This window comes from Populus nigra, chromosome 15 (assembly GCF_951802175.1).
Source record: "Populus nigra chromosome 15, ddPopNigr1.1, whole genome shotgun sequence".
Lineage (NCBI taxonomy): Eukaryota > Viridiplantae > Streptophyta > Magnoliopsida > Malpighiales > Salicaceae > Populus > Populus nigra.
Genome location: NC_084866.1, coordinates 3988476 through 4132654, shown reverse-complemented (window position 1 = coordinate 4132654; position 144179 = coordinate 3988476). Strand labels below are relative to the sequence as shown.

The 144179-nt window shown below is 31.8% G+C and overlaps 9 protein-coding genes across 15 annotated transcripts; 6 read left to right on the top strand and 3 right to left on the bottom strand.

Annotated features, from left to right (window-relative positions):
* Positions 1-15406: 15406 nt before the first annotated feature.
* LOC133673986 (endoribonuclease Dicer homolog 3) lies at positions 15407-29540 on the top strand. Its single transcript, XM_062094940.1, has 25 exons — positions 15407-15948; positions 16082-16262; positions 16481-16594; positions 17032-17166; positions 17291-17360; positions 17987-18051; positions 18491-18622; positions 18758-18910; positions 19724-19853; positions 21166-21271; positions 21347-21539; positions 21614-21774; positions 22099-22317; positions 22406-22668; positions 23259-23530; positions 23630-24147; positions 24232-24326; positions 24648-24862; positions 24953-25162; positions 25827-26306; positions 26921-27175; positions 27395-27721; positions 28209-28416; positions 28830-28941; positions 29066-29540. Exons 1-25 carry the CDS (start codon positions 15764-15766, stop codon positions 29274-29276), a joined length of 5010 nt encoding a protein of 1669 aa, XP_061950924.1. The 5' UTR covers positions 15407-15763; the 3' UTR covers positions 29277-29540.
* A 10978-nt stretch (positions 29541-40518) lies between these two features.
* Positions 40519-45626, top strand: LOC133673692 (uncharacterized). Of its 6 annotated transcripts, none has more exons than XM_062094551.1 (12): positions 40519-40662; positions 40846-41033; positions 41267-41424; positions 41521-41585; positions 43121-43161; positions 43327-43412; positions 43497-43610; positions 43720-43896; positions 44374-44451; positions 44584-44649; positions 45076-45147; positions 45234-45626. In XM_062094551.1, the coding sequence occupies exons 2-12, from the start codon at positions 40892-40894 to the stop codon at positions 45273-45275; spliced, it is 1041 nt and encodes a 346-aa protein (XP_061950535.1). In that variant the 5' UTR covers positions 40519-40662; positions 40846-40891; the 3' UTR covers positions 45276-45626. The 6 variants fall into 6 exon arrangements, with proteins under 6 accessions (XP_061950535.1, XP_061950533.1, XP_061950537.1 ...); XM_062094549.1 differs by having other exon boundaries at positions 45230-45626; XM_062094552.1 differs by having other exon boundaries at positions 40564-40662; positions 40900-41033; positions 45230-45626.
* Positions 45627-52677: 7051 nt separating this feature from the next.
* LOC133674303 (ethylene-responsive transcription factor ERF017-like) lies at positions 52678-53749 on the bottom strand. The gene has a single exon (XM_062095350.1). The coding sequence runs from the start codon at positions 53602-53604 to the stop codon at positions 53008-53010; it is 597 nt and encodes a 198-aa protein (XP_061951334.1). The 5' UTR covers positions 53605-53749; the 3' UTR covers positions 52678-53007.
* A 28019-nt stretch (positions 53750-81768) lies between these two features.
* Positions 81769-82401, top strand: LOC133674673 (uncharacterized). Its single transcript, XM_062095886.1, has 3 exons — positions 81769-81885; positions 81986-82105; positions 82279-82401. The coding sequence occupies exons 1-3, from the start codon at positions 81769-81771 to the stop codon at positions 82399-82401; spliced, it is 360 nt and encodes a 119-aa protein (XP_061951870.1).
* A 2028-nt stretch (positions 82402-84429) lies between these two features.
* Positions 84430-90186, bottom strand: LOC133673689 (protein TIFY 3B-like). Its single transcript, XM_062094547.1, has 7 exons — positions 90113-90186; positions 89743-90022; positions 86150-86194; positions 85401-85512; positions 85146-85317; positions 84960-85017; positions 84430-84765 (listed from the first exon to the last, which is right to left on the bottom strand). Exons 2-7 carry the CDS (start codon positions 89892-89894, stop codon positions 84606-84608), a joined length of 699 nt encoding a protein of 232 aa, XP_061950531.1. The 5' UTR covers positions 89895-90022; positions 90113-90186; the 3' UTR covers positions 84430-84605.
* Positions 90187-102213: 12027 nt separating this feature from the next.
* Positions 102214-106376, top strand: LOC133673831 (uncharacterized). Of its 2 annotated transcripts, none has more exons than XM_062094734.1 (10): positions 102214-102485; positions 102700-102756; positions 102857-102924; positions 103760-103952; positions 104058-104128; positions 105064-105139; positions 105233-105292; positions 105357-105407; positions 105492-105570; positions 106075-106376. In XM_062094734.1, exons 1-10 carry the CDS (start codon positions 102405-102407, stop codon positions 106170-106172), a joined length of 834 nt encoding a protein of 277 aa, XP_061950718.1. In that variant the 5' UTR covers positions 102214-102404; the 3' UTR covers positions 106173-106376. The 2 variants fall into 2 exon arrangements, with proteins under 2 accessions (XP_061950718.1, XP_061950717.1); XM_062094733.1 differs by having other exon boundaries at positions 102219-102485; positions 104028-104128.
* A 2440-nt stretch (positions 106377-108816) lies between these two features.
* LOC133673701 (probable E3 ubiquitin-protein ligase XERICO) lies at positions 108817-109485 on the top strand. Its single transcript, XM_062094566.1, has one exon. It carries the CDS (start codon positions 108929-108931, stop codon positions 109427-109429), a length of 501 nt encoding a protein of 166 aa, XP_061950550.1. The 5' UTR covers positions 108817-108928; the 3' UTR covers positions 109430-109485.
* A 5506-nt stretch (positions 109486-114991) lies between these two features.
* Positions 114992-117224, bottom strand: LOC133674918 (histidine-containing phosphotransfer protein 4-like). Its single transcript, XM_062096212.1, has 6 exons — positions 117056-117224; positions 115990-116120; positions 115829-115900; positions 115631-115702; positions 115437-115509; positions 114992-115316 (listed from the first exon to the last, which is right to left on the bottom strand). Exons 1-6 carry the CDS (start codon positions 117197-117199, stop codon positions 115281-115283), a joined length of 528 nt encoding a protein of 175 aa, XP_061952196.1. The 5' UTR covers positions 117200-117224; the 3' UTR covers positions 114992-115280.
* A 19657-nt stretch (positions 117225-136881) lies between these two features.
* LOC133674916 (uncharacterized) lies at positions 136882-141809 on the top strand. The gene is made up of 10 exons (XM_062096211.1): positions 136882-137185; positions 137529-137596; positions 137685-137762; positions 138095-138207; positions 138307-138372; positions 138700-138801; positions 138895-139453; positions 140007-140212; positions 140392-140555; positions 141290-141809. The coding sequence occupies exons 1-10, from the start codon at positions 137049-137051 to the stop codon at positions 141423-141425; spliced, it is 1629 nt and encodes a 542-aa protein (XP_061952195.1). The 5' UTR covers positions 136882-137048; the 3' UTR covers positions 141426-141809.
* Positions 141810-144179: the final 2370 nt, after the last annotated feature.

The window sequence follows — 144179 nt, the reverse complement described above, 5'->3', positions numbered from 1 at the left end:
AGATACAGAAGAGATAATTTATGTGATTAAAATAGAAATATTCTAAGATAAATCACAATAATTGTTAGGGTTATCTTATAAGGAATACATTATTAAAGTTTTAGAAATTTTTAGAATGGATAGATGTTCAATAAATATTGTTCCAATTCATAAAAGAGATAAATTTATTCTCTTATAATGTGTACCTCGACATCTCACAAATGATTCTCAAACAGCAAATCTCAGACATGAAAATCTAATTTCTGATTCACTTGTTCCAAAGAAAAGATAGAATATCAATGAATTGAAACATAAATAGATAGAAGGAATTCTTTAAGCATTAATTCTTAGAAGTTTGATGTATGTTCAAACTTATACCAAGCCAAATATCAGCTTTGCAATTGGAATGCTAGACATGTATCAAAGTAATCCGGTTTGGATAACTGGAAGATTATAATGAAATATTAAGATTTTTGTAAGGAATAAAAGATTACATGCTCATTTATACAAAACCTACTCATCTTGAGTTAGTTGGATATTCAGATTTAGATTTTGTTGGATGTATGGAAAAAAAATATACATTATGATATTTGTTCCTTCTAGTTAAAAAATTAATCTTATTAAAGAGTACAAAATAGTCTATTATTATTGTATTCGTTATGATAGTTGAATTTATGGCATGTTTTGAGGTCATAATTCAGGTCAATTGATTGCATAACTTTATTTGAAGACTTGGAGTAGTCTATAATTATGAGGAACATAAATAAATGGATGGAAACAATTTATTATGCATCAATTATTGAAAGTTTAATGTTTGTTCAAACATGTATCAGCCCAAACATCAACTTTGTTATTGGAATGTTAGGCATGTAACAAAGTAATTCAAATTTGAATCACTAGAAGATTGTAATGAAATATTGAGATACTAGTAAGGAATAAAAGATTACATGCTCACTTATGAAAAATGTGATTATCTTGAGATAATTGGATATTTAGATTTAGATTTTATTGGATGTATGGATAGAAAAAATCCATATTATAATATTTATTCCGTTTAGTTAAAGGAGCAATCTTATAAAAGAGTACAAAATAGTCTATTATTATTACATTCATTATAAAAGCTGAATTTATGGCACGCTTTGAGGTTATAATTCAAGTGAATTGATTACAAAACTTTATTTTAAGACTCAGAGCAATCGACAATTATGCCATGTTGCTAAATATTTATTGTGATCATTTCGCAACTATCTTCGTTTACAAAAATAACAAGTATTAAAAGAGTGCAAATATATAGAATTGAAATAATTGTTGTTAAAGAAAAATTTTAGAAACATAAAGTGTCAATTGAACACATTAACATCAATCTTATGATTGTTGATCCATTAATGAAAGGATTATCACCTAAAATATTTAGCAATCATATAGAATGAATGGGTATTAAGGTACATCAATATTGATATTATGTCATGACTTTATGATATTATGTATCTGACACTTTGAGCTCATATATAAAGATGTTTCTAATGTTGGCATGAATGATTGAATTGGAATGATAATAATAAGAATTGTCTTTGATAAAGACATTATTGTTGGACCGATTATGTGCTTCTCATTTACGAGTCATGATAAGTAAAGACTAATATTGTAGTAAATAAAAGAGACTATATCGAATAGGTGATGTACAAACACCGTGACACTTATTAATTGTTACTTAATTATAATATATGATATGACCAATGTATGTAAAGTTTTAGCATTACTCTATGTTCATTATGTTAGTATATTTATTAAACCATGAAGAAAGATAATGTCTTGTAAGCCAAGTGGAAGAATGTAAGATGTGGTCTATATATGAATGAGATAATAAATATTAATGATGAAACCATATTGGTTAATTTGGAGAAGTGGTTTTTATTTTCAGTATATACACACTTGATAAACATGTGAAATAAAGAGGCTCTTCATAAAATTGGTCCTCTTTATGCCCAGTACTAAATGTTTATTCTGTCCAAACCTTACATAAATAATTAAGGGTTAAAATAGAAACACAATATCTTCATCAATTCACATATAGGATATCATAAATCACTCAAATGGTTTATTATGAATCCAAATATGCTTTCTTTAATATTTATTTGAATGTGAAAATTATGAAGATTGTAAGCATTAAGATTTTATTTGATTGTTTATGCTTACAATAAGAGAATTATTTATATTGTACAGTTGTTATCTTGAAATATTTAGAAATTAATATGCTCATGTACTTTTAAACTCGTATAGAGATATCATGGGTTATCATGTATAGGTAATTTCAATTCTACTTGAGATAGTCTTGGATATAATATAATATTTCACCGTCAATTTAAAAGATAATTATTTAGTAATATATTTTAGGAATCGGTCTAGCTTGGTTAGGTAAATTAAAAGTTTTAGCATTTTATTCATAAGTGGATTTAGTTTACCATCGTGTTTTTGTTTGACTTCTATTTGCTAATTTGTCAATTTTATTACATATAATCATCTATTTTATGCTTAATTTCAAATGATTTGAGACTAGAATAATTTCAATTGCTAATAGATAGATAAATAGTCCTTATGGGAACAATAATCTTACTTACATTATATTACTTGAAATGGGAACAATAATCTTACATTAATAGATAGATAAATAGTCCTTATAGGAACAATAATCTTACTTACATTATATTACTTGAAATGATTAGTATATTTGCTTTATAAATTTTACATCAGCTAACTTTTTAACTTGATTGATACTTTACTCTTTAAAAATAGTATTTTTTTTATCACATGTTTACATATTGAAATGAGTTAAAAGCTAATAATTTTATGGTGCTTAGAGAGTAATTAGTATTGTCTTATCTTAGTACCTTGGCAATTAAGGCTTTTTATTTTTTTGATGTGGTAAAAAGAATGAAAAGGAAAGCCTAATGATAATAGGGAAATAAAAAAGATGTTTTCCTCTACTAAGACTTGAAGCCAAGTTTCAAGCTGTAAAAATTTGTCAAAGTGCTATTGATGATCTTTAGCACAAGAAAAAGATATGAATTGTGGATTATAATAGTAAATTGATGATTTTTTTCTAAAACAAATCACACAAAGTTGTCTTTTAGGGGTAAAATAGTCTTTTCTCAAGGCTCATTTCTCATTTTAGAATTGGGTGGGGTATCTCAGTCTTTTCATAATTTTTTCATAGTAAAATTACTTTGTTTCCCTTAAAAGCAAAACAAAAAACTCTAGTCTAGGGGCTTTTATGATATTTTGTTTTGGCAAGCAAAGTGTAACTACTCTATTCTCTCTAGAATAAAAAATTCTTAGTCTTGGCTTTAGGGGCATATTGCTGATTTCACATTGGGTTTTTTACATCTATCATGTGGTCCAATAAGCAATTTAGTAATTTGATTAATAAACAAATTAAGAAAAAAGATGTCAGTGTGTTCATAGAATGCGTTAACGAGTGAGCCACTCCACCAAAGACTTTCTTGGTGTTTTTTGATTCACAACAATGAGAGTTACCTTACCAAGGGACGCTTGTGGCTTAATTTTCAGTGGTATGACGACGATTGGCTTTTTTTTCTTTTTTTTCTTTCTTTCTTGGTTTTCGTGTCTGTTCTTGCAACATTTCACAACAACCCTTCAATTTGCTTTTACTTAGTATTTGCCTTATTCTTTTAATTGTCTTTTTTTTTAATTTGAGTTAGTTTATAGAATTGAATTTGTTTTTCGATTTCATCCCCCATCATTTTTGTTTTCATTTAAAAAAAATATCCTCATTCTTTTGATTCTTATTTATTTTATTTAGAATGATTTTTATAATTGATTTTTTCTTTCAATTTCATCCTTCTTAATTATATTTACATATAACATTTTATCCTTATTATTTTAATTGCTATTTTTAAACCTTGGCCATAAATAAATCTAAGGGCCATATCATATTTTTTTATTTATTTTAATAGATAGATAGGATTCAAATCTATCAGATGCCTCCTCAATTCAAAATTCTAACCAATGTATTTCTTTCTATTATAATACTAAAATAAAGTACTTTTAAATTGATCTCGTTCTTTTAAGAATTTTAATTCTTCTTTCTTAAGCAATAACTTAAATCTTTAAATCAAATACTTTTTGTAGAAATACCATTAAATATTTCAACCTATTATTTTCAATTATGAAAATTTTTTTATTTGGTGTCTACCTAGACCCGATGAAAAAAATGGGATCACTTATTATGAACTTATTGAGAATGATTCTGATATAGTTTATGGCCTATTAGAAGTCGAAGGCGCTTTGATGGGATCCTTACAGACATAAAAATATTACAATAAGTTTGATAATAATTAAGTGACATTACTTTTTCCACCCAAACCAAGGAGTCCCTTAGATATAATGCAACATGGATCTTATTTTGTCATTGATCAGAGACTTCTATATGAAAAATATGAAATGAAGTTTAAAGAGGAGAAAGTAGAAGGAATCCTCGACCTGGAACAGATAGAAGAGAACTTATTTAATCACATAGTTTGGGCTCCTAAAATATAGAGCTCTTTGGGCTTTCTATTTGATTGTATCAAAAGGCTCAATTGATTAGGATTTTCCTATTGGGTTAGTCATTTCAGGGAAATGGATCATTTATCATGAAGAGGATGAGCTTTAATAAAAGATTCAGAGTTTTTGTAGAGTGGAATTATACAATACTAGGTACGAGATTATCTTCCAAAAAACAAGGCATTATTTGAATAAGCCAATTCATTAGAGACTTTTCCAATCCACTCTTTTTCCTATCAGAAGATCAACCCCTTGTCTCTATGTTTTCACATTGAGAATGCTTTGCAAATGAAGATATGTCAAAGAGGCTTCTTACTTCATAAATAAATCCTCTTACATTTATATATAAACGCTAGTTTATAAAGAATATACAAGAAAAACACTTTAAATTATTGATTCATAACCATAGATGCTTAGAATCAATCGTTCATTATCTAATGGATTTTTTCATTCTAATACTCCATCAGATAGTTATCAGTATTTATCAAATTTGTTACTATCTAACGGTAGGCTATTTGATCAAATAAAAAAAATGCATTGTTGAGAAAAAAAATATGGCTTTTTTTGGATGAAATGAAAATTGGATTCATGTAATAGGAAAAATGTTTCCCATTCCTTAGCCTAAAAGATATATGGCTACGAAATAGGGATTAAATGGAATAAAATTGATATTGTGGAAACACCTCATTCTTCTATATTTTAGACACATGTAATATGTTACTGCTAAAACATGGAAGAATTGAAATCTTAGATCAAAACACTATGTATAGATGGTATTAACTGCCTAAACAAGAATTCTTAAAGAAGAAGCAACCAAAGAGACTCCTCACTACATCAAAAAACCTCCATTAATGAAAGATGAAAACTATGGAAAAATAAATAAATACATATATTAGATGAAATGGTGGTTGTTATCTGCTCTAATAACAAATAATTAGTTTAACTGAATAACTAGATAAAATAAATTTAACTTTATCATTATTTATTAAAGGGTTAAAAATATATCATCTTTCAATAGAAGGAAAATGAGTGTTTATTTGATCTTGATCTTTGTGTAGCAATAACAGAATTATACTGGATTTACATGAACCTCCTGAAAATATCCATACATGGCTTGTTTTTGGTAAAAAATGGATATTACTATATGTAAATCTAGATGCATGGTATATATAAGTACTTAGTGCATTTCTCCTTATGAATCAAAATAAATATGTTTTCAAACCCTCTATGTAAAATTCAAATTGTATGTTCCTGAGCAAATTTCAACAATCACTTGTTCTAATTCTACATATTAATCATTTTGAACTAAAAGAAGACTTTTTGACGGAATAGTCATGCTGTGTATAATATCTTGACTCTCAATAATTACATATAAGTTCATAGAATAGAGAAAAACAAGATGTTCATGACATGTACATGTGAGATGAACCAAACCCTTATTAAATTTGGTTTTTCCATTAGAAATGGCTTGTACATGTTCTACAGTACCCCCTATAAATATTTCACTGGTATGAAACATCTTTTATGTTAGTTGAGTACCTAACTTTTTAATGAAGTGACCTACAATAATACCTACAACTTATCCTATTTCCACCAGGTTGCCATAAGTTGGAGTTTGACCATAACATAATTGATAGATCCAGGACATACTTTTACAAGTAAAAGAAGTTCAAATAGAAATTGGTTGTGTTCAAATGGTGATGAATCGATTAATAAATCCAATCCTAATAACTTAATTTTGAGTGACAATGCATCATAAACCTATATATATATATATATATATATATATATATATATATATATATATATATTCTCCTAATACATAACTTATTAATATTTGAATGAAAACTCTTTTTAGTATCATTCAATTTCAAGAACTCTCAAAACCCCTTAAGTAGTGCCACATTTTGCTCTATGTACAACAACGTGTTAAACTACTTCAACAATTCTGCACATAAGATATCTAACATCTGATGTTTATATATTAGTATCCACAACTCCTTTTTGGGCTCTATGACGAGAAATAATATTTTTTGTTAAAGAAAATCTTTTGCGTAAATTGCTTTGAATAGGCAAATCAATAATTTGTCTTTGTGGATCTAACATTATGACGTAGCGAAAGACTCTTGAAGAAGCAGGTCACCGTCTGCTCTAAAAAAAAACAAATAATTGTTCAAATCCACAAACACACAAAACGCTCGATTCCACGAGCCAGAGAATAAGGTTCTCTTAAGAGAAAGTTTATTACGCAAATTCTGATGTGCCTTACAATGAAAATAAACAGCCTTTATATAAGCTGCACATCCTAGTTCAATTAGGACTAAACTGTTTCGGAAAGAAAGAACTGAAATAGGAAAAGAATACTAGAGTCCTGAAGGTAGATAAATTCTAATATTAAAGCATAAATAAAAGTCCTAAAGTAGATTGGAGAAAGCCAGCCGCAACTCCCCGCAACTCCTGATTTGCCTCTTTGGGGTTGTCTCTGCAGTAAGTTGTTGTTGCTGGTTTTGTTGTAGTTTAGTTCTCCTTTTTGCCATCTATTATTCCAGCTGCAACTGGTTCTACATCAGTCTCTCCTACGTGAAAAGAACTCGACCTCGAGTGAGTTATGTGTGAAGATGTCATATCAGGGGGGGTGATATTCATACAAATCTACAACATTGAAAATAGGAGAAATAGCCATATTGGCAGGAAGGTCGACGATATATGCATTATCATTGATTTTTTATAGAATCTAGAAAGGTCCATATTTCTTGTCTTTCAGCTTATTGTATGTACCTACAGGCAGTCACCCCTTGCATAAGTAAACCATTACGAGATCGCCAGCTTGAAATATATGAACCCTTCTCTTCTTATCAGCTACGGCTTTATATTTGGCTTTGGATGTCTCTAGATTTTACCGCATTTGGTCTTGAATAACTGTTATCTGTTCGGCCATATTGTTTGTTGTGATACTTAAACCAGGTAGTTTAGGCAGAGGAACTAAATCTAAAGCATGGTGGGGTGGGCAACAATAAACAATCTGGAATGGTGTCTTCCCTATAGACCGGTTGAGCATGTTATTATAGGCAAATTCAGCTTGTGTAAGAGTAATATCCCACTATTTTGGTTTTGTACTAGAAAAACAACGAATTAAGTTTCCAAGAGTGTAGTTTACTACTTCCGTTTGGCCATCGGACTAAGGATAGCTGGTGTTGCTAAAGTTCAGGGATGTGTCAAATCGCTGGCATAAAGTTCTCCAAAAATGGTTTAAGAATTTGGTGTCCCCATTAGAGGTGATGGATTTGGGAAACCCATGTAGACGAACAATCTCTTTGAAAAACAAGTTTGCGATGTGAACTGCATTCGCGGTCTTTTTGCAAGCAATAAAGTAGGCCATTTTAGAATACCTGTCAACTACCACAAATACGAAATCAAATCCGTGTTGGGTGCGCTAGAGGCCTAAGATAAATTCCATGGAAAGATCCTCCCACGATGCTGCTGGAATTGGCAGAGGCATGTATAAACTAGTATTTTGAGACTAGCCCTTGGCAGCTTGATAGATGGGGCATCTCTTAACATGACTGCCAATATCACGTTTTAATTATGGCCAATAATACCTTTCTTCAGCGAGAGCAATGGTTTTATCTCGTCCTAAATGTCCGCTCAATCCTCCACTGTGTAATTTGTAAATTAGCTGAGCTCGTAGTGAGCTCCTGGGATGCATAGTTGGTTGCCATGAAAGAGATATCCCTCCTGAATATGTAATCCATCCACATAGATCCCTGCTTGACACTTTCCCAAATATCCTGAAAATCTTCATCAATTGCATATAATTCTTCGAGGCAGTCAAATCATGTTACTTCAGTTTGAAGTGTGACAAACAGTGGTGCTCTCTGGCTTAGGGCATCAGCTGCCCGATTCAAGCGACCTGCCTTGTGTTTTAAGGAGAAGTTGAAGCGTTGTATGAAGGAAATCCAGCGGGCATGCATCCGGTTGACATTGTTCTAGCTGTTGAGAAAGTTTAATGCTTGATGGTCACTGAATAATACAAATTCCCACTGCACCAGATAGTGCTCCCAAACCTTCAAGACACGAAAGACATCATATAATTCCAGCTCATAGGTAGACCATTTCTAGGGAGCTTCGTTAAGTTTTTCACTGTAAAATGCGATTGGTCTACTGTCTTGAGATAATACAGCACCAATGCCAACAATAGAAGCATCACACTCTACCTGGAATAGTTTATCAAAATCTAGTAGTGCCAAGACTAGGGCAGATGATAGTTTATCCTTGATCAGCGAGAAACTTTGTTCTGCTTCCTTTCCCCAATGAAACTTTCCCTTCTTCATGCATTCAATAATAGGTGCCACAATCTGACTAAAATCCCTTACGAACTGCCTCTAAAACATTGCCAGGCCATGAAAATTGTGAACCTCGCTTACAGTTTATGGAGTTGGCCACTCTCTAATGGCACAGATTTTTTCTTCATCCATCTGGATGCCATCTGCACTTATTATGAATCCCAAAAATAACAAGCTGCTGGTCATAAAGCTGCACTTCTTCAGATTAATGTACAACTTATTTTGCTATAGGATTGTAAGTACTTCCCTCAGGTATGCCACATGGTCAGATTTGGTCTGGCTATATATTAATATGTCGTTAAAGTACACCACCACAAACTTTCTGGTAATAGGTTTTAATACCTAGTTCATGAAACGCATCAAAGTACTGGGTGCATTGGTTAGCCCAAACGACATAACTAACCATTCGTATAGTCCCTCCTTTGTTTTAAAAGCAGTCTTCCACTCATCTCCTGGTCTAATCTGAATTTGATGGTATCCGCTGCGCAAGTCAATTTTTGAAAAGACTTTGAATCCAGACAACATGTCTAGCATGTCTTCTAGTCGAGGGATAGGGAATCTATATTTAATAATGATTTTATTGATTTCTCGGCTATCGATGCACATGCACCAACTACCATCCTTCTTCAGGGCTAATAATGCTGGAACCTCACAAGGGCTCATGCTCTCTTGTACCAGACCCTTTTTGATCAGTTCTTCAACCTATTCCTGAAGCACTTGACTTTCCTTGGGGTTCATCCGGTAATGTGGATGAGGCAAACTGGCCCTTGGCATGAAATCAATTTGATGTTGTATGTCCCGTAGGGGAGGCAGCCTTGAGGGAACAATTTCCTGAAACTCTTCAAGTAAAGGTAATAGTACTGGTGGGATGTCAATGGATTCCATGCCGATCTCTCCTCCTACTACAATTGCAAAAATCTCGTTGGCTTCCTTAGTTTTTTCTATGAATTTTCCCCCATCCACCAGCAGTACTAACATGCTCTTTGATTTCGATTCGCTGCTGATGAGTTCCTCTTTTATAGGTCTTAGCATGACTTTTAGGTTGCCTTTCATGAAGACATAAACGTTATCACGACCCCTGTGAGTAGCATCCACATCATACTGCCAAGGGCGCCCCAAAATTATATGACAGACATCCATTTCCACCACATCATATGTAATTTCATCTACGTAGTTTTTCCCAATCGAGAATTTAATGTGACAGATTTCAGTTATCTTCACTTCATTACCTCGTTTAATCTAGCCAATTTTATACGGGGCAGGGTGCTTTTTAGTTTGCAACCCCAGTTTGGTAACCATGACTTTTGATATAATATTCTCGCAACTACCATTATCAATAATAATATCACAAACCCTTTTATTTACGGTGCATTTGGTTTGGAATATTTTATGTCGCTGGGATGGCTCTTCTTGTTTTGGCGTTAACAACAGCCGCCGTACCACAAGAGAATATGATAAGAGTTCCCCTTCGTCGCCACCTGTTATTTCTTCTTCTTCATACGTATAGACTGCTTCATTTTCATCCTTCTCTGTCACGCGTCTACAATCTTCTTCTGTTTCTACTAAATTTACAATGCCCCTTCTTGGACACTGGTTAGACCGATACCCCGGTTGTCCACACCTATAGCATTTATTAGGCCCTGGACGAGCATAAGGATTACAGGGTGTTACCTCTGATGGAGCAATGTTGACTAGCTTTGTTGGTGTTCCACTGTTGCCTACAGCGTTGGCAAAAGATGGTTGTGTCATTGGAGCTTTCCCTTTGTTTACTACAGCCCGATTATTATCCATAAAACTTCTTGCCCCGACTACCATTTTTGACCTGTCTAATTGGGTTTCCACCTTAATATCTAGTGCCACTGCGTCAGTTAAGGTTTAGACTGTTCGCATTGCCACCCGGTCCTGTATAGCCCAATGCAGCCCCCCAACAAATCTGGCTACTTGTTGTGCCTCTGTCTCCAGTAGATTATTTCATGATCATAGCCGGTGGAATTCTTCTAGGTATGTCTTGATAGTTCTATTTCCTTGCCTGCAATCTTGATATTGTTTAAACATAATTTGTTCATAATCTGGGGGTGGATATCAGGATCGTAGCAGCCATTTCATTTTAGCCCATGTTTGGACCATCCCCTTTCCTTGTCACAACCATGTAATTTGTAGCTGCTCCCACCATGCAGAAGCCCCTCCTAAGAGTCTGTATGCAACTAGCTTGACCCTTTTATTTTCCGGGATGTCCATATAATCGAAAAATCTTTCGACCAATACTAGCCAATCAAGGAATCCTTCAATCTGAAGCTAGCCATTAAAGCTGGGCAGGTCCATCTTCATGCGAAATGTCTGTCGGTCTGGTTCTCTTTGCCCCCCCTTCGATTACCCCGAAGTATGGTTTCAACATCTTCTTCATCCTCGCTCAGGTTATCCTCATAGGTGGGTTGCCTTCGTGGCATCCTTGGATGACGTTCAAACAGAACATCAGCTTTTTCTTGGTAGGGGTGACGACCCGGAGGATGATAGTCCCTCTGATGATTTGCTGTTGTTAGCCTAGCAAGAGCTACTTGGATTTCTCGTAATGCTTGTTGCATTTCATACTGGAAAATTATGAATTATGTTCCTGTAAATCCTCACGTTCACCGCCGCTAAGGATTTCACCTTCGTTATGTGCATTCGCCATCTGATCAGGATTAAGCCTGCTCTGATACCAACTGATGTAGCGGAAGACTCTTGAAGAAGTAGGTCATCGTCTGCTATAAAAAAACAAATAATTGTTCGAATCCACGAACACACAAATAATTGTTCGAATCCACGAACGCACAAAATGCTCGATTCCATAAGCCAGAGAATAAGGCTCTCTTAAGAGAAAGTTTATTATGCAAATTCTGATGTGCCTTACAATGAAAATAAACAACCTTTATATAAGCTGCACATCCTAGTTCAACTAGGACTAAACTGTTTCGGAAAGAAAGAACTGAAATAGGAAAAGAATACTAGAGTCCTGAAGGTAGATAAATTCTAATATTAAAGCATAAATAAAAGTCCTAAAGTAGATTGGAGAAAGCCAGCTGCAGCTCCTGATTTGCCTCTTCGGGGTTGTCTCTGCAGTAAGTTATAGTTGTTGGTTTTGTTGCAGTTTAATTCTCCTTTCTGCCATCTGTTATTCTAGCTGTAACTAGTTCTACATCACATTAATCCTCTTATACCCACTAATTGGTGTACTTAAGATGCATTTCCCCTAGTTCTAAAAAATAACATTATATAGATTGGATAAAAATAACATTATATAGACTGGATTACAGGGTTCTATCATCCTAAAATTTGGTTGCAAATATTCATTCGTAGCCTACCATATCTTAATGGATTGGTTTAATTTTTTCACCAAAATCAAACTTTATTGTTCATTATCTTGGACTAGCCGTCCTATTAAAGGTATTGTTAGAAGATAATCAATTCCTAATGAAATAGATATAATAGTGGCTTGCTAGAAACCAAGAGTCTTTACTTGATCCAGAATGTGTGATGTATATTCTATTTTGAAGTGATTTATGAATTGATTAATAATTCATTTAATGGTAGTTCCATCTGTCACTTTATTGTGAAAGAAGAGATTGGTCAGTTTAGCCATAAATACCTCCATATTCTGATGAATAAGTCTCAATAATAGATTTGAATTAATGCTTGGAAAACTTTCTTTTCTCATAGAAATTATAAAAAAGGTTATTTTATATACTTATCTTTATTAGCATCAACATAAATTTTTTCATTTTGAAAATCTCTACAATTAAATGGATTATATCTATTTGCACAAATACCTCGACAATTCCCACTTGTTAATACATAGAGCCCCATAAACATATCTTGAGCTAGTATGAAAATGGGATCTCTGATAGCTGGAAACAAGAGATTCATATGAGAAAACACAAGTAAACGAGCCTCCGACGATAAAGATACATGAATAACCATTTGATCCCCATCAAAATCTACATTAAATCCTTCACGGACTAATGGATGTAAGCAAATAACACGTCCTTTCACTAAAATGGGTTGGAATGCCTTTTTATATTTCTTTCGTTGTTGGACTTTGCTTATTTTTAAAGAGATTTTTTTTAATTTAATTAAATTAATTTCTCAATATTTGTTTTTAAAAATATATCATCTAGTGTGTCATCATCTCCATTTATTTTAATATTTTTTTAAGGTTAGAAAAAAAATATTTGATTCGAAAGATAACGTTAGGTAAAATATCATTTTTTTAAACTCATGTTTTTTTAGTTTTATCCTTCGTCATTTGATATATTTGAAGATTGAGCTCTCTGTTTTTTTTTGTTCTAAATGTTTTTTTAACTTATTTTAAAAATAACATTAGTTATCTTGTGTCTTTTTTTAATCGATTATTGTTAATGTTTTTAATTGTATTAATATATTAACCCGACTTAATGGATCAAGTTAGATGAATGAATTTTTTAAGTCAATTTTTTTTATTTCTTAACATTTTAACTTTTTCTAAGATGTTAAATCGAGAACACGAATCCATTAATTCAACCTAGAAAATACAAAGTTTTGTTAGGAGATGCAATCATTTTTTGATGATACGAAGGACCTTGCTTGTGTGGTGACTATTCAACATGCATGCAGCTAAATGATTTATTTTCAAGACATTCTATTGATTGTATGGTGGTCTTTTTCATTTTCCTTTTCCTTTTTAGGAAAGCTTGGACGAAGGAAAGAGAGTATATGAAGATCTCACCGATTAGCCAAATTTAAGGAAAGCTTGAACATTGTTGAATTACTAGATAAACAAAGAGAGAAAGCAAGCTTGGCTTGGGGGAGCTGGAGGCTTCTAAGCACGTTGAGTCAAAGTAGGATGAAAAAAGAAACTGTTTCCCCAAAAAAAGAAAGAAAGAAAGAAAAAAAGAAAGAAATCGGAAAAAAGTCAGTTCAAATTCATATTTTTTTTTATAGTATTCCTTGATAATTTTGATATACTTGTATCAAAATAAAAAAAAAATCTAAAAACAGAGATGTTTTGGTATAGAGGTAATTATTTTTGATATCAGAGCATCAAAATAATCTGAAAATATCAAAAAATATTAATTTAAAGCAAAAAATAAAATATTTTGAAACACAAAAACAAACAGGGTCTATATAGATCTTTTTTGGTCTACGGTTCAAATAGAATTCAGTTAAAATTATTTTTATATTTTTAAATTGATTTAATATACTTATATTAAAAATATATTTTTAAAAAAATATATTTTTAATATAATTTTTTTTTTAAATCAATGCTACTATTTTCACAAATACCCCCTCTAACTTCCCTCCAACAGTAAATAAGTCCCATAGGATCCTCCTTGGTTCGTGTTCTTCACTGGCTACAGAACCCTGCAAGTCTCTTGTCCTCCCTTTTATTTTTTTTGTTTCTTCGAACGTACACACACCATAGTTATTAAACCCGGCCCGGGGGTTGACCCGATTAAGAAGCCGGGTCTCGGGTTTTATGGGTCAACCTGAAAATTCACTCCCTTTTCTTTCGTTTGAAAGTTGTTGACAACAACTTCAACACCAAGAAAATTAATATTCCCACAACTTTGTAATTTACCTTCTCTTTCTAGTAAAACATGTTTCCATATTTTCCAGCCAAATGGCTCCAAAAGCTACGGGGAATGCCCCACATTGCAATTTAATATATTTTCTGGTCAACTAAAATTGTTGAAGGAAAGGCACACAAAACCTAAACTTTTCCCTATCTCTACCAAATAAAACAACAAGTCGCTGCTCCCTCTAGCTTTACATTTTCTCTCCCAAAACTAGCAAAAGCTTTCCTTTTTGCTTGGCCAAAGCAGCCGTCATGCGCGACTGACTATCAAAAATTGGAAGATAAAAGACATTCTCTTCCCTTCTTTCTTCACTCTCATTCTAGAAGGCATTTCGTCAAGCAGTATGAGATGAAGACCTAGGCCACAACTTCCCTCATCCCTCTCTTAGTCATCTCCCTGGTTTTTTTGGCCAAAACTAGAGAGCCCCTCCTTCTTCTTTCCCAATCGCCTCCATCTCTTGGCCAAACTAGAGTCGCTGCCCACTGACACAGGAGACCAGCCTCTCATTCGACTAGCCTCTAACGGCAGCGCCCTTCACTCTCCTTTCCTCTCTTATGCTGCTAACAACAACTCATTGCAGAGAAGATGATGAAATAAGAAGGGAGGCCGAAGGACAGAAACCACATTTGAAAAGGAAAAAAAAACACTGGGTCTCATCCGGGTTCGCTTGGGTCGCCCGGGTCATGGGTCGATCAGGTTTTGCCGGGTTGTTGCGCTAGTCAGTCTTTTAACAAACCCGAACGGTCTAGGTCTTTGGTCGACCTGTCGGACCAGTCCGGATTTAATAACTATGACACACACGCTCGCTGAGCTCTTGAGAGTCCAACAAGATAACACTGAAAAGACACTCTTAACCCTAAAAGAATAAATCCCTAAAATCCAGTCCTCATGACCTTCATTTAATTATTAACTGATAATTCTCTTTCACTCTCTGTATATCACACACATTCACAGACGGACTGAGACAGCCAGAGTATATTAGTTTTTCCCATAAACACAAAAGGATTTCAGTGGATTCCCTGTTTTTTCTTTTAATCTTAAATAAATAAAATTCTCAAAATTCTTGAAGAATCACTAAACTAGGCAAGCAAAAAGTTCCCTTTCTTTCTTTCTTTCTGGGTTTTCTTAGGGCTTTCACGGTTATTGCGTTTATAATTTCTGGTCCCTCCCTTTTCTTTTCATGATTTCTCCATTAAAAATCTTTGATCACGATAATTGCACACCACCCTTCTTTCTTTCTTTCTATTGTTTATTACTAGAGTTAATTGATACTATTATTTGTCAATTATGGATACTGCAATGCCAGACCATGATCCTCTCAAGAGAAGCTTTGGTGACATGATGATCAACAACAACAGCTCTTCGAGCTGTCTTGCTATGGATACTTCCAGTAGTATTACTGATCATAATGACACCACCCCACAAGGACTAGCTTCTGTTCTTAGTAATCATAAGGAGTTTTATCCAAGAGGGTTTGTCAAAGTTCCTTTCTTTCTTTTATGGTTTGAATTTTTCTGTAATTACTCAGATTTTCTCGAAGATAAATTTCATGGTTTTTTCCCCTTTACAATGTGGTTTTGTTTATGCATGTTTTGGTGACTGTAGGTATCAGTCAAAGGTTTTTGAGGTGGCTGTTAAGAGAAATACAATTGCTGTGCTGGAAACAGGAGCTGGAAAGACAATGATTGCTGTTATGTTAATTAAACAGATTGGTCAAGCTGTCTTTTACAGTGGTGTTAAGAGATTGATTCTTTTCTTAGCTCCAACAGTTCATCTTGTTAATCAGGCATGTTGTTCTTTTTAATAAATCAATCTCTCCTTTTCTCCTTAATAAGTGAATTCTCTGTAAATGTTAAAATGCTAATGCATGTTTTTCTCAATATAAAAAGGGTTTTTTTTTCCAGTGCTGTTTTATAGTTATTTTCCTTCTCTTCTTTTCTGTATATACAATCTGGCTGATCTATTGATTCACAAATTGAAATTAAGTGGGTTTTGTGCTTGCAGCAATATGAAGTCATTAAATCTCAAACAAATTTTAGAGTGGGAGAGTACTATGGAGCTAAGGGAATAGATGAGTGGTCTCTGAAGTCCTGGGAGAAGGAAATTGATGAGCACGATGTGAGTGGGAATTTTTCTGTAGATTGAATATCTCTGTTTCCATATATTATGTATATTCTAACAATTTCCTTTTTGGGCTACTTGTTTTAATGGTCTTGGTTTATGCACTTAGTGCATTTAATAAAACCAAGAAGAAACAAATATCTCTCATTTTTCTAATGTCAGTTATGCTGTGACCATCTTTATCTGCAGTTCTTTGGTCCTGCAATATTTTGCTAGATTGAGTTTTCATTTATGCAAAAGTTAATTGTACTTTGGACTTCATTCTTATATTTATACAGTTAGAGATTAAACTAGCGGTATTAGAGGAACATAGATGGCTTTACTTATGAAAGAGACAATATTCTTTGGGTTATCATCTGTGTTCAAATATGTTTAATCTTGGTTTGCTGCTGGTAGAGCTTCATTAATGCATGTCCTTTCTTCTTACTTTATAGGTGTTGGTTATGACACCCCAGATCCTCTTGGATGCCTTAAGAAAAGCATTTTTGAATCTAAAAATGGTATCCTTGTTAATACTTGACGAGTGTCATCGTTCCACCGGTAACCATCCTTATAAGAAAATTATGAAGGTTGATATCCTATTCTTTGCTACAAATTTTGTTGTTTTTTTTCATTTGATCTTTTCTATAGTCACGATTCCTCTTCTAAATGTTAGAGTAAATTAATTTTGATAGTTATGATTGTTTGGTGAAGGATTTCTATCACAAAATGGAGAATAAGCCAAAGGTTTTTGGAATGACAGCATCTCCTGTAGTTAGAAAAGGTAAGAGAACTTGTTGTGGCATTATGGAGGGTTTGAAATTTAGTAACTGTTTGAGTGCATAAATTTATTTAGATCTTTATTTGACATTATTACAACCTTATTTGCCCCCCACCCCCCTAATTGTCATTGACACTTGATACTTTCAAATGTCACCAGGACAAGATGGCACCATCATTGATCAGTTTGCAACTAAACTTCCTTTCTTTCTCTGGTCTGCCTTGATGGCAGTTGATTTTGCGTATATTTGTTTTATTTTTCCATGGAAAAGAATAGTCTTCACACTTGTTGGTCCAAATGCAATTAGCAGAGAGGTATTCTTAATTAGAAGTTCAGTTTTATAGGTGTGTTAACTGGAGACAGATGTTGTATTTTTCAAATTAGCTGAATTACGTAAACAATCAATACCCATGAAGAGAATATGTGGTATGTGTTTAACCCTTACCGTTTGTAGCCATTTATTATTTGCAAAACTTGCTTCTTCCTTTGATCATGTTCATCTTCTTAAAAACCTTTTCTTTGTGTTTGCTTGTATGCTGCTTGCTTATTTTTATCTTTTGATTTCGAGATTTAGTCCAATCATGAACCTATTGCATGCATTATATAATTTTTAATTTTTTTTTCATTAGGTGTCTCGTCTGCCATGGACTGTGAGGATCAACTAGCAGAACTTGAGAGTGTATTGGATTCTCAGGTACTTTTAATTTTAATTTTTTTCCTATGATGGTCATGCAGTCAAACTTAATTCTTATTCCTTATCTTAAAGTTGTGATGCCAAGCCACGGAAGCACAAATGAGATAGACTTGCATTAGTTTGTCTTATTTCATTTTTGTCTGGGGATATGCATGCTTCTCATTTTATTTTCTAATTTGTCTAGATTTATTGCTTATATAAGAATCTCATCCCTATTGTTTTGGGATGCTGCTGTTTTAGCAAGCGCGAAGTCCTGAGAATTGGTGTCTGCTTCTATGCGTCTTTCTTCTTGGTCTTTCCCCTTTTTTTCAATGCAATCAACCCCCCCCCCCCCCCCCCCCAACACACACACACACACACATTTCTCTCCCTCCCTCCCTTATGTGGTATTTCTTTTTTCGCTTCTCCTCCCTAATTTATTCTATGTGTTTTACTGCAGATTTATACTATTGAAGACAGGGCAGAGGTGCATGTCTATGTTCCCTCTGCAAAAGAATTATGTAGATTTTATGACAAAGCATGGTGTTCTTATGTGGAGCTGAAAGATAAGATTGAAGCTTCATGGTCCAAGGTATTCTTTTCTCGTGCACATATATCAAATTATGTGGTGGAGGTGGCACTTACAAAGAAATTTCTAGCTTTGAGATTTGTGGAATGAGTGGTTTATTGGTGTTGATACTGATATGTTTTTGTTTTGAGTGGATAGTTTGATGCTTCAATGTTAGCTTTGCAAGGCTCAACACAAAGTTGTTACAAAGATATGGATGATAAGCTTAAAGCAACGAGAAAGCAGTTGTCCAAGGACCATGCAAAGATTTTGAATTGCCTAGAAGATCTTGGCCTCATATGTGCTTATGAGGTATGCTTGCAATCACAGTAATTAAAAACTAAGGAGAAAATGGATTAAATGCTGAGATGTAACACCCACGCCCTATGTTCTTCTGCTGTCACTCTGTATTCTTTCTATTATGTGTGAAATGCAGTAGCTATAGGCTATACTCGTGATTTTCATAAAATGTGTTCATGAATACTACTCCCTCCATCCCAAATAGCGTTCTTTCATTTTGGGTTTGTCTACCCTTAGTTGAAAATTGATTTCAATTTTTCCAACTCTTGAAAAGCATACTTATTTCTTAAGTTGTATGGAATAACTGAGTTGACGCAATATTTTTAGGCATTCTTAATGTGCAATAAAAAAAGACACTTTGGAACAAAGAGAATATCTCATTTTCTTTGTTTTCTTCTAAGGGTTTATTTGGCACATGGTTAGAAAATTTACGTGAAATCTTTCATGAGTAATTATTACAAGAATGATTGTTAAGGGTGTAAAATTAGATTTTTAAACATACTTGGTGTGTTGATAAATGGAAGGGTACATTTTTTAAGGAAAAAAAGATTGAGATATTGTTAGTGAGAAGAGAGAGAATTAAACATTGTTTTGGTGTGTTCTTTGAGGGGAAAAAAAGAGTTAGAGAGATTGAAATATATATAACAGGGGCAGGGGGGTGGCGGGATTATCCCCAAGGGTATATCACTAGGGTGATTCTTATCCTCCATCACCCCCAAATGTAACTCACATGGCTTTTATAAGATAAAGGGGACAAGGATTTTATTTTGTAGTTGTCTTCTCTTGTGATTGCAGTTTATTATTTCTCACTTTTCTTTCATATAGGCCATCAAGGTTTGTCTAGAGAATGCTGGTAACCCCACTGGTGAATGCAAATTATATCAAGAAATTTCTTTGCAGTGTAGATATTTCCTTGAGGATGTGTTACATATAATTGGTGAATCTTTGCTGCATGGTATGATAATAGCACCTTTTATTCTTTCTCTTTCCTAAGAAGTTGTAAAATATTGCTTTTCAGCTAATTGCATACTTGCTGTAAATGAGGTGTGCTCAAATCTAATGGAAACTTTTGTTTGTTCCTTTGTCCTGTATTTATATACATGGTTGTTGATAAATCACTTGCAGTGGTTGACATTGTTCGCTTGCCTTATTTAGCGTTATTCAATATTTGGATGTTGGCACCTTTGTCTCTCCTGCTGAAGGACAAAAAAAAGCCTTTGCATTTCTCGAAAACTGTGTTGTTTGTTCTTGTTTATGATAAGGTTTCTCACAGTTAATCCCATAATGGGATTTTGTAGCTGCCATTTATGTATGGAACTATCTGGCTTTGAATGTTACTTTTTTTTTTGTTATGATTTGTTTGGAGTATTTGGAATCTGTTAAACACGTGCATCTTTTGGCTTTGTTTGGGTTCATGGCAATGAGACTGCATGGAGGAGGACTGCTTTGATTGGGTGACCGATTGGAAAATTTTAAAATAATATGAGCTCTAACTTTTGGGGTAATTAGTGAAGATTAATGATGCATCAACCTCCTACCAGGATGCATCAAGGATCGGATGATGCCACTTGTGACTCAAGTAGTTACTTGAGAATTGTAAATTAACCGTGACTGATCCTGCTGTAATTTACTCCTATATAGCATCAGCAACCAAAATTGAGCTTGCATAAGGCAGTCTGTGTGTGTGAATAGCTGAGGGGAAAGAGAGAGCGATAAGTTATAACTATAAAGGGCACCGCATCTGGATAAACAGGTAAAAGTCCCATACCTGTGGATTGAGGAATATTTAAATTCTCTTGTAATGCATGTCAAGGTGCTGCCAAGGAACCGAGGGCCTTATAGAGCACAGGATGGGTACAGATAGAGCTAGCCCATCCCTTATGCGAATCAATGGTTTGGACAAAACAAAGCTCACCTCTTGCACCTAGCTTCATCTGGTGTACAGTAGTTTACTACTTAAGTTGAAAGAGAGTATAATTTAGGTTCAAACAATGTAGTATCTCACCTAGATTCTATTTCATCAACTCCTCCCATCTTGCTCCCACAATTATTATTTTCCAGTTATTTCTTATGTATTCTGTTGTTCATGAGCAAGCAATTCATTCATAGTGCATAAAGATACTGTCTCTGGAGCACAGTGCCAGTGAATATTTTGTCTGCCTGATGTTTTTCCTTGCGATATTGCCTTTCTGGAGACACTAGTATGTATTTTGATTTTGCTTTGAGTATGATGCTTATTACCAACATTATTCCTTCTCTTAACTCAGGTGATAATTTCTCTTTGGATCATGGGTTTGACTGTTCAGCAGCATTGGGTTTTGGCTACATATCCCCCAAACTACATGAACTTCTCCAACTTTTTCTATCATTCGGGTAATAGAAATATTTGCCTATCTTTTCATTTTAATTTTGTATCCAAGTTGATTTACTATCCTTTTGTGGTTGCAGAGAAGCTAGGGAAGTATTGTGCCTCATTTTTGTTGAAAGAATTATTACAGCGAAAGTGGTTGAAAGATTTATGAAGAAAGTTGAGGTTTTAGCACATTTCACTGTTTCATATTTGACTGGAACTAATGCATCAGCTGATGCACTGGCACCAAAAGTGCAAATGGAGACCTTGGAATCATTTCGCTCTGGGAAGGTATATGTTCTTCAGTATTATGAATTGTTTGCAGGAAGTTGAAAACGCGATAACACACGGGTAACTTTATGCAGGTCAATCTATTATTTGCCACTGACGTGGTGGAGGAGGGAATTCATGTGCCAAACTGCTCCTGTGTAATACGTTTTGATCTGCCTAAGACAGTCCGCAGTTATGTCCAGTCTCGGGGACGAGCTCGACAAAATAATTCCCACTTTATCACCATGCTTGAAAGGTGATGCCTCTTCATCCATTTAGACTGCAGTCACACTGAAGCATCTTTGATATGCTTTCTGGCACAAAAAGCAGCTGTAGTGTAGCAAATAGAATGGGGCCTTCATCTTTGTTTTTGCGTGTTTGATATTTTGATCGTGTAGATCATTACAGTTGTGATAGAATCCCTAGTTAAAGCTCTTGCGTCATAAACATGCTTGGCAGATCATTATAGTTGTGATAGAATCCCTAGTTAAAGCTCTTGCGTCATAAACATGCTTGGCGCATGATTTTTTTCATGTGTATGTTATCAGTAAACATGGTATAACTGTGCATATACTTGCAGGGGAAACACCAAACAACAGGATCAGCTATTTGAAATCATTAGAAGTGAGTGGTCAATGACAGATACAGCTATAAATAGAGATCCTAATGTATGGAATCTGAAAGCATGTGCTTCAGAAGCAGCAAAGGCTTATGTGGTGGATGTGACAGGAGCATCAGTAACTGCAGACTCTAGTGTTAGCCTCATACATCGATATTGTCAACACCTCCCTGGCGACAGGTATTTAAATATTTCCCTGCCCATTTTTTTGGGTTAAGTATATGGAATAGAAGCAATTAACTTTTAATTGGTTTCCTTTACAATTTAGGTACTACACACCAAAGCCAACTTTTCAGTTTGAAGTTTTTGAACAGTCTTGCCGCTGTGCAATGAAGCTACCTCCTAATGCAGCATTTCAAACATTAGTTGGTCCAACATGTAGGAATCAACAATTAGCAAAGCAGCTTGTATGCTTGGAAGCATGTAAGAAATTGCATCAAATGGGTGCTTTAGATGATCATCTTCTGCCATCAGTTGAAGAGCCTTCAGAAATTGCTGTTGTTAAAAGCAAGTCAACATCTGCAGGTGCAGGTATATGTTTATTATAATAAAATTCATATTGAATATTCCTATAAGAAACTCTATTAGCTCATTGGCCAAGCTGCACCATCCTTTCTTTCCGGGTCATTAGTAAGAGTTGAACCTGCTAGGATTTTTAGTTGGGTTGTCTCTTTTTTTACTATTAAAGAATCTATGAAAAATCATAGATAACCTATGACCTGACTAAATTAGCCTACTTATTAGGTAATCCAGAACACATTCCTTCATCTGTAGTTGCCAACTACCATGCTTTGTTGATATCAGGTGGCCAATACTAAAGTATAGAGCAATTCCGCTGCATGTGTGCGATATCATCATTTAGAATGCTCTGAAGCAATAATGAAAAAAATAAAATGAAATTGTCAAGACGTCAGTATGGTTCATGCTAGGACAAACATTATAATGCACTTGCTTTTGTAATTTAGCAAAGTTGGCAAAACCTTGATGGGTGGATACACTAATAGTTTCACATGAATGTGTTTGGATTGCTGTATCAATCCTGGAAGGTGTAGCGGTGTTTCTCTCCTTGTTGTGTGTAATAACTCATTGTTTCTCTCTCTGTTCCACTCTTGCCTATTCAGGAACTACAAAAAGGAAGGAATTGCATGGGACAACTTGCATTCATGCGTTATCCGGAAGTTGGGGAGAGAAACTTGATGGAGCCACTTTTCATGCTTACAAGTTTGATTTCTCTTGCTCCATTGTCAGTCAGATCTATTCTGGATTTATTCTTCTCATTGAGTCAAAGCTCGATGATGATGTGGGAAACATTGAGTTGGATCTTTATTTGGTTGCAAAGATAGTCAAGTCTTCTATTTCTTCATGTGGAGTAGTTCACTTGGATGCTGCACAGGTATTAACGTGTTGCAAGCTCATTATCTCAGTAATATTTCTTTTTATCTTGGATTGGTTATTTCCTGAATGCTGTATCTATTTTTTATTTTTTTATCAGATGACAAAAGCAAAACGATTTCAAGAATTCTTTTTCAATGGCTTGTTTGGAAAGTTGTTTACTGGATCTAAATCATCTAGGGAGTTCATACTTCAGAAAGAAACAACATCACTGTGGAGTCCCTCAAACATGTATCTGCTTCTACCACTAGAGCCATGGAGCATTTCCAGTAATGATTGGTGTAAAATAGATTGGAAAGGAATTGAAGCTTGCTCATCTGTGGTAGAATACTTGAAGAACTCTTTTTTGGCTGCTCGGTCTTACAGTGGTGGAGGAAATCCATTACCTGATAATGTTCAGTCATCCACCATAGAATGCAATGGTACAAATTTAATCCATTTTGCTAATGCTTTAGTCAACTTAGAGAACATTAAAGATATGGTGGTACTGGCAATCCACACGGGAAGAATCTACTCCATTGTTAAAGTCGTGAACGATTCATCAGCGGAGAGTGCTTTTGAGGGAAATGCTGATAATGTGACAGAGTTTTCTACATACACACAGTACTTCAACAAAAGGTTGGTGGGCCCAGCTGAGGGTCTTATGTTCATTTCTCCTCGTTATCATCTACAGTTTCCATACCTAACATCAGCTGCTCTCAGGTATGGAATTGTGCTGATGCATCCAGGACAGCCTCTGTTGCGGTTAAAGCAAAGCCATAACCCACACAATCATCTTGTAAACTTTAATGATGAAGGTTTGTTAGTTTGTGTGTTTGAGATCTGTTATGAGGTGGAATTGTTTTCTGTTGGGCAACTCAGTCTCAGTCTGATTATCTGGCATTTCAATTCTAATATCTTGAAGTTACTCCTATGCTATGATTATTGACAAAGTGTAAACCAGATTTGAAGAATTGGGAAATTCACCAATATGCGTCAACTTCTCTCAATTATAAAAGCTATTGCAATTGACATTATAAGCTACTACATTGTCTTCTGAATCAGGCTATGCAGTTGAATTTAGCAATGAGTTCCCTGTTCTGTTATCTGATTTGTTACATGCTCTATTAAATGACCAGGTGATTCAAAAGATGGCATGGTTGGCAGAAAACAGCAGCAACATGTGCATATGCCACCAGAGCTTTTGATCAAGATTGATGTTCCTATCAGTGTTGTAAAATCAATTTATCTGATGCCATCTTTGATGCACCGTCTTGAGTGCCTGATGTTGGCCAGTCAACTTAGACAAGAGATTGATTGTCATGCTCCTAATTTTTACATCCCAAGCTCATTGGTCTTGTCCCATTAAATTGCTCTTCGTGGTTCTGTATTTTAATGAATTATTCACCTTTAAGTTAATGTAGTCACCTGCTTTGATCATTAGATTCTGGAAGCGATAACAACACTTAGATGCTGTGAAAGTTTTTCGATGGAGCGACTGGAATTGCTAGGAGACTCAGTTCTAAAGTATGCTGTCAGCTGCCACCTATTTTTAAAATATCCCAATAAACATGAAGGCCAGTTATCTTCATGGCGCTCAGGGGCTGTTTGTAATTCAACCCTACATAAATTGGGAACAGATTGTAAAGTACAGGTATTTGATTATGATATTTGTGGCTTCTAGTTCTATCTTTAAGAAGTATTATTCTCCATAAAAAATTGTGTTTTCTGAGCGCATGTGTTTTTTCCTCTTCCTTTGTGTTTTTTTTTTTTTTTTTCAGGTATTGTTTAATAACTTTGCTGATGTTCTGTGATTGCAGAAACGAATTCCAGAAGATTTTACAATTGAACCCAATGTTAATTTTCTTTTGGGATAGAATTTGTTAGTGTTTCTTTGTCCATTGAAGTATGCTCTCCCTGATTGTTTTGAGACTTGAATTGAAGTTTTTCACATTGCTGTGATTAGTTATCAAATGTTCTGCACTTGTATTTCCTTGAAATGACTGTGATGTGGTATTTGAATCTGGACAAGTCTAAATAGTAGACCTTCTACTTCATATGTACACATGTATGTTCTGATCATCATCCATGCTAGTATACCTTCTACTTCATATTTGCACATGTATATTCTGATCATCGTCCTTTTCTGTCACTCAATTTTACCAGAATTAATAGTTCAGGCACAGGAATTGATATGAAACTGAATAATCTTCCACAAATTTTATTCTAGCCACGATATTTTAAATCTATAAGTGTTTTGAATAGTTCATTTGCAATAGGTGTCTGAAACAAAATGTTCTGCATTTCTTACATGCCAGGGATATATACTAGACAGTGCATTTGATCCCCGTCGTTGGACTGCTCCTGGACAGAAATCTGTACGTACTCCTGTTCCTTGCAAATGTGGGGTTGATACTTTAGAAGTACCATTGGATCGTAAGTTCCAAACCGAAAGCGCAATTGTTAAGGTTGGAAAACCTTGTGATTCAGGCCACCGATGGATGGGTTCCAAAACCATATCAGATTGTGTTGAATCTGTCATAGGGGCATACTATGTCAGTGGTGGATTGATTGCTGCAATTCATGTGATGAAGTGGTTTGGCATTAATGCTGAACTTGATCCTTCACTAATAAGCGAAGCAATTACGAGTGCATCTCTACGATCTTATATCCCTAAAGAAGATGAGATTAAGAGTCTAGAGTCAAAGCTTGGGTATACCTTCGGTGTCAAGTTTGTCTTGCAGGAGGCCATGACTCATGCATCTATGCAAGAACAGGGTGTTACATACTGTTACCAGGTAATGAAATTTTTATCAACTTGGTCTTCTATTTTTCTTCTTCTCTTTTTTAGGGTAAACGACAATAGCCCTTGAAATTACAAATGGCATCTAAAAGTTTGAGGATTTGACAAAAACCCTTTCTATGTTTAAGAAATCATTACAAATTCCCTTGCTGTCAAAGGGGATAATTTTAGCTCATGAAGGGTATTTTTGTTATAGAAGGAGGTTTCTGTAGTAGTTTCTTAAAATTGGAGGTGATTTGGTAAGAGTTCTCAAACTTTTGGGTGGTGCCTATAATATTCAAGGGGGTTATTTTAATTGACACTTTTTTTTTTAAGTATATTTTCCTTATTCTGGTGGCTCAGCAGCGAAACCAATGTGGAAAAAAATAAAAATTTGAAATCTCAAGGTACAGTAATTTTATCTGAGCAATTTTTAAGCAGATTTCTGTAACATACATGAATGATCTCAATGTTTTTTTTTTTTTCATTTTATAATGTTAATACAGAAACGATTACTCACTAAATGTATTTGATGACGAGATTTAAGTGCACAAGACTCTTTATTTCCTGTAACTGTTTGCAATAATCTTAATGGAACTGTTTGTTATATTTCTTTTGGATTTTCGACAGAGGCTTGAATTTCTTGGTGATTCTGTGTTGGACTTGCTTATAACATGGCATCTCTATCAGAGCCACACAGATGTTGATCCTGGCGAGCTGACTGACTTGCGCTCAGCTTCTGTTAACAATGATAACTTTGCTCAAGTTGCTGTGAAACAAAACCTATATACCCATCTTCTTCATTGTTCTACACTCCTTCAAAGTCAAATAACAGAATATGTAAATTCTTTTCATGAATCTGATCAAGGCACAAAGGCTCCCAAGGTAAGTTCCTATACTGACCCACTCAATCTCTTATTTTCTTAATGTTAGAACCGGGCTGTTTTCCTCAATTATATTGCTATCTTCAAAGGTTAGCAGCAACTAATCCTTTGAAGCTCTGATTATGGTGCTTTTTACATATCTAAACTTGTTGTGGTGGTTTTCTGTTCTGCAATCCTATTTATTAATGACAAATTGTTCTGATTGTTGTCTTTCCTACAGGCTCTTGGAGACCTGATTGAAAGCGTTGCAGGGGCATTATTAATTGATACAAAGTTCAATCTCGATGGTGTGTGGAGAATATTCAAGCCCTTGTTATCTCCAATTGTAACCCCTGAGAAACTTGAGCTGCCTCCACTGCGTGAACTTGTTGAATTATGTGACTCTATAGGGGTTTTTGTAAAAGAAAAATGTACCAAGAAAGCTGAGATGGTTCATGCCCAGCTTTGGGTACAGCTGGACAACGAGCTCTTGTCTGGAGAGGGGTATGAGAAGAACAGGAAAGCAGCTAAAGGAAAAGCAGCTTCTTGTTTGTTGAAGAAGCTCCAGGTTTGTAATTCTGGGAATTTCAATCATGCCTGTATGTTTTCATATTTTACCACTTGCTGGATCCCACAATAATAAAACCCAGAGCTGTTTTGTTTCTTTAGTTCTTTTTCTAGTAACTATCACTATTGTTGTAAGATTTCTTGGCTAATGGTCATACTGCTGAAACATACATTCTGTACTTAAAAAGTCGTTCTGGTGGTTGTTTGGCTAGTAAATCCAACAGCAGGTTTCTAGAATGAGCAAACTAAAGATGATATTTATCCAGGAAAATTCATGGACGTGAAAGCTTTTACAGCATTCTAATTCTTGCTGTTTTTTGTAAATTAAAATCAATGAAGAAATAATAGCATTTTAAGATATTTGTGTGACTTTGATGCTTTTCTGTCTTTGAAACATACAGTGATTAATTATTTGAATGTCTTTCAAGGCTTCAAAAAATCAAATTCATGTAAACTCTATTTTTACCCTTGTATGCTCATGTAAACAGAAAAGAGGCATCATATACTCACGTGGAGGTTCAAAGAGGAGGAAACAGGACACTGACCCTGTTGTTGATTCAAGTTCCCTTTGCTTCTTAGAAAGTGAAGATTTTTCTGGAAAAACAAAGCCAAAAAAGCAGAAAATAGAAAACCAAGTGCCCGGAGATTCAAATACAGATTGTTCCCCTGCCATCAGTCCTAGTCATGGTCCCCCAGGTATCCATCATCAAATTATTTGGCCTCCTATTTGATTCTAAATGTGATTCAGAGAAGGAACAGTTTATTTTATATGTGCTGCTCAAGGGCACACTATCTCAGCTCCTTTCTGATCAAGTCCAATGCTTAACACCTATCTTATATTATCTTGCCACCTCGATTTTCCTTAAAACTGTTGCTAGCCCATCTTGTGCACCAGGAGTGAATTGAAGAGTTTGATTAATATAATAAATGCTTGTCATGGGACTGAGGGGATAGTTTTTTGGTTCTTGCAAGAAAATTAGCGTGCTGGTTGGTGCCTGCAGTTATATCTTGATTTTTCATTGTTAAATGAGTAGTCTTCTGCTTTCTGATGAATTCAGTCGTACCCTCAAATATTGTGGAATATCTCGCTAAATCACCCCCTTTTGCAGTAATTGAGTCGATTAACAAGAAGAAAGGAGGACCTCGTACTAGTCTTTATGATCTCTGTAAGAAAGTTCAATGGACAATGCCTACATTTGACACAACGGAAACGAAATCCAGGTTTGCCAACTCTACAAGCTTTTTTTTGGTCGCCCAAATTCTCGTTTATATACAAAGATCATTAGTTTTCCATGCTACATTTTTTTCCTGCATATTTCTCGTTCTAATTAACTTGTTCCCGCAGAACTGCAATTGAATTTGGTGAAGGCCCTGATAAAAGGACGGGATTTAACAGTTATGTATCAAAAATCATCATGAACATACCGTCGTATGGCGTTGTTGAATGTGCGGGAGAGGCTAGTGCTGATAAGAAGACCTCATATGACTCTGCGGCACTTGCAATGCTTAATGAGCTTGAAAAACGGGGACAGCTCATCATTGATGAATCAAAATAAATCTTGCAGCTGTGGTATAGATTACCACTCTCAAATTTTGGGGAAGCACGATAGTGAGTTTCTGTTTCTGATTCGGAACAGAGCAACTAGGATGTTACAGAGCACGATAGTGGTGTTGTAAGCGTAGGATCAATCTTCTTTATCTCTTACTGAGCCTGGCAATCTTTTATTTAGTTTGGGAATTATACGGGACACCAAATATGTTTGATATTATAGAACTCCATTGGTTCAAATCTAAATGTAACATCCTCCCTTTTATTTTCATTTTCTTATGAACTTCAATTCTCTTACAACTCCAAAAAAAGTCACAAAACCAAGGGATAAAAGGATTGATTAATTAATTAATTCAAAAAAAAACTAAAACTCATCAGATTTTTACCGAGGACTGCCTCTTGTTTTATTGTGGATTTGTTGTATCTTTACTCTTGACAACATAAAACTCACAACATGGTTTGATTATGGTATTGAATTGTCAATTCAAAGTTCACAAGGGTATCTAGGATGTAAAATTACTAAACTAGCTTTAAAAACTAAATTAATTGAACTTGCAACCGAGGAGCTTTTCAGGCATTTAATTTTTTTTTGCATGGTATGTTTTATGTAACTAGTAAGGATATTCAAGTTTTTTAACAAAAATATAATGTTATTTTAAATAAAAAATTATCGTCTTCGTGTGTAATGGATGCATAAGCAAGTGGGAAGCACTAATGTTTTTTGGGTAGTGCGTGTGGTGTCTATATTTTAGGGTGACGTTCAAAGCTTCACGCCACCCACTTTATGATGGTGAGGCATGTGTTGGCTTCCCCCTACATGGTAGAGCTTCGACAATAGTTTTTCTCCCTCTTTTTTCTTTCTTTTCAGCCTTGAAAAACATGTTGTCCTTGCAAAAATTTAGAAAAAGTATGATCATTTGTTACTTTTATCAATTTTGGTCCTTATTCTTTTCAATTTTTTTTTTAATTTTACCCCCAGCCATTTGGTTGATTGAGATTTGCCTTAATGATTTTTTAGGTTTGACTTTTATGGTTCAATCCGACCTCATGACCCATGTCACGAGTTCAAAGAATTAGACCGGGTTGGTTACTCATGTTTTTTTTTGTGAACTTTTCAATTTAACCAAATATTGTGAACTTTTCAAGTTAACCAAGTTACTCATGTTTTTTTTTGTTCTTTTTTAATTAAGTTTTTCTTTATATCAATTTCATCATTTAATATTTGGTTGATTAAAAATTAGACTTTATAATTTTTTTTCGATTTAATTTCTTTGGAGTTATCTAATCTCCTAATCTAAGTTTGACAAGGTAACCTAGGTTGACTTGAGTTTTTTTTTTCATTTTAATCCTTCAATATTTGGTTGATTGAGAATATTTTTTTATATTTTATTTTTATTTAATTTATATGGGGTTATCACAGTGTTATGGTCCAGGTCACAAGTTAAATTGTTTGACTCGTGTTTTTTTAGTTGATTTTTTTTAATTTCATCCCTTAATATTGGGTTGGTTAGGAATTATATTTCATAATTTGTTTTGATTTGTATTCTATGAGATTATCCTAATCTCATGATTTAGATCACGGGTTTGTTCGATTGACTCAGATGGTTTTTTTATCCTTTTTTGTTGATTTTTTTATTTCTTCCTTCAACATTGAGTTGATTGAGAATTGAGCTTCATAATTTGTTTTCTATGGAGTTATCTCGATTTAGGCTTAACAGGTTAACTAGGGTTGATTCAACTCATTTTTTTAGTTGAATTTTATTTTCAATTTCATACTTCAACATTGAGTTGATTGAGAATTAGGTTTAATATTTTTTTTCTATGCTTTTTACAGGGTTATAAGAGTCTTATGACTTAGGTAATGGATTTGACAGGTTAAATTGAGTTGATCGGAGTCAATTTAATATGTTGCCATTTTAATAGTTTTTAAAAAATATCATTTTGATATTTTTTTAGTCAAACTATATTTTTTATCGGTTTTTTAGATTTTTTTTGTATCTATTAAATCGATCATATCATATTAGATCAATCCTCGTATAAATTAATTTAGTATGTTGTCGTTTTAATATTTAAAAAAAGATATCATTTTGATATATTTTTTAGTCAAACTATATTTTTTATCGGTTTTCCAGGTTGTTTTTATACCTATCAAGTCGATCATATCATATTAAATCAATCCTCATGTAACTTAATTTTTTTATGTTAAAAAACATATTAACAACATCTAAATATTTGTTTTACGTCAAAAAAAATTTGATCTAACCCGTTGTGTAGCGGGGGCAATCATGGAATACATTCCTAAATGTTCTTGTTCTTGTAATAAAAGAAATCTTTAGAAATCTTAACATTTTAAAAATTCCAAGCTAACAACAAAATGATTGTTGTGGTAAGGGAGGGGGTGAAAAAAACATACGAGTGTCAAGGAAACTTCATTATTTAGGATTTCGATTCACTTACCAAGTAGTTAAAGATGGAAAAAAAAAATACAATAATCATTTATAAGCAGGAGCAAAATAGTTCTCTCCATATAAATATTTCAATAATCAACGTGGCTTTTGGATTATTCTGTCTTGCAAGGAGGACGCCGTTAGAAAAATAGTGCGGTAACAGAGGCTCCCGTACATAATTTTAGACATTGAATCATTTAATATGGCTATCTAGAATTTTAATCAATTTTATCTTTCTTCCAGTACGGTCCAGTCCAATATATATAATTGTTAAAACCCCAAAAAAAAAACAATTCTTATGTAATTCAAGCAAGATCAAATTTGAATTTTAGCGTAAAATATTTTTATATCTAGTTTTATACTATTAAGTATAAATTTCAATTTGACTGAGAGATCAAAATAAAAGTTTTACAAGTGTTTCTATACATGTTGTTCTATATTATATTAAATTTTCAAAGCAATTGGAGTTTGGTAAGGAATTATTTCAGATACTTGAATTTATTGGACGAATCTTGTCAAATCTGTCTATCTGGACTTCCATCTACTTTTTGGACTATATTTAGAGTTACATAATTAATTTTGCTAAGATTCCAATTAGTTTGAAAAATAGACATTAATACATTTCTATCAATATGTGGTGGGCTTAATAATTCATCTGGAAGAGAGAGAATGACGTGTTTGAAGTCAGAACTGAAATATGTCAGGAATGTGTGAAAATTGAAGAAATATTGTTTCCTTATGTATTATGGATTCCAGTCAATACAAGGATTTCCTAATGCTCTTGGAAACATGTTTGGTAAATAATAACTTACATATTCTACAAGAATTCAATGTTAAACAAAGAGACATATATGAAAACAACTATTATCTATAGTTTGCAAGAATCTCATGATCTATATGGAATGTATGTGATGGTAAGCGACTTAAGATTCTTTTGTTGTTCCTTTTATTTATTTATTTATTTATTGTATATGATTTTTTTATTCAAAAAATAGATTATAGGAGACTATTTAAAGGAGATAATTTCAACTACTTTCCTTTATATTTTTTTTATAATAGTTGGAAAAAGGAAGAAACTTCAGCATTCAAAACAACATTTTTAAAGCAAGAAAAGAGAATTAATGCACGACACAAAGGGACACTCTTTCTTCTACAAGTTTCAGAATCAACTACAAGGGATCGAATGCAAGAAGATATAGTTTTTGGGTTGTTTTAATAACTTGTATTAATCTAAATATTTTTTAAAGTTTATTTATTGTTTTAATTAATATTTGGCATAGTTATATTTCATTTTTACGACTTTTATTTACATTGGGTTTGTTTTGGATCAAAATCAATGCTTAAGCTTGTTTTAGGCATTAAGCTTATACTTAATGGAGTTTTAGTTAAGGCCTATTGGTTTACAGCCTAATATATGACCATTATTATTATTATCTTAAATTATATTATGTTTTGTTTTACTGCAAGTTGGGAGTAGCCTTTAGATATTTATGAAATTCAGTTTTATTTGAGCAAACTTTTTTTTTTGTGACAGAATATATCTGACATATGAAGGTATAATTGACTTTTTAGTGTCATTCACAATCATTCAATACTTCTAGTTTTTAGTTATTGATTAATTCTAGGCCAAAGTTCAACAAAACTTAATTATTTAGTTTTTTAAGGAAATTATTATTGTGAGTTAAGTGATCACATAATAATAAAATTTACCTCAAGACCATTGAAAATAAAAGAGAAACATAAAAAATGAGATGAAGCAACATCTTCATCTAATCAAGTTGCTCAAGAGCTCACTCCGGTGCAAGAAGCCTCTCTTAGTGCTGTCATCTAGTTTTTTTAAAAGATAAATATTTTTAAAATATACACTAGTTCTAGTGATTTAAATAAATGACTAGTTATGTCTAAAGAAAAATAAAAATAATATTTCCTACATCATTTTCAAAGAAAGGTTACTTAAATCATATGTTGTTTTTAAAATTTATTTTCCACGTGCCTTTAACTATTCTAATTATTTTTTAGTTTATTCATAAATTATTGTTGTTGATGTTGATAAATATTTGTCAAGTTAGGGTAACCTAGGAGTCTCACAACTTTATAATTTTTTTTCTAGTTTTAAATGTATTTATTTATATTTCCTGAATTTTTTTATTATTATTATTATTATTATTTAAAAAGTACGTCCCACGTTGGTCCTATTTGGACGAGAGTCAGTGAGCCTGTTATTGAACTTATTTTTGGAAAAAATAATGACATTCAAGAAATATACATTCACAAATCAAAACAAACACATGTTATAAATTATTCTAATAATAAATAAATCACACATCGATGTTCAAAATTAACCTTCAGGAGTTAAGTCAATGAAGCAGATGGATCCGTTTAGGAATATAATTACAGTTGTTTTTTAAAGTATTTTTTATGTTGAAATATATTAAAATAATATTTTTTTTATTTTAAAAAAATTATTTTTGAGATCAGCGCATCAAAACGATCCAAAGCATATAAAAAAATTAATTTTTAACAAAAAAATTATTAAATATTTGGAAACGCGGGTACCTATTTAGGAGTGTGATTGCGGTTGTTTTTCAAAGTATTTTTCATATCAAAATACATTAAAATGATATTTTTTATTTTTAAAAATTATTTTTAGATCAACACATTAAGACAATTCAAAATATATAAAAAAATTATTTAAAAAAATATAATTAAATAGATACAACCACGTTTGCAAACAATCAACTAACGCATGGGCTACAGGCATGGAGAGACTAGCTGGATCGAGGCGCGTTATTGCATGCATCGGTGATATAAGAAGGTGCATGGACTAGCACATCGACTGCTCGTCTTCTCCTTCTTGTTGCCTACACCGGCGATGTAAATCATCTACACCTACCTGACAAATATAGGTGCATGGAGAGACTAGGGACTGCTGCTGCTGCTGCTGTGGGTGGTGCTCGGCAGTTGTGGAAACGCTGGGTTATGATCGTGGGTGGCCAGAGCTTTGTTTTCGTGGATTGCTTTGATTAAAATTCGACGATACCACGTGGAAGGTAGGTTGTCGGCAACTACGACTGTAGGTGACGAGGTCTTTTCAATTCCTGTTGTCTTCTTTTTGCTAGGTTTTTAGTCGGCTAGGCTTTTGCAAGGAGTGTTAGAAAAATTTATATTGTTTATTATTATTATTATTATTGTGAATTTCTAATTAATTAAAGTTTCTTTTTTGAATATTTAGTATCTCTTTCCAATTTGTTTGATTCTTCTTTTTTATTTTTCTTATACTCTTTTGCATTATTATTTTAAGTACCTAATCATTGAGTGGATTTTCTTTCTTTCATCTTATTTCACCCCTAAATTATTTTAATTATCTTTTAATTATTTTATTTTTATTTACCTATCTTATCAGAAAAAATAGAATACAATAAAAAAATAGTGAAAATTAATTGAACTTAATGGAATTTTTTTTAAAAAATGACATGGAAAAATTAGTGTTCAATAACGGGACACGACATCCAGAATGTGTAGAAGTCAAGTCTTTACATGCACACTGTTTGATCAAATGCCCTAGAATGTATCGTAATTGAAAGAAGTCCTTGAATTTGGATTGTTCTTGATCTGATTTGAAACAGGCACTTCTCTCTCTCTCTCTCTCTCTCTCTCTCTATATATATATATATATATATATATATATATATATATATATTTTGTTCATATGAATAGTAAACCATCCACTTGTAATTTTTAATTTTTAATTTTCTAACTATTTTTTTCAATCAAGCCATTTCTGCCTAATTAAAAAATATTGGTCTTGAAATTATAGTAAACCTACAACATTTAAAGATATGGAACTAAAATATAAAACATGAAGAAAATTTATTGTTAACCCCACATTAACGATAATTTTTATTTTGATTTAAAAATTTATTTTATTTATTTTTTCGTTTCTAAGCTAGAGAGAAAAGAGAAAAACTTACTAGAAAATAATGTAGTTGTTAGCTTGCCAAAATCTGAACATAAAAAATGAGGATCTTTTTGTTAATAGTTCTTATCGAGAGGATTTTAATGAATATTGTTTTTCCCTCTAAATATTATGGAAAATGTAGATCGGGTTTGCTTTGGATCCAGTATGTTACCGTATCAAATATTAAAAAAAAATATCATATTGAATTTTATTTTAAGGTCAAATTATGTTTTTTTTTCAGTTATCTAGGTTATCTTTGAATCTACCAAATTAATTAGGTCACTTTGAAACAAATCTCATACGATTTAATTATAAACCAATGCTCAACAAGGAATCAAACCAAGAAGTTTTAAGGTTGATTTACCGAGCGGGGTTTAATAGCAATATTCTATAGCCTCTTTTTATAGTGCCTATCATTTTTTTTTAATGTAAAAATAGAATGTGTAGGAAAAAAAAATGAGACTTGCGTCATTGGTTCGATTGGTAATTTAAATAATATGAATAAAAATATGACAATAAATAAATTGAAAAAAACAATTAACAACAAAACATGGTAAAAAAAACTAACCTAAACCCATCTAGATTATTAAACAATCTAATGTTGAAAAACAAAACTAAAAAAATAAAAAATAAGCAAAAAAAAGAACCCCATTTAAACTAGGTTAACTTTCAAACTTCGCGATCATATATGTACAAGATTGAGATAAATCTCATAGAAATAAAAGCATGAAAAAAGTCTGAAGAGCAATTTTTAATAAATCAAATAAGAATGTGATAACCATATAAAAAGAAAAATGAAAAGAAAAAATTTGAAGCTTAATTTCTAGCATATAAAATGTCGAAGGATGAAAATTAAGAAAAAAAATATAATTAAAAAAACTTGATCCAAACCCACCAAGGTCAAGTTGTAAAATCTCTGACCTAGTTATCATACCAAGATAACCATGTTTGAAAACAAACTAAATAAAATCATGAAGTTTAATTATCGAAGATTTAACACCCTAAACTTTTCAATGCAATTATTATCTTTTCAATTGTTATTTACATGAAATTTAGGGGCAATACTTTTTATAAAGATAGTCTCCAATTCCCCATCCATTTATTTAATCTACAAGTATATTTATATAAATTTATACTTACACATTAGTGTGGTTACAACCTTTATAAATCACATGCATAAGCTTTATTTCAATACTTTTTTTATATAAAAGTAATTCTTGGGCATACCCAAAGAAGTTCAAAGACTTGTTACCTAGGAATCAATAGACCTCAAGCAAAGAGGTACAAAACAAACCAAAGAAAAAAATCAAAAGGTACACGACCTAGACTATCTAAACAACAATTAGTTATCCAATCGACTGGTTCATAGAAACCCCAAAATTGGTTGATCGGTTGTTCAAGTAGAAACCTAGTAATAAAAACCCCCACAAACTGGTTAATTGGCTTCTGGAAGAGCCTAAAACTAATCAACCAGTTATGCAAAAGAGTAGAAATGTGAATTGGACCTTGAAGGACACCATGAGCGGTGGTACCACATGATATTGGAAGGCATCATATGGACTTGAAAGCAGTTGGGATCTGATACCGTGGTGTAAGCTCAATCAATCTAGATCAGATTAGCTAAAAAATCTCCTTACTAACATCATGGTGAGATCGATAATTCTGGTGAAAGACTCGGTTGTTCCTCTCATACCAGATAAAGTAAACCGTAATTGAGAAGACTAATCGAGCAAGTAGATGATTGAACTCCTTTTTCTTTTGAAAGTGTGTATAAGCCCATTGAATCAAAGGTCATCATGTTATAGCAGGCAAGCTCATAAAGGTCATGCTCATTGTATCCCTCCAAAACACAACGGAGAAAGGGCATTGAAAAAACAAATGGTTGTGTGTCTCAACATACCACCCACAAAGATACATACTGAAGAGGTGATAATCTGATATGCATGAAGTTTGTGTATGGTGTGAAGCCGACCTAAAAAAGCAAGCCATAATATAAAAGAATATCTTGGGATATGACCTGGAAACCAGATGAGATGATGCATAGAGTCTGTGGGTCTAAAATCTTTTAGAACCTCCCAAACAAAGTCGATAGTAAACCTTTCTAATAGATCACCCTTCCAAACATAGGGATCTGGAATATCAATATATGGATAAAAACGAATTGAGTTCCAAAGAGGCTGAAGATCCTGATGACCTGTGAGAAATGCCCAAACTCCATTTAAAATAATATCTAAGACCTTCGCGTTCCAAGTCAATCCTGTAGAAGATACCACCCTGAATGGTAGAAGATCATAGAACCATCTCCCATCTAGCAACCAATAGTCTAACTATAAAGATGTACTCATACTGTTACCAATTCAAGAAACAAACTCCCCCTACACCAATCTCTACTGAGTAGAATCTTCACCCAGCTTCATGAAGTGGCTGAGATAAGTTTAATATGCCAAAAAGATCTCCATCAAAACAAGTAGCTATAAGCCTATTATGCCCGTAATGAGGAACTGTTTAAAATGAGTCTTTATATATTTTTTAGAATAGCTGTCATGTTCCAAGTCTTGACCCTCTTAATCCCCAATCCCCCTCCTTTTAGAGGGTAATAAACTGAGACCCATATAACCTTAGCCTTTGAGTGGATAAGAAAGGAACCTTTCTAAAGGAAGGCAATTAAAATACTCTCAATCCTTCTAACAATAGAGTAAGGTAAGATGAATATAGCAGACCAATATACCTCAATAGAGAAAAGAACAGTTTTGAGCTTAAGATAACCAATATAAGTAAAGGATGTTGATGTCCAAAGCTTGATTTTAGAGATCATGCCACTCCACCAGAGGCATACAATCACTGTGAGTCAATATGGTTTTGATCAGAGGGACATCAAGATATTTAACTAGTAAAACTCCTAATCTGAACCCTAGATGATCCTAAAAAGTAGTTTTAGGTCCCCATCCACCCATAATAAGTAGACAAAATTCTTATCCTAGTTAGTGGCTAATCTAGAAAGCCCAACAAAGGTATCCAAAGGTCCTTATAAAATTCCTATCGAGTCCATATTAACATTACAAAATACCATAAGATCATCAACAAAACAAATATGGGTGATATAGTTCTGCTTACATTTCTAATGATCCGAAATGCCAATAGCCCTGACTCCTATGAGTATGAAATGTCAAATGACTATGTCAAAAACCTTCATGAGATTCATTTTCAGAGCACATCTAGCTAGGTCGTTATCTAGGCGATAGTTATGCATGAGCTCATGAGCATTGAAAGAAGAAATGAAATGCAAGTGTAATAATATTTATTATATGACTAAATACAATAATATCCCCGAGTAACCTTTACATTAACAACAAAACCAATGTAAAAGAAAAAAAAACCTTTAAGAGAGAATTATGTTGATTTTACCTTTAAAGGATACATAATAATTTTACTATTTCAAAAAATTAAAAAGACCATAACGCCCCTGATTGAAAGGCATTCATTTTTTTTTATTTAGGGTTAAATTAATAATGCTATTGTACATAAAAAAATCAAATTGCTAACATAACCTTGGATAAGTTGTTAAAGATAAATATATCATGGTGAAAAGACTATCTTGCCTTCAATGCCTAGTTTAAAGGTTTACTAAACCAGGGGCAATTTAATCTTTATACTATTATAATACCTTCCTTTCAAGTTTTAGGTTTTTGTTAATGGGTTTTGCTTTATGAGTGTGTTGATTTGTATGTTAGCAATCTACTCAATTTCTTAAATCAAACTAGGTTTTCAAAAAAGGTATAAATAAAATTAGGTGAAAAGATCATTAAATATTAGTTATAGGCTGATTTTGTCGCGAGATAAGAAAAATGGTGGATGTGATTTGGTCCTCATGGATAATAGTGGCCAATGATAGAGAAAAAAAGGAGAAGATGTGGCTATAAGGGTAAAAGAGAAAGGTAGGGTATGATAGATCAATTTTGTAATTTTATAATTTAAACATACAAGGGCATTTAAGTCATTATTTAAAAATATAATGACAATCTTATAAATACATTAAATTCTTTTGTTGTGAGTATGTATAGTGTTATACAATTTTAAAAATTGTTTTGATCTTGGATGTAAATTGTGATTTTTTAAGGAAAAAAAAACATCATTCATGATAACACCAAAATTATCTAAGATCTTAATAATTTTGTTGAATTGTCAAACAAATTTCAAGAATCCAAATAAATAAAATTGATACTAAACAAAAGATTTGTATATTTAAATACAATTTTTGATTGGTTTAGTCTAATTTAAACCTAAGATAATTCAATCTAAACCTATCTGATTTGACCTAATTGATTTTGATATTCATTATTGTTGAAATTGTGTGTTATATTTAAATAAAATAATTAAAAATTTAGTATACCAAATATTTGATAAAAATGGTTATTTCAACTCTAGTCATGGTAGAATTCATCTTGGAAAACTTGTAATTTTACATGGAGGCTTGTCTTGAGTTACACAATACAAATAACTTTAATAATAATAATAATAATAATAATAAAAATCTGATTATTTTTACGTTTTAAAAGTATTTTTTAAAAAATTAAATTAAATTTTTATTTTTTGCTTTAAATTAATAATTTTTAGTATTTTCAGATTATTTTGATATATTAATAACAAAAATAAAATTTTAAAAATAAATATATTTTTAAATAAAAAATATTTTAAAAATTAATTACCATCACAATAACAACGAAGCTCCGAAAGAGGGATTACTTCACTGAAAAAAATTTATCCAATACAAAAACCACGTTCGTTCTTGTGAGCCCCAGCTAATTTGAATTCTTACTACAAGAATAACTTTGAGGACCACATTGAAACCTACAGGGGAAATTATGTAATTAAACACAACAAATAAAACATCCAGGACAGAATTATAAGAGATCAAACTAAAAGTTGAATTCACAAGCACTTCATGCAATAAAATTGGAGGTTGTCGTTGTCTGGCTGGGTTGGACAAGGTAAGGCTTACGATTGTGCTTCATGTTTGAAGTTTTTAAGTGGTGGGTTTTTGATGTCTCGGTCTCTAATGGAAATCTCAATTGTTTTTTTTAACTATTGTTGAGTTCGGTTACTGTAAATTGTGATAAGAAAAAGGAAGGGGATTTGATTTTGACATCAGAGTATGTGTATGTGAGTTGCAGATGGGGATATTAATATTATGAACTCATTAGCTTTTTTTGGTTGGAGATGGCAAGGGCATTTGCAGTTGGTGTTGGGAATTGGTGGAGCCATTCCAAAACTGTGATTTTAATTTGGTGTATTTGCATCTTCTTCTACATCTTTTTCTTCCATATGACTCTCCAAAATTCCTCTTCTTCTTCGTCTTCAGGTGACATTCTCTCTTACTTCAATTTGGTCTTTTTGGTAGGTGAGAAATAGTCGAACACAATTAATGCATATCATCATTTCTTTTATGAAGATTGACTTCTCAGTTTTGCAAAATTTATGTCTTCTTTTTTTTGTTCTCTCTTGTGTTGTGATTGTCTAGACAGGGGAAAAAACTCACTGATGCATGCTATAGAATAAAAGGCTGACATTAACTTTGAAAAATACATGCATTAGATAAATATTCGGAGCAGCGTTCAAGGTTGTATGATAAAATGGAAAGGGATTTGGATGAGCGTGGAGCAGCTTTCCTCAAACACGGTGAAACTTCTCAGTCACTGTCGCTCTCGGATATTTTCACCCTTAAGGATGGATCTGTAACACCTGTGCTCAAGGTAACTTGTGGATGAATTTAGTCATAACTAGTTCAAAGTTTTAGTTCCTATTTCCATCATTTTGAAAAGTGAATAATGGCTTCCTTCTGTGTACAGGCTGCAAACCCTCCTGTCCGGGCTAATGTTTTGTATCTTAGCCCAGAATACTCGGTGCCCATCTCGTGAGCATTTACTTTTGTTTCTCATGCCTTTTTGTTTTGATTTATTGTTATTCCTAAGATCAGCAGATTGTTATTTTAGACATATTGTAAAACTTAGGCCATAAAATTGGCAGCAAAACGAATATGTTTTAGCCACCAGTAAATAAAACATGAGTGGGAATCTAATATGCTAGCAAAATATATCCCTTTTGGACCTAAATGAAGCATTTGCTCCTGTGTTGTAATCTTAGACTCTTGACACTGTTTTCAGAGTCCTTTTAACAAAACTTGCCTTTATGTATCAACTGTGTAAAATATAATGTAACAAGATGAGTTTATTCAATTTCATCTGAGTTGTTCTTTTCTAAGCCAGGTGACTTTTTGCATACAATCTACTTGATGTTTTCTGTGCTAAGAATCTCATTAGATATCATGTTCTTATCCATCATTATTAGCTTGCTTAATACTTCCTGAAGTAGATTTCCTCTAACGGAAGAAATGCACCTTGTGGTGGAGATTGTCTTTTCATTTCAGATGAAGTGCGCACTTGTCTCTGGATTTGTTGCATATAAAACATAAAATTTTAGGAAATGCAGGATCTTGACCACCAAGGCTATGTTCTTAAAGCTGTTTAACTAAGAGGGGAAAAAAAAGAAGGAGACACCACATGGAGATGGCATTACATGTGTGCTCCATTAATGGATTTTGGGCAATACATATTTGTATGCGACAAGGCAATTGCTCCTTTTCTTGTTGTTTCAAAAACCTACAATCCATTTATTATCATTTAAGGCCCCACATCTATGAGCTAATCAGCCTTTACAATCTTAAGAAAACAAAGTGATTTGATAAGCTTACCATATCTGCTAAAGCTAGTGTCTAAGCTAGTTAAATTGTGTTACCTGACCTTGACTAAAACTAATTAGTTGCTCAGTCCTAATTCCTCTGAAAGTATGACATGTGGCTGAACATTTTTGTTGGTTTCAGCAAAATTTCTAGAGAGTTTATTCATCATTTCCCTTTGACATTCACTTTTGGTAATGAATTGCTTTTATTGGTGTCGGCATAACAATGGCCATCCAGTTTTCTTCAGTCTTGTGCAGTCAATGTTGTGAACTGCTGCTTGGATATAAACCTAGTCTTTGTAGGTCCATTTAACATCTGATCAGTGTAAAACTACATAATGGAATATGTTACAAAGAAAATATCCAAAACTAAGTCTGATTGAACAAACTGAACAACACGGTTTGCAAGAGAAACCATTGTTTTTTTTTTTTGGTTTTTCTTTTTTCTTTTAGTGGGGTGGGGGTGCTGTATATTGTAATCTTTTAATAATATCTTTTCATTAGACTAACACGTTCCGTTTTGATTTCTTTTTTTGAATGCATGCTCAATATTTCTTACAAAATGGATTTTTACATTGATATAATGTTCATATTTTACAAATTTGTGATACTTGGTACATTTTCTGTCTTACCTTCTGCATTTGTTTACATTTCCATTTTTCCTACTTTGATCAATGCCTAAATCATATATTTATGCTCTGCTTGGCACAGGGACAATGTAAAGAATACATTTAGTTCATACTTTGATAAAGGTATGAAATTATTTGGCCTGCCAATTCATATGTTAATGTCATGAATTGTATTGGTATTTACATTCGCATCAAAACAGCCTCATTTGGCATTTCCATATTTTTGTATTGTTATCTTCTTGTTGAATTGTTATCTCGTTAAATCCTCACATGTGCTTTGGTTAGCAGTTTGGTTTCAGAACTCTAGTGTATACCATTCTAGCATGTTTCATGCCTCACATCATATTGAACCTGTTCCTGCCACTGAAGATGAGGTAAATCATCTTTAGAACTATTCTATGCGTCTTTTCACTTCCTTCCAGAATACTAATGTCTTGAATCCTCTTTTGTTTTGTCAGATCGAAGCTGAAGTAAATGCTGTCAAAGCTGTTGCAGACTCCCTCTGCCCCTTAAAAATTGTCTTGGATAGAGTGGTTTTGACTTCAACTGGCGTGCTTCTGGGATGCTGGCAGGTTGCTTTCAGTGACTTTCTTGTCTCTCCTCGATGAATTGGAGCATTTTGGGCCTTAATCAATGTATATTTTGATTTTTCAAATTTTGTCATTCTGACCTTACTTTCAGCCACCAAAGAAGCAGCTTGTTCCTATGCTTCTCATTACAATGGTGATTGTGATATCCAAGCCTCTTGGAATGGCCCCTTTTCTGCTCTTAAACAGTGCTGAAGAGATTCTATGTTGGCATGGAAGTTGTCATCACATTCAAAATGGTGGATCCTGCCCAACATACAAAATGCCGAGGGTTGGCTTTTGATGTTTATGAACCTAAAAAGCAGATATTTCTAATAACAAAACCTTCAAAATGAAAGGAACTGTAGATTTTTTTTTCCATTATTGTTAGTACAATTCCTTTCTTTTTTCCTTTCCGGCTTTAGAGTTAGAAAAATGATTTAAAAGTCTTTTGTTCTTTGGTCTGGATAACCTGTTGGCCTTCACTCCTTTTCATCCTTCACAGAGCCTTTTCTGCTGTTCAAGTTAAACTCAAAAACATTTTGTGTGTGTGTGAGTTGATGGTTTATGCTTATTATTGCTGTTGTATTAGATGGTGTCCTTTTTTGGTAGATCAATCAGATAGGTGAATCACTGTATTTTAAGCCCCATTATTTGTTTGAAGCGTTTCTTAAATTTCATCTTTATAAAGAAACATGAAAAATCATTCTGAAGAATTTGTAGTAGAGAAGTATAATAATTCACAGCACTGCTTTGTTACTTTTTGTAGGTGATCTCTGGAACAGATCCCTTAGCCATTCGGGCTAAACTGAAAACTGCACTTCCACATGCCCCAAAGAAGCAACTCGTAAGAACCATGTGAATTTCTAATTTACTTTTGGACTATTGGATTTCTTATTCATATTGTCTGGTGGAACACATGGCAGTCTTGGCCATGTGCTTGACTTTTAATACTAATTCGCAGTCATTTGTTGTGCAGTATGATGATGCTATTCTACACACATCATTTGCAAGGCTTTTGGGTCATCCTAAATCTCCTCCCATGGTATTATATTAATTATCTGATGATTTTGTCTTGTTCAATTGCTTACTTCAGCTTCTGCCCGTGGTCACTAATTTCAAATAATGGAACCATAATCAACCAGAAAATCATGCAACGTGATGTTCTCCTTTTCTACCCTTTAAGAAGCCTATGGAATGAATGTTTGTCATACCACTATGGACATTATAATAAAGTTCTTTTTTTGTCGGCAATCCTCTATATCAATAATTTACATGAAATGCTTTCTTTCTGGTCATGACTTAGAGGCATAAGTATGCCCTCTTATGTGCACATGCCCAGAGAAGATGGGTTTTTTCTAATGTTCCCATTCAACCAATCATCTCATCATATAGACGATCATTTGCTTGCTTACATTGTTATTATTTATACCCTTTTTAACTTTCTTTTGTTGATTATTGTCCCAACCAGGAGCCTTTAGATGAACTCCGATTTTTCCATGAGCTTGTTGCCAAACTAAACGATAAAATCCGTGGATTTGAGGTATGTTGGCATACGTAAGCCTTTTCTTTCCCCTTGTCTTTCCTTGGACGTATGATGGCATTCTCTCATGAATATCATTCAGGCAGTTGTTTCTGAACTCTGGTATGTGGAGGAATATGATGTGTTAGCGCTTGCTTTGGACGGAAGAATGAAGGTCAGCAGGTTCAAACTCGGTTGCAGCAGAACCTAAGGTTTCTTGTTCACAAATATAAGTGAGAATTAATGAAGCATATTTACCAAACGAATCAACATACAGGTTTGTATACACTACACTGGACTTTGGGATGCTTTGTAATCACCGTCTCTATAAAGCCTCTGCATTTCAGCTTCTTTTAAGAGTGCTATGTTGAAATTCCCAACCATCCACGACTTGGTTTTTAACTAATCATTGTCGCCTGTGTATATCATGCAACAGTTTTAATCTAAATCGACAAGAGAATGCATGAAATACAAATATTACTTGTTTCCCTTTTATTTTATTTCCGTTGTTACATTTATACACTTTTGGCTGCCGAATCTCTTTCCAAAGGAAATTAATTCGAATTCACTGCCAGTTTTGATACCTTTGCTTTGCTGTGAGAGTTTTTTGAAGCCGAATGTCCTCGCCTAGTATAGATACTTCAGACCCTTTGCTGATGCTAAAATCTTAGATTATAAATCAAGCACGATCTCCGGTAATGATACTGCAAATTGCCAAGTTTATGCTTGCTCTGTTTTTTACAATGGATTGCATTATGTCTCCAATGAAGTAATCTTGTTTCTTTCTTCTTTGGATTAATAATCTAGACTAGGTTTGACTTGCACTACGTCGCCGGGATATATATATATAAAATGATGTCTAAGTGTAGTAAATACATAAAATAAATTAGTTTTATTTTAATTAAACGATAAAAAAAACAATGAGAATATATAGATCAAATTAAAAAAAAGTAATCACTATAATTTGAGATTTTTTTTCTAGAAGGGAACAAATAATATAACTCAATTCTCAACCCATTAAATATGGAAAGATGAAATTAGATAAAAAAAAACCTAAAAAAATTGATCCTGGTTAACTCGAGTGAGCATGACAAATCTCTAACCCCAACAATCGGGGTCAAGCCATCCCGGGTTATTCCATCAAATTAGCGATCTAAGTCATGAGATTGGATAACTCAATAGAAAAAAAAAAGAAAATCACAAAGCTCATTTTAAAAAAATATTGAACAATGAAAACATAATAGAAAACAAGTAAAACACACAAAAAAAAACACAAAATAATGTCAACACATTAACTTTTCAAACTCGTGACCCAGGTCATTATGCTAGAATCACTCTATCTGGAAAAACAAAGAAACTCAATTCTCAATCAATCAAATGTTGAAGGATAAAATTAAAAAAAAAAAATTATACAAAAGCATTCAGAACAAAAATAACAATTAAAAGAATGAGGATCAAAATTGAAACAAAAAATAAATTTTATTTTTGATTGAAGGGTGAAATTGAAAATAAAAATCAATTTAACAAAAGGACTCAAGAAAAAATTAAATAATCAAAAGAATGAGGATCAAAATTGAAATAAAAAAATAAAAAAATTTTTGATTGAAGGGTGAAATTGAAAAGAAAAATCACTTTACCAAAAGGAACAAAAAGAAAACAATAAAAAAAATAAGGACTAAATTGAAAAAATAACATATCCAAAACCAAGATTGAATGATGAAATTGAAAATAAATTAAAATTTTACAAAAAGACCAAAAACAAAAATTAAAAAACAAAATAATAAAGATTGAATTGGAAATCCCAATAAATCAGAGGACAAATAAAAAATTTTGCATGGCAAGTATGAATTTCAAGAAGAGAGAGAAAAGAGAGGAAAAAAGTATTGCCAAGACAAACCGTGCCACTACCAAACACGTGCCACCCCAAAAGAAAGAAGTTTAAGAATGAAATAAAAAAAATCAATTATACAAAATGATCCGAAATAAAAATAAAAATTAAAATTAAAAAAATGACGACCGAATTTAAAATAAAAAATAAATAAGAGTACAACATATAATTTTGAATTGAAACGGGGAATTAAAAAGAAAAATAAAATTCATAAATGGATTCAAAATAAAAAATCAAAAGAATCAGGGCTAGATTTTAGAAAATAACAAATCACAATTATAGATTCACTAATGAAATTTAAAACAAATTAAAATTTAAAAACGAGCCAAGAATAAAATTTAGAAATAAAAAAATTAGGACAAAAATTGAAATATCAGTATATAAAAGGACAATTATGAAATTTTGAATGGCAAACGTGGATTTCTATGGGAAGAGAGAAAAGAGAAAAAAAAGGAAAGAAAAGGTCATTAATGACACATCTCACTTAAACAACAATACACGTCGCCCTAGTGGAAGAAAATGTCTTCATCATTGTGAAAGTTGGTGTTTGGACCCTAGGAAATGTAACATGCACCACTAAAAGACCGTGGGTGCTTCTCACCCGCTGGCACATGCATTGCACACGCCAAACAACTTTGATTTTTAAATTATATTTTATATTTATTAAAATACCAAATTGTCTTTAAGTCAACTTTATTATAACTCAAAAATCAAGATGAAAAACATAAAAAATGCCCTGGATACCTGTTAAATATGTTTTTACTTTTAAATGTAATTTAATCATTATACTATGCTTTATGAATGTGAAAAGACCAACTTTTACCCAATCAATATGATAATAACTAATATATTTTGCTAAAATATTATATTACCTTTAATAGGAAGTTCATTGATTTTGGAAGGATAAAAATTACATTGTTCCAATAAACAATGAAACCCGCTCACACTAAATAATATTTTCCCCTCCATGATTAGCTTTTGTTAATATTTTATCTAATCTCGCATTTATTACATTACTATAAGCATGTAAACTAATGAAATGACTTTCAATTTATATAATTTATTAGTCAACCTACTTTGACAGTTGAGCCTAATTATAAATTATTATGTATCAAAGAATATCCAAGATGCGACATATGATGATGATGATTATGATGTGACAAGATTTGGCATGAAACTGTTAATCCTCTTGACTCTATGTTAAAAAGAAATATTTACTAAAACTCTAAATGAGATTGCGTTTTGGTTTACATCTAAAATTATAGATAAAAAAAAACATCAAATTTAAAGTTAATATAACATTCCTCGCTTATATTAGCAACATATATTCACCTTCCATCTATAGATTATTATACAGTTATTAGCATATATATTTCGGCTTGATCCTTGGAATCTATAGATTATTGTACATTTATTAGCATATATATTTCGGCTTGATCCTTGGAATCTATAGATTATTGTACATTTATTAGCATATATATTTCGGCTTGATCCTTGGAATCATTAGCAGATATTCAACATTTATTAACTGATATATAGGATTGTGTCCTTGTGTAATATATACCTAATGTAACCATGCAGAAATAATAAAAGAGAACAGAACAATTTCCTTATCTTTACATGGTATCAGAGCTCGTTCTCTGCATATTTCTATAAGCATATTTCTTTAATGTCTTTTTTTGTAACCATGTTAAATACCACATCCCAGGCAGCCTCCTCTTTAACATCTCCATCTATTCAAGACATATCCTCACCTTATTTCTTTTATTTCGCTGATCATCCAGATGCCATTCTAGTCTCCACTCTTCGTAATGGTGACAATTATCCTACCTGGAAGAGGGCAATGAAAATGGTCTTGAATGCTAAAAATAAATTGGTTTTTGTTAACGGTACTCTCTCCAAGCCAACATCTTCTGTAGCAGAAACTCAACTATGGGAACGTTGTAGTGACATGGTCTTATCATGGATTCTCAATTCCATTGATAAATCCATTGTTAACATTTTAATCTATCATGCTTGCCCCCGTGATGTATGGCTCGATCTTGAGGATCATTTCTCTCAAAGCAACAATCCAAGAATCTTCAAACTAAAATGCAACATTGCTACTCTCACTCAAGGCTCAATGACTATCTCTTCATACTTTACAATACTTAAAGGTCATTGGGATTAACTAGCCATGCTCACTCCCACATCACAATGCACTTGTGGCATCTTAACAGAATTGAATCACATACAAGACACTGAACGTGATTTTCAGTTTTTAATGGGGTTGCATAACTCATACGCTTCGATTCGTAGCCAAGTTTTGGCCATGGATCCTTTACCTCCTATTAACAAGGTATATTCAATCTTGCATCAAGAGGAGAAACAACGCCTTCTTCATATTCCAAGTACTCCAACTGAGTCTGCTGCTATGATGGTTCCTCATCACTTTTCTCATTGTTTTGACAGTAAGGGGCGAGGGCGTGGTCGTCCCAAATGTGATTATTGTGACCGTGATGGTCACTAGAGAGCCCATTGTTATAAGCTCAATAGGTATCCCAACAACAAACCTCAAACTCGTGGAACACTTGATAGAATATCTAGTTCGTCAAAGGCAGCAAATAATGTCATTGGTTCTTCCACTCCAGCTGGTTCATCAAAGACTAAAAATATTGTTACTGGTTCTTCAACCTCTTTTGAGATCGCTATCGTTAGCCTCACAAGTGATCAATATAATCGACTCTTGAAATTCTTATCGCTCGCGAACACCAACTCTGCCAACTTTGCTGGTAACCTTGTCTCTTGTCACTCTGCTTCCTTTTCTAACTATGAATGGATTATTGATTCAGGAGCCTCAGATCATATGACTTCCAGTTTCTCATCTCTTGGTAATACTCAACTCCTTAATCAACCATGTCCTATTACACTTCTAAATGGTGACATCGTCTCTATCACTTATACTGGCACTTTGCGTATTTCTCCAGAAATTTCTATTCCTAATGTTTTATACGTACCATTATTTAAATTCAATCTATTGTCCATTAGCAAACTCACCAGTACTCTCAACTGTGTTGCTATTTTTTTTTTCTGACTTTTGTGTTTTTCATGACTTAACCACGAGGAAGCTGATTGGAACGGGTGAAGTACGGGATGGACTTTACCACTACAAACATTTCTCTATCTCAGTTTTACATTCTCAATGCATTCCTGACTCTACTATTTGGCATCAACGACTTGGCCACCCTTCTATATCAAGTATTCCAACAACCTTAAATATTCCAAAATCACATTTGCCTTGTGATGTTTGTGCTAGAGCAAAACACACTCGTTTACCTTTTCTTTTGAATACAAATAAGAGCACATTTTGTTTTAATCGGATTTATTGTGATATATAGGGTGGTTATCCTACAGCTTCACATTCAGGTGCCCACTATTTTTTAACAATCGTGGATGATTACTCACGTACTACATGGGTTTATCTTATGCGTTTGAAATCAGAAACTTTTACTTGCCTTACAAATTTTTATGCAATGGTTAAAAATCAATTCAATGGCACTATTAAGCATGTGCGCATCGATAATGGACAAGAGTTTCTATCTAATAAAATCCAAAACTTTTTTTCACGACCATGACATTCTTCAAGAGCGCACATGTGTGGATATACCTCAACAAAATGGCGTTGCTGAACGTAAACATCGCCACCTTCTTAATGTGGCCCGATGTTTACGTTTTCAAGCCAATCTTCCCATTTCCTTTTGGGGTGAATGCGTTCTCACAACCATTTATTTGATTAACCGCACTACTTCACCCCACCTTAATCATAAGTCACCTTATGAACTTCTTTTTCAAAAACAACCATTATATACACATTTATGAGTGTTTAGGTGTTTATGCTATGCCCAAACCACTCGCCAAAATCGCGATAAATTCTCTCTTCGTGCTTTACGATGTATTTTCTTAGGCTACCCTATCCTCTTGGCAGGAAATAATGTAACTAACATCAATAGTTTCAAAGCCATGTTTGCTCTACACTTTAAGCTTAAGGACCTCGGCCAACTCAAATATTTCCTTGGCCTAGAAATTGCTCGCTCTCCCACTGGCATCTTCCTTAATCAACGCAAATATGCTCTTAACATACTTGCTGATAGCGGTCACCTTAGTGCTCGTCTCTCTTCCTTTCCAATGGAACAACATCTCAAGCTCAATAATATTGATGGTGATCTGCTTCCTGATCCTAGTTCTTTCTGCCGACTTGTTGGACGTTTGATATATCTCACAATCTCTCATCCTGATATTGTGTTCCCTATCAACCTTTTGAGCCATTTTATGCACCAACCTCGACAATCCCATTATAATGTTGTTGTCCGTGTTCTTCGTTACATCAAGGCTTCTCCAGGCCAAGGTTTATATTTTCCTTCTATTAACACTCTTCAAGTCTCAGCCTATTCAGATTCGGACTAGGCTAGTTGCCCGCTCACTCGTCGCTCCACCACTTGTTTTTTCATTCAGCTTGACACCAGTCATATTTCTTGTCGCACTAAGAAGCAATATACGGTCTCTCGTTCGTTTGCTAAAGCTGAATATCGAGCCCTTGCTTCCACTACTTGTGAACTTACATGGCTTAAAACACTTTTACATGATCTTGGTGTCCACCATTCCCAGCCTATGCTTTTACATTGTGACAACCAAGCAGCTCTTCACATTGCTCTGAATCCTGTTTTCCACGAACATACCAAACACATAGAAATTGATTGTCATGTTGTTCGTGAAAAGCTAAAAGTCGGCCTTATCTCCACCAAGCACATTCTTAGTCACAGTCAGCTGGCAGATATATTCACAAAAGCCTTAGGCTGTGAAGCATTCCAAGCACTATCATGCAAGTTGGGCATTACGGATCTCCATGCTCCAACTTGAGGGGAGTATTAATAACATGTATTTATCTTCCATCTATAGATTATTGTACAGTTATTAGCATATATGTTTTGGCTTAATCCTTGGAATTTATAGATTATTATATAGTTATTAGCATATATATTTAGGCTTGATCCTTGAAATCATTAGTAGATATTCAGCTTTCATTAGCTGATATATAGGATCGTGTTCCCTTCCTCGTGTAATATATACCTACTGTAACCATGCAGAAATAATAAGAGAGAACATAACAATTCCCTTCTCTTTACACCTATGTCCTTTTTATTTGGTCGTACCTTTCATTTTCCATATGAAGAGGAGAACAAAAGATACACATCATCATATGAATGAGATTATGGCTTAAAATGCTTGATATATACAAGTGAGAGATGTATTTTGTTAGGAGGATAGAGCAAGGCTTATGACTCTGGATGAATATAAGAATATAAATAGTTAATATGCCAAAACACTCATGTATTTTTTTTTTGTAGATCAGGAAAAGAAAACTCTCTCTCAACAATATCTCTATTAAGAAATTCTATCATCTGAAAAAACCGGCTGTGTCTCAAAACAACAGATCCATGACGGTGCCACGGCCGGGGACAGTAGGTGTTTCATTTGTTAAATTGTAGCTTGAACAAAAGAAAGAAAGTGATGGATTATTTTGAGTTAGTAACTGAGTACGTGAAGGTAAAGAAGTAAGGTTTTTTTCGCAACAGTTCTTCCATGTTGTTAAGCAGAGATAGCCTCATGATTATACGAAAAAGAAAAGAAAAAACAATTGGCATTTCACATTATATATTGGAACTGTATGGGACAAAAAATCATAGAAAATATACCTCCTAAAACAATGGCTCTCTGCAATAAATGGACACCATTATTTGTTTCTAGGAGTAAAAATAATTAATTCCTATATGCTGGGCCATGTCCCTATCACATGCCAGATCCTTCCTGGACTTGAGGGGAAAAAACGGAGCAGCATTTGTGTGGATTTTGTAGAAGAAGAATCAGATCAGGGAGCCGGCAGCTAAAATTCGCCGGAATTCCTGAGTTATACTTGGAATCTAGGATAGAATTTACCAAAATTTGAATCAATCCCTTTAAAAGTTCCAAAGAAATGACTGTTGAGAGTAAGCTTCATCTCCATTGTGATCATCCCCACTGATGCTATATTCAGACGGAGGCGGTGGTGGTGGATAATAATCACCACCCATATGGTCCAGCCCATGATAGAGTCCAAAATCTGAAGCACCCTCGCTAGAATCCAACAAGTTCAAAAACGACCAATCTATAGTATCTCCAGCTCCACCATCAGACGACGATGATGTGTCATTCTCCACATGTTCTGATGATTCACCTCTCATAGCAGTCGACGACGATGTTGGCTCCTCATTAGCAAACCTGGCAGCAACTTCTTGTATTTCTTGCGAACTAAGTGACTGCCCACCAACAATGTCCGGTGGATTGTCGGGGAAATTAAACTTGGCACCGCTACCACGTAAACAATACAAGGCTGCGTCGAATGCACGCGCCGCTTTTAGGGGCGTGTCATAAGATCCTAACCATATTCTCTCCCGACTATTGGGTAGTCTGATTTCGGACACCCACTTCCCCCACTTTCTCTTTCTAACACCCTTGTACTTGGGCTCATGATTCCTATCAGACTGTTGCCCTGATGACGATGATGGTCTTACCATTTTTTTAATTGTTTGCTTAATTTTTTTTTCCGGACAATCTCGCTAGCTAATGCACTGATTATTAACCTGATCCAAAAAAAAATTGCAATTTGGAACGGTTTTCCTTTCTTCTTTTGCTTTTGCTCTCGGTGTAAACGGGAGAATTGTGGTGTGGATAATGAAAATGGCGGCTCGAATGGAAGGTATATATAGTGAGAGAGTGGGTTTGAACCTGGGAGGTCTAACCGTGTTGATCAGGAGAGTCAGAGGGAGGGGAGCGCGGACACGTGGAATTATGAGAGAGGGAGTGGTGACGTAAGGAAGGACGTGGGGGTATCAGGTGTGATATTTTGTAGCAGTTACATGGACGAGGAGTGAAAATGCGACCGGTGGACCACACACAGCTCACTCGCTCTTTCCTCTTTCCGTGATGGCTTGACCTTGCAACACAGCCGCCCTGTTTCCTCACTATAGTTGTTAAACCAAGTCCGGAAATTAATCCGGCTAAATAGCTAGATCCCGGGTTTTATTAGTTAATCCGGGTCAATTCGGGTCAATTCAGATTAACCTGAAAAAATTAAAGTTTTAATATTTTTTATGAAAAAATCCATGTAAATATAGATTATATATATTATGAAGTTTAAAAGAATATTTTTTTAAAAAAATTTATCCCACATTAAAAAAATATAACTTTTTCCTTGGAAACATAGAATATATATACTAATAGGTTTCAAATTCCATATTGAAAAAATATAACTTTTTTCATGGAAACACAGAGTATATATATGAAAAGGTTTCAAATCCAACATTAAAAGGTTAATATGTTATCCTTTTAAGTTGAAGTATTTAAACCAAAAGGTTTTTAATCCCACATTGAAAAAACATGATTTTTTTCTTAGGAACATATAGTATATATACTAATGGGTTTCAAATCTCACATTGAAAAAACATAACTTTTTTCATGAGAACATAGAGTATATATATGAAAGGGCTTTAAATCCCACATTGAAAAAAATACTATGTTATCTTTTTAAGTTGAAGTATTTAAACCAAATGGTTTTTTATCCCACATTGAAAAAACATGGTTTTTTTTCATGGGAACATAGAGTATATATATGAAAGGGTTTCAAATCCCACACTGAAAAGATACTATATTATCCTTTTAAGTTGAAGTATTTAAACCAAAAGGTTTTTTATCCCACATTGAAAAAACATGGTTTTTTTCATGGGAACATAGAGTATATATATGAAAGGGCTTCAAATCCCACATTGAATTTAAGTTGAAGTATTTAAACCAAAAGGTTTTTTGTTCCACATTGAAAAAACATGACTTTTTTCTTGGGAGCATAGAGTATATATACTAATGGGTTTCAAATCCCACATTTGAAAAAAAAAACCGGGTCTCGTCCAGGTTCGCCTGAGTCGCCCGGGTCCCGGGTCTCCCGAGTTTGCCCGGGCTGTTGCCACAACCGATCTTTTATTAAACCCGGACTGGTCCAGCCACCGGATCGACCCGCCGGGCCGGGCCGAGTTTAATAACAATGTTCCTCACATCAAATTAAAGCTAACTAGCTATTTCACATGCGATACCACATGAGCTAGGTTTTTTTTTTACAACATACAAATTTTAAATGTAAATCAAAAGGTAAGTCCATGTATTTAAATAGATTAAAAATTGTTTATGTTAATAAATAAAATTTTTTATCAATGATAAAAAAAGATAAAACTGAGAGATAAATGTAGATTAAAATATTTGATTTCACCACATAAGTCATTTATCCGCTTGTATTTAATTTTGTTTATTAAAATTAATTTTTTATTCCATCAAATGATAATAAAAATAGACAAACACATGGAATTGATTGAATAAAACCAAAAACAAATATTATGCAATGTTACACACATTAAAAATATTATCCAATTTATTTTTAAAAATAAAGTTCATTTATATAAAATATAAAAAGGAATTGCAGATGAAGTATAATAATCATTAAAAAAATAAATACATACAAAATAATTAAAAAAAAACAACCGCTATACAAAAAAGGTTAAATTAAAAAAATAAAAAAATCAAAGAGATGATATTAATTTAAATATAAATTAAAAAATATTTTAAAAATAATGTATAAATTAAAAATGGTCATTTTCAAAACCAGTGAAAAATCCTATAGAAAGAAAATAAAAAAATAAAGGTGCTCAATCTCCAATTAAATAAATGTTGAAACATGAACTAAAAAAAACCAAGAACACTCGAGTGAATCTTCTAAACTCGGGTTAATCTTTCAAATCCATAACCTATGAAATCCTAAAAACTCGAACTCAATCAAGAAACTATATTCCTAACCAGTTTAATGTTGAGGAATGAAAACAGAAAAAAAAATCAATTTAAAAAATTCACTAAAGTAGAAAAATAACAAAAAAAAATAAGGATCAAATTTAATAGGAAACAAATTGAAGGATGATGAAATCATAAAAATAATCCAATCATAAAAATTAACTAAAAAAACAAATCACAACCAAAAGAATAAGGATCAAATCTAACATACAAAAACATTAAAGGATGAAATTGAAAATAAATTTTAATTTTATAAACTACATCTAATAAAACAAATAACAGTAAAAAAAATAGGGACTAAATTTAAAGAAAAAAATAAATTGAAAGGCTTCTTTAAAAATTTACAGGGTTAGGCGTAAAAATCATAGAGAAAAGAGGAAAAAAAAACCATTAAAAAAGGTTGTTGACACTAAACTGAAGTTTCGTTCACCGCTTGTAAAACAAATAGGGACTAAATTTGAAGAAAATTTAACATACAAAAACATTAGAGGATGAAATTGAAAATAAATTTTAATGTTAAAAACTACATCTAATAAAACAAATAACAGTAAAAAAAGGGACTAAATTTGAAGAAAAAAATAAATTGAAAGGCTTCTTTAAAAATTTGCAGGGTTAGGCGCAAAAATCATAGAGAAAAGAGGGAAAAAAAACCATTAAAAAGGGTTGTTGACACTAAACTGAAGTTTCGTTCACCATTTGTGCCGCCTAAAAATTGAGGTTTTGCAATATAATTTGAACGTTGCCCTTGAAGTTGGTCTTTAGTCGGCGAACAACGCCACACACATTGCTTGAACAACGTGGCGACCACCCACACGTGCAACATACGCATCAACTATTTTTTTAATAATATTTATTTTTTATATTTACAAAACTTACCCTTGTACTAACTTGATAATAACAAAAAACCTTAATGAAAAAAAAATCTCCTAGATATAAGTTAAAGGAACTTCAACTTTTAAGGGTATTTAAGTTATTTTATTGTGCTTAATAATGGAAAATATGAAAATGTCCATGTATGACAACTTAAAAAAGAAAAATAATCTAAGGATATACTAGTCATTTTACTTTGCAATATAAAATTGAAAATACTTAATTGTTCTTTTTGAATGGAGTAATGACTAATGAATCCTTGTGAAATTATAAAATTACCTCTAATAGCTAGTTTTGAGGTTTTGTTTATAAAAGATAAAATAAATATTTTATTATGAATTATTATATTGGAATACTCGTGTCTTTTAGAGTTTTGTTAATTAATTTAATCTATTTTGGTTTCATTACCTTAATTATGATATTACGAGAAAAATAAAATATTTTTTAAAAATTACTTTTCCTTTTATTTTTCTTCGGTCCTTGCCACGCCCATTAAATAAAAAAAAATGTCTTGTTAGGGGAGTTGGATTCATTTAATTGGAGCTTAGTATTACTCATACGAGACCTAAACAATATCAATGTTTGGATTGGAGACATTTCATGAGAATTTATAATAAAAAGAGTAATTTTTAGACGTGTGCTAATGAAGATCCAGTTAGTTAAAAATCTTCTTCATTTTTTTCATCAAACATAGGTGGAGTCGTAACCTTTTAATTTTTATTTTATTTTATTTTGATCCTTCAAGTTTTGAGTATTTCATTGTTCATTCCCTTGTGGAACAAGAGATAATATCATTGTATTCATATAGTTCAAGGTAAGCTTCCTCTTCACGCCTTCTGAGGTTAGTCAGCTATATGTTGTGGCCAGCGTAGTTGTGGCCAACGTAGTTGAGTGCATGTGGCTCATGTTTTTATTATTATTATTATTAATATAGGTGTTCGGGTTAGCTTACATGCACCTTGACTAATCCTACGAGTTCTAAAGTTAACGAACATATAAGCCTTCGGTGGCCTTGAGGTTTGTGAGACTCGAACTAGTGACCTCTAGGAAGCAAACTCAGAGTCTGACCAGTTGAGTTACACCCCTCAGGATTAGATTATGGATCTTTTAAGTAGATGGGATGGGAGTCTATTGTCTTCGCACCTAGTAGCAATTTGTTTTTGTGTGTTTTTTTAAAATTATTTTTTATTTTTTATTTCAAATTAATATTTTTTGATGTTTTCAGATCGTTTTGTTGTGCTAATGTCAAAAATAATTTTTTTAAAATAAAAAAATTATTTTGATGTATTTTTAAAAGAAAATTATTTTGAAAAATAACTACTATCACACTCCTAAATATCCCCTAAATTGATTAATTGTGTGTATTGCAAAAGAGAGCTACGATGTTGTTTTGGAACTTGTTCTGTAGCACCCCAAATGTTTTTAGTGGGATTTTCATTTTTTCAAATGTAGTGTATGTGAAAATTTGTTTTATATAATATCATAAAGACGATCTCAATTCACCTTCCAACAATTTCATTAACAAGTATAACGATATAAAATTTATACTATTACATTAATGAGTCTACAAAACTTTCTAGATTCCAAAACATTTAAATTGTTTACAAAACTTACACTAGATAATACAAAAACATATCCAACAAAGGAGGCTAGATAGCCCGATAACACCTTATGAGAAACTAAGGCCTTCAAGAGAAGTATCTACATAACACATAAGATCATGAAATATATAATCAATATTTATGTCATCATTGTTACTAACATTAACAACCATGTTGTTATCCATTTTTTACTATAAAAAATTCAAGAAAAGAAAAGAGAAAAAAATTGAAAAGAAATCCAAAATACAAGAGGATATACATGAAGAAAACCTAGAAGATTATCCAAGTTGGTGGTGAAGGATCAAAGTGACAAGTAAAAAAGTTGTAGGACCAAAAAGTATAAAATTAGCAACCCAATTTTGATTGACAAAATGACCCATTCATGAAAATATTTTTATTGGGGGTAAATAAATATAAATTTGAATAGGTAATGACTCAATGAGAATTTTGGAAGGACTTAATTGCAAGAAAAAATGATTTTTGAAGTCAATTTAGACTTTAATTAGAAGAAATTAAAGTCTGGGGGTCGAATTGTAATTTGAAAGAGTTAATTTGGTCAAATCAGGGGTTTAATTGCATAAATATTGAAGTTTGATGGGTAATTAGAAACTTGATTAAAGAAATCCGAAATCAAGGACCAAATCAGAAAAGACACGTGACTGTAGGGGCTAAAATTGACTAAGTTAAAGGGCAAATTGAAAAAACAAATTTGAAAGTTTGATTGTCAATTAAGAGTTCAAGTGCACAAATCAAAAACTAAAGACCAAGATGAAAATGGAGCTAAACTTTGAGGTTGACGATTAAGTTTGGTAGGGGTGAAATTGCATAAAATTAAGAGTTTGGGATGCAATTATGGGTGCAATTAAAAGTATTTGGAAGAATAAGAACTAAAATTAAATATGTCAGATCCCAAATTAAAAACCCTAATTTCTAGGGTTTAACTTAGATGATGCGTCGTTCAACAACTGTTTAGCTTTTTTTTCGACAATTATGGCTTATTGAGTAGGCATTTTCAAGCGAATGAATGTGGCCTGTAACCACCACCATTCAAGTGAGAAACACCCCCTCTACAAAGATCAACTACTCACATGAAAAATGGGGGAGACATTACATAAAAATCTTGGTTTAGCGTCAACAACTCCATCTTCCCCTGACCAAGAACTTTAATTCCTCTCTATTACCTCACATCCGCCTCCTTTCGAAAGACCACCTTTCATCTCCTTCATCTCACAGACCTAGCAGAAGAGAACCCCTATAGCCTCAATCTCAACCCACCTTTCTCTCAGCCTCGCATGATAACATTCAGATAGCCGAAACCTCATCCTCTCCTTCCCTCTTTTGGCTTCTCCCCATGACCACTAGATTCTCCCCCACAGTCCAACAACTTCTCTTAAGACCAATACAAACCGTGAGCCACAGCAGCGTCAGGAGCTTTGCTTCACATTCCAAACAGACAGCTCTTCTCTATGTTCTGCACCACCACGCAACCATCACCAACAGTCACAGTTCCTCTATGCACTGTGAGCATGCACCAGCCATAGTTGCAATAACCTTCTCTTCTTAGTAAAGATAGGGGACGCGAAGAACAAGTAAAAAAATCAGAGGAAGCGGACGAGAACGAACAGCGGAGAAGGAACCATAAGACAAACAAAGGGGATGAACACATATAGAAATGCAAAGGAGAACAGGGGGTAGCACAAGACAAGAAGAAGCAGAGGAGAGAGTTTTTTTTTCGGCTAGCAACCTTATGCCTTGATCGCCATCATCCTCGGCTTACAGCAACCAGGTAAGTTCCTCTTCTTTCCCTGTTTTGCTAAATTAATTAACTTGTTATTGTTGCATGCATGTGTGAATTACTCACCCATGCATGCAACAATGGTTTTTTTTTCTAAAAAAAATTGAGACCGGACTATATAAATAACAAAAAAAACATAAAAAAAATTTTAAAAAAATAGTTTCCTTTTCTTTGCGGATTTATTTTTTGGCGCTAAAGTCAGAAATACCATATTTTTTAGATTACGTAATATTTATTATCGCCAAAATTAGAAATACTCATAGGTGAATATTCACCGATGCTAGAGTCAGGAATATTATAGAAGGCTACAAAAAATAGAACAAAGACAAACTCGTAGTAATTTAAGACAAAATTAGCAATGTAGCCTACCTCAGGTAGGATGCTTAAGTGATGATAGTAGCTTTCTTTTCGCGTAACCAGTCACGTACCATAGAATCTTTATTGGCTAGTTATAGTTCCTAGTGACCATAATACTAGGTGGCGACCCCGTAAACATAGATATTGTTTTCCCCAAAGCACAAGATGTCAGATTTTTGTTCCTTTTCCATTGAAAATTTTTAATTGATTGTTGCGATGTCCAGGTGTGACAACTGTATTTTCAGATTCTAGGCTGATCAGGTTGACACTTTCAAATGAATGAATATGCAGTAACAAAACTCTAAATTGAGCAAGGTTGGATCAATACGAAAGGTGTCCACCCCCTCTACCAAGATCAAGTGGTCTTCAATTTTTCATGGATTGTTGTGATACCCATTTCACAAAATCACTAGTTTTTTTTTATGTTCACACTTCAAGCTTTCTTAATGGGTTCTTATCAAACTTTGGTCACGTTTCTCTCGATATTAAAAGGCAAAAAACAAGCTCCCTTATCTCCAATTTTGGCAAAACCACCAAAACCTCTAAAAACTAAGTTTGTTGCAAAACCACCATTGAAAAACCAGTATAGGTATAGAGCTCACAACTATAAAATGTACTCCATAACCCTTTTATTTTGATCAAAGAGCTAACTTTGATCAATCTATGTTTGAACCCATAAAAAACTCTAGCAAAACCCTATAAATACCTCTGGAAAATCATAGCAGAGAGGAGAAAAAAAAGGAATACAGGGTTGATAAAGGAACTCTAAGTGTGAAGGTTTACGATCCTAGCATAAGGATTTTTTAAGCTTTGAAAGGCAGCAAGCTTGTGGAAGCAATACCTTACAAGAAAAGTGGGTAGAAGCTACTCTAGGAACCTGAACGTATATTTTTCTAACCTAAAAGTGAAGTCCATGTGGCCTCCTTGAGTGGTTTTCTTATTGTTATTTGGTTTGTATTTATGTTTACAAGCACGGAGATGAGATTTAGCATACTTGGCAAGTAATGTTATGGTTGCCCTTTTTGTTACTATGATAGTTTGATTTTGTTTTCTGAAGTTTTTTTTTTCATGTTTTAGATGTAATAAAAGCCTTCTATTCAAGTTGTTTTTTTATCTAACAATGTTATTTTAGTTTAACTTAAGCAATGCATGTTGAAATAATGATGTTTATCTTGGATTTGCTAAGTCTGTTCATGACCAAAATGAGTCTAGAAAAACCAATTTTGAATTCATATTGCCCGAACATGGAGGCTGTTTTAAGTTAATAGTTTTTTAATTAGGAACATCTTGTATAATTTAGATGATTTGATTTTGTTTGTTGGTTCTTTTGATTCAAATATGCTTGGTCAAGGTAATGTGGTTTGTTAAAACTAAGAAAACATTTTTAGAGGCCTAAAATGTCAATTCTAGGTTTGGTAGTGGATGATTTTATATTTGCGCATTTTTTGGGTTCTAAGGCAGTGTTCTTCATGTTCTTAGAAAAAACATCGTTTTAGCCCCATGATTTGGACCTATTTTGGTCCAATTCTTTGCACATAACCCTTTGGTCGACTTTATTAGACAATAATATAGGGTTTATTTGCGTCAATAACATATTTTTAAGTTTGATTTTGTTTTGGATTGTGGTAGGTTTTGGTTTATTTTTCAGGTCAAACCAGTGGATTTTGGTTCGGTTTATGGTCGAACGAAAATTTTTGAGTCAATCCGGTTGGGTCAAAATTGGGTCAAAGGTTAAGATCTTGTTTGACTAGCAATGTTTTTATTAATGGTTTTCTTTGGCTTAAGGGTGTGTTTGACAAACACCCCCAAAACCTATTTTGATAATTTTGGTTTTAGAAAAAAATGGATTTTTGTCAAACATGACCTTAAAAAATAATTTCTACTTGTTGCAAACGGCCAAATCCTTACAACAAAACTTGACCTTAAAAATGTTCTTAACATTGTTTTAGAAATTTTTTATCCTTTTTAGAATATTTTTTTTTTAAAATTTGCAATAAGTTTGTAAATTTTCTTAAGTATTTAGCCAATATTTCAATAACCCTAAAATTAATGGTCAACATTTTGATATAAATGTTGGACCTACAAGTAGACTGGTATTTGTCGCACCTGACATCGCAGCGGCCTTAAAAATTTATCTTTCATGGAAAAAGAATGGATTTCTGGCATCCTATTCTTTGATGGGGAAAAGGTCTTGTTTAAGGAGTCGCCACCTAGTATTATGGTCATTAGAAAACCTGACTGGTCAACAGAGATTCTATGGTACGGAACTAGTTACGTAAAAAGAAAGATATTATCACCTCTTAAATGTTCTGCCTGAGGCAGACTGCATTACTGGTTTTGTCTTAAGTTGCTAAACATTTATTTGCTTATGTTATGATGATTTGTTTATTATATTCCTGACTCTGGCATCGGTGAACATTCGATCTCGAATAATTCCAACTCTGGCGTCGGTAAAAATTCCACCACAAATAATTCCAACTCTGGCATTGGTAAAAATTCGTAGCTACAAAAAAATCAGTATATATATTTTTTTTATTCCTGATCCTGATATCAGTGAATAAATTGATAAAAATAAATTTTGATTTTTTCATCAGCTTCTATAATATCATTTCATAGCACCCTAAGTGCCTTAGTTAGGGTTGCAAATTATTTCTTTGCATCATTTGTATAAGGGTATTCAACTATTCATGAATTCCAGTCATTTCATCCCGAATCTCAGCATGAGATCGTTGTAAGCCCATAACCTATGCCTGTTCCAAACTTAACCCTCTTGGCAAATCTTCTTTATCTCCAGCCATAATTAAGTTTATCAACCTCAATTCCAGCAAGCCTTTCTTTTGTTATTGGCTCCCGCTTTAGATCGCAACTGATGCTCTGATACCAGATGATGTGCCGTGAATGATTCGAAAATCGACAACAATGAATCTGATGAAAATGGATGAATGATGGGTCTGGTTGGTTGTCTTTCTTTTGGTGTTTAGGCTAGATTATAGTGATTTTAAGGTAAATAAGATGGAGAATAGACTAAAATGATACTTTTATAAGTCGATATAGACGCCGCAAAGATCAATCTAGGATTTTGACGCTACACTCTTTGTGATTGAAGAGTGATAAGTCAAGTAGGATTCTTCATAAAATCAATTTGGAAGAACGACTCTTAATTCTTTGAATTAAGTTTCAAATCTTGGCCAAAAGTGTTTATTACATATTCTGATACTATATTTATAATTGGAACATCCTTTCATAGTTAGAAAAATTCAACTTGACAAAATTCAAGCCCAAAAATTAGACTTTGACAAAGTAACTAGACAAATTTAATTAGCACACGTTTTCTGACATTAATTGAAATATAAACATACCAAATTTAAAACGGCTATAACTTCTTACACAAAAGTCTAATGCAATCATGGTTGGACAATCTAGAAAGATCACTTCTGAACTTGAAATCCCCCTAGATTAGTCTTGTCTTCACATGCAATGGATGACTTTAAAATCGGGTTCAAATTCATCTACTATTCTGACCGTAAACATCATCAATTTCTTCACTTATTTGCATTATCAATCCAAACTCAAGTAGCCCAACATCAAAAGAACCATTAAGGGCTTTTCTCATTTCCAAGTTTCAATTATAGGCAAATAAGAACCTTTGAACCAATTCCGAACAGATTGCTAGCTTTTAACTCCGAAGCAGCTTCAATCATTCCAATTTGACTCGTCAAGGCACTTTGCAGTTGTTTCGCTCTCGCTCTTGTTATTAAGCCATCTGAATCTTCTTGTAGATTAGGTTCAGCTTTACAAGATGGATTATAATCCCCATGATGCACATCATTTTGTTAATCTTTTTACAGTACCAGTAATTTGATGAATACAAACGAAATCACAGATGGAATGTTTTCATCGGTATATTATAGTGAACTTCACTGACAGAACTTTCCATCGGTATATTATTAGTAAACACCAACGAAAACATTATGTTGGTATATACCGAGGGAATTGTAGTGGGAAAGGAAAGAATAAAAAAGCTAGAAAAGTACAATGACATGTGACTTTACCAATGGAGTAAACTCGATGGTAAAGTTCTTTCATAAATATAGCAATAGAAATAATCCCTCAGTATATACCAATGGAATTATAGTGGGATTCAAAAAAACAAATCATACGGTGATATGACACTTTTTATTGATAGAATGACTGATGGAATGCTCGATGAAATAATTTCATTGGTAAATCCATCAGTAATATTTAATTTATGACTTGATGATTGACCCTCTTCTCCTCCTCCCCCTACCCCATTTCTCTTCCTTCCTTATGTATTTTTTTTCTACAACAAACAGTCACTCCCTTCAATCTAAACACAATTCAACCTCCCAGAACAAATATAGCCACCACAACACTTGATTTGTCAGCATCCGTGTTCTGATTCAAATTTTATTGAGAATTCTCCACCTTAAGTAAGCAAATCTATCCTTTTTTTTATTTGAACACAATTTTTAATTTTTAATTTTTTTTTTACATATTTTTGTATTATATGTATTTTGTTTGGATGTTTACTTGTTTTATAGTATTTTCTTATACAATTTTGTTGTATGGATTTATGATTTGTACATGTTATGGTTTGTTTTAGATTTTGTAAATTGTATTTGTTTGTAAACTAATGAAACTTATGTCGAATTTTTTACTTTGGAATTTTGTGATGAAATAAATAATAGCTTATTTATCGGGTTCATTTTATATTTTATCAATTTTATTGTCAAGTTATAATTTTCAATAAATGTGTAGAAATTTGAATATTGTTGCGATGTCGCGGTCGCACAAATTAATTACCCTAGCTTCAAACACAACACACAAGATAATATAGAGCAAGCAAGGGGTCGATCCCACGAGGAAGATTCAAGTCAGATTTTTATGCTAGATGATATGCAATTTGGGGGGGGGGGTTGGACGTTATCTAGGCTAAAGCAAAAAAAAATAGAAAACTATCAAACTAAATTTAATAAAATCAGAAAATTATCAAGAGAACAAACCTTGGTCACAAGCACACATCCACCTACAGAAATCAGAACTGATCATGGAAACGAAACATCAATTTATATTCTGAATATTTATCTCTTCTTAACATTGGTTAGTTAACGGATCCGCCGTATAACTAGCCCTAACCATCAAACAACCACAGTGTCCGCACTAGTAATTTAATTCAATGGCAGCCTTAAAAACTAGATAAGTTGATTAATCAAGAAAACATAACTGTCCGCAGTCTATGTTTGATTTGATTGAATGTTCTCCCTAAGATTAATAACATAGATTCGCCACAATTATTAAACTCAGTTGCTTCACAAGTTCATATACCACAACTCCGGTTTTGATATCAAACTTAATAATAGATTGTCTACAATAATAACTTAGAGTCCGCTCTAGCAATTAAAATAAACAATCATAGGAAAAATAAGCATAGGAGAACAAACATATTCATCATATAAACTGAAAAGAAAAGGTAAAATAAATCTCACAGTTCTTGAAATCTGAAGGTTTCCGTGTCCTTGCAACCAAGAAAAAGTGTTTAGCCTTGCATGTTTGTTGAACAACTAATCAAAAAGAAGGAAGAATGCATAATTTCGGGTTTCTTAGAGGAAGGGGGTGTTTTTCTCTCCTTGGCTGGCTGCCTCACTTCTCTTCTCTCATTCTTTTTATATCCTAGGAAACCCTAGGTCTCTATTTTACAAAATAGTCCTCCATTAAGTAGACTGTTTACATTTAAGTACTTCAATAACTATTTTCCTAAAAAATAAGAAATAGCCTTGCATGAAATCTTCAAGCTTTGACTTAGAGCAGCTAAATTGCTGAAATAAAAACTTGGATATCGGTTTAGATGCTTCGGAACGTAATTTGGACTCGTTTCTTCACGAAACCTGTTTGCTGGCAGAATTCAGATGTCATCTTTGAAAAATCATATCTCCCTCATATGATATCGTTTTTAGCTGAAATTTTGAGCGTTTATATAACTTTGAGTCATGAATTCAAAAAAATTGAGTTTGCATCAATTGGACTTCTGTAGCTCCAGATATTCAAGTTGGAATGGCCGAAGGTCAACACTGGCAGATTGCGAGATTTGACTTTGAAGGCTGCGATTTCCATGCTCTTCCTTATTTTATTTTCTTGCCTTAGATGTCCAGAAAGGTATGGATGTTACCTTTTTAATTCCACTGGAATCACTTCATTTCAACCTCTAGAGCTCACGCTCTGCACAAAACATCGACTGAAGGTCAAATCTGCCAATTATCTCCAATTTACTCCTTTTTGCATCTTTCATCCAAAAGTGCCTTCAAAACATAAAACAAAGAATATCAAGGCATTTTATATATAAAACATAGGCAAAACACTAGTTAAATGTGGGTGAAACTATTGAATAATATGGTTGCATCAAATATATATATATATATATATATATCTAAAAGAATGAATTAAGAGAATTATTAAAATATATTGAATAAAATTGGGCTAAACCATTATTTTTACAAATTTATTTAATTAACGAAGTTAATTAATACATATTGTCATCATTATTTAAATAGGTTTGATATAAATAATGGATGATCGTTCATGGATGTATCGAGATTCACCACAAGGGTTTCGGAGAATGGATTATTGTAATGGGGTTCAGGGTTTTATTAATTACGTACAATCTAACCCAAGAAATATTAATGGAGGCGGTATTAGATGTCCATACAAAAGGTATAAGAATAAAACATTTATCATTCCAGATGTTGTAACAATGCATCTTCTACAAAAAGGGTTCATGGAGAAATGCCTATGTTGGTATGCACATTGAGAACCATATGTTCCTCATAATACCAAGGTAAAGAAGATGGTCGGGTCAACTTCTAGTGCTAGCAACATGCATGGAGTTGTAGATGACAATATTAATCCTTATAGAAATATAGTTATGGATGTGATGAGAATGAATCACGGTCATGCTACTCAATATCCAATCATAGATGAAGAACCTAATACAGACGTAACTAAATTTTTTAATCTTTTGAAAGATTATGATGAACAATTATAGGATGGTTGCACAAATCACAGTAAATTATTGGTCGTTGCACATATGTTCACCATCAAGTCGGATCATGGGTTGAGTCATGTTGGTTATAATAGAATTGTCAAATAGGCAAGAAGCATTTTACCTGAAAGGAACAGGCTGAAAGAGATCTTCTATAGTGCTAAGTCTATGATAAAACCCCTCGGTCTAGGATAACAGAAAATTGACATGTGTCCAAACTTTTGCATGTTGTACTATCTTGAAAATACAGAGTTGATCAAATGCAGAATATGTGGGCATTCTTGTTATAAACCCAAAAGTGACAGGGGAAGGATATTTTTCACACATAAAAAAACTTATATACTTCCCAATCACACCTAAACTACAGAGGTTATTCATGTCACCAAAAACTACTAAGCACATGACATGATGCAGATCACACAATACGGTGGATGGAGTGATGGTGCACCCTTCTGACAGTGAAGCCTGGAAATACTTTAACAGTATACATCCTCAATTTTTAGTAGAATCAAGGAACATGTGTCTTGGGTTATGTATAGATGGATTCAATTCATTCGGATTATTTACTACTCCTTATTCTTGTTGGCTGATGATACTCAGGATTTACAACTTGCCACCGGGGATGTGTATGAGGTCAAAGTTCATGTTTTTATTTACGGTTATACCTAGTCCTGATAGTTCAGGTCAGAATATAGATGTTTGTCTTCAACTATTGATTGATGAGTTGAAGCAGTTGTGGTCATTCAGGGCTTTGACTTATAATGTATCGAGGAAAAACAAATTCTGATGAAGGTAACTTTAATGTGGACTATCAATGAGTTTTTTGCTTATAAAATGGTTTCTGGTTGGAACACGCATGAAAAACTATCATGTCTATACTATAAGGAGAATAACAAGGCATTCACGTTAACAAATGGTGGTAAAACATCTTTTTTTTACTGCCACCAGCAGTTCTTACCAACAGATCACAAGTACATAAAGAACAAGGACTTTGTTGGTATAATTGAATGTTGCACCACAGCTTCTTTCGGGTGAGGAATTGTATGACATGGTGTTGGAGTACAGTGACATTGTGTTTGGTTTTCAATCCGGTAAGGAGAAGTTTTTTTTATTTTGGTTTGACCCATAATTGGGTTAAGCGAAGTATTTTTTGTGAGCTTTCTTATTGGAAGATCAATCTCCTCCGTCATAACCTTAATGTTATGCGCATAGAAAAGAACATGTTTGAGAACATTTTCAACATAGTTATGGATGTGAAGGGGAAGACAACGGACAGCATTAAGGCTAGAATTGACATAGCTTTGTTTTGTCATGATAAAAATATGGAGTTGGTTTATTTTGGGTCACGGGTCGCAAAGCCCAAAACCAGTTTCTCCTTAAACAAGAATGTATAATTACTTGTCTACCAATGGGTTAAAAGTTTGTGTTTTTATGCTGGACATGCCTTGAACATATCAAGGTTGGTAAATTTAGAGGATTGCAAATTGTATAGAATGAAGAGCCATGACTGCCACGTGTTTATGCAAACACTTATTCCATTAGCTTACCAGGATTTATTGCCAAAGAAAATATGAGATGCACTTACAAAGATCAATCATTTCTTTAGAGATATATGCTCTAACAAGTTGCAGACACAACACATGGAGAGGTTTGAAATGAATATCGACAAGAAAATATGTAAACTTGAGATGATATTCCCTCCATCATTTTTCAACTCAATGAAGCATCTATCCATACATTTACTGCTGGAGGCCTAGTTCAATATAGATGAAGGTATCCATTCGAGAGGTCAAGGATTACACATGCATCGTAATTAAAAAAAATTATCTTTCTTTGTATAATTTAAAACATTTATTTAATTCCATATAGGTACTTGTTCAACCTTAAAAGAAAGGTAAAAATAAGGCATATGTTAAAGCTTCAATATGTGAGGCCTATATTATTACAGAGATTTCAATATTTATTTCATACTATTTCAAGCCTTAATTGAGAACAAAAATCAACTGTGTTTCAAGGCATGATGATGGTAGCAAAATGTCTTTGAGTGGAAACTTGTTAATATTCTCTCATCCTAGACGACTCATACCAAAAAAATATTGTGAGGAGAAGATATTTGTCTAAAATAGAATTTAAACAAATATATAATTATGTGTTATTTAACTGCGATGAACTGAGACCTTTTATTCAGTAAGTATACTACTTAACATGTCATTATTTTCAAACAATTTATCTCTTGTAATATCATAAACTGATACATTGTAGAATTCCTTATTGGCAACATCGTCAATATTTATTATCCTACGACTCACAGTTGACTGAATCCTAAATCTTTCGATTACAAGATCAACAATTTTTCACGTGATTCATAATACATGTAAGTACTATTTAATTATTCTTATCTCTCGAGATACTTAATTTCATTACACATTTCTTGTTAACTATTCATGATTGTACTTCATGTACTAGGTTTATCAATTAGGAATGAATGTTAGTGTTACTTTGTCTTTACTAAGTCTGGATTCTAAAAGAAAGATGAAGTGCTCAAACGGGTATTTCATCAATTGACATGTGTTTCATATTGAAGAATATAAGAATAATAGAAAGACATATAATAGTAGAGTTTGTGTTAAGAGATTGACTTTTAATGAGTTTGACGTTGACTATTATGAGAAGTAATTGAATTGCAATATGTGTCCGTAATTCTTTCTTCTAAGAATTTATTTTAAATTCTTGAAGTACAAAACATCATTAATCCTTTTAGGAAAAACATTCAAAATGTTACCACCATTTTAATTACATTCATAACCCTCATCAAGGTAGATGGTTTTTAAGAATAACAAATTTGTACTCTTCAAAAAATAAAATGTTTGTAGAAAAGAGGTATGTTAGTAATGACCCTTTTAAAATGAATGTAATGACCATTATAACTAAAGTTGAGATGATGATGATGATAATGATGATGATGATGATGATGATGATGACAACGACAATTACGATGATGGTGATGATGATGACAAGGACGACGACGATGATAACGGTGATGATGATGACAATGATTATGATGATGATGCATTTTCTTCTTGCTTGTTTGAGTCTTGTGATGTATGGCATATCAGGTTAAGACATGAGAATTATAATTTTATACAAAGCTTAATTAATCTTGAATTAATACCTAGCATAGTTTTTGACAAAAATCATAAGTGTGAGGTTTGTGTAAAATTAAGATTCATAAATCTTCCTTTTAAATAATTCAATGCAGTGAACCTTTAGGTTTAATTCACTTAGGCATTGGTGATTTAAAAATGGTGTAAACTAGAGGTAGAAAGAAGTATTATATTATCTTTATAAATGATTGCACAAGATATTGTTATACCTACTTGCTTCGAAGCAAGTATGAGACTCTTTAAATATTTAAACATTATAGTAATGAAGTTTAAAATCAACTTCGTGAGGAGAAAAAAAAGGTAATAAAAATTGATAAAGATGGAGAATATAAAATGACTTTTAGTGAATTATTTTCTAAAAATGGTATTATTCACTAAACTACTACTTTTTATTCACCTTAACAAAATGGCATTGCAACTAAAAACTAAACACTAAAATAAATTATGAATGGTATGTTGATAAGTTTAAGAGCTCTTCAAAATTATGGAATGCGTTAATTCTTAGTGCAGATTATAAGTTTGCCAAGTCATTTTATGGTTTGAAATAAACATATAAACAATGGTATGAAAAAATTGACAATGTTATGTTATTAAATGCGCTTAAAAACAATGAAGTTGAGAAATGTATTTATATGAAAAATATAGATAAATATCTCATTTTATGTCTCTTTGTGGATAACATATTTATTTTGGACAATAATGATTACACAATCAAGTTTAATAAGAAAATATTTACTAATAAGTTTAATATGAAAAACTTGGGTGTTGCAGATGTAATACTAACAATAAAAATTGCATAGACATTTAATGGATTGACATCGTCCTAATCTCATTATCTTAAGAAAATTATCAACAAATGTTCTTAAAGGACAATTGGAAAGCAATAAATAAGGTACTAAAATATGTAAGGAACACATTGCACTATGTTATACTATACCGATTACTCGATGGTACTAAAACAGTATAATGATGCAAATTAGATATTTAATATTAAAGATTCAAAATTCACTAGTTGATATGTTTTCAAACTCAATGAAATAGGTATATCATGCAAATCCTCAAAGAAAACATGTATAGCAAGATCCATGATAGAATCAAAGTTTATTATTCTTGATAAAGCTAAAGAGAAAGTTGAAAGGCTTTAAATGTTTTTAAAGAATATTCCATGTTCACCACAATAATTTGTGTCTATAGCGATAGTCGGTCTGCAATAGGAATAATATAAAATAGTATGTATAATTGTATGTCTAGATATTACATTGTAAACATAATTTTGTTAAATACGTGCTCTTAAATAGAATTATTTACATTAACTATGTAAAGTCAAAAGAAAATATTACGGACTTGTTAACCAAAGATTTATCGAAAGAGTTTATGTATAATTCATCGAGCAAATGAGCTTAAAACCTTTAAAAATAGAAAAGAGTAATGACGGTAGACCTACCTATTTAATTAGAGATCCCAAGATTTATGTTCAAAGAGAAAACTAAGTCATATAAAATTCTTAGTAACACTTGAAAATTAATTAATCTCTTGCCTATTCCTCCGATGAAAAAGGTGTTACCCACAACATGATAAATAGAGGAGAGCAATAAAAATTTAAGAATAAATAATTTATCATTAACAACAACATACTGCTAACTTACATTGATTCTAAATGTTTTTACAAATAAGTATTTTACTTGAATTCATTTTTTGAAGTTTAATAATTATTTTATATATTTAGTATTTATGCTCGGTCTATGTCTTGATTCATATAGTAAATTTTAATATGAATATATACTAGGCTTCTGTTTCAATTTATTTTACTAGATTAACTTGATATACACACACACTTAAGTAATCACATTAGTATTTTAAACGTATTGAACAATACCTCCACTGTTAACGAAGCTATTTAACAAAAACATTTCCCACTACTCCAAACTATAGAGTTTGTGAAGATATGTGATCTTTGTTGTTATTTTATGCACTTCATACAATCATTATGTAATAAAGAAAACATATTTTCCATTTTTTTACAAGAAATTTCCATTTTTTAAGTGTCATTAATAAAGTTGAATGGTAGAGAAACTTTATGGACAGGGGATCAATTTTTTTTTAAAAAAAATAAAGATAATATAACCTATTATGTTAGAAACATTATTCTAACCATTGATTTAAATTTCAACGGTTATGATTTTATTTCACCTAATTAGTATTTTAATAGTTTTTATATTCTATAAAAAATCCAAACCATTGATTTTAAAATTAATAGTTTGGGTTTATATAATATAATATATATTATATTATATTACCCTTAACTCGAGAGGAGTCGAGATTACATTAAAAATACATAAAATATAATTAGCCTTTATTAATTTATTAAAATTAAGTGAATATAAAAAATATTTTGTATTTTAGATGAGCCTTTGATCAATATCTAAATATAACATTTAACATTAATCCCATTGAAATTTGAAAACCATATATAAATAACGGGATTTCTTTTTAAGGTCCTGTTTGTTTGCTGAAAAGTAGTTTCTTTTCGAAAAATGAATTCCAGAAAAGTGAATTATTTTCTGATATTTGGTAGTATAATAGAAAATAAGTTGAAAAACACTTTTCAGTGTTTGGCTATGTCATGGAAAACGAGATAAAAAATAATTTATTAATGTTTTATTTTTTTCAAGTTTATTAAAATAATGAGGAAAAAATCTTACAAATTAAAAAGTTGAATGAGAATGAAATTGAAAAAAAATATAATTTCATAAATTATCTCAAATAAAATAAATAATAATCAAAATAATAGAGATCAAATTTAAAAAATAAAAAATTGAAAGATAAAGAAATTAAAATAATAATAATTAAAATTTCATAAATTATTTCAAATAAAATAAGTAACAATAAAAAAGAATGAGAATCAAATTTGATAGATAAAAAATTTCAATTAAAAATGATAAGAAAAAAGCAAATAACAATTATAAAAATCAGGACAAAAGTTAACATAAAAATTAAATTCTAAGGAATGAAATTGAAAAAGAAATATTCAAAACAAAATATATATAGCAATCAAAATTTTGAGAACCAATTTGATATAATCAACAAATAATATGACATTTCTAAATTTTTCACAATTTTCAGAAAGTGTTTTCCGTCCAAAATAAAAAAAAATATTTTTCTAAAAACCAAACTAAATTTTTCTTTGACTAAAAAATACTTTTTATTAACCAAAAAATATTTTTTATTACCAATTTTTTTAATAACAAACAAATAAAAAAAAAGTTTAAAATCACTTCCTCTAAACAAAAGAGCTGAACAGAGTGTTTGGAAGATTAGCTTGTCGTCCACCTTACCTGTCCACCCGTTGACTATAGGAAATGAGGGCGGGAATAAAATACGGCACCCGTTGACTATAGAAGATGAGGGAGAGAGGGAGGCTTCTAGAAGAATGAAATCGACACTCGTAGAATTTGACTAGAATTGAATAGGGTCAGAAAGCCAACCTGGGATTTCTAGACGAACCTGAATGCACTCGACGCGCTACTCAACTTGGACTCGTAACCTCTCGGCACCCACTCTCGTTGAAAGCATGTTCCTTTCGGTTGATGGTTCCTTCTACTAGAAAAATCAATTTCATACATGGCCAAACACATGTTTTTTTCTTTTAGAATTTCATATGAATTATTGAATTTGTGAAATTTTATTTCAAAATTATGATCCAACAATTTATGTTTATTTTTAATGTAATTTATTATTTTTTCAAACATAACATTATTTATATAAAATACTGTTAATATCATATCTCTAATTATAAAATAAAAATGGTTAAAAAAGTGAGGATATACATGATTCAAGGATTGAAAAATGTAAAAAATTAATTAATTAGCAATACTCTAAATGGTGTTGAGGATGTACATGATTCAAGGATTGATAAATGTAAAAGATTAATTAATTAATTAGCAATACTCTAAATGGTGTTCAGAATTTTATCGTGTACCTTGTACCATGATTCCGCTCATGAAATATTATGGACTCATTGTTCAAAGTTTGTTTTTTTTTTCCTAATACTTTTTCAAGAAGTTTTTTTTTTCTTTTGTGGACTAAATTAAAGGCTAATTGAAGTAATATTATTAAGGAAGAACAAGATCAAACAATAGAGGACAAAAGTTTTTTAAAAAAAAACAAAGAAAAATAGTGGTGGTTTTAAATTTCTCACAAAAAGTTTACTTTGTTCCTTATTCTTTTCCAATGATACCCATTTGGACCCTCTAGATTTTTGGAATTCACTTTTGGTATAAAAATTCCTTTTTTATTATTTTTTAGTCCATGGTTTGAAACATTATAAAACCCCGACTAAGAAAAGAGAAAGTCATTGTTTACGCCATTTTCAACCTCCAAAATGGTTGTTCTGGGTGTCTATAGATTTCATATAATGAGAAGAGTTTGATGGTTGTTATTTAGAGTTTTAATGTTGCAACATATATAAGTCGAGAAATATAAATCTAACCTAGTTTAATTTTGGGATTTTGGACATTTTTTTGTGTTTTTTTGGGTTGATGAATTGGTTTTTAGATGTTCTAAAGGTGTTGGTATGATATTTTTACATTAAATGACTTAAAAATTAAGTTGAAATGGCTTAAAAATTAGGTCGGTTCAACTCTAATAATTGACTTTTTTTCTATTGATAGAATCCATCTCATTTGTTGTAGTATAATACTTCATTATATTTTGCCTCATTTATCATACTTATGCTTTAACTTAAAACTTCAAAAAAAAAAAGCAATTTCACCATTTGTTACCAATGGTCTACTTTTTCCATCTTAGTTTCATGTACTTGTCCTGATTTTTTTCTTTTAAAAAAATATTTCATACCAAAGAACTCTCATGCGCTTTATTTCCATATAATTAAATGGAAAATAATATTTGGGACAAAAAATTTATTGAATTCGATGACTTGCATGACCTATATCACGAGTTTGGTTGGTTGACTCGAGTTCATCTGGGTTTTTTTTTAATTGAGTGTTGCTTTTTACAGATTTAATCCTTCAATATTGAATTGATTGAGGATTGAGTATTTCAATTTATTTTTTGCAAGATTATCCCCATAATTTTTGCAGGTCAAATCGGGTTGACCTAAGTAAATCCAATATGTTTACGTCTCAATATTATATAAAAATATCGCTTAGTATGCAACTAATTTTAAATTCATGGTTAAAAAAATTATTAAAAAAATCTGCTCTAACTTGTGGCATAGAGCTAGTTCTATTATTGTTTAATTAAATAAATAATTTATTCTAAGATAAAAAGTTATAAGACACAACCATGTGCATGACCCATGTTGCGAGATCAAATATTTTAATTTACTTCTATTTCTCTATTTTTATAGTTTAGTTTTTAGCTATTGTTAATGATGTTTTTTATGTTTTATTGGTGTGGATAATTGTTTGATTAAATAAAAAAAATTCAAAGAAACAAAGCTATTAAACATAACTTGATACATTATCCTTATTGCGAGATCAAATATCTTGATCAACATTCATCTCTTAATTTTTTCAGTTTAGTCTTTAGTTATCATTAACGACATCTTTTTTTACATTTATTGGTCTGAATAATTATCGATTTATTTAATTAGATACATGTATAACTTTTTAATTTATTTGCAGACTTTATTGGGTCTCAAGTTAAGTTGTTTGCCCATCATATATATAAGAGTCTCATTGATTGCTATTAGATTTACACACAATGACTATATGTCTTTGGTGGATCGGATTTTCTCCAGGATTAAGTTGTGGACTTGAGTTTCTCTTACTTATATTGAATGCCTTCAAATTGATCAAATATATTATCTTTTCTATCCAAGTATACTAGTGCTTCATGTTTATTCTTTCTTACTCTATGATCAGGAGGATTGAGAGAATAATAGCTGTATTTTTTTGAAATGGTTGTCCTCTCTCCCATTTAAAGGCATAGGTAGCTAGGGCTTCAGTTTGTTATCCTTTTAAAGAGGGAAGTTTGGGGATAACAAGGGTTGGGACTTGGAATAAAGTAGTTATTTTTAAGCATGTCTAGAAAATTCTTTCGAATAGATCATCAGTGTGGTTAAGATAGGTTCATGGTATCTTACTTAGAGGTCTATGTTTTTTGCATGTCATGCCTCATTCAGTTTCCTCTTGGTCTTAAAGAAAGATCCTTCTTGGAAGAGATTGGTGTAAAGGGAAATTTGTCTCATACATTGGTGATAGAACTATTACTTCCTTGTGGTTAGATTATTGGTTGTCGGATGGTCAATGATTTTGCGACCTTTTTCCTTTTAGGTTGCTATCCTCTACTGGGCGTTCTCGGGATTCTAAAGTCTTAGATATCATTAAAGAAGGCACTTAGTCTTTTCCCTCAAGTAATTAGGAGTTATGGCCTTTTTAGGACTTAATTCATTTCCATCCCAGGATTGCACTGTCAGATCACTATATCTAGAAGAGTCATCTATCATGGAGATTTTCTATCGACTTGGCATGAGAGGTTCTTAAAGACACGAGACTCATAAATTATGTGCATCACCTTCTCTAGTTTCTAGGTCATTACCCGAGATATTTATTTATCCTATAGCTTGCTTCTATGGGTCGCCTAAACATCATGGATAGACTCTATGCTTATCAGATTAATAACTCCTTGGTATGTCTCCTTTTTGGCTTGCATGTTGAGACACATAACCATTTATTCATTCAGTGTTCTTTCTCTGCTTTGGTTTAGGAGGCTACCACGAGTAGGACTCTTATGAGTTAGCCTTTTATGACATAACAATTTTTACTTCAGTGGACATACATGTTATAGGCAGAAAAAGGAGTTCTTGTATTTGTTTGCTCGGTTAGTCCTCTCATCCATGGCTTACTTCATCCAATATGAGAGGAATAATCAAGTTTTTCACCGAGATTATCATCCTCATCATGTTGTTAGTGAGATCATTGAGCTTATCTAATCGAGGTTGGTTGAGAAAAAACTAAAATACTAGATTCTAGCTACTTTGAAGTCCATATGGCATCTTCTAAAGTTATGAGGCACCACTAGTTTGTTATCCTTTGAGTTCCACTTAGGATGTCTATTGTTTTTATAGAACTAGTCGACCAGTTTCACAACTGTTGTCTAAGCAGTCTTGTTTTCAGATATTTTTGGGTTTTATTTAGCTTTTGTTTTTTTCTTGTTGCCTAAGGCCAGTTGGATCTAGGTTACAGGATGATGTAGATCTCGGGGTATATCCTTTATATTTTTGTACAGTTTTTTCCTTTAATACAATTACACTTATTCAAAAAAACAAAGTTTTCATCATGGCCTTGCATGGCTAAACTTTTGTAATCCTTCAAAGAAGTGGAAACCTCAAAATCAATAACATTATGAGATCTAATTTGTTTTTATTGTTAAATTTATGCTTTGAGCATCAGATTTTTTTATTTTCATAATTGTCTCATTTATTTACTAGAAGGCATATTAGTTTATTATTTGTTACAATTTATTGCTAGGTTAGATATCAAATCTTTAATTGTTTGATCCCTCTAATTTGAGAAACAACTAAAATTTATGATTTGTTTCGTCAGAAATTATTAGATCTTAGGAAGAACGCTCGACTAAATTAAATACAACCATGTGTTTGTGTTGTTTTAACAACAACAATAAATAATAGATAATTGTAATAAACCACAACAATAACAAACAATAGATAATTATAATAAACCATAACGATAATATCCAATATATAATTGTAATAAACCGTAATGATGGTTTCTAGTATTTAATTGAAATTGACCGCAAGGGTGGTAACCATTACATAAATAGTATTTGACCTCAATAATGAGCATAAGTGTGCATAAATTGTAATCATTCACAACAGTGGACCTTATAATACAAGTTTTTAGTCGACCACATAGGCTAATGATAAGATATTTAAGTTGGCTACAAGAGTAGGGGCTAATTATCAAATGTTTTTTAGTCGACCACATGAGTGGTTGCTACTGATAAGATGTTTATGAGCCAACCATACAAGTTAGGGCTACTAATCATATGTTTATAGGCCGACTACATGTGTGGGGGCTATGGATTGAAAAGGTATTTAGTCGGCAGCATAAGCAGGGGCTGTAAATCTTAAAAGAGTTTGAGTTAGTACTACTAATCAGATGTTTATGGGCCGACTACATGTGTGGGGGCTATGGATTGAAAAAGTATTTAGTCGGCAGCATAAGCAGGGGCTGTAAATCTTAAAAGAGTTTGAGTTAGTACATATTTGGACTGATGAAAATGTGTAGGAGCCAGCGATGACATAATATTGAAATGAATGGAATGAATGAGAAATGAGTATTTTGAGAATGAAAATAGATAACTAAACAAAAATTTATTTAAGAAATCATTAAGGTTGAAAATTATATAGATGAACCATAAATGGGTGGAATGCATATTGATATTAGGAAGTATTATTGATGTGTCAATGTGACATAACATGAATCAAAATAAATTAATGATATTTGTTGATGGAAAATGTGATATCATGTTTATATATATATATAAATATAAATGAGGTAGAATATGAAATACGAGTATTGATTTAGATCAATAAACATAGTTGAACCAATAAGAGCTTTAAATATGGGCTTGTCTTTAAAATTGATAAATTTCTCGATTGAAAAAGAGTGCATCTTGAGCATTTTGGACACACTTATCATGTTTTTTTATTTCCTAATGTGTTTTAAATGTGTATTTCTCACTCATCTCATGGGGTTGAAATTGCACACCAGGACTTCACAGTTGATTTATATAGAAATGATTAATAGTACAAGCATAAATATGAAATAAATTAACGAATATGTAATTTATGTAAAGTGAGACCTTATAATGGACTCAAAGGAATCCAAAAAGGTTTATTTAAAGTATTATCTAAGCTCATGAATAATTCCACTAATATTTGTATATGCCATATATGAACATAAGAAATAATAAGAGGGATACATATTTGTATGTGCCATAATTGGACATAAAGAATATTTTAAATTAAAAAATATATGGATGAGTCATAATTGGTAAAATAGATATTGGGTTTGGAAAGGAATCTATGTTTGAGAAGTCAAAATAGATCGAAATGAGTGTCTAGTTAAAATGAAAGGAATGTTAAAGGATGAAATAAGATATAAATTAAATGTGATTGTGAGACGGAAAAAAAATGATATGTATTAAATGTAGTTGTTATACGAAATGTGTTACAAATTAAATGTGATTATAAGATGAAATAATGATCTAATTAATTATAATTGTTAGGTGAAATGAGGTATCAATCGAATTCGATGATTTGTTTTAAAATGTAAGTGTTAATTTATATTGAGATGTGCTAAAAATTGATTTGTAAACCAAGAAATTGTTATGAGAGTGATATTGATAAGTAATGCATAATATGATAAAAGAAGAGTTAATTAGTGGTAAACTAATTTATAAAAAAAATATTAATGAAATTGTTTTGTTTATATGGTTGTTAATGTTAGTAACCATGATGATATAAATATTGATTATAAATTTTATAATCCCGTGTATTTTACAAATATTTCTCTTGAAGGCCTTAAAAATCATAAATATATATATATATATATATATATATATATATATATATATATAATTTACCAAAAACAAAAAAAAAATGAACCATGAAAAAAATAAAATGAAAAAATACTAACAATAAGAGTTAAACCTACGCAGTCCAAGTCGAGGAATACCCACTTGTCTCCTTCACTACTAGGCCACATGAACTTGTCGATCATTCACACCCACTAGCTACTTTTATTTTAAACAAACCGTTTCGATAATGATTTCTTAAAAGTATAATAGTTAAAACCGTTTCGAACTCGCGGCCTTTTATAAGACCGACATGCTAGCCAAACTACCCATGAAACCAAGTTGTTGTCGAGTAAATGGCATAGAGAAGGAGAACCAAACCTCTTTAGGAGAAGAGCTGGAAGCTTTATGTTTCATTGATGCGGAAGCTTGTTCATCGAGTCTTGAAGCTTCTGAACGTGTCTGGAAAAGGAGAGGTATCTGCGATTCTGTTTTATGGCATTTCGATAGGAGGCTGAGACCTGGACAAAACAACATTTTAGCAAGACAATATTTAGTTGTTAAATGATCGAGTATCATTTAAAATCGCAGGAACTACAACTGTTCATCAAGGGGAAATTAAATTTAAGTGTGGAAGAAGTGTGATTAAAAAAAAAAAGCAATGGCAATGTAGCAGCAACAAAGGAAAATAACCAGAGCTGATAGTCGAATGGATATGGCTCAACATGCTTGTATCACATCAATGTTGAAGTTCAATCTGACAAGACTGGATAGAAATATAATTTACACAGATAATATTGATGGCGTAGTAAAGATTTAGATTATCTGATCATCTCAGATTAAATTAACATCTTAAAATTACAATAATAAAATATCAAATTATTGGATCGAGCTCAAATTATTTCTGGGAACTCTACAGCAGCTTAAGTCTCCGTCGTTTATCAGACGGTAAGAAGCTAAATTTGGCATTGGCTGTAATTTATTCATTAAGTGTAAGCTAGGACTGCTTTGAAGTTAGCTCTTTACAACCATAAGCAGACGGGCGACATGGGAGAGACCGCCCTACTCCAGGGCCTATACGACAAAAACATACATTGGAATCATCACCTCTTCCCCTGTCTCCTGGAAGCTAGTTCATAGAAGCTCCCGATATATACATGAATTAACTTCAAACTTGATCAAGTCACTTTCTTGTTTCAAGTAACTTTTGTATGCATTTTTTGGGGTTTCTACTGTTGAACAGCGCATATGGCCAGCTTCCTTGCAACCCCTACATGTCCACTGGTGGCCCTGCCCACCACTACTAGGGCCACCTTCACTGCTATTCAGCAAAAGAGCTTCTCTGTTAATGTTAGGGACACTTCCCATTTCTAATTATGTTATGAAAGGTATGGTAATTTTTTATTATTATTAATAAATAACTGATGCAAATATTAATCTTAATGCAGGGAGGTTCTCTATTTTTCGGTTTAAAACATGTCCAGAAAATCCAATTCTCAGACGCAGCTAGCATTTCCTCTGCCAGGTCTAGATTCTTCAAGACCGCAATTTCATGCTCCGTAAGAAGTTTCGGTTCCTCGTTCCCTGCCATTTGTTTTCTTCGTAACTTCGTTTCTGCCATTTTGTGATGCTTACAGAGTGCAATATTTAAATGACTAGGCTCTACCTGAAACCCTGGAAACCGTCCAAAACACCATTGCTAAGCAATTGTCTGTTGATGTGAGCACAGTGACTCCTGAAATCAAGTTTGCTGACTTGGGTGCCGACTCCCTTGACACGGTAGTTTTCTATCTCTTTACTATACCATAATAGAGTAGGCCTCAGATAACTAGAAAGGGATAAAGAAAATTGAACGTGAGATTGACGAAGAGTATAATTTAATAGTGTGACGGCTTCTGAAATATCACTTCAGGAGCTGAACCGTGTATAAACTGAGCTGTAAGTTTCTTCAGGTGGAGATAGTGATGGCTTTGGAAGAACAATTTGGCGTGTCAATTGGCGAAGGCGGAGCGGAGAACATTACAACTGTTCAAGATGCTGCAGATCTCATTGAGAAAGTGAAGGCAGCAGAATGAAGAGCATCACTTCCCGGCGTCAAGATTATGGAAATTTCCTTGACTTGGTTATCTCATAAGTGGCACCGGGGAAATGTTTTGCAGGGATCACTATTGGATCAAAGGATTTCATTATTTTTTATAAACTTGTGACCGTATTATGGATTCCTTCGTGTTTTATTTTTCTTTCAAGATTATTTTATATTTAATTATATAATATATGTTAACTTGATATTAGACTCAACTTGATTTAATAATTTTGTTTTTTTAAAAAAAAAAATTTATTTAATTATACCATCCAAAATAGATGTTTGTAAAATTAAGTATTATCTAAATATTAAAGTGTTTGTTTGAAACCATGATAAACCTATAAAATATCAAACCGAAAGAAATTATATATATCAATTCAAAACAAATAAGATTTTAAAAAATAAAAATAAAAATAAAAAATAATTTAAGCAATAATATTTACGCCTCATGGCCCATTTGACATTCCACTTAAAGCAAAGCCCTCTGTAGTCTGTCCCTTTTTTTTTTTTTTTTCAGCTGTGCTGGCATCAATTTCTATATAGGCAAAACCTATTTTGGAATCAACTCAGGTAGTGGCCATCATATTGGGTTTGTATTGGGCCTCGATGTTATTGGGCCTTAATCCTCTCTTCATTGCTGCTCTTGTTGTTGTTGCTTCATCGATGCTACCGTCTCCAAGAGTTGTGAGGCTCTGGTTCCTTCTGCCATGCTTCCTGGATAGTTCTGCTCTGATACTAATTTTGAAACAAACCTGTAAAATAATTCCCAAATTGAGAAATTTAGGGTTTCTAGAATTGTAGTAGAAAAGGGAAAGAATTAGATCTAGGGAGAATTATGAGATTTATTTGTGGATAAGAATGGAGTAGACAAAGATAAAGGTTTAATTGAAAAATAAAATAAACAGTTTTTTTTATAGATTCGAAGTAGCTCGGGCTTTCCGTGTCATGTGATTTTTATTTAAAATTATGCTTCTAATAAAATTTATTATTTTAGTACTTTTTAGAATAAAAAACATTTTAAAAAATAATCAAATGAAACCGTGCCATAAATGCTATTTCAATCTTCTGATTGTTTTCCTCGTCTGTTTTCCTTAATTGTTGCTGTCTTTTGCTTGACTCTTGAAACGCTGTCGTTGCTTGATATGTCGTTTGTTTCCTGAGTGGAATCCACGTGTCCTCCATGTAGCCTTCCTTTCCATCCAATTGTCCATCTGTTCTTCCCGTTCCCAGGTAACATCCTGACCCTTCATACCTGCCCCTTTCTCTTCCACTTTTTCTGACCTTTCCAACTTCTCTCTTTTCTTCTTGTGCAGGACTTCGAGCGATTGAATCGACCACTTTATAGCTTTCTTCCTCCTTTGGCTTTCCAGTCCCCAAACCGCTGACATATTCATTGTCATCTCTACTAACAGAGACGGGGGAGGAGAGGAAGGGGAATTCGGTAATACTGCTCGATACTATGCAAATGAGTACGATGAATATGAGCACTGGTTTGTCGATGGGAATATCCAGATCAACCTCTTAAAAAAACTGGAGTTCGGAGGGATAAACGAGCAGATAGATGCATTTTATGATCGATCCTGGCAGTAGCACAGCAACCTGCCTACAAAAGTTTAAGCCAGGACACTCGAGAGGGGAATTGCTGGAGCTCGTTGCGGCTATAATCCAGCCTATATAGCGTTTGCTTTAACAGATATCAGAGGTCAAATTAGAAGGCGAAGTGACTTCATGTGCACGAAATTGGTTAATGGACCCTATCTTCTATCTTCATCAAGAACAACATGAGGGAGCTCATCTGGTACAATTCTCTGCATTCACATCTGCATGGCCAGTCTAAAAAATCATTGACTGATCGTAATTTGCATGAAAAGGTCTTCCAATAGGGTGGCACAACACTGGAGAGGGTATATTAACAAGCAAACCACACATCAATTATATCACTTGTTTACGGCAGTTCATATCCTCACGGCGCTGGTTCAGAAGATATTCCAAGTGCGTTTGACAGTAAGGGGCAGACGTGTGAACAAAATACCATCATTTTCAATGAGAAATTGTACATGTTGTCCAATACACACAAAAGTAACTAAAATATCATCATCACCAGTGCACTTGACATCTTGCACGAATAATACGACAATGTTAAGAACCTAATACGATAGAAGTTTTACATGATAAATGAGAAGCCCTTAGCATTGGTCAAACAACGTTGGCAGCAACCTTCGGTTGAAGCTCTTCTGATGCTAGACGTTTTCCAAAGCAAACTGCATCTGGTGGAGGTGCGGCACTAATACCAGGTTCTGTGGTGTCTGCCTCTTTTCCTGCTGGCGAAGTGGGATATGGACTTTTGCTCACCAACCTGAATTAACAAAGTTAAAAACGAGGGTCTAGCAGCCCGGATGATGTATTTGTGCATCGTGGAACCATTAAAACACATAAGAGCACAGCAACTTGGATGCAATGCCAGATACAAAATCATGAAGTTACGTGTTGTTTTTAAGTATAAGATTCCAGACAGACAGATGGACAGAAATTCAAAACGCAAACAGTTACCTGTCCCGTCGCTTCTTGAAGAAACGCTGCAGGGATTGTCTCCTTGCAATAGGCAATTCTAAAACCAAAAAAAAAATGGAATTAAAATGAGAATTATTAAGCAATATTCGTCATAGAAGATAAAGAGCAAAAAAATATTTGAATTCGAACATTAGTTGTGTTTCAGTCATGTTCTATAACCATTACCAGCTTGCATTCTGCAGATGGAATTCTGACGACTATATGTTTGGGCCTGGGGTGCAGCAGTGCTTTGCATTGAAGGAGACCTTGTAAGAACTGGTGTGCCAGTAGGAGAACCACTCTTTTGCATGTCACCAGGTTTGACAGCAGCTGCAGCAATAAGCATAATTTCATGAACCTAAATGGACATGGTAGAGAGTTAGAATGGAATCCCACATGTAGAAATTTATTCAAGTGTTGAAAGTTTTAGTGAGGGAAGACCTTTTCTGCAGGAATTGAATCAAACACAACAACACTTCCACCATAGAAGATGGTAAGCTGATCTGGAGTAGGAATGGTGACATTTGGTCTAGAAGTCGCCATTGTCATGGGCCTGAAGAAACCAAAGATAAGTCATTACATTATGTTGAACTTGTCTGGCATGTGTTTACCATTTAAATGACTTAAATAAGCAAAATCTCTCATTAATAGTGTCGGAAGTAATCAAAGAAAGAAATGTTTAGTAGAAAATCTCTCATTTATATTTTATATATTATTGAATTGTTGTATTTTATTTTTATAATGTCTAGTAGAAAATATACATCTATGAAAAACTTAAAAAAAAAAAAGAATTGATAGTTTTGATGCAATCTCAAAATGATGCACTTGATAAATTTGTGGTTAATAATCAACAAAATATTATACTTAGATCCAATTTAGAGAAAAATGAAACTAGTAACTGAAGAACAACCAAATAACTCTATAATTGAGGTAGAACAAAACAATATTGATATAAATACTACTAATAATAATAACCTAGAAAGTAATGACGAAGCTGGATATTCTAAAAGATCTCATTTATAATTTTGTTCAAGATGCTCGTTCACCTTAAGCTGGTTATGCTGACTAGGTTACTTTTAATTATCAAAATCGCTTGCCTTTTCAGTAGTATTTAGAATAAGATCGTTTTCTGCAATTGATTCTTCTACTGTCTAAAATTCTCACTGGTTGGCTTGGTGTTTTTGACCCACCGGAGCGTAGTTGGAAAGTTCTTGTTGTGCCTCCCCCTAAATGCCCTGAGAATTTTGTTGCAAAAAATTGAAGGGAAAGTTTATGTTAGAGCATAACAGAGACATTCTAGTTACTTATGCATATTTAAGCTAGATCAGCCAAAGATGGTCTGGCGAGGGATGAAAACCCTTGATGGCATTACACTTGTTGCCAGTTTCTTGTCATCTCATTCAAGAACTGACCTCCCTGGAATGATGAGAAACAGCGTCTACTTCCTCTACATACCCTCTTCTTCTTGCCGAAATCTTTCGGGACAGAACGAATTGAGGCGTTGATTGAATCGGAAGCCATGGTTACTACTGCAAAAATTTATGGATTCGGATAAACCCTAATTTGTTTCAATCAGGAGAGATGGGAATTTGTTTTCTAGAGAGAGAAAGGAATCTAATTTGTGGATTTGATAAAACCATAATACATTCAGAAATTTTGTGTAACTGATATGTTATCGGGGTGTTATATTTTATAAGATGATAGTTTAGTCTTTTTATTTAATTTAAAATTTTCATCATTGTCTAAAAAACAAAGTTTCGTCATTGTAAATGAGAAATTCATGGAAAATTACAAACCTCGCGTGAAACGGTGCATAACACATCTTTACTGTTTGGAAAAGCAATCCAAACTGTAATTTTATAAAATTCAAATTTTTAAAAACTTATTTTTTTATATGTTTTAGATAGTTTTGATACATTGATTTTAAAAATAATTTTTAAAAATAAAAAAATATCATTTTGATGCATTTTAATACGAAAAATACTTTAAAAACTAATACAAAAATAATCGCATGTTTGTGATCAAGACAACAAGATAAAGTTAGTAACGATTTCAATTTTTCCTTCACATTGGTGAAGAATTTAGAGGCTTAACAACACTTGTAATTGAAAAAATTCATGATTCATTTAGATCAGGGGTCACTAAAATACTTGAAAAGATAAAATAAATTGAATCAACAAAATGCCAACCAGATAGAATTTATTGAGACTTTTTTATATGTGATCAAATACAAGCAAGATGAGGAAAATATAGTGTTTGATGCACTATCTACAAGGTATGTTCTTTTTTCTACTATAAATGCGAAGTTGTTGTTGGATTTAAATCTATAAAAGAATTTTATGCCAATAATAATGATTTCTCTAATGTCCCTGGTCAATGCTCTTTTAAATACTGAATATTTATTAAATCCATAGAGACTGATACATATCATGTTCTTTCTTTTATGGAATGAAGCAAATGTTTTCATAAGTTGAGATATAAAAAATACCTAAAACTAATATGTAAGTACTTGTCATAAGACATGTATATTGAACTGACTCGCATGATAATTCTATATAGAGATAAAAAATACCTAGAACTAATATGTAGGTACTTGTCATAAGACATGTATATTGAACTGACTCACATGATAATTCTATATAGAGATATCACATATGTCTATGGAAAAGCTCACGTGATGGTTGTGTAAGTTATCGTTAGACTTAAAATCATTAAGTTATTTTAAATAGAGAATGTTATGTTTTGATCCTGTTACACGTTATCTTAGTAAAGATAACAAATTGACAGACATTGAATATAACATAAACTATATAAAAGTATTTTCGTGATCAAAAGAAAATTCATCACCCTACATGAATTAGGAAAAATGTTATGTATGTTTTTAAATAGTATTGATTGTCAAATCCTTACGTAAAGTGAAATGAGATTTGAAAAGAGTTTTAAATCTTATTCAAAATATTAATTACTATAATGTTGTTAACAAATATGATTTGACATAACAGACACACTTCATGCTAAAATATCTAAATCAGAACATTATTGATGAATGGATAATAATTACATTGAGAAACCAGATACTAAAAGGTTAAGTCAAACTACTTATGAGTTTCCTAATATTTGAGGAATCATAACACGTTGCTTGATGGTGCACTTAATCTTAAAATATAAATTAATTAATTATTAAATTGATAATAAATTAAATTATTTGATTTATTAATTTTATTTATTTAGAATTATAATTTATATCCAGGTCAACATATTAGAAAACTAATGAGTTACATGCATTAAGAATTTATTAGTTAGAAATTAAATAGAGATAATTAATTAAGTGTGACTTGATTGAAAATAATTTTAGAAATCAAGCACTAAAATGTATTTAGAAAACTAATGAGTTACATACATTAAAAATTCATTAGTTAGAAATTAAATAGAGATAATTAATTAAGTATGACTTGATTGAAAATAATTTTTGAAATCAAGCTCTAAAATGTATTTAATTCAGAGATTGTAATTTTAATCTTAAAATAATCAAGTAGAGACTTAATTGATTAAATTTCTAAAATTATCTTTAAATAATATATGTATATTATTTAAGAGGCAAGTAGATATTTTGTCATTTATTTATAGAATATTCTATAAATATAAAGTTATGCTTTTTATTTTTGAAGAGGTTGTCGGTTAGACAGAAAAACAACGTAATTCATAAAATAAAAAGTTAGCACTCTAGGTATTCTAATCTCTCTACTCTAAACATGGATTTAGAAAAAATTTTACTGGTGATTCATGTAGATAATCATTAAAGGCCGAACAATTAGATGACTTGTAATTTACGACGGCTCAACCTTTAAATAATTATTTAAAGGCGAATATGATCAGATTTTAAGATAATAAATTCTTAAACAACTCTAAATTTTTTTAATAATTTTCTAGAGATTTTTAAATAATTTTATTTTATTATTTTCATTGTATGAATAGATGCTTCTTGCTGCCTTAGAGCATGATAATTGACATGATCATGGTTAGATGGGTTTCAAAGTACTGCTCTCTACTTTGTTTGATAATTAACATGGATAATTGCAAGTTGAGTCATTTTCTTTTATTTTCTATATTTTATTATTTTATTTTATAATGTTTCCTTTTTTCTACTAAAGGAAGAAAACTATATTAAGAGAGAAAGTGAGAGAGTAGACAACAAAGCACATTCTTTGCATTACAAAATATAATCAAATAACTTTCCAATCCTGTGAAATATAAGTCAATGGCATGCCTTGAAAGAAGCTCTGAAGGCTAGCATGAGGGAGCTCAACATAATATTTTGGTTATAAACAAATTATTCACTTAAAAGACATGCCAAACAATTCTAAATTAAAAGAAATAGTTAAAATTATTAAATCAATTTAACTCCAAATGTATTCCAAATAATATATTCAAATTTAATTATATAATTTAGTATTTCATTCAAAATATAAAAATTATAATAAATAATTAATTAAATTCAAAAATTGAAAACAAGAGCACCATGAACACAAGTTCTTTCCTTTTTCTTAAAATCTAAAAACAATAAACAAGAAAGCTCTCAAGTTATTTAAGTGCTTTTTCAGGCACTCACTAGCTCGCTTTCAATTTCCATAACCGACATTTTTTTCACAAATAAAACAGATCCCGTCTTCCATTTCCCCTTTGTTTCCTCTATGAGCCACCAAAAAAACTAAGACTTTTTCCAACCAAAAACAGAAAAAAAAAAATTGAAACTTTTTTCCAGTTTATAAGAGTAGATTCATACCAGTAACTGGGTGTCCAAAGATGACGAACCCCATTTTTCTCCAACAAGCCAGCACCTTCCTTGCAAGATCCCGTCACCTCTTGCTCCTTCTTCACTTCCACATCTTCTCGTGGCTTCATTTCCTTGCGAGAATCAGGTTGTTGAGCCTCCATTAAAACCAGATCGGAGACAACAAAAAGAATTCTATCTCTTGTTTTTGTATTTGTAAAGGGAAATTTCCTGTGAAAATGGAAAGAAAGAAACCAGCTCCGGCCTCCCTTGTCCTCCACCTTCACCTGACCTGACCCAAGTTTAAATAAAATATCAGTCAATCATATTTAGTGGTTATGGGGTCTGAGGAATTTAAAACGTGGCAATTCTAATTTCACACCCTTCGTCTGTTCTACTGCCTTTTTTTTGTGCCCATTAATGGTTCTGTCCTCCTTCGTACACACATGTACAACTCCTCACCACTTATTAGGATTTTTATTCACAAAAAATGCTAGAGAAATTCATCATCATCGCACATGGAACAAATTTAATTTAATCATCTCGTGTGATTTTCTTAGCTGTTAAAATTGGTATGGGACCACGGGAACGAGTTTTAAATGAACATGAAAAAATAAAAATAACAATATGTTTAAAATTTTAATATTTTGTATGAAATTTTTTTAAAATAATACATGTGAATTTATATTATAAAAAAATATAAAACATTACGTGTAGTATAGTTATTCCACATCAAAAAATTAAAAAAACAATTCATGTAAATATAAATTATAAAAAAAAATATAAGGCTAAATATTTATAAATTAATTTTATTTTTTTTTTGGTTTATTAAAAAATAAAAAGTCAAATCTCACTTGGATTACATTGAGTTATCCAAGTTTTAAATTGACCCAACAAGTTATCCAGATTTGACCATGTTAATTGTACCTTTAGGTTTTTATGGCTTGAGACTAGGCTAAACCCCCAAATCGTCCGAGCTTAAAATCAATCTGTCAAATTAGATCAAATCAAGTTTCATAACTATGATGATTTTTATTATAATGGATAAATGGATTTAATTCATTTCAAAGTTTTGATAGACCAATATTTTTTTTCTTAGAAATTATGAATTGTTTATTCTTAAAGGAAGGTTAATTTTTACCTCATATTATATTTTATCTTTTTGAGTTTTAGAAATTATAATTTACATTATAAGTTAATCTAAAATTTAAAATAAAATGCATAGACCAATCTGCCTTCATGTATAATATAGATAATTAAAAACAAATCTCTTGTAATGTACTTATTTTATTTTTATCTTATTTTTAAAAACAAAATACAGTTTACTTCGTATATAAAATATAATTCGTATATAATTCATGGTCAATATAATTTTTCAATACAAACAAAAAGATTATACTACACTCGTATATAAAATATATCAATAATAATTCGTCTATAACATTACTTTTCTTTTTCTTTTTCTTTTTCTTTTCATGGATAAAACAATTGGAGTATAAAAAAACATTGCTATTTATTATACAAAACCTCAGCAACATAAATAATAATAATAATAATAATAATAATAATAATAATAATAATCTTCATTCACCCATCAAGATTTTTGAATTTAGGTTTTGAAGCATTCCTATTAATCTTTTTAGTCCCCTAAAATGGTTCTAACTAAAGGCATAAACAATCAAATGTCCTGTTAGAATTCGACATCGAACCACCATTCATCTCACCCATCACAACATCTTTCTCTATCACGATAAGAAACTAGACACTAACTGTCTAACCTGCCAATATTATTTCTTACAATTTCAGCTCTTTTGTTAATTAAACAAAGCTCATACCTTAAACATAAATAACTACTTTTACCTAAACCTATTCATAGATCCAATCCAGCTGATTCTTTTTTTCAGATTCTATTCCTGCAACATCATTCTGTAGAACTCTTATCTTCAAATTCATACCTTTAAAACCTAAGACTTTGTGATTCCATGTATGGTTATTCTTGTACACCTAGAATTGATTGAAGAAATGGATTCAAATCAACCAAAACTATAGCTTTGATTTCAATGATTCTCACTTCAGTGACTATAATTGTTATTGCTTCCTGGATTATAGTCATATATATGATCAAGAGCTGAAGGTTTCTCTTATCCATGGATTTTTATCCCATTTCAGAAGCTCCACTCCACCATTCTTAACTTCCTAGATTGCTTGAAAGATTAGAATGTGACTGGAAAAAGGTTGTTTTAGATTTGTTTATAAAGTTGAGATACCAGATGGGTAGTTGTATATTAGGGGGAACATCTTTGTTAACGAGGTTCTTGTTGGTTTTAATGATGATGATATTCTTCGACTTGGTACTAATTTGGTGACCTTAGAAGATTTTTTCATGATACATATTCAAGGTTGAATCTTTTTAAAGAAGGGGAGGATGATATGAACCAAGTGAATTCGAATTTGACCTTAAAATGTATATTGACCAGTTTTGTAAGATTGAACATATCTCTCAAACCACACATCTAAACAAGTTGAAATTTTATAGGGAGATACTAAACATATGGAACTATATTTTAGTAAATCTTCAGGTCAAATGGAGTTCAGAAAAATATTATTTTTTAGGGTCAAAATTACTAGACAAATCTTGTCAAATTTGTTAAACTAGAGATTTGTATACTATTTAGGGACATATCAAGAGCTACAAGTAGAATTTTATTGCGATTCAAGTTAGGCTGAAAATTAGGCATCGCAAGTGTTCCAAAAATATATGTTAAGCTTGGTGATTCATCCAGATAAAAGAGAATACTGTGTTTGAAGTCAAGATTGAAAATCTGCCAAGAATATGCGAAAATTGAAGATTCAAGCTACATTGAGGAATTTTAACATGAAAACTTTGTTTTTATTATCCTATTTTATTTATTTATTTATTTTTGCATAATTATTTTTAATTTGGGTTTCTTCTGACCCATTAGATATTATTTAGGGGTTTATTTCATTATTGGACTTATTTTAGTTTATTACTAGTTTAGACTCATTAGCTTGCAACCCAAAAGAGTTCCACTAGGGTTAGTTAGAAAAGACTATATTATGTATTTTAGCTGCAAATTTGAGCAACAAGTTAGAGAATAAACATGAGTTTTTCTTATGTTTGTTTGTAACAAAACAAGCTTTCTTTGTAGAGACAAAGATCATATAGTGATTTATCGAAGATTAGTTGGCTTTGTGGCATCATTCACATACTTAGGGTTCTTAGATATAAGGTTATCTCTGGGTTCAAGTCCTTTTGCAATACCTTTGGTTCTTAAGTACATGGTTACCTCTAGATCAAGGTTCTATCAAACTTGATTTTCAGCTTCTTGGGTTGTTATTTACTTCGTTGAGGGTTGCTTGACCACGTGATCAAAAGGTTCACATCAGTAGGTATCATATCTAGGTTCTAAAAATTACATTATATCCTTTTATTTTCTTCTTGTTAGTTTTGGTTGTCTTAGCTTTAATTGTCTTTAATTCAGTTTTCGATTTTTTTTCATGTCTAGAGCTTAGTAAATTGCATCTAGGGTTTTTTAAATAAAAAAAGGTGTTATTTTATTTTATTTTTGTCTCAAAATATATCATTTGCATAAAGAGTAAAAAAGAACGGAAAAAAAAAAGAACGTTCAAAAGTCACTTTTGTTGAATATTCCACAATACATAAACAAAGAGAATTTGGACCAAATCAATTTATAAATTTCTATAATTTTATATACTGTTTCTAGGAGTTCTCATTGCACCCTATATAAAATTTGATTTTATTTGGAGATCGTTTGCTATAGTAACTAAGGTCAGGATTATAACTTATCATAACAGGTTAAATTCGTATCAGAGGGAATTTTAGGTCAAAAAATTAAGAAAATTCTTAAATTTTATTTTATATACTAGATTTTAAGGTTCTAATTGTACCCCATCTAAGATATGAGGTCATTTGAAGTTCTTTTTCTATAGAAACTAAATTCGGGATTGGAACTTGCATAACGGGTTTAATTCGCGTCCGTAATTCAAAATTGTTTTGCTGCTATTATTTTTCAATTATGACAGTATAATAACATCATAATTGATATAATTAGGTTTCATTTACTTTTTTTATATATAACCTTTGCATCTTTTTTCTTTCGCGTCTTCAAAAACATTCATTTTTTGTACAAATTCGTTTGTTACTTGCGAAATTGTAATCATAGTTTCATCTTTGCTTGTTTTTATATTTTTCTTGCTTCTCATATACACATATTTGGATATGTTGCTATGATTTTTATATTTGGTGTTGATTTTAGTTCCGTATAAGTCAAAGAAAAATAAGACAAGGAAAAGGCATAACGAACATATTTAAGTGAAAAAATATATATTTGAGTGAAACACGAGTAAACACATGATGGAATGGGTGAGGAATATATATTTCTTTTCAACTAACTAATTTTCACATTCAAAGATGTTAGAAGCAAGCAACAACATGGTACTACAAAGAGGAGACAATGAAATTGTAACTTAATTATGCATGATGAATCAGCGGATGGATTGAATGGCCAATGAATTTGGAGATAGGTTGGAGAGGTAATGTGTTAATGATTATGGTAGGCTTTAAATTAGGCATGAACGAAGAGAATTTAATGTTAAGACGAGTTAACACTAATGTGAATTAGTTTGTGGCTAATAATACGAATATGAGTGATGTTGATTTTGAAGATATGTTCGTGAGACATGGGGAATGTTTTGGACAATAACGAAATTGTTAGTTTATAGAGGGAAAATATGGTGATAATTTTAACTAGATGGGTAATTATAGGCATCGAGACTATAATGTTGAGTTATGTGGAGATTCAAGTACAATTAAGCTAAAAATATAGGCTTTTTAGGAGAAGAATGATCCAAAAGTTTATTTAGAATGAGAGAAGATGGTAGAGTGGATTTTTTAGTGTCATAATTATCCGGAGTCCAAGAAAGTCAAGCTTGTTATGATTGTTTTTACTGACTATGTCATTGTATGTTGGAATCAGTTAGTGACAAACCGCATGAGGAATTATGAGAGGCAAATTGATACTTGAGATGAGATGAAATCCCTTGTAAGGGGGAGATTTATACCTAACCATTATTATAGAGAATTGTATCAAATGTTACAAAGTTTGAGTCAATGTATAAAAAGTGTTGATGGATATTTTAAGAAGATGAAACTTGTTATGGTTCAAGCTAATATTGAGGAGGATAGGGAAGCTACTATGGCTAGGTTCATGAATGACCTTAATCATGATATAACCTATATTGAGGAATTGCATCATTATGTGGAGTTGGAGGAGATGGTGCATATAATCGTAAAGGTGAAGAAGTAGCTTAAATGAAAGGGTACCAATTGGTAAAGTCAACCATTAGGCCATTTGAAACCTTGGAAACCTAATTAGAAGGCTAATACTATAGGTGATCCATCATATCAGAATGAGGAGGGTAAAGTCGAACACTCTAGAGGCTAATACTTCTCGTAATCGTGACATTAAAGGCTTTTATTGTCTGGGTTTTGGTCATATTGCTTCATAATATTCAAACAAAAAAGTCAATGTGGATAATTGAAAAGGTCAAAGCGAGAATATATTCCACAAGACATGTCATGTTTATAATAAGGTATATAGCTTAATAATAGATGGTGGTAATTGCACTAATGTAGCTAATACTGAATTGGTGAGAAAGTTGAACTTGCATACTACCAAACATCCCATACTTTATAAATTACAGTGGTTGAATAAAGGTTGTTATTACCCATTTTTTACCTAAAAAAAGAAGAAGAAAATTCAAAAATACAAGAAGAAATCCTAGAAGATTTATCAAGTTGGTGGTATAGGACCAAAATGACAAGTGAAAAAGTTGGAGGACCAAAATGTATAAGATTGATGAAATTGGCAACCCAATTTTGACTTAGAAAAGCCCTATTGGTAAAAATATTTTTATTTAGGTAAAGAAATACAAAATTGGATGATTAAGGACTCAATGAGAATTTTAGTAGGCTTAATTAATTTTATTGAGGACTTGTTTGCAAGGAAAATAAGTTTTTGGAGTCGATTTGGGTGTTAAATGGAAGAAATTAAAGTTTGGGGATTGAAATTAGACTTCCAAAGGTTTAATTAGTCAAATTAAGACCTTAATTGTGAAAAAAATAAAGTTTGGAGGCTAATTAAGGACTTAATTGTATATCCCCAAAACTAAGGACTAACCTATAAATGGCGCATAATTTCAGAAGTAAAAAATTAGTCAAATCAGGGGCTAAATTGAAAATTTGATGGTCAATTAAGGATGAAATTGAATAAATTGAAAACTAAGGACTCATCTATAAAAGGCGTTGAACTCTAGAGATTATATTTGAATTTGGCAAGGGTGCAATTGCATACAATTAAAAGTTGAGAGACAATTACAGGTGCAATTAAAAGCAATTGAAAGAGTATGGACTAAATTAAAATTGGCCAAATCCAAAATTAAAAAACCTTATTTTTTAAGGTTTAACCTAGATGATGAGTCATTCGCCCACTGTTCATCTCCTTCATTGTCAATTTTAGATGATTAAATAAGAATGTTCAAGCGAATGAATGTGGTGTCTTTGATCATCTTAGGAGCTGTAACCACCATCATTTAATTGAAAAATGCTCCTTTTACAACCTCATTCCCATGAAATTGGATGTTCACACCCCAACTCTTCCATAAAAATCTCCAACATCTTGTCCTCAATCAGCTTCCCCTGCATTTTCTGATTTTATGTTGATCGAGTTGACACCTTTAAACGAATGAATGTTAAATTACAGACCTCCAAATTAAGCAAGGTTGAATCCAAACGAAAGGTATGCACCTCATCTACCAATTTCAAGTGGTTTATAATGATGTTTACATCGGAGTTGCTCTGGCAAAGCCTCAAAAGTGGTTAACCCAGTCAGCCTTGACTATGACACCCAATTTTCAAAAACCATCTATTTTTTTCATGTGTTCACACTTAAAGCTTCTCAAAGGATTCTTATCAATGACTTTTAACACTTGTATCTCAATATCAAAAGGTCATAATTAGCTCCTTGCCTTCTAAGTCTAACAAAACCACCCAGTACCTCTAAACCAAAACAACTATTGCAAAACCAAACTAGTAAAAGAGCTTCCATCTATTAGCTTTTGTCCAAAACCCTCTCACTTTGATCAAAAGGCTAAGCTTTGATCAATTTTTGAGGAATCCACCAAAAAAACCTAGAAAAACCCTATGACTACCCTTGAAAATCAGAGCCGAAAGAGAGGAGAAAAGGGGGGGAAAGAGGAAAATATGGGGAAATATTTTGTTAATGGACCCTATTATGAAGGTTCAAGAGCCTAATATAAAAGTCTAGCAAGCTTTGGAAAGAAAGAGAGTGAAAGGGAAAGAATGAAGGAAAAAGGAAGAAAAAACCAGCAGCCTATAGTCAACAAGCTTGGAGAAGATATAACAATGTGAAAACTCAAAGGCGAATCCATGTGGTCTGCCTATTCATGCTTTTTTAATGTTTAAACCTCTTTTGATGTTTTTCAAACTTGTTTTAGTGTTATGATGCTTTATAGGTTTTTTTATTAATACATAAAAATATTGTTTTTATTGTTTAAATATTGTTTGAAGTTGTTGTTGATGTTACTAAGTGTCAAGACAATATGTTTATGATTGATTTTGACAAAATAAGGTAGTTTTGGATTTCATTAAAAGATGGCAGTGGATGTTTGATGTCTTTTCTATTTTGTTAAAGTATGTTCTTGGTTTCTGAGCATGAGTTGGGTTTCAAGTGTTTAAAGAGTCGGTTTTGAATCGAAATTTGATACTTTTGTTAAGTGTTATTGGAGCTATAGTTATGAAGTTGGAATTTAATGCATGTTTGTGTTGATTTGATGTTTTTTGTTAGTTTTTTTATTCAACTATGCTTGGTATCAATAATATGGGTTGTGAGGATTAAGAGCAGTGTGTTTAAAGTCATAAAATGCTCATTTCTAAGGCTTGGTAGTGTTGGGCAATGACTAGGTTTTTGCTGAGTTTCTGGGTAATGTTCTTCGTATTCTTAGGAAGAACATTGTCTTAGCCCCTAGACTTAGATCAATTTTGGTCAATTTCTTTGCACAAAACCTTTCTTTATACTTGATTAATTAATAATCTAGGGTCTGTTTGTATCAATAACATGTTTTTTAAGGGTTTTAATCTTAGGATTTTAGTTTTGAATTGAAATCTACTTTGACAAAATCATAATTTTTGAGTGATAATCGAAGTGAATGGAAGCTAGATTAATGATCTTTACTTGATTTCCAATATGTATGTGTCATTGATTTGTCCATATCTGATTTGATTTGAGATTCATGTGACTCGGTTTGTTGTGAATGTTCATGTTCTTTATTTATTTTGTGTTTAATCCATTTTGCCCAAGAATTTTTTAGTTCTTGTTTTTGTGTTTAATCTAATTTTTTTTTGCTTTGGTTTTGTTTTGGGTTATTTTTCAGGTCAAATCAGAATTTTTTGTTCGGTTTATGGTCGAATAAAAAATTTCATGTCAACTTAGTTAGGTTAATGGCTAAGGCTTTTTCTGGTTTGCCATTGTTATAATAAAAGAAATTCAGGCTTAAAAACATGATTAACAAACACACTTTTAAGCCTATTTTGACAATTTATTTTGAATAAAAATAGGTTTTTGCCAAACAAGCCCCATATAAATTCCAAAACAATTATTAAAAATCTCAATGATCAATTTAAAAATTTGTGGGTCCTTTGCATGTTTTTTCAGCAATTTTATTTAATATCGAGACTATAAATTTATACCGTAAGATATTGACTTGTTATTAAAATACCTATTTTTCATCAAAATCTCAAAAAAAATTCAAAATTTCTAAAAGCATTTCTCATTTTAAAAAAAAGTGTTTATTTGGTATGTGTACGACCGAGTCTCTCAAAAACTAAAAATCATATTTTTCCTTAAAAAAATAAAAATAAAAATACATGGTATGATTTAGCATTTTTTTATATACATAAAAATTAAAAAAAAAATATTATATGTATTTTTGGGATTTAATAATTAGTTTATTGAATCCATTAGAATTTGATCAATATTTCAAAAACTCTGAAAATAAATTTATGAGAATTAATGGTCAACATTTTGATATAAATATTAGACTTACAAGTAGGCTGATATTTAAATATCAGGAGTTGATTAGAGAATTTTAGAATTATTTTGGATATTCACCAATTTAAATTTGTAGTATTTTTCACTCTAATATAAACTTGTGGAAAATCCTTTCATCTTCCAAGATAGATGAACTCTGTTAGAGAACCTACATGAATTTTTTTTCCTAGAAGAACTTATTTAGGTTTACAAGCCCATAATAAATTCAAAATAATATATTTATTCATGAACATAAATCTTTGTTTTAAGCCATAAACGAACCATCGGTTAGGAACCTATCAATACCTTTAAACCACATTTAGACTAACCAATGCTTCTTACCTCAGGTAAGATATCTTTGGGGTACTAATATCTTTTCTAACAACAACCAATCTCTTACCCTAAAATTTCATATAAAACTAGTCCACCTAGGTCTCTTAGCGACCTTGAACCAAAGAACTAGGCGATATCGACTCCTGCCACGTCGCGCGCCCACATGCGACAATGGTGGTGAAGTGAAAGTGAATAAGCAAGTTTTGATTACTTTTTCTATTAATAAATATTGTAATGAGGTGTTATGTGATGTTATATCAATGCAAGTTAATCATTTATTGCCTGGTAGACCATGAAAATATGACAGGAGAGTTATGAATGATGGAGTAACAAATATGATGTTATATCGACTCCTGCCACGTCGTGCGCCCACATGCGACAATGGTGGTGAAGTGAAAGTGAATAAGCAAGTTTTGATTACTTTTTCTATTAATAAATATTGTAATGAGGTGTTATGTGATGTTATATCAATGCAAGTTAATCATTTATTGCCTGGTAGACCATGACAGTATGACAGGAGAGTTATCAATGATGGAGTAACAAATATGTATTCATTTAAGATGAATGAAAGACCTATGACTCTTGTATCTTTGAAACCTAAGCAAATATATAAGGAGCAATTGAAATTGAAGAAGGATAAAATGGTTGAAAATGAGAGCTTGTATAATAAGGGGATTTTCTTTGCTAACAAGGTTCTTCTTGGTTTTGATGATGATATTATTCTTTAACTTCATACTAATTTGGTAGAATTAGAATATGTTTCTCATGATATATATATTCAAGGTTAAATCTTTTTAAAGAGGGGAGGATCATACGAACCAGGTCCGATCCAAATTTAACCTTAAAATATTTGTTGATCAGTTTTACAAGATCAGACATAATTCTTAAACCGCATATCAAAACAAGCTGAAATTTTACATAGAGATAATAGACACATGGAAATATATTTTAATAAATCTTTAGGTTAAATAGAGTTCGGGAACATATTATTTCAGAGAGTCAAAGTTACTAGATAATTCTTGTCAAATATGTTAGATTAGATTTCAACTATAGGGTTACCTCTTGGTCAAAGTTCTTAAGAATAGAGTTATCTCTAGGTTAGGGTTCTATCAAACTTGATTTTTAACTTTTAGGTTATTATCTAATTCATTGGAGATTATTTGACTACGTGATCAAAAAGTTCACATCATTTTACCCACTATTTACTCTTGTAATTTTTAAATTTTTTTATAGAGACCCTTTATTGTTTTTTGGATTGATCGAATTCCCTATACTTCATGCAAATTTATGAATGTGACCAATAAAACTAATCCAATAGAAAATGACAAGTGTCCTTTCATATTATTCAATAAAAAAAAATAATGTTTCTTATAATTTATAGCAAATATAATTTTAAAATTTAAATAAAAAAAATCAAATTTTTTAAACTCAAGAATATTAAATTAATTTTTTTTTCTATTATAATTTATAGAAAAATATTTTTAAATTATCTATTGTGTTCTTAATATGAAGCAATGTCTATTAATTCTTCATTGAGATGATTTTGTCAAATAAACTACTGATAAGGTCATAGACAATTTTCATGATATTGCATAAAACACATGGACTTAATTAGTCAAACTTGGTCAAACTCATAAAATCATGTCAAACTTAGTCAAACTCGAACCGATTTTACGAGTTTGAAAAAACTAAAAAATCCATTTAGTTTTTTTTGTCATTGTTCTTCCTCTTGGTTTTGACAAACCTTTCTTCCTTACTTTTCATTTGCTTAGTTCTGTTTTCTTTTATTTTGATTTTTGGTTCCCCGAAGTTGTTTTGCTGCCATTGTTTCTTCCTCTTGGTTGTTTCCTTTTTAGAAGCTCTCCTTTGCTAGGTTCGTATTTTTTGTCACTGCCTTTTATTTTTTGCCTCGGTCATAGCTCCATTCTTCCAGCAATGTCTATCTTCAGTTAGTTGTTGAAGCATTTAGTTGTAGAATTTAGATTGTGTGCATAAGTTAATGAGTGTAGATGAATTGCTACTTTGAAAACAATAGATCAGTCATCAAGATTTTTTGAGGATGATGTTGCTTGCGAAGTGATATATATCTTTTTAAGGATGGGTTGGTTGCAGCTTTTATCATATGGTTATGCATATTTAACATGGTACTTGCACTGAATTACTTTAATTGTTGTAGTTTTTTGGATGTGGAAGATAGGGAAAGTTAGTTGCTTGCTGGGTTTAAAACTGGTTTTAGGGTTCAGATTCTCGATTTTGATTGGTCATTGTTTGTTTCATCTTGAGATTTATGAAGATTCATGTTGTCGCATTATTGTTAAGTTGTCTGTGTTTTGACCTGCTTGTTGAATTGTTGTATTTTTTTGGAGCTAGAGAGTTTTTTTTCTTCTATTGTTTATCAAGAATTATGCAAATTGGTTTCTATCTTACTTCCTTTTCTCATCTGTCTACACATATATGTGTATGTTTGGGGACGAGGCCATGTCATAGACAAGATTTAACTTGGAATTTTTAAATTGTTTTTCTTCATAGGAAAAACTTATGGGGGATAGAGAACTTGTCTAATGGACTAACAAATTAACTAACTTGTGAAAGCTAGTTCTTAGAATTGTGAATTTTCTATTTTATCCAGCTTTACTTTGAATTTTATAGTTTGTCTACAAGTCTGAAACAGTGCAATTTCTGTGCTATTAGATTGCAAATCATTACAAATATTTACTATTTGATTAGAATTATTAATATATAATTGGTTAAATATTTTACTTATGATTTTATAATTTTATAATTTGAGTTTATATTATATATTCCGTATCGTGTTAAAAAAATATTTTTAACAATTACAGTATAGTATAAATATTTTATGTATGCAGTACCAATATAATGATTTTTCTACTCAATTTAAAAGTATAGTATAATTTGTGATAAAAAAGTTGAACCAAAGAGGGTTTGGAGCGCTTAGAAAAAAAAAATGTCCGCTCACCACAAAACGGTTCCGAGTCTTTACACGACATCGTATGAGGAAACAGGGCATTCGGGTCATATCCCATCCGGCAACCCGACAACAGAAAATATCCGAGGAGAAGAAAATCAAATAGAAGATTGAAATTGAAAGGTGAAACTGGAAACTGAAACCAAATCGGAATCGGAGACCGATAGAAAAAAGAAAAAGAAAAGAGATCAGAGACGGAGTAAATAATGTCAACGGAGCCTCCACCTTTTCAAGAAGCAGCTCGCTGTGACGTCTGCAAATGCAGCTTCAACACTTTCCGTCGCCGTGTAAACTCCTCTCCTTGTTCCTTTTTTTTATATATATATAATCATTAATTGAATCATCATAACATAATTTTTTGAATCAACTAAAACTAATGATAATAAAAGAACGGATTGATTTGATCAAAGCTAGTTTGCTGCTGCGATCATGGATTGATATAGAATTGCTCACGATTTTTATCATCTTCTGTTTTAACTTATTTTTCATGTTTTTTGGTAGCATCATTGCCGTTGTTGCGGAAGGACATTATGCCATGAACACTCGTCAAATCAAATGGTCTGCCTTTTTTTTTCTTTTTTTTTCTTGAGTGTGTTTCTGACAGTCGATTTTTGCGGATTCCTTAATGTATGAATTGTGTGTTCATTAATTAATTCAGGCTTTGCCGCAGTTTGGGATACTCTCGAATGCTAGAGTTTGTGCTGATTGTTTTAACAATTCTACTCGGTAATTCACTCAACTTGATCTTATTTTTTTTCTTAAATTTAACTGTTCTAGCATGTCATGCCATTCATAAATTGCATTAGAAACTATCGAAGAGTATGCCCATTTATGCGAAAAAGTAGTCGAAGTTTGTAAATATATATTAGACTAATAAGCATGTTAAACGAAAACTGTCCAACAAAAACCTAGAGTTTAAAAACTATAAGCATGTAAAAGCATAGTTAATAGTAAACATGCTTTCAACACAAAAATAATAATAGAATTCTATCATGCATACTAAACATATGATCAAACTTGTAATTTATATTAATTTAAAATTTTAGCATGTATACTGGTAATAAAAAAATATCTATGTTTAAATTAAAACAAAAAAGGATACTCACTTGTAGAAACACTTTAAAGTAATGAAATTTTTGTTGTTGTCAATGATAAATCATTTGTCTTTAAGGTTTTATTGCTTCTCAATTGTACAACTAGGATTTTTACAATATACCTCCCAGGATTCCTACACCATCAATTTAGTTTAGATGCACTTCTAAACAAAGTATTTGAACCAAAGAATGTGAAATTCAAATATTTTATAACAAGATGAACCTAAACTCTAGATTTGAAAGGAATACCAAAGCTTAAAATGAGAAGAAAACACTAAAATATTCTTTTACTTCATGTTTTCTTTTCTTTAGTTGTCAGTGGTTTGTAGACATTGATTATCTTCATGTAGCTTAGGGCCACTGAAGGTTTTTTTCGTTCTCTTGTCCTTCCTTTCTCACCTTTATGAAAATCTTGCTTCTTTATGTGGAATATTTATTCAGTTATCATAAATTTTGTTTGGACACAGATCAGAGAAAGTTGATGGAGTTGATTCCATAACAGATAAAGTTTCTAGATTAGACATTGATACAGAAAAACATCCAAAACCAGAACCAACAACACAGAATCAATCTGCTGCAGGTGTTATAGAGTGTAAGTGTGGGATGCCTTTATGCATCTGTGAAGCACCAGCAGCAAAAACAGATCCGGTTCCCATGCAGGTATGATTTTTCTATAATGATTTTAGATCCTTTTGTCATAAATGGAGGTAATGTATTTAATCCATCACGTAACAGATAAAACTTTCTTCCACCTTCACATCCCAGTCGAATTCAAAACCAAAGAAAACAGATGCTGTTCCGAAGAACAGAGGCTCCACTTCAAGCAGCAAGCCTAGGTATGTTCACTGTTGAAGTCCAAACGTGAAAGAACATTATGTATGATTTGTTGTAAGCAAAAATGACTTAGTATGCAAATCCAAATGAGGTGCTATTACTTGGCAAAGATTTGTTCTCTTCATTGAGCATGGAGCTTATATCATGGTAACATGCTAGTAGCGCAACAAATGATGCCATTTTTAAAGATCTAACTCAAATATCAAGATTCACATAATATGATACTGTGGAATCAATATATAGTTAAATTAGGAGCCAAGTATTAGATATCTTGTAAATTGTAATGAAACTTTCCTAAAACTCAGTAAGAATTAAATTACTTTGGATGAAAATACGTCACCATACCACTACTTTGTGGTGAAAGAAACTAGTTGCCTACTGGTTAGCCACTGTTGGTCTTGCAGACATGTGGTTTGCGAGATTCAAGTTGGCAGGTGGAGTTGCAAGATCATGGAAGTTAACTATGTGAAGGTTTGCTTTCTTTTTGGGCATTATCTTTTGTTAAATGAATTCAAATAAGATTCTAGCCTCTCACCCTCCCATCTGTCATCTTCTTACAACCCTTGACCTTTGGTCATCTAACAGTGTCCCACTTTGAAATATAAGTTCATAAATGACTATTGGGTTTCGTACTTGCATATACTAAACCTGCTGCATCCACTCCAACTCCAGACTCATAAATCTGATGAAACATGATCCTTTGCATGGGCACCGGGAGCTAAAATAGATGCATGCTGTGCGTTGCAGGGAATGTAAATTACATTTTAGGACCAGAGTTAAGTTACTAGACAGACAGAAAGGGGATGACTACTTTGTTTAGAATCTAATTTTTGCATCATTTTTCTTGTTTCATTTAGATACTTAGCCGCTGCCTTCTAAAGTTAGTGGGAAATTGTGTTCTACTAAGGTCCTTCATTAACTTGTGAAAACCTTGCAGTTCGGTTTTCAATCATGGCCAAATTACAAATGGTGCTGTAGATAAACCTCAGATGGATTATGAAGTCAATGGAGAGGTATAATCAACTTATGATAGTCATAAGGGGTGTTACTTTTTCATAAGAGTTTCATGGATCAGTTATCTGTGCCCATTTATGTGTTCTGCATAGGGTTTAAGGGAAGCCATAAAGAATGGTGATACTGTTGCAGTCAAGAAGCTTTTGAGTGAGGTATTCACCATCTTTAATGCAAAACAGATATGAGAAATGAAACTAAACTCTGATATCTTGGCAGGGTGTGGATGCAAATTATCGTGATAAGCAAGGAATGTCTTTGCTACATCTGGTAACAATCTCTCACTTTATCTGCATTGCATATTTTGTATCTCCGTAAAAAGCATGACACTAATGAAAGGATGATTGTGCTTAGGCTGCACTTTTTAATCGAACTGACATAGCGTTCATCCTTATGGACTCCGGGGCAAGCATGAACTATAAGAATGCGCAAGGTAATTAGTCTTATATCCAGCACCATGTCTTGCTATGGTTCCCAGTTTCATTAAACTGTTTGATTAGATAAGGGAATCGCATAAGATTTGCAAGGCATGTGTATACATTATGGTGAAACGGTTTTAAAATGACTGAAATTCTCAATGAATTTGAATGTAGAAAGCAACCAGACATAATTTTTCGGTTCTGAAATTTTGAAATGTGGTTAATAGCTCTTTCAGGTTGCATACAAAGTGGTCATAAGGGGAATTACGGAGTAATCATTTTGTTATTGAAGAGTTATATTCTAGTACATGTTCTTAGTTATCTTGGGCGACAAAGAAAGTTAAATTGCACTTTGCAAGTTAGGTTAAATGTGGTTGTAGGGAATGATGATGTTGCATGGATGACCAAGGACTCTAACTTCTTAAAAATCATCCAAGATAAACTTACTTGGTCATTGGTTGTGAGTGATGTTGGTCCCCAGTATTCTACTTCATGCTAACGCATTGCTTCTTTTCTAGGGGAAACGCCATTGGACTGCGCTCCTGCAACTTTGCAGTACAAGATGAAACAGAAAATGGAGGAATGTGGACAGCAGGGGCCACATGCCAGTGTTTGAGAGCTTGCACATTGTTTATATCCTTAAATCTGCATGTGCAAGTTGTCTGTTTCCCAAAGAAATTGTATTGATTAAGTTTTGTATTTGGTCTGTATACAATGTATGTTGTGCATTCTAGCAGACGAGCTACCAGTCATCAACTCATGGACTGTCCGATACAGCTCCTCTTGCAAGGTAATAAGAAGTTGTCTTTCTGGGTTTGAACTTTGTCTAGCAAAATACATAATATTCTGATTGGAACATCAATGTTGAAATTGAAAGACATGATGACTCTGCCCCCTATCCTTACTTGAAGCCCTACGCTGCCCATATTAAGATCAAGAAAAAAAAAACACACGAACACTTCTCAGGCATTCACACTACACTATGAAAGAAAATATTGCTGATTGAATCAGTGTTTTTTCTTTATTTTTAACCTTTTTTTATTTTGAACTTTTTAGTTTTAGTATTTTAATTTTTATTTAAGATTTTATTTTGTTCATGTTTCCGTTCATAAAAAAAAACATTTAAAAATAATAGAGAAGAGAAAAAATAATTGATTAATTATAATTTAATAATAATAAAATCGATGTTGATAAGTTTTATTAAAATGTTTTTGATTCTTCATGAAAAAAGTAGATTAATGTTTAGATTTAAAAAAAAAAGAAATTGGAGTGATTTTTGAATTTTTGAGCAATGAAAGGTTGATTTGAGACTATTGAAGGGCTTTTTTCAACGGGAGGGGGGTTTTCTATGCATTTTTAAAGGAAAAAAAAAGGAATATTTTTTCTTTGAGACGGCCTGTAAACATGCCGACAACAAGTGGCGTCTCTTGTTTTTTTTTTTTCCTAGGATGAACGACATATGATTTTACCATTTAAAACAAGAAAAGAAGGGTCAAACACCATGGCATCACCTCCTTTTTTACGTCGCACGTGCAATGGCCCACATTTGTCCTCTTTGAAAAAAATGGTCGACCCCGTGCCTAGTAAAGGAAATAATTTTTTTTCCTTCTATTTCAACTAAATTTCATCAAAATTAATTAATAAAAAAATATATTAAAAGTTATGGCATTTTTTTTATAATTCATTCAAATATTGAATGATGAAATAGAATAAAAAATCCAAAAAAAAATCAATCATAAAAAACAAAATTGGAATATAGGATTTTAAAAAAGAAATCATTTGACATTGTTATTAAACCCATTTTAGTTGATCAACCTTGAAACCTCCTGATCCAACTATTTATCTAGCACAAATTTAAAACTAACTCATATGAGAGTTTTTTCAATGTGACCTAATCAATTTGACGAGTCTAAAGATAAGACAAACCACCCACTAAAAGCATAGTTTGACTTTAAAAAGATTTTAAATTGATATTTTTTTTATAAATACTGAGATAATGATATATTAGATTGACTCGGGTTTTATAACCTAACTTGCCAATCTTGCAATCTAAATCATGAAATTTACAGGGTTTAAAAAATATTATTTTTTAAAACTATTTTTATTTAATGATGATAATAAAAATAGACTTTTGTAAAATTATGTACTAATTAAATGCAGGTATATTTGTTTAATATAAAGATAATCTTATGAAAAGCAAACAAATAATACAATTGAAAAAAAAAGTTAAAAAACATTATATGAAAAGAAAATAAATTAAAATATAGAATTTCAAAAAAGAAGAAGAAGAAGTAAAAAAGCTCCTCTCCTTCACTATTCATATAACCATAAATAAATTGAAAAATTATCACATAAAATTAAAATAAATGGCGAAATGATACAAAAACAAAAAATTCTAGTGAAATAACATATTTTTATTACGGTTAAGAATCACATCATCAATTAATTTTCCACAAGAAACATAGAATTATATCATGAGATGACAGATAATTACTCAATTTTTAACCCCATTGATTTCCTTGATTCCAGTTTTGCAGCAAAAGTCATTTTTTTTTTTGTCTATGTGTGCTATCAGCGTAGAAAGAGAAGTAAAGAGAAGTGTATAATTTGACATGAAAATATATATTATGCATAGTGAATTATTTTTGCTCCAATTTAATCATTGAAAAAATAACATAAAAAAATTAAAGTATCTCATGAAAAATTAAATGATGTTCGTGGTTTCTAATTGCAACTTCTAAATATATGTTATTTTGCAAAAGAAAATTGTTTTTATATTATTTCTTTATTTATTTTAATTTTATGTTATAATTCTTTTTTTAAATATAGGTATTCATAGCCCTGAAATTAACGATACCTCTAGTAATTCTAAGATTTATAAAATTTACACCGGTGATTTCTCGAAAAAAAATCTAAAATCTGACCAGTAAGTTATACCTTTATGTTATAATTTTTTAATCAATCCATCACAACTTTTTATATATATATATATATATATATATATAGTAGTTATTAAAATAAAAGTAACTAGAGATAAGAAGCCATCGTCTTTGTGTGGTGTGACCTACACGAATGCACATGACTGTGACCAGTCGGCAGTGACCCTCTATTCCTAGCAGACATGGACACCTCACAATAAATAAATAATTACACGAAAAAAAAAAAAAAAAAAAGGTAAAGCAAAAGGCTCCCACCGTTATCACCCCTCACCTTTGCCTTTATAAACCACCCAAGATGCTCGCTGGAACTTCTCCCTTTCACCCTTCTTCTTCTTCTTCTTCCCCTTCTTGCTTAGTTTTTTTTCCCCCCCTCTCCCTCCCTCCTCTAGGGTTCCCTCACTGGAACTGTGTTGTTTGCATTGATTTATATATAATGGGCTTCTTCGCAGAAGAGTCCGGGTTAATAGTAGCCCATCTTATCTACAAGGCAGCTCTTGCTTTAGCAGTCTTGAGATGGGCCTGGGACCGGGCTCTGGGATTTAAGAACAGAGCCCATTTATCCTCCTCTAGCAATGATTCTCTACAGCAATCTCATCCTGTTCCTTCTCCACATCAAGTTAGGGACGGTCTGATTTCGACCACCTTCAATGACGTCATAGAGAGGGTGCCAGGGGCTTGTGACACATGTGCTGTCTGCTTGAGCCAGTTGAGGGATCAAGATGAGGTCAGAGAGTTGAGGAACTGCGGCCACGTGTTCCATAAGGAGTGCATAGATAGATGGGTAGATCACGATCATGACGAGAATCACAATACCTGCCCACTATGCAGGGCACCGTTGCCGACAACCTCACGAAGTCTGGCTTGGACCACGACTGAGCCTAGTTGGGCCGTTGAGAGAATTCTCTACCTCTTTGGGGATGATTTGATCACGTGATCAATTCATTGTCGCTGCGCTCTTTTCAGCCGCCACTTCCTCTTTATATATATATATATATATATATATATATATATATATATATATAAAACTTTTTTAATTTTAAATATCTTTTCAATATCTTTAAATCGTTTTAACATACTAATATTAAAAATAAATCTTAAAAAAATAATATATTTTAATATATTTAAAAAGTAACTTTTATCTTCCTTCCAAGCAAACTATAATTGTTATAGCCAATAATAAGCGGCAACTCATGAAAATAATTAATTAGTGTGAGTAGCAGCAGGACAAATTTTGTAATTTTTTTTTGAGTTGTATATATGTACTTTACGGTCTACGTACGCCTTTCAAATATTACGTTCTCTTGCAGTTGCATTTTACATTAATCTGTTTTAAATTAATGAAGTATTTCCTTTCTTCTGACAACAAGGACAGATAAGAATTACAGATTGTAACATTCTAACTATGATAATTATTATAGTTTTATATAATTATTAATTTTAAAATTTATAAAATTAATTAAAGTATACACAAGCAGATTTAAATATTTATTTTATTAATAATAATAAAAAAAAACATTCTAACTTGATTTTGGTAATCCCTGGCTGGAGGCTGGTCTATTAATCAAGAAGGAGATTTATTATTTTCGTTTCTAAGCATGAATTGTCAAATATAATTTATTTAATCTATGAAAAATTACTCTCTTAGGCATTCAAGGGTTACTCGCAATTACACTTGACTTCTTCTATAATTTTATAAATTACAGTCTACATACTGACTGGGTCAATGCAAAATTAAATTGGGTCAATGCAATATTTAAGGTTAGATGAAAAAATAAATTTATCCTCAAATATAATATAACACAAAAAACATATTAATTCAACAATTTGCTCTATACATTGACTTTTCCCTCTTCTCAACGAACACAAATTCTAAAAGCAAAATCAAAACCTAATCTACTTTTTTTTTAATTGATTTGCTTAATTAGCTGAACCCAAAAATCTGCCCTTCTCAAAAGTGATTTTTGCTTAGGTTGTGCTCCTAGAATTCTCTTCCTCTTCTCATCTCAAACCGAGCAAAAGACAAACATGTAACAATTGTTTTTTCAAATTGAGATTTTGAAATTCACAGCTAGTTCGTTTTGTTTTTGTTAAATGTTGTTGATTTATTATAGTATACAATGCTTGTCGTCCTTGATTTCAAAAAAAAAAAAAACAAATTTTTTATAATTAATTTGTATATCCCGAAACTAAAATAACCCTAAAAATTATTATTTTTTGCTCAATTTTTTTATTCATTCAGAATTAATCCCCAATACTTTTTGTGAGTGGTAAATGAATTATTCTTGTTTTTCCCTTGTTTATTTTTTTTTTAATTTTTAATTAATATGAGTGTCTGGGTCAATTTGTGTGCACCTCAATTAATTTCACGGTACCTGAAATTAACAACAATGTAAACCTTCAGTTACTCTAAGTTTTGTGAGACTCGAATTGGTGGCTTGTAGAAAGCAAATTTAAGACCTGACCAGTTAAACTATACCCCTCAGAATTAACCCTGGTTTATTATTTGTTTGAGCTTTATGTAACAATTTATTTTTCACCATGAAAAAAAAAATGATGGATTCGTTATTCATCATGACAATTCTATTATCTCGAAAAACAATATAAAAATAAGTTTTTGACATTCACCTGAAGGGTTTTATGATTTGGGATGACAAAGAAAATCAAATTTCTGATGATGCCTTGACATTAAAGATGTTGAATATTTATGGAGATAAAGTATGAAGTTGAGAAAAAAAAACCAAATATTATGAGGATCTCCTGACTATAATTAAAAAATAAAGAAAAAAGGATGGATATAAATTTTATGTTCATGATGATGAATTAGGATCTTCATTGTTTTTCTCTCTCTTTTATAGCTTCTAAACTTAGAATCAGAGGTTTACGAGACAGGTAGAGTAAATGATAGAGAAGATCATGAAGATGGGTTTTTTTTAGAAGTAACTATCATTTAACTTATTCTATAAGAATATAATATGTTGTTTCTTACTCGTACAGAACAGCCCAGAAAGTAAAGACAAAGAAAAGATGTCGCAACTCCATGATCGTCTATCACCATTTTCTCAAGCTCTGATCGTAGAATTTGGTCAAGGTTCGAACTTGTTTTCTTGTATAAGCTAGTAATAAGCTACTCGACAATACTACTCTTGTGGAAGAAGAAGAAGAAGAAGAAGAAGAATGGAATGGCCATATTGGTTTGCATCAAGAATATTGACAGTACTCCACTCAGTTTCAAAGAGAAATATCAAAGCTAGTTTGGCCTTCTATGCCTATATATATATATATATATATATATATATGGGACTACTGAAGCAAATCTTCAACTTCCTGCTCCATTTGAAGATGAAGATGCACCCATTGACAAGTTTGCTACAGTTGATCTAAAAGGGCAGAAACTAAAAAGTAATCCATCTTTCACAGAAACATTTACTTGGAAAAACTAGTCTTGTTTCTACCAATCTAAGGAATGTTTATGTTAGAATATCATTGTCAACAACTTGTTGCAATATTGAATATCAATTATATTGTCAATAGGGGTAGCTAGCAAATCCACGCTTGGAGAAAAGCTTAATCGTTATTCTTTTTTTTTTTAATTAGCGTTGCTATTTCAAAACAAGTTTACAAAAAGAATCAAGTCCAAGTTTTCCACATCCCTACAATGAATCCTCACATACCCTCTAGTCTTACAAAACCTATGAGGTTCACCTTGATCATCGAAGCTGTGAAGCTTTCAAAGAAAGTTGTCTGGTTGGCATTAAACAGGCTGACCAAATCCGCTGTCTCCGTTCCAGGAGTAGAAAACAATTCCTTGTTGCTTTGGAGTAGGCCTGCCTTGCCTCAGCATTGGATAAACACTTAATCATCAGACAAAACAACTAGATCTTGTAAAGGTGTTCGAATGTCCTTAGAAGAGCATAATTAGCACAAGTTTTGTTACTTGTGTTCATATCCTTCTTATGAGGGTCTCCCAAGGAAGGGCCTCAAAACAACAATTAATAAGTAAAGAAAAAATGATAGATCTCAATTTTACTGTAATGGCTTGTTGCAATGAATAAGGATTTTCTTTGCTTTTTTATTTTATTTTTAGCTTATAAACTTAGAATCAGAGGCTAACGAGAGGTGTAGAGCGAAAGATAGAGAAGATGAAGATGGATTTTTTTAAAACTAACAGTTAGCGTGTTCTAAAAGAATATAATGTGTTGTTTCTTACTTGCAAAAAATAGTCATGAAAATGAATACAAATTATACAATGAGAAACAAGCCCAAGTATATTACATTGTATAATCAACTTCGAACTTGAACATTATTCTTTTTCCCGCAATGAATCCTCACTTGTCCCTCTACCTCTGTTAGAACATATATGATTCTAAGTTGGGAAGCTTTCAAAGAAATTTATCTAGTTGGCTCTAAAAAAGCTGACCAGATTTTAATGTAGTCAGACTTGTAATAATAGATGATTTTGCATAGTTATATGTGGGTTTACCACAATTAAATGAATATCTACACCAGATAAATTATATAGATGACCTAACAAATATATTCATAAACCAGTACGATAGGTCTAGACTCAAGAGAAAATTCTAGTCGCTCCAGACCAGATGTGTGCTCCATTTGAAAGACATTCCATTCAAAAAAATCATTTATAGTCCACATCAAAACTTTTTTCATTTAATAAATTTTGTTTCCTTGATACATCACACGCCAAAGCCCTGGATGAACATAACTGATTCAACTCATCAATTAATAATTAAAGACAAACATCAATATGCATACTTGGACTGTAAGGACCAGGTATGATTGTAGATAAAAATATGAATTATAACCTCATAAACATCCTCAGAAGCAAGTTGTAAATTGCTAATATGACCTAAACAGATTAAACTCATCCATACATAAACTAAGGCGCACGTTATATGGTTCCATAAAAAATTGAGGATGCATATCTTGCAAACTACTTTCAAGCTTCACTATCGAAAGGATGCACCATGATACTATTCACCGGATCATATAAATGATGTCATGTGCTCGACTATCTTCTGAGACATCTAAAAATACCCAATAGTAAATATCCAATGATAGGAGCCGAGAATAGGTAATCTAATCCGAGGTTGAGTTCAAGGTTTTTTGTTCTTGTTTTAGAATGAAATAAATGCTCTCTAAAAAAATGGTGCTATATGAATATGTTGAGAATGAACTAATTATGAACCCCTTTATCTCAGTGGTTCAAGGAATATTTATACATTCTAAACCTTGACCCCTTGCTTGAATGAGGTGACTAAAAAGTTATTCCATCTTGGTAATATTAATGAGGGATAAATATTTATTATATATGTATTAATAAGGAATAAATATCTCTTACACAAATATTAACAGGGAAAAATATCTCTGACACTAACATTGATGAGGGAAAAATATATCTAACACTTATATTAATAAGATGAAAATATGGTAGGTTATATAATACTTGTACACCTATAAATGTAAATGAAGTGGGTTCTAGGCTAAAAAGCCTAGGTCAGTCAAAAATTCTAGGGGGGCATGGCATGCATTAGTTCCAAACCACAAGTCTAGATTCAAAATATTAAGCTCAGGCTAGGTGATAGGGCTCAAGTGGCACAACGACATGCACCTAGAGCCATTGGGTCCAAACGCTCTTCCTGGGCCCAAGGATGCCAGGCCGTGTACCTAGAGTCTTGACTCAGTCATGATGCCTGAACCCAAACCTATTTTGAGATTCTTCAAAGCATCAGTTATTCTTAAAATAGGCTTGAACCAATACCGATAAATCTCGGTCCATCTAAGTCTCTGTAGTACTAATTGCTCACTGGTGGGCAATGTTGATTATTTGTTTTGCTTGCAAAGATTTGATTTTTGGATAACGGGAAATTGGCTTTGTTGTTCTAGTTATGTACAAAAATATAGAATTGAGTTTGATTGCTATAAGAATTTAAGAATGAACAAAAATCCATGTCACCCTTGTATGGTTCAATGCTTAACACACTCTCGAGGCCACCCCTGTTTAACAGCAGCACTGACTGATTGCTCCACAAATGCCTGGGAATCAAAATCTTTGTGCACCAACACGCAGCAAGTCAAAAGTTAAGAAGGAAACAGTGATCGAGCCTCTTTTTTATTGCTTAAAATATAGTAAGCAGCTAATATGATCTACACGCAAATGTATGGAGTGCCACGCCCTGAGCAGAGTTTTTGTTCTTTCAAATTGCTTTCGTAATTTTCCTCCTTTTGTTTTTTAACCACACACATCGTAAAAGATTAGATAATCCATTTTCTTTTAAATTAGTTTATTTTTTGTTCATTTAAATACATAACCGAAAAGATAATCCGGCCATCCATTTGAATGACTGGTCGAGGTGGTAAATACTTCACTCTGAATGACGAAGTGGATGCAGGGCAATAACCACAAATCCAGGTGTAAGGGCTTGGATTGCCCAGAACAACACGGGAGATTCCTCACCTAAAACACTACCAAAGATTCGAATTCTTGTTTAAAAGTTGTGATTAACTTGTAATTGAAGTGCATAAAATACATTTTGACTCTTAAGTTGACATTACATTAGTCTCTGCTAAGCATATGAGCCTGGCCTTGGGACGCTCTGTCTCTCCAACTTGCAATCAAAACCATGGGAAGTGTTGGAATAAGATCTACATATCTATAACATTACTCCCAGGGAAGCCATGGATAATAACTCTGTTTCCTGCGTCTAGAAATAACCCACCAAATGCTGGTTAGGATTACTGGGCTCGTATATTATATATGGATTGGAACTTCATGTTCTCCCAGCTATTCCAGCATGTTTTACCAACTGAAAAATATTTACAAACAACACATAGAAGAAACAGTTTAGGTCATATGTTACGAGGTGGGTTGATTAAAACAGACATTAGAATTAGTTTCTGCTTGCATTTTACACTGCCGCTCAGACCTGAAAGTAAGTTTCTAGCTTCCTCCTCAAAGTGGCATGCTCTTGCTTGACTTGTTGAAATGTCTTGATGCATCTGCAAATTTGACAAACCATTAAAAAGGGCCGAGAATTCGAAGCAATTCATAGGAGATATATATATATATATATATATATATATATATATATATATATATATATATATATATATATGTTACCCTTCGATGTTTCCAGCAGAGCAGCATTCCCTGAACTGTGAGCATTCCTTTTTCATCTTCTTGGCTCCAAAGCTGCAAGTTATTAAGAATTTTCAACAGATAAGCATAAATCAAGCAAAGTGCTAAACGACGATCTTCATTTTAATTCCCTTATTTGTAAATCAAGATATTTCTGTATAGTTTACAACAGCTAATTACCTTGAGCTACTACCCTTGAACTGATGCATGTAATCATCCAGCTTGCCAAAATCAATATTAGGCTTCTTGATCCTGCAAGCAATAAAAAAAGCAAAAGAGTCGCTCTTACAGCTTTTATCACCGCCGTTATGCTGTAGTAACGTTGATTACTGTATACTTACATTGCCTGCTCAATGTTCTGAATGAATCTAGCGGAGTCACTGTAGAACAGTGTCACAACTTCCTCTACAAAATTTGGGTTTGCTTCATCTTGCAAATCCTCGAGTTGATTGAATTGATCATCAAGGTATCCCTGCAATCATCGATTATTAAAATCACCTTACGCCACCAGACCTGCCTGTTCTCCTACTTTAACAACATGGTTTTTCTCTCTTTATCTTTCTTTAATTCAGAAGTTTAAACTATAAATCCTCTACTTATTGATGTAGTTGCAAACTGGGGGCCCAATCTAGGTTTGGACCAAGCATAGCTCGAACAAGAACAAGCCCAAAAATTGATTATAATAGTTCATGGAGGAAAGAGAGATCTATTTAAAAGATAGCAAAGCACGAAGTTAGCATTCGTGATTCATGATCGGTAAATCTATTTAAAAGTCAGTTTGTGCATTTTTCGTATATTTTGATCTTTATAAGGCGTTTATAGTTTCCCTAGAATGATATTTGTAGCGAGAGTTTTATTTATTTTGCCAAAAAATATATTTTAAGAAAAAAATATATTTTTATTCGATAAAAGAAAAATATTTTAACCTAAAAAAAAATTACACAAACATTATCGATTTACAATTTTCACCAATACCATCAATTAATTACTTAAAGTAACACTACTTGCATCATCACTAACATCACACTGTTATCATATCATCATTACCGTCATTACTTATTATTGCCACCATCAATATAATTATTATTATAGCAGTCATTACCGTAAGATTTTTATCATTATTAAAAATATTATTATCAGAACCACTATTACTACCACTATTTCTATTACAAACATTTTTTTTTATATTTTATTATTATTAATAAAAAATAATATATTTTTTATAAAACTGTTTTCTATAGAAAATTTGTTTTATCAAAGCAAACCTACCTTGAAACAAAAGTTAAAAGGGAAGACGAGGTTTCCACATCAAGCTATACATGGTTTTTTGTCTTTGAGAGAAAAAAAATACAAACAAAATACTCCATGTAAGGATGACAACAGTTTGTATTACGAAGAGGACAGAACCTGATCAAACAGGGACTTCCTCATGTAGGCGACCTGGTGTTGCAATTGTTTCCTGTCCATCTTTGAAGCAGTAAGCGGAGAAATGTGAAGGCTTGATGGCAAGAACAGTAGCAGGGAGGGACTGTCTCTGCTACTCGATGCCATGGCCAGGGAAGAGGAGCTATTTATAGAGTTCATGGAGGAAAGAGAGCACACATGATGGTGAATGGGTAGAATAATATCAGATCCACGTGTCATGCTGGAGAGAGTGGATCCAAAATGGTCACAAATCTCTCAAGATGATTGGTCCACTTGTGCTTTTGTCTTCCCTTTTCCTTTTCCTTTTGTTATTTTGTACTTTGGAACTTGTATTATCGCTCCCCCTATATCCATGCTTGGATTCCCAACTATCTCTCGTAAAGGGAAAATGGAAATTGCAGATGCGATAGGTCTTTCACTTCATTTTTTTTTTTTAAATGTAAGAGTTAATTAACACAGTTACACAAATTAAATGTATCTAAAGATACCACTTATTAGAAATTTTTTCTTAGGGTTTCCAAGAAAAATTTAGATATTTTATATCAAGAACAACCCGTTTGTTTTTTAGTTTTAAAAGTATAAAAATAAAGTTTTTTTATGTTTTTAATTTAATTTTTTATGTTTTTATATTTTTTTATGTGCTAATATTAAAAATAATTTATTTAAAAAAATTATTTTGATGAATTTTCAAATAAAAAATATTTTAAAAAATAATCGCTATCATATTTCTAAATACCTCTAAATTAAAATGTCATCCTTTTTACACTCTATGTCCATAAAGAGTAAAATTAGGCTAATTAAATAGTTCTTATACATCACAATGACATAATTAGTCATGAGAATATATATATATATATAAATTCGGTCATATGAAGGTGTTCGAATGTCCTTAAAAAGGCATCATTCGCACAAGTTTTGTTACTTGTATGCTTATCCTGTCTGCTTACGAGGGTCTCCCTAGAAGAGCCTCAAGACTACAATTAATACACCAACACAAAATTGAATTACACTGATGAAATATTTTGTCCATGTCAAAGCTATGTTGCTGTCTATAAAAATATTACCCATGAATTTACTAAAAAAATCATGTTGGTAGCTAGTGTCGTGTTTATGATTTCATATCCGTCAATAATTTTATTATTCATTTAAATATTGACGGATAGGCTAACATAATATTATTATTGGTTATAAAAATATGCAATGATTATTTTTTATCAGACTATTGGTCAATAAACATTACCTACAGAATCATCGACAGATAAATCATCAGTAATATATCATGTCTTTTCGATAGATAACCAATAGAATCACTGACAATCATGTTCTATTAATAATTTTGTCCGTATATTTCAAAACAGTTAACAACAAGCTGTAGTTCTCCGAGGAAAATTGACATGTTGTACCGACAAAGTTTTTATGTTCGTTGGTGATTCCATCAGTGGTGTACTAATTTGTTTTTTTTAATACTATCAAAACATTTTAACATTAAACAACATTAAAACAGTATTTAACTTGAAGAATTCATTTAATGTAATTAGTTTAACTATAAAAATCAATTATTATTTATAAACATTAAGAAGAGGTTGCAGATGGAGGAGAAGGGGAAGTAAAATCTTGTAGAGGTCCCGTAACAGGGGGATAATGATTGGACATGTATACAATAATCTCCTTCCATTGCTGATTTTTTTTGTTATTCATATTTTGCCTCAATTTCGACCCTCAGAACACCAATTTATTGTTCAACCAACTCCTTAATAGCAAGTGATGGCTGACTTGTACCAGATTATGGGGTGTCTATGGTCGAGACACTACAGCCTAACCTTATATCTCGAGTTGTAGTCATAGAGATACCATAAAATTGATCCTATTGAGTCCCCTGATTGCTCCAGCCTACAACCACAATTCCAAATCATATTGCAGATGGGTTGAAGGGTCATTCTTGTGTTTGGCATGCATATCAATGTTATATTGTTCCTACATAACAAAATAAACAAGTCAACGATATGGATAAAAAAATATTAGTCTAAATAATATAGAAAATGTTTAAAAGTTTACTTACAATAAATATCTTAACTCAGCTGTTTATAGTGAAATCTTTAGTTCTTTGAACAAGTGCTGAATTATTGATTTACTTCTTGTAATACATAGAGAGCCATAATTAAGTTATACGCAATTGATGAATATTTTCTGAGCTGATCGGGTTCCTCTCCAGAAAACGAACCGCCCCCAGGAATTAGTTTTCTGTATATAGAGAAACAAAAGCAATCCAAGTTCCTTGTATCAAGAACGTTATTTCCTTTAAAGATCAAGAAGAGAGAGAGAGAGAGAGAGCATACCCTTTATTCCTTTGCCCCTTAAAGGAGGATTGGCAACGCCCTCAATATTGATCACTGTCAGTGTCTCTCTCGGCTGGTTGTCACGTCTCCTCCTTTTTGTAAGAGGGACACAATGGAATGAGAATTCGAGCAGACGCGTTTCGAGTTTTGATTGGGAAGCTGCAAATAATATTCTCTCACTCTCTTCCTATGGTGATAAGGATTCCCATGGTGATAATGAACCCATATCAGGCTTGCCGTCTACTAAAGATGCATCATCTTTCAAGAAAGAATACTCCAAAAGGTTCGTTTTCTTGTGAGTAAATTTTGAACCATTGGAGTTTAGTCTCGTGGCCCTGTTCCCCATCATTCTTGTTGCCCTAATAACCAATGAGAAGAAATAGTGGCATGTTTACTTGATGAATTTAAGGTTATCACCAGGGATGAAAAATGTACCTGTCTGGATATGCTTGGATATTGTAGGTGTTATAGAATAATATAAATCATATCTTGAGATTTTATCTAATAGCTTATGTTTTTTGGTTGGAATAGTTCTATGATGTGGTATCAGAGTTTCGATAACCAAGCGATCACGAGTTCGAATCTCATCATCCCTATTTATTTGATAAAAAATTAAGCACAAAGTAATGTGAACTTGTACAAGTTTCAAGTCCAAATGACTTTCACTTGAAGAGATGTATTAAAGAATAACATAAATTATATCTTGAAACCTCACCTAACAGAATAATATAAATTATATATTGAGACTTCATCTAACAGTTTAAATTATTAGATTGTATTAGTGTTTTGATATGATATCAGAACCTTAATAATTAAACGGTCACGAATTCATATATTGATTCTTTACGATTAAATTGATTCTTTACTATAAGCTATTTGGGTAAAATGGGAACATTGTGCTTTAGTTTAAAAGCTTAGAATATTAAGGTTTTATTCAATAAAAATCATAAAGATTATTTTTTTTTACTTTTAAATTCTAGCTCGTATATATCACCTTTAATTATAAAAAGATATATGTATTATTTTAAGTTTTATCAAGAATAATTTTTAAATCATGACTCAAGGATAAGATTTAAATATTTTCATTAAGTTGTGTAAAATGTATTTCGAATTATATATCCATTGCTGTCAACAAATATGATATTATTATTTTTTCTTGAAACATGCATGTGGACCTATTTCAACATATTGGAATATAAAACCGAAAATATATTCTCTTTTCCAACGATCAATAATTGTGGGAAAGTTGAATTCTCCGAAAGTAACTCAGAGGTTGCTGTCTTCCAGATATATATTTCCACATAAATTCTTGTCGGAGCATCGATTCTGCCGGTCTCTGCTAGAATATCATTTGTATGGGATTATGCAGCCTGCCTGTGCTACTTTTAGTAATAGCAAGCTTCCCCCAGAAACTCTATCATTGAGCTGAGTATCACAAGAAAATAAACCTTGAAAACGGAATTGGTGATGGAGTGGACATGCACCTTTTACTATTTTGAGCTTCTTGCAAGTAGTGGCTGATATTTGGTGTTTTTTATACCTAGTAGTGGTTGCTTTTAAAAGTATTTTTTACTTGAAAATATATTTAGATAATATTTTTTTATTTATTAAAATTTATTTTTGATATTAGAATATCAAAACAATCCAAAAATATAAAAATAAAATAATTTTTAAAAATAAAAAATTTTAAAAACATACAACCAACCACATTTCCAAACCAACTCAAAATGATAGAGGAAAAATTAGCAGTGTTGTTCATTCAAAGGATATATTAGTGTTGGATGCCTCATGCAACTGGAACACTCGCATGTATATTTTCTACACTTATATCCCTTACTTTGTTATAAGATCTTAATTTGTTTATTTAAAAAAAAATACTTTTAAAATATTTATTTATTTTTTTACTTTATATTAATTTTTTTATGTTTAAAATTATTTTAATATATGGATATCAAAAATATTATTTTAAAAAATATTATTTTAATATATCTTTTTAATAAAAAAAACACTTTAAAAAATAATTAAATATCCATTTTAAAACAAATATTGATAAGCAATTATGAAATTTAATTGGAGAGAGAAATTAAGGCCATGATTTATTGGAATCTGTACCATTGATCTACTACCGAGAAAAAATTGTGAACATTTTCTACTAATTAACCTGGATTAATGACTTGCCCAATCATTTGAATTTCCTTGTCTCCTTTTCTCAACGACATGGAGTGATTTTGAAAAATAGCTATTTTTCTAAAAATATTTTAAAAAATAAATTAATTTCAAAAATATTTTAAAAAATAATACAATTCGATGTGTTGGTATATCTTAAAACAATGCAATTTATTTTATTTAAAAAATATATAAATTGCATTATTAAAAATAGAATAAGTAATATTTTTTATTTCTGATATAAATTAATTTTATCAAGGATTCTGAATTTAAAACACACAACATAAAAACAAAAGGCATTGAAATGATCTTCTTTTTATTTCTTTTCTTTTCTAATAACGTCTCATGATTAAAGATTTCTTTGATTTTTGAAATAATGGCAAAGCCTGTCGAGGTTAAAAAATGTTTAAAGCATATCAAAGTATATTGGAACTGTGTGTTTCATATTATGGTATATAATTTTTTTAAAAAATATTTTTAATTTAAATATATTAAAATTATGTTTTATCAAATTTTATTTTATTTTGATATCGACACATTAAAATCATTCAAAAATACTTAAAAAACATTAATTTAATACTTTTCAAGCAAATAATACTAATTTAACAAGCAAGTTAAAACATAAAAATAAATATCACAAACATTTCAATTACAAGATCAGTTTAATAATTTTATCATGTAGCTTTAATTTGTTTTTTTTTTATTTTTTAATTGCAATGTTGATAGCAGTGCAACTTCAACAATTATAAATTTAAAAGAATAATTTGAAAATAGCATGAACCATTAAACTGTTCTTACTTTTTAAAATTATTTTGATATTGAGATACTTTTCAGAAATTTGTTGGGAAAGGGTTATTTCGAAAAGGCAGAGGAGAAATTTTGGTTGATGTCTACGCTAAACTTGCTAGCATGAAACCTCAACGAGAGCAGCCCAAACGTAACTTATGGACCAGTCCAAAACAGTTCCTCACCTTGTTGAACAATACCTGAACCCGAGCTCGGGAGCCCGTATACATCTTGATTTACCATAATTACAGCTCAATTTTCAATATTTCAATAGTTTTGTTTTTTCATCTTTTTTAAAAGATCTTTATTCTGAATGTATCCAGACAGAATTTAGATTTGAATCTATAAGATTCTCAGGGTGTCAAAAAGATATTATGGTGTTAAATTCATGTTTGATTTAGAAAGATAAAAATTAAAGTTTTAGCGATCAAATTTGACAATAAAATTAAAAGGTAGCCCTATTTTTCTAAAAAATACTTTAAGATTTCTTACATTTTTTTTTGTCGCTTTAGTTTGACAATTATGTGTTTTAATCTAAAATTATTTTTTTTTAAATCAATTATAAGGAGAGAGGGTTGGCGAAAAATGATCAATAAGTGAGAAAATATTTGGTTGAGGAGATTTCATTAACAAAAAAACATAAATTTGTTATCAAAGTATTTCTCTTGAAAAAAAAAGTGTTATTATAGTGTTTTCAACCTTTTATGTTGCTAGAAAAGGCAGATCAAGATCGAGAGAGTTTTTTCAATTTAATTTTATGTGTTTAAAACTATTTTGTAAGTTTTTTTAGTTGAAAGATTAGTTTAATAAGGTTATAAGGGTGGTTTTAGATGTTTTTTGATTAGTACTTGAAAGTGCATTTTTATCAAGGTTTTATATCATCATTTTGCACTTGAAGTATCAATAACTCCTTAACTAAAGCATGTTTTATAATAACATATCTAATTATATAAGATACCTTTAATTTATGGTAAATGTTCGTCTTAAATGCAGGCCTATCACATAAATGAAAGAATTGATTGATGAGTTGAAGTACTGAAATTGAAAGGACAAAGAGATGGCCAAACTTAGAAAAGAGATGCTGGTGCAGTCCAAACTGGAACACTGTTCGGTAATTAGGTCATATCTGGAGCTGTAGATCTTGGATTTAGGTCCATTTTATATGGATGGAAAGATAAGACATAGGCATACAACTTTCATGTGGAGCCTAAGATTTAAAAATGTTGTTTTCAAGTCCAAATTGTAGCAACAACAAAGAAGTCCAAATATGTCCTGCAGCCCAGACACTGTTCAGTGTTCAGCCCATATCTCAAGTTCTAGAAGTCCAAATGATCTCAAATTTTTACCCTGGAAAGATGAGACAATTTCCTAGAACTTTCATGATTTAAGTTTGTTCAAATTATGATGTCATCAATGATGTTTTTGGCAGACAAGAAGATAAGAATTGTCACCAAGTCAAGATATGACCACCCACTCATCAATTAGTCAACAAATCAATAGTTCCGAATTTTAGCCTATAAAAGGAGGCATTTGCCATCTATTTAGGCATCTTGGTGTTGAGATCAAGATCATGCTCTTGCTTTCTCTCTTTGTATTGCTTATGCTTTGCTTTCATTAATATCAAGTTTATGCCTTTCATTTCCTTTCCTTTATTTAGTTAACTTTTATCTTACTTATGTTCTTATCTTGTTTATTTATGTTTCTTTCTTTCATTATGTCTAGCTAAGTTAATTATGTCAAGGTGAAAAGGTTACACTAATGGTGTAAGGATAAGTATAATATAAACTCAACATGGACTTTAATGTTGGATACTAACATACTTTATATTTGTTATCTTATTCACTTTTAATACTTTGCTTGTTAAATGGTTAATCTAGATTTATGTTGTATAACACTTGGTACAACAAATACTTGGCACTTTCATAGCCCATACTGTATGGTATAACCGACACCTGAGCTATGAAAGGAACTTGATTTGTTGTTAACATAAGTTATAATCATGAATGCCTGAAAACATTTACAAGTATTAGCATTATTCGAATAAGATAGCTAATGTAATCATGTTAACAATTTATAATCTGATTGGAACCTCCTTGTGTGTGGTTTCCAATTGAATAATAAGGGTTTATACTATACTTGTTTGAAATACCATTAGTGGATCCTTTAACCTTGACATTTGTTGTTATCATTGTTTAATCTTTACGTTAATCTTCCATCTCAAAGTTCTCATCAACTTCTTCTTCTTCATCTTTATTATTATCATTATTATTAGTATTATTATTATTACTACTACTATTACTATTACTATTACTATTACTATTACTATTACTAGTATTATTACTACTACTACTACTACTACTATTGTTGTTGTTACTATTGTTGTTGTATTATTGCTTATAATTTATACAAGTAACCTCCCTGTGGTTCGACCCCGGTCTTACCGGGTTATTTACTACTTCGACACTCCTGCACTTGGAAGAAGACATCAATCTTTTGGTCGTGTCATTTTTCCATGAAAATGGATTAAATTTTAGTTTTTTAGGCAAAAAAAACCAAGCTTTATTTTTTGACCACATCTTTAATAACCAAAAACTATGCTACTAGATGACACATCATCTGTATTATTTTTAATTATTGGGTTGATGATGTCTAATCCACCCATTTTTAAAATAAAAAAAATACCTCAGTGTACGAACATGGGCTTTCAAGCCCATTCGCCTGACCATAGTTTTAATAGGCTAGACTTGTTAGGTCACTTAGGCCCACACACCTAGTCTGTTTTAAGGTTTTTTTCCCATAAATTAAAAATTATTTTCTTTAAAATGAATAAATTTAAAATATATTATATATATTATATATATATATTCTTAAATTAATCAAGAGTAGATTTTAGATATTATTTTATTAAATACCATTTAATTTTTACTTTTTTTCGAATAATATTATAGAAGTCTTTTAATAATATTATCAAGCATTCCTTTTTTTTTTACAACCCATCATAATTATTTTTTTAAAAAAAATTATTATGTTGCTTTTTCTGCAAGTGTATTTTTTTTATTACACTGTTAAATAAAAAATAGTTCAAAAAATAAAGTTATTAAGCCTAGCTGAATACATGACACAAGTCGTTGGATTGATTCAAGTTGTCTTCGTCTTTATATTAAAAAAAAACTATTTCATCTTGAAACTTTTATAAGTCAATTGGATTTTTACCGATCGTTCGGACTACCTTTAAATCTATTAAGTTGATCATGTCACATCAGATCAATTCCTATACAATTTAATTTAAAATTCAAGTTAGGTAAAAATCAAATTGGGAGGTTATAAATTTGAGCTGCAAAGCCAAGCCTAACGATATCGCCAAAAAGTTAACTACAACAATGTGCAACTGTTGTATTATTCTTATATTTTTCAAATATAATCGCATCAAAATTATCAGGATATTGTTTTTTAATCAAAACTTGCTTTTGAAATAATAATAGAATATTGTCTAAGAAACAAATATTATGGTAAAAAGTTTTCGAAAAACATTTAGCACATTAATGAGAAAGAGATTTTAATTAAGATATATATTTTTATCCTTATTTTAAATCATCCATATTTCTTTGGATATATCTTCTAATTACTTTTGGAATAATGAAAAAATAAAAGTTCAATGATACAACATAAAAATGTATCATGCATGAATAAACAATAATTAAAATGTGTTTCAAGAAAATAAAAAAAAATATTAATAAAGAGACATGTCAAGAGTTTAATATTAGTAATGTCATAACCCATTTTTTAACCCCCCCTAATTTTTATGTGTTTTAAAAAAAATTATATTTTTAGTCTATTTCTTTTTTTGCATTTAAAAACAAGAAGAAAAGAAAGAAAACAAAATTTAAAGAGTGAAATAAAGAAAAAGAGATAATAAACGACTAAAAAGAGTATGGACTAAAAAATAATTGGGAAAGAATATACATAAAAGGAAAAGAAATATAAATGGGAGGATCATGTAGAATTGGAAAATTATTGAAAGAGATCCTACTATTTAAAAAGATGAAATTTAATTAATTAGAAATTCATGGTCAAGAAAAAAAATATAATTGCCTAATATTATTTTTCTAGTTTATAATATAAATAAAGAAAGAGACACAAAGAGAGGGACATACACATTGAGATTAAATAAAAGATTATTGCAAAGAAAAACCTAAAAAATCAACAAAAGAACAACAAAAAAAACTTCACCTCCTCAAAGTTCTAAAGAGACAACCTAGAAAGATACAACACAATAGTAACTTCTCGCTTATTGATCTCCCACCACAAAAGGATGTGGTCGACACAATCCACACCAACAAAAAAGATAGAGAGTTATTCACGTTGCAGAGTGGTCCATGCACCACCTTATCCTAACAGCGCGTGCAAAGAAACCTGACAGCTAGACCTATCAATCTACGCATGTAGTCCATGTGCAAGGACTATTTTATTGTTTTTTCTAGTAATTTTCTTCCCATTCCAGCCGACTCGATGATTCATATAGGTGCATTCTAATCCTTATGTATAGAGTAATTACCACACACATTACACGACATGGTATTCTACATATATATTTTTTTTTAAGTTAGTGTGGAGAATTAGTGGTGCCTCAATGGATTATGCCCCATATTAAAACTTATGAAACCACATACTTTTATTGAAAGTCTACATGGTCACAATTAGTAGCCAATGAAATCTTCCTCGTTATATACTCCTTATATCTTATAGGTCTTAGGTTAGCCTTTTAAGGTTTAATTACCTAGACGACAAAGGATCCTTTTAAGACCAATAGGTTAGCCGACCTGCCTTTATATATAATGGCTAGAACCTTCTCCTAAGATTTGTCATTGTAATGTCATTAGACAAGCATGATGTGCATGATATTTTAAGACCATCAAGATAAAATAATATATCTTTGTGAGCAGTTCTAACAGGAGTCCAAAAAATAGAAAGGAATCGATGGAATAAGAGATTTCAATGAAGACTACCTAATCCAAAGTAGTTGCTTCCTATTATCAAAGTTGATAAACTCCTACAAAAATTAAGCAAAAACAACATTATAAGAAGTCAAGTCAAGTCATTACAAGCTTTGGAGATGTTATGATTATTGTCATAACCTAAATTTGACCTTATTTGCTTTAATTTATTTTTTAAGGAGGGTAAAGTTAGGAATTAAAATATCAGGTGCCAACATTTATTTAGGGGTTTGATTTTTCAACTTGTGAGAAAACTAAGAACTATAATGTGTTTTGTTTAAACATACTATAGAAAAATCTATTTTTCAAATTTGATTTTTAAATCTGAATAAAATTTAAATTTGAAAAAGGATGAGTTTGTGTTTGTTTAAGACTTTGAGACTCCTGTATTATAAATATTATCCAGAGCCATAGATAAAAGGACTGGAAAAAAAAAAGAAAAAAACAAAACAAAAGAAGACTAACCTTTTTTTACTAAAACAATTGTCCCAATATTTTCCCACTCACCAGCAGACTCTTCCTTTACAACTAAAAAAAACAAAAAACGCACCTTTTACTATGCAAGAATCACCATCACCCACAACTAACCAATCAACCTAGCATTCCAACCTTCACCCATGAACAACCCATCTTTAACCCCACTGTCCAACCTCTTCTTTTATAGTAAAACCAGAAGGACCTTTAGGACAACCGTTATCTCCTCTCCATCAGCTCCTCACTTCCAAGCAGTGGTAGAGGACTAGCAACACTCATTGGTAGTAGCTTTTTCATACAAATTAACCCATACATCCATACAAATTACAAACATTTACACAATATTATTAAACATATCAAATCATCTAAAACTTGATGAGACCTTTCAAAAGAGGCTGGACAAAAACCTATATGGTCGAAATATGATGAAAGAGCCACTAAAGCTTCTGAAGATGTGGAAATAGTGATGGCACGTGGGTCCCACACACCATCATTATTGTTGGCGTGTGGGCTCATATGTTGTCGCTGGTTGAAGAAAACTAATGGATCTGGAGAATATTCTTCTCCATTTTCACCTTGTACAATATTTCTTTAAACTTCTAATCCAGATAAACCTTAAAATGTAGAGTTCAACTTATCTTATCTTTTTTAATTTTAAGATTACATTTTTCACCCTCAATAAACCTAAAAAAAAAATCTTGCTTTCAACAACCCTAAAATAGATCCAAATGATTTATATTAATATGTATAAATAAATATATTGCATGCTTTAATTTAATTATTGGCTCTATATGTAATTTTAAGATAATATTTCTAACACTTAGAAATATAAAATCAAATCCAATTTCTCAAATACAATAAATTCTATTTAATACAAATTTATTGAAAAACCATTTTTCAAAATTTAATAAGAAAATTTATCATATTAAAATTCTTATTAACATCCTAAACTATTTTAGGTATAAGTAAATAAAATTTTTCTTCTTAAAAAATATTTTTATTTAGAAAAACTATTTTTCTAAAATATTTTAATAAAAAAAAACCTAATTAAATCCTAATCCAATTAGAATAACACAAAAGTAAAAATCATGAATTAAATATTTTAATTCAATCCTAATCCAATTAGGAAAATTAATTTTATAATTAATTTAATTTAGGTTTTAATTTTAAAATATAAAATCAACATTTTATACATGGAAAGGAGGAATCATATTTATATATCTTCTATGCTCTTTCTTCATGCTGCCAGCATCGGGCTGGCAGCTGCTGCTGTTGTTGTTCCTAAGGCAGCATGGGGTAGCAGCCTTTACACTACACCACCACGTGCAACATTGATGCTTCTACAACGTCGTAGCTAATGGCACAACCATGGCATGCTACTGCTACTCATCATGGTCAGGCGTGCCAACAGTGTTGAAAGATCCAGCCAAATCTGAAAAAATAATTAAAAAATGATTTGTTTTTCAATGGTGGGTTTCACCCAGATATGACCGAAACAACAACTAAAATATTTTTTTTAATTATTTGGAAAATAACTTTGTAGAAAAAATTAACGCTAATAATAATTAAAACATGCAATCAACAACCTTAGTTGTTTAATGATGGCTCCAGTACCATTGTAGGGTTTCTCGAAACACATATACACAACAAAAATGGTAAATTTAAAATTTTTCAAGAGTCTCAAGGATCTCATTAGATAGATATAATGTGTTTTTAGGGTTTATACAAAGATTACCTCAATATCACATGTTCTTTTTTACTTTAGATAATTACTTTAATACTGCGTTGTCACAAACTATAAGTCGATTAAGTATCTAGACTCTAAAAGTAATCTACACAAGCCACTACTTAGAAATCTCTTAAACTCTTTTAAGAGAGAGGGGTTGCTATATTTTTTAGTGCTAACTCTTTTTTTTTTCCTTGTGTTTTTCAGGTTTTTTTTATAACTTATGTAGTTTCTCTATAGAAAATAAGGTGTAATATATTCTATTTATATGGGAACCTGAAAACCCTATTAATAGAAAAATATCAATTTGTCCTATGAATAATATCACATATTATTTTAAGACAATTTTATAAATTTATTCAATCAAGTACCTATTTGATTTTTCAAGGTCTAGAATTGCAATTTCCTATATAAATTATATTTTAGTCCTCAATTTCTAAAACTTATTTAAAATTAAATTACACTTGATTATTTATTCCATTTTAATTTCTGATTAGTCATCCCATTTTAGTTTCTGACCAATGGTTCTTATATGTGTGACTCATTAGGTTCTCTAGCAAGGTGGCTCAAACATAAACCACAATCCTAAATAAAATAGAATTAAATTAATTAATTTATTATTAATTTAACAACTGATTAATTTATACTTGAATCAAGTACAATGTCTAGCAATGTATCATAACCCCCAAATATTAGGAAAGTCATAAGTGGTTTGACTTAACCTTTTAGCGACTAGTTTCTCAGTGTAATTATTATCTCAACAATATTCTGATTTTGGCATTATAGCATAGAACGTGTCTACTCTGTCAAATCATGTTTGATCTCAATACCATAGTTATTGATTCTTTAAATAAGATTTGAATTTTTTTTAAATCTCATTTCATCTTGCACAAGAATTTACAATCAATACTATTTGAGAATATATGGAACATTTTCTCTAATTTACCTAGGTTGATGAATCCTCTATTGATTACTACTTACCTTAATATAGTTCTTATTATAACTAATGTATGCTCGTTTGTTTATTTTTATTAGGATAATGTGTAGCAGGATCAAAACATATCATTCTTTATATAAGTTAACTTAGTGATCTTAAGTCAAAGGATCACTTACACAACTATCATGTGAGCTTTTTCATAGACACAAGTGATCTCTCCATATAGAATTTTTATGTGGGTCAGTTTAGTGTGCATGTCATCTGACAAGCATCTACATATTAATTTTAAGTATCCTTCATACCTTAGCTTATAAGAACAACTACTTCATTTCATAAAAAAAAAAGAACATAATATGTATCAGTATCAACAATTCTAATTAATATACAGTCTTAATAGAGCATTAAATATGAATATTTAGGAACAATATTTTGATGCAACAAAATTCTTATAATTATGCTACAAGGTATATACACTAACATATACATTATAATAACAAACAATTTCATTTAACTTTATCTTAATTCTTCCTTTCTGCAAACCCCCTCTCATGCTCAACCCTAGATTTAGGATAATCCATGACTTTCCTTTAATTTTTCTTCATTATCTTACTCTATCTAGTAATTTAATCCTTTTTTATTTAAGCATTTATCACCAAAATACTTATTTTCCCAAAATTACTCAAAAAATTTAACATTGATAAATTGAGGATTTCCTCCCATGATTGTTAAAAATGCGTTTTAACTCGTAAAATCATACGATTTTATGAGTCAAAACCCATAAAACATGTAGAAACGGGGTTAAAACTCGAAAACCAGTAAAATCAATCAAATCCGGTCAAACTCGCATAAAACCAGGTCAACTCGCAAAAAACATTACGTTTTCACGAGTTCACCAAAATGTCACCGAATGCAAAATTAGGTGTAATTTTGACTCAGTGCACTAATCTATTTTCTTTCCCAATTCCCACCCGACCACCCTCACCCCACCTGTGACTCCATCCCTGTCTCACACTCTCCATGACTCCCTTCCCCTTTCCCCAACAAATTAAGAAATCACTTTTCCCCAATCCGAAGCGTTCTTTGCGAGACGAAGGTAAGAATTGATTCTCAATCCCAAGCTTTGTTTTTTTCTATCTAATAGTGGTGATTAGAGATAAAAATGATCTGGGTATGCTGTGAATCTATGTTTATCTTCTGGGTATTCTACAATTAAGTGGTTTGCTTCTGAAAGGGGAATTGTGCTGCACTCTTGCTAGTAATTGTGCAGCTTTGTTTATCTTATGTGAAACACTAAAAAAGGTAAGAATTGGTTCATTTCTTGCTTGTTGGTTTTGTGTGTTGTAATTTCTAGCATTCCAGGTATTCTGTAAATCCAAAAACTACAAACTTTAGGGCAATTGATGCACCTGTTTGGAATGCCTTTTGCATTTAATTTATCTAGGCTTTTTATGTAATACTGGATAGGTAGTGCTTCTGTTGTGTTTTTGTGAATTGTAAATCATTTAATTTAATTTGAAATGCTTCAGTATTCCGGGGAAGACCCATAAACTTTATATGCCCCTTGATACCCTGTGTCAGCTAAACCATGCAAATTACAAAAGCCATTATAGCAAGCGAATACAAATAAGCTATATAAGAAAAAAAAAGCATACAAAGATAGCTAATAACATGTAAAACCAGTAAAATACTAATTCACCGATGTCTAAAGGTTTTGAGCTTGAATTAAGCACTCCAAAAGAAAAAAAAAACATTTGTGATAAGAGCCTTATTTGGCAATTGGCACTGTATTTGGTTCATACTTGAGGTAAATAGAAGCTGTTTATTGCAATGCTACCTTCATTGGACAACATGGGTAGTAAGGGTGAGATTCTTTTTGCTGAGTTTTGAATCAGTAATTCATAAAGACCTGTACGTAGCTTTCTGCAACTAGCATCGATATCTCTTGCCCAACATTCTGTGAAGAAACTAAATATGTTCTCGGTGAAATAAAGAGTTTATGGGCTTACGTTTCAGCACATTTAGGGTCTTAGGTATTTTAGCAATCATCAAGAAATTTTAAGTTAGTTTCTCTCATAATTTTGTTGTCTGGATGCTTTAAAATGAACTCCTCTTAGAATTTGAATGGTAGAAGAAAACTAGCAAACAAAATTAAAGCAATTTAATGCGGACTGCATCTCTCAAATGATGTCATCCTGCAAGGCTTTGATTTAGTGATATTTGGTTTGCATTGTACTCTTTCCAGCTTTAAATGACATCCATGCAGTTTGTATTCTTGTTTCTATGTCCCTTGTTGATTTACAATCTGTACTGAATTGTAGGATAAGATGTTTGGATATTTGTATTGTTTATTTTACTTTTATTTGAATTATGTATTTTAAGATATTTGGATATTTGTATTGTTTAAAATATTTTACTTGCGATTTTACGATTTTAGTTAAAATATTTTGCTTTTGATTTTATGATTTTTAGTTAAAAAAATTTACTTCTGATTTTATGATTTTACGATTCGCGTTTACGAGTCGAGTTTATATTGTATGTTCCGTGTCGTGTCAAAAAAACGTTTTTGACAACCTTGTTTCCTCCTCTAAGCTTGATTACACAAATTAATAAGAAATTGGGTTATAAGAACACTTTAACAATTGATTTGGAATAAAAATAAAGAATTTCTTACAACTTTCTTCTTCTTTCATCCTTTCTCTTCAAAATGATTGTTTATCTCTCTCTCTAAAAAATAAATCTCTTAATTTCCCATAACCCTAAGCAAGGTTATATATATATATATAGACACATACACACTAATCTTCACTCAATCACTCTCAAATCAAATCTCACCCCTAGTTTTAAAGAATAGAAGAATAAATTCAAGAAAAAGATGAACTTCTCTATCTTTTTCTTCATTCCACCAATTAGCCCTAGTAAAAAGGAGAGGGGTTTTTTTATTTTTTTTTCAAAACTTACAAATATACCACTCCTCTGAGCTTAGTGTAATTTTTAAGTAGTTGCTCATCCACTGGTATTATTTTACACTACATAACTAAATTTATCCATATTTCATAATTACACTTTCAAAAACACTTCACCTCAATTTTTATAGCATATTTGTTTATTTCTAGTATTTTATTTTTCTTCTATTAAGAATTTCCACCCAATTATACTAATTTACTAATTTTAGATTAATGAGTTTGCAATCATTTTATCCGATTTAAAACTTCTTTATATTTAGTTTAGTATTTTCAACATAATTTTTTTTAAAATTTTTTGTTTAGGGGTTTACATCTAGTCATTGTCAACCCATCAACCACCTATGAAAAGACCTATATCTAATTTGAATTATTATTTGTTTTACTTCATTAGATGTAAAAACTCTAGTCATCGCTCACTTTTCAAAATCTGTTATTTACTTATGACAATTAAAATAGATATTTGTTTTAAAAAATTAATGGTTAAAAATTTACAAGAAATGTATGTTTTTTTAGTGAAAATTGTCTCTTTTTTTTTCATTTAGTTTTTTTACAATAAGATGGTTTTTTTTTCTATTAGCAGCATGGTTTATTGAATGAAAGGTAATAAAAATAAAAATCATGAATCAATTATTTCTACGCTTTAGTATTAATAAATTTAAGAAAATTATATAAAAAAATTACACTAAAAATAATAATTTTGATATTCTATTCTTATCAAATATTAATTAGTAAGTTTTTAATATTATTATAAAAAGCTTTAATTTTTAGATAATTGTCTAAATATTATTTTGATAAATTTATTTAAAGAGAGTTTTTTTCTAAAATAAAATAAAATAAAAGTTTAAGAACTATCTAACAAAAAAATCGAGGCCTCCCTGGGCATGCGAAGGCAAGCCTGTGTCTTAAAAAAACACCAAATGTGTATGGGTATTGAAAGGCAAGCTTTGGAACTTGAGTTTCTCTTTTTTCTGTGTTTAATATTGTGGTTGAAAAGTATTTTAAAAAAAATAATTTTTTTTATTTTAAATTAATATATATTTTTTATTTTTAGATTATTTTTGATATACTGATGTTAAAAATATTTTTTTTGAATAAAAAAATATTATTTTAATGTATTTTAAAATAAAAATACTTTGAAAAACAATTATCACCATCATTTTAAATTCTTTCTTAATAGGCAAGCAACAAGTTGTTCATACGAATATGTTTGAATATGTAAAATGATGTGTCTCGTGTGATCTTCTAGTGCAACTAGAAACATGAAACATTTTTCTTTTTGGGCTATGATTTCTCTTTTTTTAGAGTCTGTTTGGTTACGAGGTAGAGGTTGTGTTTCTTTAAAAATGCACTGAGCAAATGTTTGGTTAAGAAAAAAAAGCTGTTTACTGTGCATGGATCCCACAATAAATTGCATGCAAAACGCAGGCAGATGGAAAGCAGAAAAATGTTGCTTTCTTGCGCGGCTCTCAATTCAACCATGATATACTGTTCAGTGAACAGTGTAGCATGATACACTGTTCAGTGAACAGTGTAGCACACTCCACTGTTCACTGAATAGTGGAGCATATGAACAGTGCGAATTACACTATTCACGTGAAATTTTCTTTTCCTTTTCTTTCAGTGTGTTAATTTTTTTAACATTTTTTTTAAAAAAACACTAGTATAAAGTTAATTAATTAAATTCACTCGCACTGTAATATCAATTTTATACCTGATAATATTTTATCTATGCTAAAAAATTTATGAAAACTGTAATTCTTATCGGATGAATTTTGTACGTAATGAAATTATAAATAGTTTAATGGAATAATAAAAAGTATTTTTTATAAAATATTTTTTATTTCATGATGTAATAGGAGTAATTAATTCTATAATATTTAAATTTAAAACCATCAATATTAATATATATTTTTTAAAATTATTTTATAACCTCAATTTCAAAAGCATTCTTAACCAAACACATTAAACTATTTTTTCTTCAACCTCAATTTCAACCACAGTTTTAACCAAACACCTATTTTTTTCAAACTAATCTCAACTAAAAGTACTTTTTATAAAACAACTTTTTTCAAACCACAACCTTTTTATATATATATATATATATATATATATATATATATAATAACATATTTGTCATTGAGTAACTCAAAGTGCTATTCAAGTTATCAATTTTGTGTTGTTCTGTTCTGGCCGAAATTAGTGATATATCTCATACAATTTCAATCTGATCACAAGATAATAAAAAAGGCAAACATTAGATGCGATATCAATAACACCTCTCCTTTGATGAACTGAAGATAATATATAGAATTGAGTTCTTTATTATTTATTTGAGAGTTTGGTTGCGGTTATTTTTTAAAGTATTTTTCATGTTGAAATGTATTAAAATGATTTTTTTATTATTTTTTAAAAATTATTTTTAAAATCAGTGCATCAACACAATTTAAAATATATAAAAATTTTATTTTTTATAAAAATAAATTTAAACTTTTTAAAAATACAAATTAGCTCATATAACCAAATACTCCAAAACAAAAGGACTCAACTTTTGAAGGACTTTGTACCCACAAAACATATTAATTGAAATACTTGTGTTTTTTCTTCTTTTACTTTTTTTTAACTTCATTTTTCACCAACTCAATTTTATTTTTTAAAATTTTTTTAATCTTATTTTTTAATATTAGATTATTTTAAAAATTATACTTTATAATTTTAAATTTGTTTTTTGTTAGATTATATACTAATCTTATAAACTTAGTTTTTTTATTCTCACTTCAACTTCCAATATTAAATCTATAGGAATTGAGGTTTTGTTTTATTTATTTTTATGAATTTATTATGATCTTATAATATAAGTCACGGATTTAACAGATTAACTAGAGTTATTTGTTTTTGTTGCTTCTTTTAATTATTATTTTTTAATAATTTCTTTTTATAATATTAATTTAGTTGCAACCAAATCAAAGTTAAGTTGACTTCATTGGAACAATCCAGTATTTATTAAAAGAGTTATAAAACAATTATTTTCTTATACAATTATACACAGATATTCTAAGTCGTTTATTTAGTCAATATAAAAGTTATTAAACAATGATTAAAATTATTATCCCATTTCTATCCAGAGTCTTTATAAATATTCTTAATTAATTAATTTAATTAATATTCATCACATGAAAAAAAAATAGTCTTAATCTATTTATTATATTAAAAAACATATATCAAATTTCATCATAAAAAAAAATATGTAAATTAACCACATTAATCGACAACCTCAATTACTTGTTTATATATATATATATATATATATATATATATATATATATATATATATATTATGAGATAGATGCTACGGGATTAACAATAGATGGGCCCAAATCGGTGCTCCTGGCCCAGAAGTTAAACAAACTAACGACATGGCAAATTGCGTGTGCTGGGAGAGAGAGAGAGCAGCAGCACTGCACTGCACTCGTCTTTTTATTTTTGGACTAGGCGATTGCAATTTGTAATGGCGGGTACATAAAAATTAAAACAAAAAACACTCGCTCGCTTTCTCACTCTAAAAGAGAAACAGAAATCACTAAAAAAAAATAGAAATGGAGGGGGATGATAGAATTTTAGAGGCTGAGAGGCACCAGATCGAGCAGATTCGACAGCTTGATTTCGAAGAATTACAAGTCGAAGAAGTCGACGACGACGACGACGACTCCTCCCTCGATGATCGTGATGCCTCGTAATCATCTCCATCACCACCCATCTTTATTTTGCTGGTTAATTTCTTGTAATCAGTAGCAACCATACATTTTATTAGCAGAACCGTTTATGTAAATCATTTCGCGTTCTGTTGTAATTTGGGGATTAGGGTTTTTGGATGGTTAAATATGGATTTTTTTATAATTAAAATAATTGTTTTTTGTGACCTAGTTAATGATAATCATTTATTATGCTATTACTGATATAAAAAAAATCTAGGTAGAGAAGGAAAGAAATATGAATTTGATGGTTAATTTGGATGGCAAATTAGGGTTTGGTTTTTGTAATAACGAGATTGAATGTTGTTTTTGTTTTGAATATAGTGGTGCTGGTTCATCTGATGATTTCACCTTCAACACTTGTTTGGCTTCATTGCACACTTATCTTGGCGGTAGGCACTGGCATCTCGAGGCATTTTGTTGTTACTATTTTGATTTTATTCAAACTTGGGAGTTACTATATTGCTTTGTGTGTGGCAGAGGTTGAAGACACTCACCATAGACTTGCTTTCTTGGATGGAGGTGCCATTTTAAACCTTCCATTGTTCTATCTTGAAGGTACATGTTACATCCTATATCCTCCTCACTGCTTGTTCGCGAGTATGTGTTTGAAGAAAAAATTGGTGATCGGTTATACTGAAAGTTCCTGGGTTACAGTTCTTTTGGTCAGTAAGCATATTCATCATGCTGTATGCTTGAACAAATAGTTAACATTTATTTAATACTAGGTTTAAAATTTTCCAAAGAGACACAAAAAATAAGCTTCAAAAACATTCCAACTGAGTAGCCTACAGATTTGCAAGTTTTGAGGCCTAATGACATTATCAAAAGACTTGGAAAATTGATGTTTTGTGCGTGTTTACAAATCTTGCTGCTTCAATTTTTGTCAGGAGTTGTTCTTTTCCCAGAGGCTACACTTCCTTTGAGAGTTATTCAACCCAATTTTATTTCTGCTGTTGAGAGGGCATTGGTTCAAGTTGATGCTCCTTATACTGTAGGTGTGGTAAGTGAACATTATCTGGAAACTTTTCATTTGCTTGCTCTGTTTGTGGGACGTCTTTCTCTAAATCTTTTCTTAAAAAACATTCAAAACTATGCTCAGGTTCGTGCATACAGGGATTCTGACAACAGACGATTAAGGTTTGCAACTGTTGGAACAACTGCAGAGGTATGATTACTGTATGATATCAGTCACGTTTTCTTTTTCTTTCTAACTGGAGGAGGATGTAAAGTTCATTTGTGTGTAGTTGTATATGTTTGTGCGTATTATGTAGCGTTCCTTGAATCCATGTGAAAGTTTACTGTCTTTCATAGCATATCTATAGGTAGAGGCATCAGTCAGTTTGTAATTGTACCTTGTTATACATTTTCAAGTAACACTGCAAATTAGGGATGATGGTTTGATGTGAGAAGGGATATACAAACACATATCTGATCTGTTGTTTACTATTATGAATTGATTGGATTATGTAACTTGGTACATATAACCTTACAGATTCGGCAATATCGGCGGTTAGAGGATGGCTCACTGAATGTTGTCACTCGTGGCCAGCAGCGGTTTCGTCTAAAACGACGTTGGATTGATGTGGAAGGAGTGGTGAGAACACATTTATGTTACAGCATTAATCCCTCTTCTTTAAGTACCTCTATAATTGAATGTTGATTTGATTTGTAATTTTCTCCTGTTTAGCCCTGTGGAGAGGTTCAAATCATTCAGGAAGACATGCCATTAAGGACACCTAAGGATGCTTTTGGAAAATTGGCACCATTAAGTAATCTGCGTGGTCATAAATTCTCATCTGTGCTTCCTTCAACTTTTTCATCAGTTGGATATGGGCATAGTGACAATGATTCAGAGGCAAATTCAGAGGAAAGCTTTGAGACTGAGCTCTCCCTGGCAGAAAGGAGAATTCATCAATCTGCATTGAATTCCTGTTATGGCTATGACATGATGGATGAATCAATGAGCAGTGATGATGACAAGTTCATGAGTCGGTCAGAAGAAATGAGATCGAGAAGATCTCACCTAAGTGAGACAGAACGGTCATTGTATTCGGACACTGGGAAAAATCTGGGCAATACTACCTTAGAGATTGGGAATAGTTCTAGTTTAGCAAAGAAAGGGGAAGGATCAAAGAGATGTTGGAAAAATACTGATTTAAACCAGTTTCGAAGGGTTCCAAGAACTTTCTGGCCCTACTGGGTATACAGCATGTATGACTCCTATTGTCTTGCTGAAAAAGCGGCAGGTAATTTGGCTGTGAGCTTGCATTCTAAGATCTGCACAAGCTTTCAAGCACATACAGCTTAGTCTGTGGTTCCACTATTTTAGTGGTTATCATCTTCATCATTTAGCTTTACCAACCAAAAGTTAGAAATAAATGTGAAAGCTGTCAATTTATAACTAATTGTGTTCTCAAATTCTACATTTATCTGGAATTTGGTCCAATTAATGAATGTAAATTGCAAGGCCTCGCGAGAAATGCTTTGACTTATGTCGCATGAATTTTGAATGGAGACACAATTGAGATCATTTAAAGAGAATCCAGAAAAAAAAGTTTAGATATGGAGATTTTATAATGAGAAAAGAATGAAAATTTACTTTTGAAGCACATCCACATTTTTTAGAATTGTAGTTATGTGTCAATTGAAAAGGGTAGAAAGGAAATGAAGAACGGATGGTGGATGTTGCTTCCATCTCTACCATTTTTGGAATGCTGAATTTACAAATTTGTGGACTACCTTGATGTTTGTCATTCCACCTCAAAAATCATTAATAGCCATGTGTTAAACATTTTGCAGATATGTGGAAACAGATTGTTGGGGCGCCAAGCATGGATGGTCTTGTGAGAAAGCCTGATCTCTTATCATTTTACATTGCAAGTAAAATTCCCGTGTCTGAAGAGACCAGGCAGGAGCTTCTGGAGATTGATGGCATTTCATATAGACTGCGTCGGGAAATTGATTTACTTGAAACTTTTGACCTTGTTCGATGTAAAACCTGTAAGGTAATAAATGGTATTGAATCTTCAAAGTTCTTGCTGTGGGCATACATGTGCTATGTTCACATACATCTTGTCTCGCCTGCTGCTTATGAGCACATGATTACACCTGCAAACATAAGCTAAAGCATGTTGTTCTTTTCTTGCTCAAATACACCTTTTCTTCTTTATTTTTTTCTATCCAGATTGTCATTGCTCGGCGGAGTGATATGTTGGTGATGTCGAGTGAAGGTCCTCTTGGTGCTTACGTGAATCCACTTGGTTATGTACATGAGATAATGACACTCCAGAAAGCAAATGGGCTAGCACTTATAGGGCGAGCCACTGCAGAGTACAGCTGGTTTCCTGGGTATGGACTCAGCTTCTATCTATGACCTTTTAATTTTCTTAAATAATCTAATGCACGATTTTTTCTCATTGATCCGGTGACCTTTCATCCTATGAATAACACACTTGTGTCCTAGGAAGCCTCCAGTTTTTAGTTAGTGTAAGAAATCAACTCGGTGAAGTTTATTTTATGGATCATGTTCTTCACATATTTCAAAAAACTCCATTACACTTTGATGATACTTAATATCTGCATGTATGGATAATAATTTGGCCAGGAGTCATTTAAACCAGTTTCTATGTTATGGGCTGATGAGCTAGGTCCTGAGCTGATTTACTCCACTATTTAAGGGTTCTTTGTTTGCTTTCTTTTATATATCGCAGTAGGGGCACTAAATGGGGCCTGTACAAAAAGAAGGTCCTGGCTTTTAATTTTGAATGGAGGTGATAAACATTCCATGCCTTTATTACAAAGCTCCTTCATAACAGCATTGAAATAGCTTATTTTAGTTTCAACGGTTTATGTTGTTTCTGAGAGTAAACCATTGGTGGTGAGAAGAGTAGTGCATTGGTAAGAATAGATGAGCAAAGACAACCCTGAGTTAGTTGCTGCATCTGGCGCACAGTTACATGGTTTCCTAAATCTCGTGTGTCAGGCTGCTGTTTCTGCTAATTACGATGCAACTTGGTGCTAATAGAATTATAGAAGGAACTGATTATCTAAGGACTGATTGGTTGATATGCCAAATATTGCAGGTATGCATGGACAGTTGCGGAATGTGCCTCCTGTGAGATCCAAATGGGTTGGCTTTTTACTGCCACGAAGAAGAAGTTGAAGCCTCAATCTTTTTGGGGGATACGGAGTTCCCAGGTTGCTGGCGATACATGCTAGGACCAGATTTTCAACTGTTGTCTTTTGTATCTGTTCATAGGGCATGTAATGAGCTTTACCTGTAAGTAGGATGAGTCCCTTTCTTCAAAATGTATTTCACCATTCTTTCCATTGATGACAGAGTAGCCAGAAAGCCTGGCTAGCGCGTGCCAAGCGATAAAACCAGCTTTGTTCTTCAATCAAGCTGGATTTCAGTGTTTGTAGATGTAGCAGGCTTTATGCTCCACATATTGATGCCAGGACTCGTTGGAAAATCCTGACTGAAAACTTGTTTGATGGATTGGAATTTACAATCGCAAGGGTCTGTTTGGACTCTGAGATGCTATGTTATTCTTTCATAAAGTTTATTTATGCTAATCCTAGACATTACCAATCTGAATTCAACTAGCATGAATGTGAATTCAGGAGTATTGTTTTGTAGCCGCTGGGTTGATGGAACACCGTTTTCTTTCTTAGACTTCTTACTAATTCATTTCACGTCTTGTAACTAGAGCATCATTAAAAAAAAAAAAAAACATTTTCCATTAAAAAATAGGTCCACAGTTAAGACAGGAACCATAAACAATAATGTCGTCATTGTCGTGTTATCGAAAATATATATATATATATATATATCTATAACAATTTGGGTTAATCACCATCCTCTTGTCTTCAAGAGGAAAAACCTACCACGTCTTAATGATAATAATTATTTTTTAAAATATTTTATTAAAAAATATATTAAAATAATCTAAAAACACTAAAAAAAATTAATTTAAAAAAATTTTAATTTTTTTTTAAAATATATAAATAAATAAACTTCTAAAAAAAAATAATGATAGCAGGATCAGAGCACAGGATCTAACGTAGAATGCTTTTGTGAACAAAAGAAACGTTCTTGTGACTGCAGGGATGATTTCCGCTCAGCCATTTATGGGTTGCTTGGAGTGACGCCACCATCCCCTTCACAATCCAACGCCATTGCAACGCCATCTGCAATTAAAAAATATAATGAAAAAATGTCGCCTAGAAATCAAGGCGGAAAAAAATATAAAAATCAGACCAATTTCAGTCTTTGGCGTTCCTAGGGATTGATCTCCGTCGTTTGCTTGAGCTTCTACAAGCTATTTCTTCGTCTAGCAATCATAGCAATGATGAATCTTTTATTATTATTTTTTTATATATATAAAAAAGGCAAGCAACTTGGGCTAAAAACAAAACTAAGATGTGCGAGGCTGGCCTTACAGTTCCATGCATATGGCTTTTTTATTCTATGGACCAATCACATATAGCCACCAAGGCCCAGCACCCTAGCTTGTGTTTTTAGCCCATTATAGACTCTCTTTCTCTCTCTTTTTCTTATTAAACTTCATTAAAATAAATAACTTTAAAATATATTTAAAATTGTCATTCTTTAAATGATATTCCAGTTATATTTATATTTTGAATATCATTTTAGATTTTTTTCCTATAAAATTACCGAGTTTTTTTTAACCCTTTATGGTTTGTCTTTTTTTTTTTCTTAAAGTTTTATTTATTTTCTCTTTTATTGTCGAATGGTTAAATTAAAAAAATAAACCTTAAGGAGTTTTGGTGTATTTTTTTTAATATATTAGCAACATGATAATCAAAATACTTTTTTTTATTTATTAAAATATACTTTTATAATCTTGATAACTTTTTACTAATGAAAAATAAATATTTTGATAAGCAACACATAACAACAAGATAAAGATAAAGAAATTTTAATTTTTATATATATATATATATATATATATATATATTATCATTATTTCAAATCGTCAAAAATATTTTATATATTTATTTTATTTCCCTTCAAGTCTATTTGAAGGTCCCCCTTCAACATTAACACAGGAAAAAATTAATCTAAACACGTTAGCATTTCACATCTTATTAGAATACAAAAGACTTATGGATGATATTAATAAAGTGTTCGGCATTGTAATTTAATTGTACTTTAAAAAAATAAAAGAAATTAGTTTTAAATTACTTATATTTTATTTTTATTATTTAGAAGTACTGATATTAAAATTAAAATTTAAAAAATAAAAAATTAATATATTTTCAAACAAAAAATATTTTAAAAAATAATATTTACAACACTAATAAAAAAACACTTATGCCTTGTTTGTTTCAAGAAAACCAAATTCCTGGAATTCATTTTCCATATTTTCTCATGTTTGGCAACCATCCGGAAAGTTAGTCAAAGGAAAGTTTTTTTCCGGTTAAAGGAAAAAACTGCCTTTTATCACAGGACAGTGTTTTCCTTTCCTTGTCATAAGGAAAACACTTTCCTATCTTTACATAAAACACATATTTGAAACACTTTGTCAAATCCCCCTCTCTCTGTGTCTCTTTCTGAAAACAGAAGCAAAAGGAACAAGAATTATATCTCTGGACACTCTTTATTTTAGGTATTTTTTGCCTTAAATTTCTCTATTTCTCTATATTATTTCCTTTATATGTTTTTATCTTTTTTGTTTATAGATCTGTAAGAATTATAGCAAGAAATCCTTTGATCTTGTTTAATTTGTTGTGTTTGTTCCCAAATAAACTATTATTACTCTCAAACAATCCAAATGGTTTATCTTCTGCTTGTAAAAATTTTTCCCATACCCAATTTTCTTCTTCATCTTACCTCGTCACATTCAAACAAATTCACAGAAAAAATCAATCAAATTCATCACAAGCAAGCCATAAAAATTATTGCATTTTTTCTTGCACATTCGGCAACATCTTTACAGAAACCAAACT

Excerpts from the sequence above, each read along its gene's own strand:
- LOC133674916 (XM_062096211.1), top strand. The coding sequence starts at position 137,049 with ATGGAGGGGGATGATAGAATTTTAGAGGCTGAGAGGCACCAGATCGAG. Across the intron at positions 138,208-138,306 it reads CTCCTTATACTGTAGGTGTG|GTTCGTGCATACAGGGATTC; the intron begins GTAAGTGAACAT and ends AACTATGCTCAG. Across the intron at positions 138,802-138,894 it reads GGATTGATGTGGAAGGAGTG|CCCTGTGGAGAGGTTCAAAT; the intron begins GTGAGAACACAT and ends TCTCCTGTTTAG.
- LOC133673986 (XM_062094940.1), top strand. The coding sequence starts at position 15,764 with ATGGATACTGCAATGCCAGACCATGATCCTCTCAAGAGAAGCTTTGGT. Across the intron at positions 23,531-23,629 it reads TTCACTTGGATGCTGCACAG|ATGACAAAAGCAAAACGATT; the intron begins GTATTAACGTGT and ends TTTTTTTATCAG. Across the intron at positions 27,176-27,394 it reads AAGGCACAAAGGCTCCCAAG|GCTCTTGGAGACCTGATTGA; the intron begins GTAAGTTCCTAT and ends TCTTTCCTACAG.
- LOC133673689 (XM_062094547.1), bottom strand. The coding sequence starts at position 89,894 with ATGGAGGCTCAACAACCTGATTCTCGCAAGGAAATGAAGCCACGAGAA. Across the intron at positions 85,018-85,145 it reads CATCTGCAGAATGCAAGCTG|AATTGCCTATTGCAAGGAGA; the intron begins GTAATGGTTATA and ends TTTTGGTTTTAG. Across the intron at positions 84,766-84,959 it reads TTCAAGAAGCGACGGGACAG|GTTGGTGAGCAAAAGTCCAT; the intron begins GTAACTGTTTGC and ends TTGTTAATTCAG.
- LOC133673692 (XM_062094549.1), top strand. The coding sequence starts at position 40,892 with ATGGCAAGGGCATTTGCAGTTGGTGTTGGGAATTGGTGGAGCCATTCC. Across the intron at positions 43,897-44,373 it reads CAACATACAAAATGCCGAGG|GTGATCTCTGGAACAGATCC; the intron begins GTTGGCTTTTGA and ends TACTTTTTGTAG. Across the intron at positions 45,148-45,229 it reads ATAAAATCCGTGGATTTGAG|GCAGTTGTTTCTGAACTCTG; the intron begins GTATGTTGGCAT and ends AATATCATTCAG.
- LOC133673831 (XM_062094733.1), top strand. The coding sequence starts at position 102,405 with ATGTCAACGGAGCCTCCACCTTTTCAAGAAGCAGCTCGCTGTGACGTC. Across the intron at positions 102,757-102,856 it reads AACACTCGTCAAATCAAATG|GCTTTGCCGCAGTTTGGGAT; the intron begins GTCTGCCTTTTT and ends TAATTAATTCAG. Across the intron at positions 105,140-105,232 it reads ATTATGAAGTCAATGGAGAG|GGTTTAAGGGAAGCCATAAA; the intron begins GTATAATCAACT and ends TGTTCTGCATAG.
- LOC133674303 (XM_062095350.1), bottom strand. The coding sequence starts at position 53,604 with ATGGTAAGACCATCATCGTCATCAGGGCAACAGTCTGATAGGAATCAT.
- LOC133674918 (XM_062096212.1), bottom strand. The coding sequence starts at position 117,199 with ATGGCATCGAGTAGCAGAGACAGTCCCTCCCTGCTACTGTTCTTGCCA. Across the intron at positions 116,121-117,055 it reads GGAAGTCCCTGTTTGATCAG|GGATACCTTGATGATCAATT; the intron begins GTTCTGTCCTCT and ends CGATGATTGCAG. Across the intron at positions 115,317-115,436 it reads AGCTAGAAACTTACTTTCAG|TTGGTAAAACATGCTGGAAT; the intron begins GTCTGAGCGGCA and ends AATATTTTTCAG.
- LOC133674673 (XM_062095886.1), top strand. The coding sequence starts at position 81,769 with ATGCAGGGAGGTTCTCTATTTTTCGGTTTAAAACATGTCCAGAAAATC. Across the intron at positions 81,886-81,985 it reads AGACCGCAATTTCATGCTCC|GCTCTACCTGAAACCCTGGA; the intron begins GTAAGAAGTTTC and ends TTAAATGACTAG. Across the intron at positions 82,106-82,278 it reads GTGCCGACTCCCTTGACACG|GTGGAGATAGTGATGGCTTT; the intron begins GTAGTTTTCTAT and ends AAGTTTCTTCAG.
- LOC133673701 (XM_062094566.1), top strand. The coding sequence starts at position 108,929 with ATGGGCTTCTTCGCAGAAGAGTCCGGGTTAATAGTAGCCCATCTTATC.